Here is a 117,860-nt window from a genome sequence, read left to right as displayed (position 1 = left end):
GTTATGATTCATATCTGAACTGGTTTCAAAAAGGCAAAAGCAGAATTCACACTGATTTGCAGGTATGTAATTTGTTGTGAGTTTTGTGTTGTGTTGGTTTTGTTCTTTGAACAAGGTGATGTTCATGCATGGCTCATCTTGTAAATCAGTAAAAAACATCTATGTCTTGAATTTGAAGAAATATATATATTTTTTTCACTATAGAGGGGTTCGGTGAATGCCCATATGAAAGTAGCGGGCTTCGGTACCTCCAACTGTACTAACTGTACTAACAGAAAGGTTTTCCTGAACTTTGTTCTAGTATGTCAGGCAACTTGGTGTCAGTAAGCACTAACATCAATGTAATGTTTGGATCCGGAAAATACTTTACAGCCTGCCGCATAGCCACCGAATGGTTTAGGCAATGGACTTGAAATCCATTGGGGTCTCCCGACAGTGTTGAATCATAACAATGGGATAATATTTAGAGATTTGCTCTGTGACTAAATTGTATCTTGGTATCAGTGCAGGCCCTGACAGCAATACAAGCATTAAACCCTACATCTCATTTTGTTGTGGCCGAGTGGTTAAAAATGGTGTCTTTGGGTTGAAGACCTGTTTTTGCGCACCCCCTCCGTCCAACCTAAAATATCTTGTGTGTAGGTATTGAATGCCATTTGAGTTTTAAAAGCATATATAGAGATGACAATAGCTCATTTAAAATTGTTTATTACATTCATGTTTCAATTTTGTAGTTGAAACAATATTTGCCACTTCAGCAAAGAATAATGTAAAAGAATGACAATTGAAAATCCACAAAAACCTGTTCAAGATTGATTTGTTATAAAAGCACATTCACAATTCAGTGAGTTTGTGGAACAGAAAACACAATTAAACAGGCACTTTTAATGCAAATAGTAGATCATTGAAGTTTAAAACAACAAATTAAAAAAAAAAAATTACCGTATTTTCCGCACTATTAGGCGCACCTTAAAACTTACATTTTACTAGAAAACACAGTGCGCCTTATAATGCAGAGCGCCTTATATATGGATTAGAGATGCACCGATCCGATATCTGGATCGGATATCGGTCCCGATATCAACAAAATAGATGGATCGGGTATCGGAAAATACAGCCGATCTGTGAGCCGATACTTTCCTTAATCTATTGGGACGCGGGCTACGTCATACGCCAGCAGCACGTGTGCCGCATGCCACGAGAGTTTTCTAAACAAACGCAAACATGGAGCGAACGTTCGCTTCTCTTCCCCGGGTTGCTAAGCGGACGTCAAACCATGCGCGTTCGCTTCTCTTCGGGTTGCTAATGGGACGTCAAAGGCTGCGCGTTCGCTTCTCTCCCAAATGGGGGGGGGGGGGCTAATCGGATGTCAAACGCTGCGTGTTCGCTTCTCTTCCGAGGGGGGGTGTTAATGGGACCTCAAACGCTTTGTGTGGCGGGCTCCATCTAGTGTGGAAACTGAGAAGCTGAGCTCAAGCTTCTTGTGCGGGCCATATTCAATTATGTTTTCAGAATTTGCTGCGGGCCAATAAAAACTGGACCGTTAGTTTGGACACCCCTAATTTAGAGCAAAGAACTGTGTAGTCTGCCTGATGCCATTGCCTTTGGTCTTTTCTGTTCCACATGTAGAGTTATGTAGCTTGTTAAGTTTGAACTGGACTGCCCCTACACCTGTCTATGGACCCCGTGGAGGCTATTTTGTGTGTTTTGGGGTGTTCTCTTGTATTGAGGGGTGCTGGTTGGCCGCTGTTACTTTTTTTCCTTTGTCTTTTAGCTTTGTTTTGCTTTGATGGCTTTTATCTTGAGCACTTTCTGCCTTTCTTTGTGGCACCGTTGTGTGGCAGCCTTATGAGAGCCTATTGAGTTGCGCTCATGCCATCTGTGTGTCTTTTGTATACCCACTCTGTGGTATGAATACGGCTGGGGCCTGAATTTCCCAACCCCTGGGGATCAATAAATATACAATCAATCAATCAATCAAGTCAACCATAATATCGGATCGGTATCGGGTATCGACCGATACGCAAAGCCACGGCATCGGTATCGGTATCGGAACTGAAAAAGTCGGATCGGTGCATCTCTAATATGGATCAATTGATGAATTTGTTGATCCATACTGGTTGTACACAGTGCTCTGCCAAAATGTTTCAGTATGTTTTAGTACGACTAGTAAATTACAAGGTCGCATCGCTTCCCAACATTACGGCAACTGTAGTCAGGGGGCGTCACTGAATAGCTGTTGTACCCGCGAGGCTATTTCATTTCAAAATAGGCTGCTCCGTTAATGTTTCGAGTAAATTTACAGATTGATATAGAAGGGAAACATAGGTAAGCAGTACCAATGCGTTAGATCGAACTTTAGTCAGTTCCGATCATTTTATAGGAGATCGTTTGAGAAACGCGATTGTTTACACTTTGCTGAGGCTCATGGGAGATTGCGAGCTGAGGCTCATGGGAATTTGCGGATGGCTAATGCTATAACGATAGCTGCTATACGCACCAGGCTATTTCATGTCAAAATAGGCTGCTCTGTTAATGTTTCGAGTAAATCTACGGATCGATATGGAAGGGAAACATAGGTAAGTAGTACCAATGCGTTAGATCGAACTTTAGTTAGTTCCGACCATTTTATAGGAGATCGTTTGAGAAACGCAATTGTTTACACTTTGCTGAGGCTCATGGGAGATTCCGAACTGAGGCTCATGGGAATTTGCGGATGGCTAATGCTATAACGATAGCTGCTATACGCACCAGGCTATTTCATGTCAAAATAGGCTGCTCTGTTCATGTTTCGAGTAAATCTACGGATCGATATGGAAGGGAAACATAGGTACCGTTTTTTTCCGTGTATAGTGCGCAAAATTTTACTAATTTATTGTCCTAAAATCCGGGGTGCGCATTATACATGGGTACAAAAAAAAAAAAAAAAAAAAAAATTTTTTTTTTTTTAATTTTTTTTTTTTTTTTTTTTTTTAAGTCCCAATGATCGTCACACACGCAGGGAGGCAATGGGTCCCATTTTTATAGTCTTTGGTATGGTCTTAACTAGGCTGGATGTAATTTTTTTGTTGGCGTTGATTTCTCCGACTGCCCGTAAACGCACCACCGCGCTTCGTGCGCGCACGGGACAGCAAACGAGCAGGTGATCGAGCAAGCGTCTGATACGAGAGCATTGCGGTCGCATGGAGCGTGTTTGAAGTGAACAGCAGAGAGGAAAGGCAAAGTGTTGTGAAATAAAATGCACAGAACGGATGCGCAAGACACGTCAGCTATATAAAGAGCGAGAGATGTTTTCTTCCTATTAGTTTCAATTCACAGTTTAATTAGCAGTTTCAATCAGCAAATAACAAAATGCGTATTACAGGTAATATTTTATTTCACAACACTTTGCCTTGTTCCTTTGGTCTCTGCTGTTCATCCTAAAACACAAAGGCGCTCTTTAAGCAATGCGACAGTGAGCGCCCGGCGCGCTGCAGTTGCGCGACCGCACCAAATTAAGCTCCCTGCGCAGTGCGCACTGAGGTCCACTTAAATTTTAGAAAGTACATCAGGACTTTAAAAATATCTTCTAAATTTCAGCGACGGCTCTGTCACAATAATCGACCAGCCCGGTGCAGTTGGGCGGTCGGCGGCGCGCTACGGTTGAGCGTTCTCTCGCGCGCTCTCTCTCTCGCTCTCTCTCGCTCTCGCACACACGCAAACCGGATATCATACGGAGGCCGCCATTACAGATGCGCAGAACGGATGAGCAAGACACGTCAGCTATATAAAGAGCGAGAGTTCAGTTCTCTACCTAAATCCGTATTACAGGTAATATTTTATTTCACAACACTTTGCCTTGTTCCTTTCTTCTCTGCTGTTCACTTCAAACACGCTCCATGCGCACGGAGCGTGGTGGTGCGTTTACGGGCAGTCGGAGAAATCAACGCCAACAAAAAAAATTACATCCAGCCTAGTTAAGACTATACCAAAGACTATAAAAATGGGACCCATTGCCTCCCTGCGTGTGTGACGATCATTGGGACTTAAAAATAAAATAAAAAAATAAAAAATTAATTTTTTTTTTTTAAAAAAATCATAAAAATTGGGTGCGTATTATACATGGGTACAAGCTTTTTTCCAGCATTAGCATGCCATTTTTAGGGGTGCGTACTATACATGGGGGCGCACTATACACGGAAAAAAACGGTAAGTAGTACCAATGTGTTAGATCGAACTTTAGTCAGTTCCGATCATTTTATAGGAGATCGTTTGAGAAACGCGATTGTTTACAGAGTGCTCGTTGGTTATTGGCTAGTGGATGCATACCGCAACCCTAGTCAACCTCAGTTTGTTGCAGTATAGCTTCTATTTTATGGGCCTTATAATCCGGTGCGCCTTATATATGGACAAAGTTTTAAAATGGGCCGTTCATTGAAGGTGCGCCTTATAATCCGGTGCGCCTAATAGTGCGGAAAATACGGTACTTCAGTTAGATCAGTTTTGTCACTTTGAACAACTTCCTCGGGTCTATCAGATCACTTTTACAGTTCAAGCCTCCACATCTTTGTGCAGGAGCAAAAAGTTCATACATCTGGAAATGTAAACAAGAAAATGATTCAAAAACTGTTCTTACTTGCCAAGTAATGTTGCACAACTGCCAATTATATTTAGAAATTGACAAAATATGGTCAACGATGACAGGAGCCACAAGACTCAGGGTTAGATGGGAGGAAAAAAAAGGGCCGTCTCATATCAAAACACAAATGCAAGCACAAACAAACCAAATTAGTATAACATTCATGTGGACAGGATGATATCATGATTATTTTCAAAGCATCAATACTAACACAAACTTGAAATTTTGATTCGATTGCTCGCAAGTAAACCTCGTCAGATTTACTCCATATCTCCATTCATTTTCTGGGCTCATGAGTAAGGTGGAACCTTCTGCGACTGACTTTGGGAGAGAGGTGGGGTGAACCCTGGATTGGTTGCCTGTCAATTGCAGTATCTAAATAACCATTTTTAAAAAGTAATTATGAGTGTCTAATATTTAAAAAAGGCCTTCCTCACGCATAGCCAGCGATCACATTATTATACACTATTATACAAACATAGGAAGCAAGTAAAAACAAACAATGGTGATTGAAAGAACATTTAATAACTTCATATCCGATAGCTATTCAGACACCAACACTGCAGCAAGCATTCATTTAACTGACAAACTCCTTTTCAGTCAACACACTGAAACATCATTCATGAAGGTACAAGACATTAGTGAACTGGCTCCACATTAACTGCTTTGGGAGCTACTGTGTTTTTGAGCACACCAATAACTGCAGATGTATAGCATGTGTTTACATTTGAATACGTGTTCATATACAGTATCTCTTTGTAAAGATTATTAACGGTGCAGTCCAAATACAAAGTTTTCCATATAATCACCACAGAGACGAACAGGATTTCTTTCACTTCCATTATTTTATTCAACTGACAACTGAGTCTATATCGGCTGACTTTGAATGAGAGTTGGGCTCCAACTTCTTTAATTATTTGGGAGTTTTTGTTTTACTTTAAAATGGGAAAGAAAAATTACAAGAACTGTTTGTCAATGTCCATTTATGTACATACAGACTTTTAATGATGCCAATCAATCATTGAGTTCCTACTCCTTCATTGAGATTGATCATACTGAAACACTAAAATATTGTTGTAGTAGATGTAAAAGACATAAGATCCCTAGAAGTCCCAAATTACCTTAATGTATGTGTACATTTTGAATATACAATAACTTCAAGTGATAACAATAGTTGTTAGTACATATAGTTAGTTACTGTATTAGTAAAATGGTCATTGTACATAAATGGCAAAATATGCCAATAGGAACTGTCAAAATGAATTAATCTGTTGGAATTTAGCAATCCATCTGGATTACTATTGTTACTGAAATCAAGAATAAATAAAACTAAACACTCATTTTCTGACACACGCACTCAAACGCCCACACAAACTACACAACATTCATGACTAAAGTACTGCACTCAGAATTCATGGAATTCAAGTAAAATCCACAACCACAAAGTGATCACTGCAATCAAGTGTTGAAAATGATGACTGGTAACATAATACTACTCCTAAATGCAAATAAACTAAATTAATGCAGCTACATTGCAATTCTTTTGTGAGAGTGAGGGCAAAAATGAACAGCACATGTGTTGGTGTGATCTGTTTTGGTCTTCAATACATCAAAATTCATTGCATCCTATGGTAGAGAATTATGTACAGCACATCGGCTGGAGGAAACAAACAGTTGTTAATGTGAGCTGTAGTGAGTGAATCTTGGTCTGACTTTGCTGAATCTTAATAACGTTATGAGCTTCAATTATGCTACAAGAAGCAGGCCCAATGTCATTTCACTGTATTCATTTAATTAACTAGCTAATTTATATTTGTCAATTAAAAAACTACCAGTTATCGTATTTTCACGGCCATAAGGCGCACCTAAAAGTCTTACATTTTCTCCAAAATGGACGCCTTATGTTCCATCTTCCGCTCTAATAAAACACATGCAGTCCAACAATATCACTAAGACGGATGAGGTAACGCTTACTTTCGACATTCCGGTGAACCACACTGTCGAGAAGTCAGCTTTTACTGTAGCGCTAACTTGCCATGCTCATGGTCAGAAACTGACACCTTTTCAAGAGGAAGGCGCTGCCTAAAGAAAAGTTTCCACCTGGAGTCATCAATAAGGCAAATCAAAAGGGCTGGATGGACGGGGAGAAAATGAGATTGGCTAAGTGAGGTGTACGTAAAGAGACCGGATGTTTTTTTTCCACGCGTCACCATCCTTGTTGATCTGTGACTCCATGCGCGCCCGTCTCACAGCCGCTGTGAAAAACCAAGTTCAGCAAACGAACTTGGAGCTTGCTATCATTCCGCGAGGTTTGACGAAGGAACTCCAATCATTGGACATCGGTGTAATAAAGTCGTTCAAAGTTGCAGTTGAAGTTGCGAGCGTCATGGGAGCGATGGCTAACACAGCTTTACAAAAACTGTGAGGCAGCGTTGAGTGAGTTACATCACAATATGTGAATGAACCGTGGATGCTTGGGCGAACATGTCTCCTCGCACTGTTGTTCGGGCTTTCGCAAAATAATTCCTGAGGAGCCGCATGGCAACAAAACTGACTCTGAAAATGAGGAGAGAGAACCTGGCGTGTTTGGAGAACTTGCTGAGTTGTTCATTTTAGGCACAGAAGATGAGGACTTTGATGGATCAAAAAACATCGCTAAATACTTCAATGAAGTACAATCAAACTCAGCTGTTCATTTCAGACAGAGAAGATGAGGACTTTGACGGAATTGTGGATGAGGATTGATCAAAAAACATTGCTACGCTTTGTTCCTTCTGCCTTTTTAAAACAATGCGAATGCATGCTACCGTATGTTTTAAGCTAGCGTATGTTTTACCATGCCTGCCCCCAATAATACGGTGCACCGTATGTAGACGTTAAATACAGAAATAGCACCCGTAACTGAGACTGCGCCTTTTATAATGGTGCGCCCTATGGTCGCGAAAATACGGTACTGATTAAGTACTGGTCGACTCAACAAGTGGTAAATCATATTTGTGCTAATGTTTTTAAAACACTGTCTTTGATTGGAACACTATGAGAAATAGTGACAGTTACATTTCCAACTCTTATACTGTATCTTGCCAGATGACAACGAAACTCAACAGACCCTAAAGAAAAATGTCATTTAGAGGTAATGCAAAGGCCTGTTTTAAACCTAGAGCCCAGTGAGGTCTACAATGGCCTTGATGAAGATGGTGTCATCGCGAATATAAGTGTTTTTAGATTCCAGCTTGGAGAGCGGACAGAAGAGCGGGCAGCCACTGGCAATGTTCATATCACTCACAGGCCTCTGGAAGGATGAGGATGAGATGTCAGGCCGGAAAGCATCGATTATGTGCTCCCTGTTGTTCTGGTCGAGCAGCATTAGGGTGACCTGGGTACAGATGTGGCAATTTTGCTTAAGACAACGGTTCCAATATGCAAAAATCAGAGGCGCTATTAGACAGTGGTACCTTGTACAGCGGTACAGCAGGCGTGCTAGAGCCTATCCCAGCTGACTTCGGGAAGTAGGCGGAAGACACCCTGAACTAGTGGCCAGCCAATCGCAGGGCACACAGACAAACAATCATTCACACACACACTCAATTTGGCAGTTTTCAATTTGGAGTGGTCAATTGGCCTGTCTTGCATGTGGGAGGAAACTGGAGTACACAGAGGAAACCCACGGAAGCACGGAGAAAACATGCAACTTCCACAGAGGGAAACCGAGGCAGGAATCGAACCCATGCTGGCAGGCAAGTGTACCCTGAACACCATCTGTGACGTATACACTGTGTGCAGAATTATTAGGCAAGTGCGTATTTTGACTGAATGATAATTTTTATGCATATTTTCTAACTCCATCCTGTATAAGCTTGAATGCTCACTCAATACAAGCATAACATGTGATGTGTATTTGTGTTATAAAGGATGGTGAGGCCTCAGCAGATCAACACCCTATTTCATGGTGTGCTTAATTATGAGGCAGATTGTTATCCTCAGGCAAAATGGGGCAAAAAAAGAAAAAGAGATATAAGTGACTCTGAAAGGTAACAAATTGTAAACATTCTTTCAGAAGGGTACAGCACTCTTGAAATAGCTAAGGTTTAAGCAAAATTGTTTCCTCCCGCTTCCCTTTTCACCAAGTCATGTCAAACAAATGTGAAATGACTGTAATAAGCGCGTTGTGTATGTACTTGCCGAAATAAACAAATCAAATCAAAGATATTGGGGCGTGACCACAGAACCATAAACGTTTCATTGTAAATAGTCAACTATGTTGCAAGATACATGGTAAAGAAAAAAAAGACGCAAATTAACTGCCAAAGATTTGAGAAGACTCAAACATAAAGCTACCAGGAGCCCGTTCTCTCCCAGTGCTACCATATTCCGGAACTTAAATCTACCTGGAGTGCCCAAACATACCAGGTGTTTAGTGCTCAGAGACATGGCCAGGGTGCGAAAGGCTGACACCTGACCACAACCGAGCAAGATATACATGTTGAAACGTCAAAACTTGGTCAGGAAATATCAGGAGACTGATCTTTCACAGATCCGATGGACTGATGAGACGAGAGTGACTTTTGACGGGCCAGCTGGACCCATGGCTGGATCAGTAACGGCCACAGAGCTCCACTTCAAATAGGACGCCAGCCAGGTGGAGAATGGGTACTGGTATGGTATTATTAAAAATGAGCTGGACCTTTTTGAGTTCCATATAGACTTCAAATTAACTCTAAAATTAAAACAAAAATGTATTCAAATTAACCAACTTCCAGTTTTTAGAAGACACTTTCTTCAAGCAGTGGTATAGTAATAAGTGCATCTTTTAAGAAGACCATGACTTTTATGCAGGAAAATATTCCATTGCATGCATCAAAGTACTCCACTTGGTAGCTCGCCGGTAAAAGGCCTTAAAGAATAATGAGGTGGCCCCCCTTCTTCACCTGACCTTAATTCTATTGAGAACTTCCTAAAGGGAAGATTTACGCTGAAGGAAAACAGTATACCTCTGTGAACAATGTCTGGCAGGCTGTGGTTGTAGCTGCACAAAAAGTTATTGAACAACAGATCAAGAAGCTAGCTGACACACTCCATGGATGGAAGAAGGGTGGCTGTGTTGGTCACTGATTTTTTTTTTAAAATGTGTAAATTTTGAGTCATTTGTTATTTTTACTTTAACAAATGAAAATAAACAAGTGACAATGGAAAGGTTCCATGTTTACTTTAGTTACAAAGTAATTCTGCACACTAATTGTCGCCAAATAATTGTACACATAGAAACGTAACCAAGAAAGCCAGGATCTCACGTTTACTCTCTTAAATATTCAAGTTTAAGGTTGATTAACATTTTGATCGACCGAGAGCATTACAATCCTCAGTGTGTACATTCTAGATTTTCTTTTATAAATGAAACTACAAAATATAGACTGGTCATGACATTTAACTTTTTATCTTTTATGAGTCTTACCTTCTGATTAAAAGGCCACTTAAGGAGTGCGTCACTGTGTCCTCTCATCACCACAAAGAACAAAGATAAATGGGTCCCCCTTCCTGTCCCGTCACCATTTAGGTAGATACGCAAGCACATCTTGTAGCCATATTTACTTGTATAAAAGGCTGGAAAACATGACAATATGTTGTTACAAGAAAAACTCATCAGTGTCTTTATGACAAGAAAATGTTTTAATCATCAGATAATTATACCAGGAGAGAACATAGCAGGAGCTCGTCCAGCGATAGCGTCCTGTCTCTTCTTTGTAAAATCGCAGATCTTCCACACGAAGATCCCATCATATGTAGCTGCGGACATCTCCCTCATCTTCCCCTCCATCTCTACAATGGACAAGTCCCGCAGACTCACAGTTCTCTCCAGCTGACGAACCTTTACCACACATAAATAAGCTGTCATATATATATATATATATACACATATATATATACACATATATATATATATATATATATATATATATATATATATATATATATATATATATATATATATATATATATTCGTATATATGAAGTCATTGATTAATCAAAAACAAACAGTTTATCAAATTAATCATCTCGCATCTTTATAATTGCATAATCGTTTAGAGACATTTTTTAACAATATTGTCCAAATCTTTATTTCAGGCTCTCACAAGTCATAATTACTCTTGTCCTTCATGAAAGCAGACACATTTATCTTTTCGTGTTTAGTCAAAATAAGACATCTGCTTTTACTGTGGAAATGAACGACGTTAAATCGTTCTTGTGTGAGATTCTTTGTTGAGTTGTTTTTGATAGTCATAAATAACATACATTTACCGTAATTTTCGGACTATAAGTCGCACCGGAGTATAAGTCGCACCAGCCATAAAATGCCCAAAAAAGTGAAAAAAAACATATATATGTATATAAGTCGCTCCTGAGTATAAGTCGCCCCCCCACCCAAACTATGAAAAAAACCGCGACTTATAGTCCGAAAATTACGGTATTCATCTTCTGTCCCGCTTATCCGCATGAGGGTCGCGGATGTGCATTTCAGCAGTAAAATCAGCACAAAAATAATCAAACACTAATTGGGGAAAAAAATGAATGCACTTCAATGCACATGAAATTGTATCCGTTGCTGTGATTTGTTTTTATATTCCTTTTTATATCTTGTCTTTTGAAAAAAGCCACTAACGCTTTTCAAACACAATCCAGCAATGTGGGTTCCAGTAATGTGAATCCATCAAGTGTGTGGGTTTTCACACAGCGACATAACAACTTGCACAATAAGATAACAATACTTTATGTAGTGCTCTATAAAACATTTGTTGGTTAGTGGCAATTGTTTTGAACACAACGGGGCAAGTAAAGTGAGTGGGTGTGTAAACGTCCGACTGGGAGTTGCAGAATACCCTTAATTTAAAGAGGTGTGCTGTGCCTCTGTTATGGCCCTGAAATTACAGGTACCTCTGTAGGACAAAAACTGTTGAGTAGATATTGTCCGCTTTAACTTCATGTCATGCGTAAAGAAGAGCAACATGCAAAAAGGGAATTATGCCTGCTTTAACAAAGATTAATAATTACATTTACTAGACAATATCAATAGTTTATTTAACTAGTATAAAGACATTTCCAATGTTCCATTTGTCACCTTGTTGTTGAGAATCTCAATTTTGTCCTGGTCCAGTCTGTGTTGTCGATTGTAGGCTTCCATGGTGGTGCAGGAGCGTTCCATCTCTCGGTTGAGGACACAGACGATGTTCTCGAACGTATTGATTTTTAGCTCCAGCTCTTGGCAGCGTCGGCTCAATTCAACAACCTTGGTCTTTTCACCTTGGAGCTGCAGCTCCAGGGTGGCACCCACAGTGCTGGGTAGTGTGATGGAGGTGGAAGCCCCAGCCCCACCTCCACCAAGCTGGCTCATTTTGAGTTCTAAATCTCTCAGGGACTGGTGGAGCTCCTGTAGCTTGTGGCCAGCTACCTCCAGGCTCTGAGGCTGCAGGCTCTCCAGGCTCACTTTGATGCCCATGATGAAATGCAGAAGCAGGTTAAGGTGTTCGTACGAACATTGACGCTCATGTTCATGGATCTTCTCCTTCTCCACCTGCATATTAGAGAAGAGATTAGAATGTGTTTAGAACAAAACAGTTCTGTTAGAAAGCACCAGGGGTCACCAACTATTGTGCCACAAGCTATAGTGTATTTCTTGAGTACTGAATCATGCAAAGTTCCACCAATTTGACACACAATTCTGCCATAACCAAACTGCTTAAATTACCTTTACGTAATTACGTTCCTGTTGTTAATGTCATTCTTCTATGTAAACATACTGATTATGGTAAGAAAAGAAAAGAGGTACATATCAATATGCAACATTTGAATTTCAGAAATCATTTTCAAATGTTTACTTTTACAACATTCATAGGAAATCACAGTGTCCCATTCACTGGTGAACTCTTTTTAGAACTGACCCGCAGGTGAGCGCTCCCTACTGCCCGTGGGCACCATATTGGTAACCCTTAAAATACACAACCCCAGAAAATAATAATGTGATGATGATGTACAATATGTAAGCAGAACAACAACAACAACATTACAAGCACAGAGCAAATAAATAATTGAACTTTAAGCATAGAGTATACATGCACCATTAATGTTCAATTTATTACGAACATTGAACCACACAAAAAAGTAAAATGTAATTAAAAATTATATTTTAAACAATTTTAACTTTCCCCGATACAATGTCCCAGTGGGATTGTTTGATAATCGGGGATAGTCATAACTGGGTGCAGCTATCGGAGGGCCCACAGTTCAATCGTCCCAACAAGGTCAAGAAAATGGGAATTAACGGCAAATGTGCTCCTCAGACTCAAACTTCTCAAATTTGCTAAATCGGGGAGGAAAAGCAGCCCACAGGTCCACTGTACCACTAATGTGCGAACAACAGTCACTCATGTTACATGGTATGCAGCAGTCAATTGTCATGAAATGCCCCAAAATGCAAATTATTATGCAAGAAAAAAAGATTGCAAGATTTGTTTTTTTTAATTATGGGTTTCTACCACGAACAACTAAATAGTATACCGATTTTTTTGGCAGTGTCGACAATATTGTCATCTTTGGCATGCTGTGTCAACAATTGGTAAGGTGGTAAAATGATCGTTTCTCAATCACCTTGTATCTTGTACTTTGAAGTAGCATAACTCAGTAATTAAGTGTCACGGGTCTCAATGCTTCTACATGGTCAGTCTAGATCAGAGTAGTAGTGCAAACCGCTAAAAAAATGTTTTGAATTTTGACAGCAATCTGTAATGACTGTTGAATAATTCTTGGTTTCCCGTCATCATGAAAGTTCTGATACATTGGCAAGAAACTGTTGTTATGGTCTTATCGCGGGTGTGTTAATACGGCGAGATCAATAAGTTAAGTTGAATAACGAGCTAGTGTCACACACAGCAAATTATGATGAAAATGTCTACTTACAGACGTATCGCAGCCAACAACATGAAATCGGCATGGTGCTTTAAATTTACTGCAGAACTTAATATGGTCCACATACTGCAAAACAAAAAATTAAAGAAGCTAATGATCTACAGATTGCTTAGTCGAATTAGATCCCCAACTAAATGAGAGTAAATGAGAATTGTGAATTTAAAGAAAATCACTTAAAGACCATATTTGGGATACCTTTTCTCTGGGTATCTTTTTCTTTGCACAACCTTCACAGATCATTGGGTACTTCGGGCAAATTTCATCATGAGCCTAAAAAACAAATTACAAAGTAACAATTCAATCAGAATCCTAACATAGTATCCTAATTAAGAGTCCAACTATGATTTCATTAATTTTAATACAGATGGAAAGAAATACTCTGAAGATGTCAAAAACAAATTAGGGGTGCAACAGTACATTACAGTACGGTACCTACAATAGAGTCCGTGCCTTGGTTTCCGCACGCTTCTATTGAAATATCCCACTTTTTTAATTCTGGGATTGATTTAACAAATAAGGATTTTGACACTCAATTTTTACACAAAAGGAAAATTTGGTACCATAGTGATTACGTTTACATGCAGACAATAACCCAAATATTGGCAGGATTCAAGTTTTTAAAGTACATGTAAACACGCACAGAAACCCAAATATGTGCTTTATCGGGTTTTTAAAAATCAAAATAAGACCCCTGGGTTACCTCTCTTCTTACCCAAATATCTCGGCTTGTAACTGCGATCGGGTTACCTCCTAACCACGCTCGCTACTGCTCTATCCACAGGGAATCTTGGTCTTTGTAGTACAGGTACATTTGTATGTGCACCATCCTCGCCGTAGCAAGCCTAACTTGAACACAGATTTTTCAGCAGCGTTTTCACGTTACTTTCCGTCTCTAAGGCAAAAATGAAAGTGTGTACATTGCCAGTGGTACCTGTGTAAGTCCATACGTCGTACGCGCAATTCACACAAGCAGATGTAAACAATCATGGCGGAGCTCGGATAAGCGACAGAAAAACACTTTGTGAGTGTGTGGGTGGCGGGGGGAGACTGCTTTATTCCTGCGGTGAGTGACGTGACTATAATGTGTTTTGTTAACAGTAGAAATTAACACACTGAAATGACATTTATTTGCTTCATGACATCAATGTGTGCACTTGATAGACCAAAACCTAGTCGATTCAAAATGTATCACATAAGTACAAGTACGTATGTACACAAATTGCAAAAAAAAATAGTGTCTGATGATCAGCGATGGGGACTCGAGTTACTGTAACTTGGACTCGAGTCGACTCGAGTCGCTGTTTTGATGACTTGTGACTTGACTTGACAAAAATAAAAAAAAACTTGAGACTCGAAGTTAAAGACTCGGGACTTGACTTGTGACACGATGACTTGAATGACTTCAGTGTTATTTAGTTTATGTTTTCAGTTTGAATATAAAATTAATAACACATTTAAAAAAGTAATATCGATAACACGGTAGGAGCGCAGGCTGAGAATGGCGTTGTCATGATTGGATCGCTACCCTGTCCATCAATCAGTCGTGCCTTCTCTACCTACCTAACGTGTTTATTGGAGAATCACGCCCCTTTATATCAGACATGCACAAACATGTCAGCGGGAGCGGTAACTTCGGCTATCGTAATTACCTTTATGACGGCAAAAGACGGACAGCACAGTGCAAGATATGCAACAGAAACATTTCAGACAGCCAGACGACTTTGAGCTCTGGTGTCTCCAGATGTTACAGATGAAACATAAAATGTTTTTAATGCTCTTTAATGTGTTTCTTCTTTCATATTTATTTCAGATTATCTTTTCATATTTGCAACTCAAATGTGTCACACACTGTCGGCAGACGTTCATTTGTTTAGATTGAGCTGTCAGTCATTGTATGAGGTAATTTCTTTTTTGTTTGATTCCATGGTGTATTTTACTGAATATCAGTCATTACTGTGCAAATCCAAATTATTGTCATTTTTTTTAAACAGGTTATACACATTGGACAATGATGGTTACTTAAAGTTACTTATATCTTGTCTTTTCACGTTACTAAGATCAGATTCTGCGGGTAAAATTGCAATAATGTGACTTGACTTGGACTTGACTTGACCTATTTAAGGACTTGACTTGGACTTGACTTGACCTATTTAAGGACTTGACTTGACTTGCCCAAGAAAAAAATGACTTGGGACTTACTTGAGACTTGAAGGTTAAGACTTGAGACTTACTTGAGACTTGCACATGTGTGACTTGGTCCCATCTCTGCTAATGATCACATTAAACAAAATACAAGCAATGCTTTTTGTGAAACAACATAGAAACTGATCGAATCTAGAGTACACCGTGACAACATGCTATCAGCCATTTCTTTAAAGTGTGCAGTTACACTTTATACTTACAAGCAGTGCTTTTTGTGAAACAACATAGAAAGCGATTTAATGTAGATTACACCATGACAACAGGCTATCAGCCATTTCTTCAAAGTGTGCAGTTTGTTTGACACTATAACAGTCTTAACTTATCACTAGAATTTGCAATTTCTGTAGAAATTGCGTGTGAAGGCGAAGAGGTTGAATAAAAACTTAGGAAATGCTACAGAATGATGTTCAAAGTTGGAACGGGTTGAATCGGTCAGAAAACGTAAAAATTAGAAGGGAAAAAAGCAATTTTGTCAAATTTGGCGTAAATTTTAAAGTTTAAAATTTGGAATATTTGGTAAGTGGGAAGTTTTGGAATAGGTAGGCATAAGATGTACAGTTAAATTTTGAAACGGGTTGAATCGGTAAAAAAACAAAAAAAAAACGTAGAAATTAGAAGGAAAAAACATAATTTACTGGGAATGAAAAGTGATATTTTTGAATCGTGAGAAGTTTAGTAACCCATACTTTGGAATCCTAAAGTTGAAACCGGTTGAATCGGCCTTTGTTTTCACACAATTAGCATAAAAACACAGCGCCTCCTGCAGGTAGAGGGAAAAACTATAACCCTAACTAAAACACTCCCCATCTGAAATATGTCACCTCTAATTCTTTGACATGATGTCCTTGTTACCATTAAATAGACGTACAGGCTCTGTTATTGGTCTTAAAAGGTTTTTGCAAGCTCCTCCAGAAGTGATCTTGATTGCAACCTTTCTGACTCGTTCATCTTGACTAAGAAAAGTCTCAACCACAAGCCCCACGGGCCAATGGTTTCATTGGGCTTAATTGTTTTTAGCAGAACATGATCTCCCTTTTGTAGATTTAGAGCGTCGGATTGCCATTTCCTTCGTCCTTGTCGTGTTGGAGGATATTGTGTTCTCCAGTGATGCCCAAAATCATTTGAGAGATGTTGCACCTGCCTACCCTGATGTTCAAATAATTCATTCTTATCAAAGACGGAAGTTTACAGTTGCCGTTACTTCTGCCAGAAGAAAACTTTGAGAGTCAACAACATTAATGAATCTCATTGTTGTTGTCAGGGAACATGTCACACTTGATGTTTTGAGCTCTCGACGTGACTTACAATCTGCAGATTCCAAAATGAAGTTGTAAACTCTCCTTCCTCCAAACCAACTCAGGTTCTCAATTTATATGGAAAAAAAAGTTCCTTGTTATGCCGAACGTGTCAAATACTGATGATCTGGCAAGCGACCCGATGCTTTGATCGTCTAGGATAGCATAGGCTTTCAGTTTCTTCTCAGGAGAAGCTTTTGGATTCATGGGCACAAGACGGATTTACCCCTCGCTCACACCGGGCTCGGCATGGCTGCGGCGTGGTTTCTCTGCAACGCCGGCAGCGATTGACTGTGTTGCGTCTCCGGGAATTTCCGCCCACAAGACCATAAGATTACGGGGGAAGGAGGGGGGGCACGTTGAAGAGTTGAGCTCACGCGATAAAGAGAGTAAAATAGAGCTATTTGTAAACAATAGCCCTTCTTTTGCTCACAATGATATGCTTTTGGGACATTATTTCCGGGACTTTGGCTCTTCTACTATGGTTAAGCACGTTTTGTGCTTAAATAGTGTTTTTTTGGTCAGGTTTAATTTATTTGAACTCCTGTTTCGCCTTTCAAATACCCGATTCATGCCAAGCTATGTTGTTAGCGGAAATGGATCCTTCTGTGTGTCTGTCTGTCTGTTAATCAGCAACTCCCCGAAGATAGGCTCAAGCACGCCCGCGACCCCCGTGGGGACAAAGCAGTACAGAAAATGGATGGATGGATTTTTCAACATACTGGGTTAGTGGATGAGTTTACAGATAGGTTCAAAGCATTTTTGCTTTTGTTATTTTTGAGGATACACTTGCACATGTTGCCAGTCATCGTTGTACTTGTCAATTACCGTATTTTCTGCCCTATGAGGCGCACCTAAAAACCTAAATTTTTATCAAAAGTCGACAGTGCGCCTTATAGTCCGGTGCGCCTTATATATGGATCAAGTGATGAATTTGTTGATCCATACTGGTTGTACACAGTGCTCTGCCAAAACGTTTTAGTACGTTTTAGTACGACTAGTAAATTACAAGGTCGCATCGCTTCCCAACATTACGGTAACTGTAGTCAGGGGGCGTCACCGAATAGCTGTTGTACCCGCGAGGCTATTTCATTTCAAAATAGGCTGCTCCGTTAATGTTTCGAGTAAACCTACGGATCGATATGGAAGGGAAACATAGGTAAGTAGTACCAATGCGTTAGATCGAACTTTAGTAAGTTCTGATCATTTTATAGGAGATCGTTTGAGAAACGCGATTGTTTACACTTTGCTGAGGCTCATGGGAGATTGCGAGCTGAGGCTCATAGGAAATTGCGGATGGCTAATGCTATAACGATAGCTGCTATACGCGCGAGGCTATTTCATGTCAAAATAGGCTGCTCTGTTCATGTTTCGAGTAAATCTACGGATTGATATGGAAGGGAAACATAGGTAAGTAGTACCAATGCGTTAGATCGAACTTTAGTCAGTTCTGATCATTTTATAGGAGATTGTTTGAGAAACGCGATTGTTTACAGAGGGCTTGTTGGTTATTGGCTAGTGGGTGCATACCACAACCCTAGTCAACCTCAGTTTGTTGCAGTAAAGCTTCTATTTTATGCGCCTTATAGGCCGGTGCGCCTTATATATGGACAAAGTTTTAAAATGGGCCGTTCATTGAAGGTGCGCCTTATACCCCGGTGCGCCTAATAGGGTGCAAAATACGGTAAAATAGCTCCACATGCTTGAGGCACTGATGCTATATGACTGCAGTCAGCAAGTCGTCCGTGTTGATAAATGCCAAAACACCTAATTGCCAATTCAACAACAAAGAGGACACATGGACTAGTCAACTAGACAGTTAAAGTCTGGATAGAAACAGACAGATCTCACATTCACACAATTGCTGATGTGACTCATGTGAACCCACGCTGCTTTCATGAACGACTACATCCACAGAGACTGCTTCTAACAACTTAGTCTTAATATAGCATAACATTTCAAAACTACATCTCCAGAAAAACAAATCTACATCTCACCTTGATGTTCTTTAAAAGGAATGGTTCTTTACAGTATTTGCAGTTGAGTGTCCTCTCAGGACATTCTCGCTCATCATGACGTTCCTGTTCGTTGGCTCTCATCAACTCTTTGCAGGAAGGGCACAAGATGATAGCAAAGTCACAGTGGCCCTCATGGCAGGCCTGCAGGGAATCAGCATGAATACTTTAAAATCATTAAACAGGCAGAGGAGGATGCTTTATTCGAAAGTTTGGATGTAATAGAAGAGTAAGTAAACACCAGCAAACATCTTTTTTAAATATGTTTATATGTTTGCTTCAACAGCTTATCTTTGCTAATATTATTTTCTACATGTACTTATATGTCATCCATGCATTTTCTATACCAATTGTCTCATTGAAGTTGTGGGTTACTGCTTCATGCATATCATAGGAAAATTCAGGCTAGAGGCGGGGTAAACCCTGGACAAGACTTGATGGTTACTTGGATTTTTGAAAAACAATAATTGAGAGCCTTCCAATCAGTTGAGAATGCATCTTATGTTTCTAATTATCTTGTTGAGTCAGACAAAGGGCTTGTTTCTGTATTTTCCTCTTAGATTAGGCTCACCAACATTGTGCCCCATGGGCACCCGTAAGCCCCCAAGGAAAGACAGGAGTCGTTTGTGGGCCTGCTATAAATATAGTTTTCCAGTAATGAGAAATTGTGATTTTCTGAGACTGTTGTAGATATGGCGATTTGAAAATGTTGAAATATATGTATCAGTTTCCTCATTACTTTAGAAAATCATCAACATTATCAGTGCCTATATGTAAACAAATATCCTTAATTAGGAATTGTAACACATACAATTATTAAAAGTTATCTGAGCACATTTATTTCAGAAGTCTGTATGAAACTGATGGCCTTCTGCATTAATCATTCTTAACAAGTAGCTCGGTTTCAAAAAGGTTGGTGACCCGTGTTAGATTAGTGCAGTGATGATTATAAAATCCTTATACAGAAACATCATTGGCCCTAAATTGGTTCAAGTACTACTGGTCGGATCACTTACAGTTAACGTCCATTGGTGATAAATAATCTGCGGGTGTACAAGTTTGCCATGGCGTACCACAGGGATGCTCGGCCCATCATTGTTCATTCTTTACATTTGATTCCCTTACGAATTACGATTAGGAAGCACTCTTGACTTCCGCCGTTGTGCAGGCAACACCAAAATGGAACAAATGAAACCAGCCAGCATACCAAACTCCAGATGTGGCTCAAAGACATCAAGAACTGGATGACTGAAAATGTCTTATTAAATTCAAATAAAGATGAAATTATAATCTTTGCATCTGACCACCTCAGAGGCAGGGAGAGCAAGATAGAAAGGCTCTCAATGGTTTAAGATTTACACCAGCAGCACCACAAACAAATATTCACTGATCCCACTGAGGGGCAAACATTTGCAAGTGTTTGTGAACAACAAAAACGTGTGTTCAAGTCAGGATTCGGTCAAGGTCGCAAACATTTGCCCACAGTTTTAATGGATTTCGTTATCTCAAGGATGAGTATCAAAATTCTCTTTCAATAAAAACAGTACAGGCAAATGTTTGTGACCTTGATCAAACCCTGACGAGAAATCTTGATGTTCACAAATGTGGTGTATTTTTATTCTGGTATCATGCAATGTTTATCTCACTAGTAAGCCTAAGTGTGACCGGGTCATGTTCGGGTCAGGTTCTTGCAAATGTTTGCCTCTCAGTGGGACTACGAGCTTTACTGATGATGCAGGATGAGGAGCAATTGGGGGTTCTTCAGTACCTTCCTCTATGACAACCGCAATCCCCCGCCCACACTCCACTGACTTCACAAGCCTTCAAAAATTGGCTCTTGCTTTGTGTGTGCCACCCCAAAAATGTAAGTGACCCTATGTAAAATTTATGAAGGCACCCATTTTTAGTGAAGGAAGAATTGGGTTTTACATTTCTGTATTTACAGTATACCTCAAAATCTTTAATAGTCCCCGTCCATGTGCATCCTTCATTGGGGCAAACAGCTGCCAAGGCCTCAACTTCTCTCCGAGCTGCATTGTCTGGAAAAGCCTGGAGGGAACATTAGGGAATCCTGTCCATTAGCAGGCTGATGTGTGTTGTTGGCTACATTTTGAATGGTTGTGTTACTTTGATGACTTTCCTAAGGATCATAATAGTACATGAAAATGCATCTGCAAGGTGCAAAACATAAGCAGTAAGCAAGCAGTTTTTCTTGTTTGCTGTTTACAATCAATCAATTGTTGCTACATTTCATCATCTACGTCATGCTAGTTCCATATAATCAATAGACAAGTGAGAGTAAGAAATAAAGAAATTACTTACGCCTCCTTGTTTGAGAATCGAGGTGGGTTCCTCGAATAAGTCTTCTTTAAGGCAAGCATTGCATTTCTCAGGTCCAGAACTACACGACAACACATTATTATTCCACCAGTAAATATTTTGTGTTATTGATAAACCACCTTCAACGTGTCACACATTAATGATTGCTTGCATTTATTGTATTAGAATAAATATTTGTGTCCTCATAATAGAAGAAAACCTATCAACCTTGTCAATGGTAGTGAATAGCAATAAATGTACAGATTCTGTGCAGTGTTCCCTTGCTCTATTGTGGTTCACCTTTCGCAGTCCCACTGTTTCAATTATTTTTTGGGGGGTGTTAGTGTATCATGCATTTATTTTAATTTATTGTACAGCGTAGGAATGGTAAACGGCAAATGGAGTGCACTTATAAGGTGCTTTTATCTAAACTATGGTGTTCAAAGCACTTTTCAAAGTCTCACATTCACCCATTCTTACCCGCAATGTGTTCTGACACATCAAGTCCCCGTTTGGAGCACCGACATCGCGCACTGGCACCGTTTTTGGTGGGCTCTGAATAACTGAACGGCACTTTAAAACAAGTCGAGCCGTGTAAGCTAGATAGTTAACAGTTGCGTTCAGGGAGAGGGGAATGTTTAATCACCCCCCCCCCCCCCCCCCCGCAGTACAAAGAAGATAAAACATCGGCAAATAGCTGTTAGATATTTTGTCAAATTTTGTCTTAAAAAAACTTACCTTAACTGTAATCTGCATTCTTTAGTCAAAGACACAATCCTAGTTTTTTTAATGCGTGCGTTGTTTTATGTTATTGATCAGAGTGAAAGTAAGTTACCATGTTACCAGTTACCGCTGGCAGTGAATCATCTTCGCGACCTTAAAAGAGCGAAGAAGTCGAAGATGGCAACGAAGACAACGGGGGAAAAAGCAGCAAGATGAGCAGCTACCAAATTTTGTTTTTTTGCTAATATGCACCACAACATTCTAGTTAAGGAAAGCCATGTTGGGGTAAAATTAAAAAGTGGCCAGGGGGCAGAGCATGCTCCTCTTACAGCCTGCAGCTTGCAGTTAAATTGACGAGTATTTAGAAGGAAGGGCACCATTTGGGGATGGAAGGGGTCTCATAACCACATAATAGGAACATAACCCCACCCAAATAAATAAATAAAAACTTAAAATTAAAAAAGATATAATAAGGTCTACTTCTCTGATTTCCCTTATTGCAGTCACTTTTTGGAACGCAAGTCCTGCGATAATTAAGGGAACATGTACACAAGAATTTAACTCTGATTAATGTGTTACAGGAAATAGACAATTTATACTTAAAGTTAAAAGTCAAAGTCCCAATGATCATTGTCACATACACATCTGGGTGTGATGAAATTTGTCCTCTGCATTCAACCTATGCTCATGTGATTTTGATCCATCCCCTGGGGGAGAGGGGAGCAGTGAACAGCAGTGGTGCCGCGCTCAGGAATCATTTGGTGATCTAACACCCCGGCCGGGGTTTGAACCCACAACCTTCCAGTCTCAGGGCGGACACTCTACCACTAGGCTGGTTACAAGATTATCACCAATTATTAAAATGATTATATGGGGCACAAGAAGCGCGGAAATTAATTACGAGCTTCTTTGAAATTCACTATACGAATATACCTCAGACAATATCACTTGATCACTGTACTACAGGGGTCCCCAAACTTTTTCCTGTGAGGGCCACATAACCTTTCCCTTCTCTGATGGGGGGCCGGTGTCAGTTTGTAACAGAAAAAGTGTGACGATCGTAGGGGAGCTTAAAAAATTTCTTGTTTTCCAGAAAGCCACACATAACCAAATAACGGTTATTTAATAACCCTTTCCAGGTTCTTTACAGAGAAAAAGTCAGGAAACAAATAATAACACTATTAATGAAATAAATAATAACTAAATAACCCTCTCTGAGTTCTGAACAGAAAAAACAACTAAAAAAAATAACTAAATAACTATCTCTGGGTTCTTCATAGAAAAAAAACCATGGAACATTAACTTTCTGTTGTGCCATGCACAATCTTAACAGATAAAAGTTCAGCTCAGTTGTCAGAGCAGAACCTCTCTGACACATATGAGCAGTCTCTTAAAGTTCTTGTGTTCCTTCCTTATAATCCTTTTGTAGGTTCCAGTAGGCTTGTAGACACCGCTGTCTTTTTTGTTAAAGTTTGATAGTGCGTCATAGTCTGGAGTAAAACTTGTTGTGGCAATTCTTAGGCGAGATCCGAGGTGTTGGTCCGTTTACCTCGATCTGTGACGGGTAGATTTTGACGTTCATGTGGCTGAAACTGCATCTGAAAGCTCAGCGCGCGAATTACAAGAATGCTGTCGTCACAGCCCACGCTCTAAATTCGGGACTGATACAAATAGAGCGCGAGTGCGCCATGTCCGTACACGCACTTGTGAGTGTGCACCGAGCTTTCTGACACGGCTTCCGGTAGTAAATGCGCAGGCGAGCGCTTCCCCATCTACTGGGGAAACGCAGTCATTGCAGGCAAAATGACCAAAAAAAAAAAAAGTTTAATAATACAATTTGTTCAGGGTTGGCGGGCCGGATTAAACGGTCCCGTGGGCCGTATCCGGCCCGCGGGCCGTAGTTTGGTGACCCCTGCTGTACTACAAATGACCAATCATATTATATAAAATTTGTGACTGTTTCTAATTTGCCTTATTTAGCTTTTTTGTAACATGTTGCGAAATAGCTGCTGAATAACTTATTATTGTTTTTGTTTTTTTTTAACAATATGTCAATATTGTGGTTGACAACCCCCCCCCCCCCCCCCCCCTTAAGAAAACAAAAAATTGCTGTGCTACGGTATAGGTAACAATGCAAAATTATATACGAACTGTTTTTAATATTCATTCAATGATTGGAACACGTTTGAATGTTGGTCAGCTAGCTAATCGATGAGTATACAAATAAATAAATGATGTGCCGTAACACTTCAGGAATATTCAATTTAGCTGAGAGTGTTATCATAATAGAACGAGATACAAAATCATGGTCAACGTGAACATGAGAACGTTGGAAACACAAGCTATCCTCAGAGTCTTTTAATAAGGATAAAAGTTGTGATTAGAGCAATGTCCGTTGGCCGAATTCAGAGTATGTGTTTGTAATATGAATGTTACAATGACCTTGTATTTCGTTGCCTGTGACAATACACACGGGAGCATTAAATTGATGCTTTAAAAAGGCTCAGTAGCCAGTTGTAAATCAATGTACGACCGCTAGCCCGTCAGCCACCATGACACGATACCCACCTCACTATTTGGTTGAAACAGAACGAACAAAAGCGGTGTCCACATTGCGCCTGTAAGGGCCTTCGCAGGATTTTTAGGCAAGAATTACACAAATGTTTGTCCTCCAGGTTGTTGGCCAAAATTTTCTTTGGGAAGCCTGGTTTGTTTCCTTCCAGCGAAGATGGTGGAGACGGCTCTTGAGCAGCCATTATTCCCCTTGAGCAATATCGGGGTGCTCACTAACTGGGGTCTGTTCAAGAAAGCAAAGTAGGAAACACCTCTAAAAGTGTATTTAGCGATGTACGCCAATAAGCACCCATTAGACTACGGGCTAAAATAAATAGCTCCATTCGCAAAACACACAATGCACAATGTGCCTCTCGTAAAAAGGGAATCTTGATTTCACGTGTTTAAAAGAACCAACCGAGGATGCTATGCTCACTGGTGCAATCTTTCTCTGCCTCTAGGGGGAGCAAGTACAACAGGAGAGCATCAGGAAGATGACAGCATTTTTGGCCATCGCTCCAACTTAAATTTATGTATTCCCAAAATACATACCACGGGCGCTTCCGTTTTTTCCATTCGAAAAAAAAACATGTTTTTCACAGAATTCTAAATTTTCAACCAAAAACTCACCATTCATTCCCGATGGCACATTCAACATTTCAGATTTACATATTTCACATTTGAAATTCACAACATTCAGCTCATTCAATTCACCTTGAAAAAGATGAATTCAATTTGTTGCAACTTTAAGCTGTCCATCCTATGTCTACTGATTCCAAAAATTCCCACTTACCAAAAATGCAACCTTTTCTCTATTAAAATACCCACTGTAAATATTTACATTATTTCTCATTGTTCTTTTGTAATTGAAGTAAAACAAGTACTACTACTACTAGTAGTACTGCTACAAAACTAGTCAATTGTAATACACATATTTAAAATAAAAAGGTTTTATGCTGGAAATTTCAAATAATAGTCTTTACACTGGAAGCCTTTATTATTATTGTTAGTATTATTGTTATTATTATTATTATTAACATAAAACGTGCCTCTACCACGCTCGTTCGTATCCTGTTAAGCTTTATTGTGAAAGAGTAAAGGGAAGTCGAATGTATTGAGTCGCGCTTAGAATAGGCGATACTCGTATCCTTGCAAAGGAATGTAGCTGCAGTAATATTTCTTTTAGGGATGGAGCTCTGACTAAAAGAAGATGACGGAACTGCACTTTCTCTTCTTCGACAACTCCGTGAGTATTTTTTGTCCATTGCCACTCGGGAATCATCATCCAATGGAGCCACAAATGTACGTCCGCAGAGGGGAACGCTAAGCTAGTGCGGACTGTGTCGCTAACATTTGTTACTTAAAACGGAGACTAGGGATAACGTTACCTTTATCTAGAGGTAGGTTAAAATTGGTCGAGGTTTGAGTTACGCTCGATGTTGTCAGAATCTTCACGATCATCGCAGTTTCTAATCGTTATTGTCCTAAAATTCTAAATGTGCCCAAACGAGCTAACAGTCCGTAAAGCCAATGCTAGGTGGTTACGTTAAAATTGAGTTCTGCCGCGACCTGGAATTTTTAGTAATAAAGAAATAAATATAGTGGAGAACTGTGACATTCCTAATGCTCTCGGACCGCTTCTGAGTGCGTTTACATAATACACATGTACTTCTCGGATGATGTCATAGATAATGTCATGATGCACCACTGGAGCCTTGAAGTGCCACAAGAGTTTGTTTCCGTTCATGTCATCAAGGAGAGTCTCTATTTTTAAAAATATAAAATACAGCGTAGTATTGACATCATTTCATGCTGTAGTAATGCTGTGTCTTGTGTTCTAACCCATAAGTCTACTATTACTTGCATATTCTGTACCAGTGCTGTTTACTTTACACTGCACAAAAAAATGTCAACCGCATCTGGGTTTGGGGGATTCCGGTTTTTTCATGGGCACCTCAGTAGTTGGCGCTCAGGGTACAGACTTGCAAACCGCCAACAACCTGCCCAGATATCTACTTTTGCCCCATTAAACTTTAAATGATGGACTATGAACTTTAGATGCATGGTTTGGCTGGTTAGCACTTCTTGCTTTACAGTGCAGAGGTTGTAGGTTCAAATCTGGGATCTTGCCTACCTTTGTGGAATTTGCGTGTTCTTCCTGTTCCTCCGTGCATTTTTCCTGGGTGCCCTGATTTCCTCCCATATTCCATAAGGTATTACATATTAAATTTAAAAAATCCACACAGTTTAAAATGTAGTTCTGGGGATATTGACAGCATTTCATTTTTATCTGCCATTTATACACCCATCCATTCATTTTCTTTACCCCTAATCCTAAAGGTCAAAGCTAAAATGGTGCCTGACCCATCTGACCGTGCAAGAGGTGGGCAGACCCTGGACTGGTTGAAGTTCAATCGCAGGGTGCACATTGAAAAGTAGAATATACTTTTGCAGCTATATTTAGAGTCAATCAATTGTTTTTCTTTTTTTGGAATATGGGAGAAAGCTGCTTGGTGTTTAGACAGAAAGGTCCGCAGTTTATAAATATTACCTTGATTGATTGATTGATTGATTGATTGATTGATTGATTGATTGATTGATTGATTGATTGATTGATTTTCATTTGTACTGTATTATAAAAAGAATTACTAATGAAGGAAAATGCATTCCCCTGATGTTCTGTTTTTTTTTTTTCTTTCCTCCCCCACAGATGATGAACAGCATGATGACCTCTTCTATTTCCAACTGGCCGGAAAACACAACAGCTCAAATATAGTTCTTACCAGATCAGAGTGTTGACAATTAACTTTTGTACCTATTAAGACTCCCCATTGCAATTTTTATAGAGTTTGTTGCATGATCAATTTATTCCGAAAAACCCCACTTTCCACCTTTTTGATCATATCATAAGTTTCTGACAAATTGAAAAATGTTTTCGGCGTTGAAAAAGCTGGTGGGGTCTGAGCCGGGCCAGCTCAGGGACAAGAACATTCCTGCTGGCCTACAGTCCATGAACCAAAGTTTGCAAAGACGCTTCGCTAAAGGGGTCCAATATAATAGTAAGCTTTCAAACAAACATTTCATTTTTAAACAAACTCATATACACACAATCTTCTTTTATGTTACATACATAGCCTATTTCTCCGTGCAGTACAAACACACCGAAAGAAAGAGTGTAGAATTCAAAATAAGTCACGGGAACATTTTTTTTAGAGGTGTTGTGTAAATTTGCTTTTCAAATACTCAATTAGAATATAAGCAAATTGGCATTAATATTTAAACTCCTAATGTGTTTTTTTTTTCCCACTTCATTTTACTCAAGTGAAAATCGTCATCCGCGGCGATCGGAACACTGGAAAGAGTACTTTATGGTATCGACTGCAGGGCAAGAAGTTTGTGGAAGAGTACATCCCCACTCAGGAGATACAAGCCACGAGCATTCATTGGAACTACAAAAGTGGGTGGTTTTTAACATCTTTAAAAGTCTAGTCAATGGTCAGTGTGTCTGTGTTGTTTTTTAATGTATTGCTCATGTGAACACATTTACATGTACTGTTGCCTTTTTATTCATTCCAGTGGCTCCATATCAAGGTAAACTAGTTCGATTTAGTCCAAGTTTGGTAATTGTTCGTTGTTGGCTTTGCTGTACTAGCCCTTGCCCTTCTTGTAGTGTTCTAAATAATAGAGCAGTCACTGAATCTGTGTGAGCGTATCATCATAATCTCTGTGTTAAACTTCTTCAGCAAAACAACACTTAGATAATTAAACCTCCTCTCATGTTTCTCAGCTACTGATGATGTGGTCAAGGTCGAGGTGTGGGACGTGGTTGACAAAGGTAAGTGGTGGTGAAAATGTGTGTCATGGTGTATTGAGCTTTTTGCCAAGTCTGACCTCATCGCCACAGATCAAACTGCTGAATCTCATGACTCCATGCGTGGTTGTTGTTTTGTTTCCTGTCCTCACTCATTTCTTTTCTGAACCCCTCGCGCTCATCTCAGGCCAAAAATATCCTCTTCCTGAAGGTGTAGGTGAGCGCCACTCTAGTGTGTAGAATTTCAACACTGTTGTGTGCTGTTGGTATGCTACACCGTCCTCCATTGTTATCTGAGAATTGATATTCTCGTGTTTTGCAGTTTGGCTACACCTTAAAGTTTGGCTGTTTTCTTGCTGTGTTTACCATAGTAGCCCAGATCATCTACACACTAACCAAGCTTACTGATACTAGTGATATTGGGTTACTATACTTGAAGCATAGCGTTTTGAGATGCATTGGTACACTGCAGTTCTGTAAGAAAAGTATGTACTGCTCTGCTTGCTCCACCCACAAACTCACCGAAAGCGAGAAGAGAACCCTACATTTGATGTAATCCCTCTTATATCTTGATCTTTCAGGCAAAGGCAAAAAGCGTGGAGACAATTTGAAACTGGAGAATGAGCCACAAGAGGTAATATTAATCACATGACTGTCATGTGTTAAGAACAAATAGCTTACTCATTGGATGTGGGTCAGTGATGGGGGGGGGTGGTTCTGCTAGGCTGTTACCAAATCAAATTGATGTGGCAGTTCTTATGTATTATCAATACTTTTATGTGTTGCAGTCAGATGAAGTAGCCCTTGACGCGGAGTTTCTAGATGTGTACAAGAATTGCAATGGAGTCATCATGATGTTTGACATTACCAAGCAATGGTAAGAATCGTAAGAACTGTGTCCTCACTTGAGGGTATACTAAAAGTTGTTTTTGGGAGTAGACGTAAATGTCCGCAATATGTTTTCAGGACATTTAACTACATCTTAAGGGAACTTCCCAAAGTTCCTACTCATGTACCAGTTTGTGTGCTCGGAAACCACAGAGACATGGGTGAGCATCGGGTCATCCTCCCTGATGATATAAGAGAGCTAATTGCTGGACTAAACAGGTAAATATCATCTCCGACCAAATGCCGCATCTCCTTAACACAAGACAATCACCTCAAGCGAGAAAGGTCAATTGTAAGAGTCTTTAGAAACAACAAAATGCTCAACTAAACACACCTTCTCATTCAATGCGTTTTCATGTTTCATTAATGTATTTTCTGGACGATTTACATTGTAGATTCTCACAGAACATGTGTAGTTATGTACTTCACAACCAAAAAGATGAAATAACTCAAATCATGTTTTGTATCTTCGTTCCTTTAAAATAAACAGCCCCCCCCCCCCTTGCCCTGATTACTGCTTTGCATTCTCCCAAAATGCTTCAAGAGATATTTCTTATCATATTATGATGAAAGTTATATGTTTACGATGCCAATCGCCCACTAAAACCAATTCTAAAATTTGTGCATGAACTCAATTATTAAAACTACATTTGTATTAATAAAATATGTTTACTGTAGCTACTTAAAATTCGCATTTTCATGTAGTGCATTCACCATAAAAAAGTCCTCATTTACATTTAGCTTGATTCAGGGAGCAGCAAATGCTGCTTATTATGTCTGTGTAGATTCTCAATCTTTTATTTCTGTGACCATACTCACCAATACAGAAAGAAATAACTGCTTTATCTTGGCAATGGGCGGGATAGTCCATTGTTTTCGGAGAAATGCACTAATTTTCATTTCTTCATTTTCTGTCTTATTTCTTAACATTTTAATCACGTACTACATGGCCACCCCACCCTGGGTGCAAACCACATACTGTAAAAATTGCGGCACCTGATCATGTGTTGGCTTCCTCCCGTGTCGTCACTACTAGTGGCACTTGTCTTTGTCCTTGTTTGTCTGTAATTTATCCATTTTTACATTTGGCACCTGTTTCTTGTATTCTTGCACTCTTGTACGCTGCTGTGACAAGAAGATTTCCCCACTGTGGGATAAATAAAGTTCAATCAATCAATCAGTCAATAAAAATAAAGATGGAACCATTTCCTTGTACAATTAAGATGTATTTCAATTCAGCTATTGCGCAGCACATGCCACAAGACTTACTTAGCGAAGCGTCAAAAAAATTACAAGCATCATTGATCATGAAAATTGATTCGTTTGGCTTTTACGCTGAGAAAACACCTAATTTTTTTTCCATCGAAGAAAGACTTGCATTGACTTTGAAGGCGGAGTCGGAAAGCGCGGAATATTGTAACGCCAGAGTTGCATGCTCCCAGTGCTTCCTAGTCTTATAAATGTACATCACATGTAACTATAGTGTTTACATGAGTAGTACAGTAGATGAAGTCTAGTGTATTTCTGGCTTGTAAGATTTGTCTCCTTGCTGAGTTGGAGATCCCACATCAGGAGGTGGTTTGATTAAAGTTCTGATAGTGGTGCAAATTCACAACCTTTTGGTCGAACTTAACGCATCAGCAGTTGCAGCACAACATACGCAACACACTCCATGCTTGTCTTGATGGAAGCGGAACATTAGTCTTCTGTGTTACCGGAATTTTATTTCGTGTTGGTTTTGCTTTCCATTCAAACAAAGGGAAAGTACCAACAAATTGTTATTTTACCTTATATTAATTATTTTAGTGTTGAGGCCCACTTGACATCAGATCTGGCTGAACTACTACATGGTTGTTTTGAGAAGCTTTCGTGTCAATGGGTAATTCCAGTCATATTACGGTATTTTCCGCACTATTAGGCGCGCCGGATTATAAGGCGCACCTTCAATGAGCGGCCCATTTTAAAACTTTGTCCATATATAAGGCGCACCAGATTATAAGGCGCATAAAATAGAAGCTATACTGCAACAAACTGAGATTGACTAGGGTTGCGGTATGCATCCACTAGCCAGCGCTCTGCATTATAAGGCGCACTGTGTTTTTTTTAGTAAAATGTAAGTTTTTAGGTGCGCCTAATAGTGCGGAAAATACGCTAAGTTGAATTGCCTCCTAGTAGCAAAAAAACACACTTGGAATTCTATTAGAGTAACAGATTGATACTATTCTTAAATAATAAGTGTTTATGATTTACACAGTGATCAATTATTACACATTGCCAAATGAAGAACTCTAATATAATGAAAATTGTTGTCCATTTAAAAGTTTGAAAGCTCTAAATTCAACTTGAAAGCACTGTTTTATATAATATAATGAAATTAGTTGTCCATTTAAGAGTTTGAACGCTCTAAATATAACTTGAAAGCATTGTGTTTTCCAGACCAATGGGATCATCCTACATCCACTATGCTGAATCCTCGATGAAGAATGGCTTCGGCCTCAAATACTTGCACAGATTTTTTAACATCCCCTTCCTACAACTGCAGGTAATCTTTTTCCCTCACTTGCTATTATTAATATGAACGCTTAACGATTTTGTTGCAGATTCTAAACTTTGTGATTTTGTGTATGCAGAGAGAGACCCTTCTGAGGCAACTGGAGACCAACCAGTTGGACATGGATGCCACCCTAGAAGAGCTTTGTGTGCAGCAGGAGACAGAAGATCAAAATTATGAAATGTACAAGTGCTCTCCCTCCCTCTTCTTGTGTTATGAATTTGTTGATAACGTCATTGTTGTAATGTATTTCAATTTCTATAGCTTCCTGGAAAACTTAGAGTCTCGCAATAAGGCCTATGGCTCACCTGGTCCAGCCAATGGTCAGAGTCCGTCCTCAGGCTCCCAGTCCCCCATTGTTCCTCCGAGTGGGGCCTCCACGGGAAGCTCCAGCCCAAGCACACCTCAACCCCCAATCCCTTCCCAGCCACTCTCACAGTCGCCTTCTGTGACGGCTTCTTCGGTCCCAGCTCTCGCTGCAGCCGTTGGCAGAGCAGCCTCGCCTTCCGCTGAGTTAAAGACTTCAGCGCAATCACCAGAACACCTTCAGTCCTCCATTGCGCCAGTATCAGCCCCCCAGAAACGCAGCTTCATGTCTCGATGGTTTGGGTCATCATCGCCTGTCCCTGAAGCTTCTGTTAGTGCAGCAGGTACGACTCCTCTATACCTTAACCCTGAATTGGTTTCTTTTTTGCATTTTACATCGGTGCAGTGTTCAAAAGCTGTAGAATTACTTCACATAAAATTACTTGACATGGTAGAAGACTCACTCTTTGAAGGAACTCTTTATTCAGTCCTATTTAGTTTTAAATCCAAGATTAATAGACATTTCTTGAATGAAAAGCTTGGATAACATATATATGAACACTAGAAATATAATACTGAAACTGCCGCTTAGATGTCTCATTGGAGTATGTTGAAAATTAGAAAATGCTACTTTTTATGCTGTTTTTTTTTAATTGACCGATTTTGCATGCGTGCACATCGTGTATATATTCTTATTATGCAAAACGTTTTTTTCAACGTTAATGTGACCTATAACATCTACAACTCACTTGAAAATGAAAAGAAATCTTTCAGAGTGGAATTCAAAATATAAACTAAGTTGTTTTCAGAAGTGTGCACACCCCTTTTTTTTTATATATATATATATATAGTATAAGTGGGCATTGGGTTTTCTTCATAATTAAGCAATTGTGTTCAAGCCATGGCAAAAAAGACTCAGCACACACACACTTGCCACTATTTAAAATACACCAGATTGACCCTATACCAAGTTCAGATACTTTATTAGTTGCTAGTGTTGGAAAAGCATTTGGTAGGTTTCTCAATCTTGCCGTCCACCTCTTTGCAGCCTACCTAACCAATTATCTTTTTTATCAATTTTTGGAGGGATGTACTGTTCACGGTGATGACTATCTTCACTTTTTCCATGGCATAGTTAATGCCTTGAAAATTCATTTGTTTCATTCTCCCAATTTATACTTTTGAACAAAGAGATCGCTGTGAAAGCTTTCACATACAAAACGTTAATCAGAGCACTGTGGTCCGACTGCACATAACGTATTATTATAAAGAAAATTTGGTTGTTCATTTCCCTTTAAAATGGTGGTAGGTGTGTTCCGACGTGGTTATTTGTGAGCACAGCCACCTCCTCAGTTAAAAGGGTGTGCACCTAACCACATTGTCAGTTGTTAATATTTACTTCCCCAATCAAATGTGGTTTTTTTCCCAATTTGAGTTGTACAGGTTTGGTCATGTGTATGGTGGAAAAAGTTTTGTAAGTATTTATCATTGTGTAATTTGTTTTATATACAAAAAAACAACTGGCATTTGTAAAAGGGTGTGTGGGCTTTATGTATTAACTAAGTAGAGGGTAGTCACAAGTCCTAGCCGGAGCCTGAGAAATTCAAAGACTGCAAAATACTCATAGTACTTGCGGGTATTAAAATGTCTGTTTCATTGCCACGTTTAGTGTAGGAAGACTGCAACACAGTTGCACTGCAATTGAACACTAACATAATCAACAAGAAGAAAATATTGTAACTATTATCGTGATTACTAGTGAGATGCAATGTTTTCCTCAGAGGATGTACCTGCACCAGTGTGTCCTACGGTAGTACAAAGCGTGGATGACTTTGTGCCAGACGACAGACTGGACAAGAGTTTCCTCGAGGACAGTTTGCCCTCAAAGACAAAGGTGCCTCAGCCAGCTGCAGCAGTGGACAGTGACAGGTGGGCACTTACTTTAACTTTTGGGGGGAATATTACGGTAGTTGTGATGGAATGTTTGCGCAATGATTTATATCAATATCGCTTATTGTTGTTACTGTTTTCTTTTATTTCAATTATTTCTATATCTGAAAAAACAATCATTATTTCAAAAAATTGCAACATTGCATTTTTATTTGGCGGTGTCCTTCAGTACACCCCCACCATTTAGGGGTAGATGAGCTGTAACCTAACAACCTGCTTTTGTTTTGATTAATACTGCTTGAGGGTATTATAATTTTCTGTATAGATGCCTGAATAGGATGCAGATTGTTTAAAGAACTACACACACAACTACATTCAATTGAATAGACATACTAGACAATGTGTATTTGGTTTTTCATTATCTATCTTAGTGATTTTGAAGACAGAGGAAACCCCATGGTGTCTGGTTTCCAGGACGAGCTTGATCCAGATGACACGGAGCCCAGTCTTCCACAGCCTAAAACGCTGCCTCCCAACAAAGACATCATTCTGACCAGTGATGAGGATGACCAAACACTAATAGCCCCTTCTGGTAAAAACCACCATGACCTGGACAGTGAACCTGAACTAAAAACGTAAGTCTTGACACATCACCAAACATGTTGACTGGCCTAATGCATGGTATGACAAGTTATCTTACTTTTTGCCTATAACTACCGTATTTTCCGGACTATAAGTCGCTCCGGAGTACAAGGCGCAATATTGGGGGGACTTTATTTGACAAAATCCAACACCAAAAACAGACATGAATAGGCAACAACAGGCTAAACAATACAGTAGGCTAACGTTACATAAAGAAACGAGGAACTGAGAACGTAACTAACGGTTATTAAAATAACTATAACATAAATAACATGTCTATCAAACCATCCGTGTCACTCCAAATCATTAAATCCATCGAAATCTCTGTCCTCTGTCTAAACAACCCCGCTGCTGACTCCGGACTGCGGCGCTGATGTCGGGCTCATTGTCAGTTGCGGTTCCAGTAATTCCACAGGCCTATATAACTATATATAAGCTATATATCAAATCACTATAACATAAATAGCAGTTTTATCAAACCATCCGTGTCACTCCAAATCATTAAATCCATCGAAATCTTTGTCGTCCGTGTCACTTATAAACAACACAGCTGGTGACTTCGGAAGTACATGCAGCGCTGTGGTCAGACTCGTTGTCAGTGGTGGCTCCAATTATTTCACAGGCCTAGTGCGCCCTCATGCGGTTTAAAGTGAAAGTAACGTGTGAAATGATCAACTATAATATAGTAAGTAAGTAATGTGTTAATAGTCAAGTAATAATGTGTTAATAATTTCACGTATAAGTCGCTCCTGATTAAAGGTTGCACTCCCGGCCAAACTATGAAAAACAACGTGACTTATAGTCTGGAAAATACGGTATATTTGCCATAAATATAAGTGCACTCAGAGAGTGATGGGAGTCTTTTTGTATTTGGCAATGAAAAATTAATTCTACACACACGAGTTCAACGTAAAAAGGTATGAAGGTAAGGTATGTCACATTCAGTCAGAGCAGTGCTTCTCAAATAGTGGGGCGCGGTGCTATTCCTGGGGGGGCGCGTGTGACCCTGGGGAACAGGCTTTTTTTTGGCAGTACTAGAATAAAGTGTAATTGCGCGTTTACTACAGCAGGGGGCAGTGGCGCTCTCATTGTTACTTCTGTCACGTTTGCGACAGTGCAACATTTTACGACTTACAAGACAAGTTAGGATAGTCACGGTGGGGAGGGGGGGCGCGAATAGATTTCTTCTTGCTAGGGGTGGGCGTAACAGAAAATAATTGAGAAGCACTGAGTCAGAGGTTAATTATAAATGCTGCTTCTTTGGCTAACAGGTACAGTATATCCAAATCAAAAAACTTTTTCGGAAAGTACAAATCACATGATTTATACAAGTGCAGAGAAGCAAAGTGCAACATACGACTAATAAGAATTTTGCCCCAAGGCATTATTTCAAATGTTTGAGAAACCGGGTGGCACATGGGGGACTGGGCGAGCACGTCCGCCTCACAGTTGACAGGTAGCAGGTCCAATGTTTGAGAAACGGGGTGTCCTACCCAGTGCCTGCGTAGGTTTTCCCCGGTTACAATTCCTCCCACATCCTAAAACATGCATGGAAGGCCGATTGATCACTCCAAATTGCCCGTAGGTGTGAGTGCAAGTGCGGATGGTTGTTTGTCTCTGTGTGCTCTGCGATTGGCTGGCAATCAATTCAGGGTGTCCTCCACCCACTGCCTGCAGACTGCTGGGATAGGCTCCGACACACCTGTGACCCCCATGGGGACAAGCGGTACAAAAAATAGAAGGAAAGAAGATATAATGACATTATCAAGTATTGGTAAATCTCTCTCTTTCAGCTGCATCAGCAAACCAAAGGTGGCATCTAAGGCGTTAGAGCCCAGTGACCAATCTGCTGCTCCCATCTTCCTCACTTTAACTCCAACACAAGAACAGCCCACCCAGCAGCATGGAAAAAAGAAAGGAGTCTTACCCATTGCTGGTGACTCTGACACTGACCCTGAGGGCCCCGTGGCCCAACAGATGCTCTCTTTTGTTGTGGATGACCCTGACTTTGAGTCTGATGCATCAGACACACCAAAAATAGTAAAGGTAAAGTATAACAGACTTAGTTGTACTAAGTTCATTTTGTTTTTACTTGTTAATCACTTCACTGGTTCTTTTATCTCAAACAAAATATTTTAGGTTGCATTACCTGACATGTTTCGGCTTGTACTTCCGCCTTCTCACTCTGATGAAGGCGGAAGTACAAGCTGAAACATGTCAGGTAATGCAACCTAAAATATTTTGTTTGAGATATAACAGACTTACTAGTATATCATAGATTGTAAAAAAACGTGTCTACAAACACCCAATGTCTTCACAGAGCTTTTTGTTCATGAGTAGGACAAAATTATCCTTGAGTAGGACAAAATGCTAAAAAAATTATTTACAACTATGAATGTGCTGATGAATGGGGTAAAAAATATGAACCCAAGCTTCTGTAGTGAAGGATGGATATGTATGTCACATATTTACTTGACGTTCCCAATGAAATCATCTGTCGCCCATACCCATAGTCCTACTGTTGTGTCATCCTCAGACTACATTCCTTGCCAGGGATGATCTATCTGACCTTTCAGATGATGACGTCCAGTCAGCCAAGGTGCCAAAACCTGTGAACCCCACTGTGATCTCCTTTAAACAAAAGGATGTGACTGATCTTTTTGGTCTTGGCATCCAAGAAGAACCTTCAGCAACCAAAGAGAGCAGTGAGGAGCACGAAGGCAAGATCATGGAAATGTTCCTTTTTGTTGTTACCGCAACTCCCGCAGCCTCATTGTTTATGTATCAACAGACTGTTGGTTTGTTGTAGTCCATGACAAGGGGACATTTCTGTTAACAAATTAAGACTACTAGGATAGGCTCTAGCACACCCGTGCCCTTATGAGGATAAAGCCGTTCAGGTGATGGACGGCTGGATAGAAATTAAATGAACTGCAGTGTTCAGCTTTACAGCAAACATTTAACTGAAAGGGCAAGTCTAGAAAGTGGTATACATATTACGGATAAGCTGGTTCCAGGACCCTTCACAGCTTTTGCCAAGTGAAACACATAAAACGTGTATCTGTTGGTGTGAGACGATTATTTGTCAATGGATACTATCCTTGCACATCACGCAACTAATGTTATTATATTCTTTGTTTTCAGAGAAAGAAAGCAAAAACTCTTCCAAAGACAAGAAGAAAAAGAAGAAAAAAAGCAAAGAGGTAAAGTTTTGCACAATCACACAAAAGGTTGCTAGTGCTTTAGTTTGATTAAATGATTTGATAATCCTGCTCCATTTTCAGGAAGATGAAAAGAGTAAGAAGAAACATAAACATAAGAAAAAGGAAAAAGACGAAGCTGTTGATGACAAAGAGAAAAAGAAGAAGAAATCGAGGACCAAGAAAACAGAAATGGATGAGTTGGAAGACTTTCTAGGAGGCGGGTTGAGTTCCACCAAAAGAGAAGATGGAGATTATGAAGAACTTTAGAATATCCTCTTCTATTACTAAAATGAACTTCAGAATAACCGTGGCAAAGAGTGAGATCACTACCCGGTTGCCCGACTTGTATGTGCACAAAGTTGTATCCCAAGCCATACAAAATGCAATACATGAGGCTACCAACAACCACCAAGTAAAATCTCAGACACTCTGGATGTGACACTGTTTGTTCTACTGGTCTGATTGGGGTTTCCTTGACTGCATTTACGTGGTGTCTTTCATTCTATTCAACTAGAAACAACAAGGAGACTACAAAATGACCTTCGGTACAGCTGGGTTTTTTTTTCTTTCTTTAATGTGATTAAACATTTGTGACGATTTGATACTCCTCAAGAAATCCATCTCCGGTTAGTCTCGATAATTAGGACAACCAAGACCATTTTGTCTCAATCTTGGTGTGGTTGGGATAATGTTTGCCAGCATGCTCCAAGTATCAAATGCCTCCCCTTTTGTCTCTGTACTTGTGCTTTGACGTGTCACACCACATTTTTTTCTTTCCAAGTTTACAACTGTAAAGTTAACCCATGCAACAATCTTCTTCTTTCCACCATTGAGTAGCATTTTACAGACTACTAACATTGGAGTTTTTCTTCAGGTTTTTTTTTTTTTTTTACAGCAGCACCTTCCATGAAAGTTATTCCAGCTGGTCTTTGTCATGCCACTCTATGCATGGGAAGATGGAAATATATGTGCATTCTGCTAATTTTGATGGTTATATGTACATAACTGACCTAAAACAAATAACCTTAAAAAAAAAGATACAATCATCAGTCTGTTTTGTATCTCATAGAAACAGCCGTTTAGATTTCAAATGATCTCCAGGTCAAGAGTTTTATAGTAGCCTGAATCAAAGGTCAGACCAGCACATGTTTTATTTGTCACAACTTTAAGCATTAGCTTATGTCTTTCATCTAATTAATGATTTCCATGCATGAGTACATACACTCTTGTCTACAGAATTGTCTTATGTCGACACCATGGTGGACCAACCGATTTAGTTGCCCTAATTCTAAAATTGGCTTGTTGTGTGTGACTGTAGCAAAACTGCAGTTGCCTGATGTTTCTGTGATCTTTTGAAGCATCTTGCAGAAGAATCATCACTCGACTTAAAGCTTTTCTTGCAAGCATTGTACACATCTAAATTCTGTTTTCTTTTGATGCCTTATCAGAGGTTACAATGACTGGTGTGCCGCTATGAACCATTTTAAGTGTTCTTAAATTCATCTTAGATCTGCAATCAGATTTGCACATTTGCAGCTGAATTTCCATTTATAACGGTTTTAAGATTGCAGTGACCTATTTACTAGGCTTCGTCTTTTGGTTTGTGTCCTTTCGTGTTTATCTGTCTCTGCATGTTGCAACATTTCCATTTCTAATGATCTGATTACTTGTTATGGTCTTGTTTTGCTACAAGGTGACACGGTTGTGTTAGTATACATTTTGGTGAAAACTCCAAAACAAAGCAGCTTTTCATATCTCTGTTTACATTGCAATGTTTTTCTCCTGTTCAATTGTTTTATTTCCACTTGTTTTAAGGAATCAAGTGACTGTCATGCCTGTATGTTTCAGGGCAGATTGGCTGCTTCTGATAGAATTTTACTGTATCATCTTAAGACTGCGTGTCTAAAATACCTGTCTTTCAAAACAGTGGAGTACTAGAAAAATTCTTTGTTTCCACCTCCTCGCCCACACTCCAAGTTTACACTCTATTGGTTTATTAAGTGTGTTTAAAACTCCACAGCTGCAACAAAACAGCATTGGTTATGTTTTTTTCCTTCTCCGATTAATAGAGGATAAATGCAGAAAGCAGTTTCAAGGAAGCATGAAGCCTGTATGTACAGCAAGAAAATAACTTATTATGAAATTAATATATGACAAGTGTCACTGATTTTCCATCAAGTTGTTGTCGGCTGGAAAAATGCGAGATGATCTCATATAACGAGTAATATTTTGTAGAACTGACATGCACTTTGAAACTGTTTTTTCCCCCCCAAGTATGAGGTTTCTTCCAAATTTAAATAGTGTAATTTAGAAAAAAATAATCCCATAATTTTTTCCCTACTTCTTAATGACATGTTCCATCTTTACACTGTGTGAGTTTGACAGTGTTGTCCAATAAATGCAAACATATTTCTGAATATGCTGCTTTTTTTTATGTTTTGATGTGACTGGAAAAAAAAACTGGAAGTTGTGGGTAGTTACCAGGGAAAGACCAGTGTGCTATCCAAGCCTAAACTGGGTGCTTCTCTGCAATGCACTGACAAATAAAATGCTTTGGTTAGCATAACATGAAAAAATAAAACATCAGTATCAGCTATATCAGCTGACTTTGGGCAAGGGATAGTGAACTGGTCACTAACTCATGACTGGGACTAGGACACAACAGAGAAACAACCTAAAGTAATTGTTAAAGGAACAGTGCTAACGTTTAAGTTTAACAATTAAGTCTGGAAATTCTTTCTGCAGCCGGTATTTTTCAAATTCGACTCGATTGTACCCATGCTTTACATGGGCCCACAAGTACCCGTCTTCTTTTTATTTATTTATTTTAATCTCTTGCGTTTTCCCAATGCAGTATTCGGGAAAGGTCGGAAGTCGGATATATCCCACGCCGATTTGCCAGTTCCGGAGATGAATGTAATCAAAGATGCCTGATTCCGATAGATTGTTTGTTGTTCTTGTCAAATTCATTTTTGTCACGGCCCGCATTGTTCTCAATAGTTTCCGTCGGGGGGCCATTATGACTGTCAATGCATATATTATATACAATATAGGCTACACAACAAACTGATGAATAATGAGCTTTGAAATCAGACACTTGTTTAAAAAAAAAAAAAAAAAATCTAATATTTTAAAAAGATGATTGGTCATAAAAAAATGCTAGCAATATCTGTAGTTTTTAAAAGTGAAGACAATTTGCAATTTTAGTCAATGCACAATGTCTTCGCGGGCCATATACCGTTTTTTCCGTGTATAGTGCGCAAAATTTTACTAATTTATTGTCCTAAAATCTGGGGTGCGCATTATACATGGGTACAAAAAAAAAAAAAAAAAAAATTTTTTTTTTTAATTTTTTTTTTTTTTTTTTTTTAAGTCCCAATGATCGTCACACACGCAGGGAGGCAATGGGTCCCATTTTTATAGTCTTTGGTATGGTCTTAACTAGGCTGGATGTAATTTTTTTTGTTGGCGTTGATTTCTCCGACTGCCCGTAAACGCACCACCGCGCTTCGTGCGCGCACGGGACAGCAAACGAGCAGGTGATCGAGCAAGCGTCTGATACGAGAGCATTGCGGTCGCATGGAGCGTGTTTGAAGTGAACAGCAGAGAAGAAAGGCAAAGTGTTGTGAAATAAAATGCACAGAACGGATGCGCAAGACACGTCAGCTATATAAAGAGCGAGAGTTGTTTTCTTCCTATTAGTTTCAATTCACAGTTTAATTAGCAGTTTCAATCAGCAAATAACAAAATGCGTATTACAGGTAATATTTTATTTCACAACACTTTGCCTTGTTCCTTTGGTCTCTGCTGTTCATCCTAAAACACAAAGGCGCTCTTTAAGCAATGCGACAGTGAGCGCCCGGCGCGCTGCAGTTGCGCGACCGCACCAAATTAAGCTCCCTGCGCAGTGCGCACTGAGGTCCACTTAAATTTTAGAAAGTACATCAGGACTTTAAAAATATCTTCTAAATTTCAGCGACGGCTCTGTCACACTAATCGACCAGCCCGGTGCAGTTGGGCGGTCGGCGGCGCGCTACGGTTGAGCGTTCTCTCGCACGCTTTCTCTCTCGCTCTCTCTCGCTCTCGCACACACGCAAACCGGATATCATACGGAGGCCGCCATTACAGATGCGCAGAACGGATGAGCAAGACACGTCAGCTATATAAAGAGCGAGAGTTCAGTTCTCTACCTAAATCCGTATTACAGGTAATATTTTATTTCACAACACTTTGCCTTGTTCCTTTCTTCTCTGCTGTTCACTTCAAACACGCTCCATGCGCACGGAGCGCGGTGGTGCGTTTACGGGCAGTCGGAGAAATCAACGCCAACAAAAAAAATTACATCCAGCCTAGTTAAGACCATACCAAAGACTATAAAAATGGGACCCATTGCCTCCCTGCGTGTGTGACGATCATTGGGACTTAAAAAAAAAAAAAAAAATAATAATAATAATTTTTTTTTTTTTTAAAATTCATAAAAATTGGGTGCGTATTATACATGGGTACAAGCTTTTTTCCAGCATCAGCATGCCATTTTTAGGGGTGCGTACTATACATGGGGGCGCACTATACACGGAAAAAAACGGTAAAATGATGTAGCGGGCTGTCTTTGGACCCTGGGCCTTGAGTTTGACACCTACTAACCCTCAAGATTCTTGATCCTCACAATACATTTTGACCTCCAGCAAACCGCTTTCATAATTTATATGAATAAAGGAATATCGTATCTCCAAAGATTTCATTCATTTCAACGAATAACTTCATTCAGGTGGATAACGGTATAACTTCACGCAAGTCAGTACCAATCACAATGTGCTATGTGAAGTTATTTTGAATAAGTAAATTAATGTAATCATAAGTAATAAAGCTAAATATTATTAAATAATGTATTGGCTTGTATACATTAAATATTGCCAGTCCGGGCTGTCTTTGTCTTTGAGACGTCACTCCACGGTCACCGTTGTGGAGTGACGTCACATCATGTGCTAGTATCAAATGCTCCTATTGGCCCGAACTTTGGCCAATGAAGAGCAATCTTGTATGGGGGATCCTTTCCATGTGGGTACTGGTAAATTGCTACCTGCTAGCCAAAAGAAAAAAACATGGTAAGGTTTTTACAAGTCATTCATATTTGACAAACGAAATACAATGTACTGTTGAACAAGCACATGTTAACACTCGCTTAAGTAGAAAACGGTGTTGGTATGGGTTTGTGTTGTCTGGGAAAGTCTCAAACTGTACGATGCAACTAATGAATCAACAGCCATGAAGCAAAAAAATATTCTATGGCTGCTCGAAGGGAGCATCTAGTACAACGTTAATCTCGTACCAACTAAAAACTATTGGTTAGCGACTAACAAACCAAGATAGTTTTAATCTTTTAAATTTTATTTGAAAGCAAAAAAGGCAATGTTTTCTGCGCGTTCAACAAACAGATTGCAAGCAATGGCGATGAAAGATTTCCTCATGAGATGTATGTACATGTTTTTAATGATCATACTTTACATTAATGTGATGGCATTGTTATGTTATTTTGATAGCTTCGTCGAGAAGTCAGACTGAGGCGCGAGTACTTGTATAGGAAGGCACAAGAAGACAGGCTCCGAACAATCGAAGAGAAGAAACAGAAGCTGAAGGGTGCTCTCGATGGTACGGATGGCATGCTCTTCATATCACCGGAATAGTGTAATGTATGGCATTGACCTCACATTTTCCCCATTCCTTTTAGAAAACTGTCTGCTTCCAACTGAGGTACGCAAAGATGCATTGCAGCTCCAGAAACTTTTGGAATATGATGATGATGGCGCAGAGGGTTAGTGTTACGTTAGTTAGTACTACTCCTCAAATGCTTAAACAATATTTATCCCAGTTAAGTTATATTATGACTTTGCCTCCCTTACAGGTGTCAGCTCACATATGGATGATGAGTACAAATGGGCTGGAGTCGAAGATCCCAAAGTCATGGTCACCACTTCCAGAGACCCGAGTTCTCGACTCAAAATGTTTGCTAAGGTTTGGTCCAGTTGTTTCTGAGAGATTCCTAAACTACTTAATGCGTTAACATAAAGTGCCGTAGCAGGAACACTATAGTAGAATAGACAAGTTAATAATAACATGACAATTTCGGTGTACAGTAGCTAATGTATTAAATGCAAATTCAATGTATCTTATGTTGGCACGCATTACGTATGTACAATGAGTGTGTCTTAAAATCTGGTTCTTCAACAGTAGATACTGTTAAAAACAAAACAAATTTTCAGCAGCTGCAGATTTAAAAATATATTTGCTCAATACTATTACACATGTGTATTGTGCAGAAATGCACATATTTGTTCCTATTTGTTCGCTTGCTCTAGAGATGTCAAAATTACCTGATTAATCAATAGTAAATCAATTATCAAAATAATTGCCTATATTTTATCAATTGGATAATCGTTTAGGCATTTTTTAACATAATGTCCTAATCTTTTCATTTTAGGCTCTCAAAAGTAATAATTTGTCTGGTCCTTCATGAAAACAGGCCAATTTATCTTTTTGTTTAATACAAGTAACATTTGAAAACATGTGCTCTTACTTTGGAAAACAATGACCATCAATCCTACTGGTGCGATGTTTCTTAAGGGTTGTTTTCAAGTCAAGTTTATTTATATAGCCTTAAATCACAAGAGGTCTCAAAGGGCTTCACATATACAAAACAAATTGACAATTATTCTCAAAGCATCCCCTGATCTTAAGCTCCTTTGTTTGTTTGTTTGTTTGTTTGTTTGTTTGTTTGTTTGTTTGTTTGTTTTAATTACTAAATAATACCAAATAAACAAAACAGCTGCTTTTACTTTGGAAAAAAATGACCATCAAACCTACTGGTGTGATGTTTCTTAAGGGTTGTTTTTATTTACTAAATGATACCAAATAAACAAAGATACATGGTTAAGAAACAGTAATTGGAGGATTGTTTTTAATACACTTTAACGAGAATAAAATGTTATCTGATTAATTGATGGAATAATCGATAGGATAATTTATTCTACAAATAAACCATAGTGACAGCCCTACATTGCACCCAGACGTACTTCACAAAATGAAGATGTGCCACCTGTTTTTCAATAAACACGTACCTTCTGTTCTGGCACAGGAGGTAAAGTTGATGTTTCCTGGAGCTCAACGCATGAACAGGGGCAACCATGAGATTCCTACACTGGTGCGAGCCTGTAAAGCCAACAATGTCACTGACCTTGTCATGATTCACGAAACCAGAGGACAGCCAGGTTTGTTAATTCTTTAACGTTCAACAAAAGAGATGTTGTAAAAAAAATGTTTCAGAACTGGTTTCACAAAATCGATATTTCAAATACAAACTTTGAACTACAAGTTACCCATTTGAAATAATCCCTCTGGAGTCTAACCTACTGTTTTAGTCTTCTCTGCCATGCCCTTTTACATTCGTTGAAAGATCTTCTGGGATGCGTTGCAGCTCTGTCATCTAGGCCGTCTTGATATGGCTTCAAAATGGGTCCCTTTAAAACGCCACTTGAGCTTGGAAAGAATTTAAAAAAAAAACTCAATGCCACATCTGGTGACTGGGCGGTTGCTTTAGCACAAGTTTTTCTTGGCCATGGATTGTCAGATGGTCAATACATTAGCCGGTGTGTTGTCATGTTGAAGCACCAAGAAGTTGCTCTGCCAAAACTCTCGCCTCTTCCTGCAAACAAGCAGGCTATTGCTGTTTTTTGCTAGTTAATTGTGTAGCTCACATTGAAGGGGAAAATTCATAGTTTAGACATATGGATTTTGTGGCACTTGTCCTGCAGCTTTTCTGACACATCTCAAGATATCACGTTTGCTTTTTTTGGGTGGGGGGGAACTGAAAAAAAATGAATCGAGATTTGTACAATTTCTGAAGTATCCTGAAATGCCACAAGATGGCGACAACGCCCTGTTTGTTAGAACAGCAACTTTACTTTCACACCTTGTACAGTGTTCCACCAGCAGTGCTCAAAATCTCACATTTGCCATGATGGAATAAGGATGCAAATCATTCAATCACATCTGAATCCCAATGCATCTAATCAGAAATTTCCCCCACCTATAAAGGTGAGGGTGCCCTTTTGAAGAAACCTAATCTGGGCCTCAACATTTTAAAAAGTTAGCAACTTGTATCCAACCTACTGCTTTTAATAAAATCAAGAAAAACTGGTTTTCAGAGCAGGAGTGGCAAACCAATCGGTTGCAATTGACTGTGGCAGACTGTCCCCAAGTAGACTGTGGGACTTAGGAGGGGAACGGTATTTGTGTGTGTGTGTGTGCGTGCGTGTTACTATTATATATTTTGTTAGTATACAGTGCTACAGCTTGCTCGTGCTATCAGTCATGTCTAAAGGATGTCAAGGACCAACGTTGAATTTTGTTTCATTCACAAGAGTTTCATTTAGGGTCAACATTCCCTCCAATACAATGTTATGCACAACTAATAAAATCCTATTTTTAAAATAGGATTTAAATAAAACTTTGTCACTATAAACCTGGTTTGAATGAAAGTACTGGCCGTGATCGTTTGTTCATCCATATTTGCAGATGGCCTTGTGGTGTGCCATTTACCATTTGGACCCACAGCTTATTTCACACTTTATAATGTGGTAATGAGGCACGATGTCCCAGACATAGGCACCATGTCTGAGGCCTACCCCCATCTCATCTTTCACAACTTCACCTCACGGCTTGGCAAGCGGGTGAGTACTCAACCATGCTCTGCTCACATGCTGCTGATAGTGTCTTTCATCATTTGTCCGTGAGCTTACCTAATTAATCCTTCTCGCACAGGTATCCAATATCCTCAAGTATCTTTTTCCAGTGCCGAAAGAGGACAGTAGGCGTGTAATCACATTTGCCAACCAAGAGGACTTCATTTCTTATAGGTCAGTATAGAGGTGTCCTCTCTTTTAAAAGAACATGTTGCATTATGTGCTATAAGAAGACGGAGCAGTAAGCATGTGTTTGTGCTTTTTTTTGTGGTTTTCTTTTTAACAGACATCACACCTATAAGAAAACAGATCACAAGAACATAGAACTGACAGAAGTAGGGCCCAGGTTTGAAATGAAGTGTAAGTATAAATTGAGCCTGGTTAAGAACTCTGGTGCATATTTTAATCAATCCTGTGACCCTGTGAAAGTTCAACCTGCTTTGAACTTAAACCATCATTTTTTTATCTGGAAATGTATGGGATATTTACTGTATTCACCTAAGAAAAAAAGGCTCAGTTTCATTTATTTATTATAATAAAAATAATGAGAATGGGCCTGCTTTTGGGGTGGGATTATTTTTCCCGCACCATCCGTGGAGATTTTATCCTTATCAAGGAATGTAACAAATATTACATATCTGCCGGTTTAGCTGCCTAAATGTTAGTGTAAAATGTCTTATCTTGTGTTATGTAGTTTCTTATAAGTACCTTTTACCCCTTTTGTTCAAACCATTTATGTTGTAATGCACGATCTTTTTGACATTTCCATGTGGAAAATGTTCTCTGACTTTAAATCCCCCTTTCTCTTTCTAGTATACATGATCAAATTGGGCACACTGGAAAATGAGGACACAGCAGATGTTGAGTGGCGACACCATGCATATACGCACACGTCCAAGAAAAGAAGGTTTCTCAGTGTCCAATCAGTTTAAAAAGATTTACTATAATCGAACTTTTGGACAGTTTATCAAACTGAACGACTGGATTGTTTTTTTGTTTTTGTTTTTTTAATCAGATGTATCATTGTTGAGCTCCCATTAAAAACAAGACAATTTCAATATTTCCACTGTAGATGTCAGCATTTGTCAAGTGATGATATCATTTGGACACTTCTTGGTTGCATGTCCTGTACTTTTTTAAAATAAAATGTATTGCCTATTTGCACATTTCTTGACTCTTGAATAACAGCCATCATACATTAAATGAAAAGTGTAATCGCCACTGTTGATATTTTACGGCAGGAGCATCCCAATGGGATGTGGCAGATGCAAAACATGTATAATGTTAGACTTTAAACATCTTCTCTGGTATAGGTGCGTGTCGCTGTTTGCTTCGCTGTAGTTTTGAAAGCGATCAGATTGCAGCTCGACACTACTGTTGTAAACTTCATTTACATGACAGTGAGGTTAGTGAACGCCCATCTCTGCTATGTCCAACTGGCGGCGTCCAATGAAAGAAGGCAGATACAGGAAGTGGCCAATGAAAAAAGAGCATTTCCGAGGTTTTCCGCTTTCCCCGAAGTTCTTGACAGATTCGACTTGAGATTGAGAGAGTTCAAGATGGCTGCCACAGGTAAGAGTTTGAATTTGTATCTAGATTTAAATAATATATTTAGCGATGTTCGAATTATCTGATAGTTTTAGAAGTAAACGCAAAACCGCACAACTATGTCGTGTTACGTTTTAGATGGCGATGTATTGTAACGAGTCGCCGCTGACGAAGCTGAGAAAGGACCAGCAACAGCTCCGGAGCCGACGCAGTAGTTAAACCACTGAAGTTTGCCAACGTTTTCAACTGGGCTGGCGACGAATAGCTAAAAAGTACGCTAGCCACTTTGGAGCTACATAATCTCTTCCACAACGGGCACAGCTTAACCAGAGCACAATTGCTTGTTCAAGTTCGGTTAACACTTGGACATGCCAGAATGACATTGTCAGTACGCTGTAGTTGCCTTTACTTGCAAAACTATTTGGCAAGGCAGTTTTAAAGTCGCACAAGTGGCACAGTGCAGAGAGACAAGGCTTTCCACAACTCCAAATGTCACATACAGTAGACAAATCCCACGCTAAGCTAAGTGGCTAACGTTGCATAGCATTAGCATCACTCATCTGTGACTTTAGCAGCTTCGACTTTCCGCGATTAATGGCATGTATAACTCGTTTAAATTCATTCACGATTACTCAATTGAATGTTGCACGGTCTGTGATTTTAGTTATGAGCGTTCAAAGTATATATAATTGCTGTGGGGATCTTATGGCTTGCCAAGTTAATGTTAGACCAAGTAGCGCTTCATGCCATCTGTCAAAATACAGCACCATCATTTGTTTATTCAGCCAATAGTCATCCTCCTTGTGTCAAATGCATATGTACTGTTATTCCCACCATACAAAGTCCAGCCCATTGGAAAAGGCACTCAGTTGAAATGCCTGTGTTCAACAACAAGCTCGTCTTCTTTGCTCTGTTTAACATGCTCACAAATGAGGCGTGATAATTTTGTTGCAGGTTGCATGACTCTCATCTGAGGCTTTGGTGTCAACTGTCAAGAATAGCATCCCCCTCTAGCTACCATTCATCATGTCCTCCACCTCCTCCTACTCCTCTTCAGGAGAAACTAGTCCGGAGGATGTCCCCAGAGGTGGGGGTACCATCCGAGTCTTCCTCCCTAACAAGCAGAGGACTGTGGTGAGACAAGTGATTGGATGCTGCTCTTTATTTTTATACAGCTACTAAAACGCTGCAACTAGATTGATTGCTGTGTGTGGCTTCGTGAAAGTCCATAGCTGGTATTGCTGATTTTAAGTGTGATTACTCTCACAAACCTTCACATATTTCTCACTTGGTCAGTGAGTGTGAAACTAACCATTTGGTCTGGCAGATGGTGCTTTTCATAATCCTCCCGTTTTCTGATTTATAATTCAGATCAGATCTATCTCACTTTAATACATTTGTTAGTTTTGAAATATAATGCATATAAGCGCTCTATAAGCGGTGATATTGTCATTGCCTCATAGCTCAGAGGTATTGGGTTAAAATCTAGGAAAATGCCCTCTTGTGTGGATTTTTTCATGTTCTCCCCACACTTGAGTAAATTTTCTCCGGGTACTGTACTCTGGCTTTCTTTTCCTTCCACATTCCAGAAACATGCATGTTAGATTAATTGAACCCTACTCGTCATTAGTTGAGAATTTGAATGTGAATGGTAGTTTGTGTGTGTAATGGGGACATCAATTCATAAGTCATTTGAAAACACTTTCAATCAAAAGATGACTTTTATCACATAAAATATTACAATACTTGTTTTTAACATGGGGTTTGAATGTGACATTGACAATGTTGTTGAACAGCGGTCTCCTTTTTGCAGGTGAATGTTCGCCAAGGACAGACGGTGTATGAGAGTCTAGATAAAGCACTTAAAGTGAGAGGCTTAAGCCAAGACTGCTGTGCTGTATTCCGCCTTCTCGAAGGGTAAGCTTGCATTTTGTCCTGCTCTAGTTATCGTAACAAAAGCAAGATGGGTGGTCTGAAATACAGTTCTTTGTTAAAGTATCGGAATGGCAAGGTTTATTTTTCTTGTGTGCTGAAGAAATTTGGGTTTCAGATCAGAAGATTATTATTTTTTTAGACAAAAGTTCAGAAGCCAATTTTATTGGTACCAGGTTTTGATCCTAAAAAAAACAGCGTCATTCCAAAATACTTTTAGGTAGGTCTTAGCATAAGTCTCCCAATTTTCAAAGATTTTGGTAAAACATAGGCCTGGGAATGCGTTATTAAAAATGTATAGGGGGCGTTATACAGACTTTTTTTTTTTCCCTCAGAAAAAAGTTCATAAGTATTGATTCTTATGCCAGGCCTGATGTGTGTGTTTGTGCAAAGTTTGTCTCTCCCCCTAGGTTTGTACATTCAAAAGTGGCATAATATTTCTTTATAAACAGTGCATTGCCACAGCAACAGCATGCGACGAAATAAAAAGCTTTCAATAACTTCACATCTTAACCAGATCAACGACCCAGACTTTGAAGACTGTCCGATTAAAATCTCTGGGCGGAGTTCGCTGAAATATGATCTCTATAAAAGGCCAAAATTTAGCAAAATCCCAAAATGATGTAAAAATTGCCGTCTTTCTTTTAGGATTAGCATATGAATCAAATATATTTTTGTTGGTCAGTGTTCACCTTCCACCGATAATGCTTTGTTAAAAATCTGTAGGTGGTGCTGTAGAGAATTTTTTTGGGAAATAGCTCAATGACTTTATTATGCCAGATCCAATGTGTGAAGTCTCAGGTTTTTGCCCCTGTTTAGAACCTCAAAAGCAGCAGTTTTTCTTTGGATACACCGCATCACTACGACAGCAGGATGCAGGCAAATAAAAAGATTTCAATAACTTGTCTTCAGGTGAAACATACAAAGTTTGAAGACAAATTCTCTTGGAGGAGTTCATTACGATATGGCATGTCAGGGGTAGCAAACAAATTTTTTTTCACGAGGTGCATTGGAGTCATAGTTTCCCGCGGAGGGCCATTATAACTGTCAACCCAAATAAATATATGAGCACCTCATATATATATATATATATATATATATATATATATATATATATATATATATATATATATTAGAGATGCACCGATCCGATATCTGGATCGGATATCGGCCCCGATATCAACAAAATAGATGGATCGAGTATCGGAAAATGCAGCCGATCTGCGAGCCGATATTTTCCTTAATCTATTAGGACGTGGGCTACGTCATACGTCAGCAGCACGTGTGCCGCACGCCACGAGAGTTTTCTAAACAAACGCAAACATGGAGCGAACGTTCGCTTCTCTTCCCCGGGTTGCTAAGCGGACATCAAACCCTACGCGTTCGCTTCTCTTCGGGTTGCTAATGAGACGTCAAAGGCTGCGCGTTCGCTTCTCTCCCAAATGGGGGGGGGGGGGCTAATCGGATGTCAAACGCTGCGTGTTCGCTTCTCTTCCGGGGGGGTGTTAATGCAGTGCTTCTCAATTATTTTCTGTTACGCCCCCCCCTAGCAAGAAGAAAAGTATTCGCGCCCCCCCTTCCCCATCGTGACTATCCTAACTTGTCTTGTAAGTCGTAAAATGTTGCACTGTCTCAAACGTCACAGAAGTAACAATGAGAGCGCCACTGCCCCCTGCTGTGAAGATTCGCAATTACACTTTATTCTAGTACTGCCAAAAAAAAAGCCTGTTCCCCAGGGTCACACGCGCCCCCCCAGGAATAGCACCGCGCCCCCCAAGGCGCTTAGGATAGAGCCGAGGTTTCGGTCCGTTAACCTAGATCTGTGACGGGCTTTGTTGACGTTCATGTGGCTGAACGTCTTCTCACACACGTTGGTCGAGCCAAATTGTCCAATCTTTTTTAACATTCGGCACTCAGTGTCCACCTTTCTTTTCTTCGGGCCACTCATTTTAATGCAATGATTCGAGGGGAAGGTTTGTGGGTGGCATTAGCGCAGTGCTTCTCAAATAGTGGGGCGCGCCCCCACGCTTTGTGTGCCGGGCTCCATCTAGTGTGGAAACTGAGAAGCTGAGCTCAAGCTTCTTGTGCGGGCCATATTCAATTATGTTTTCAGAATTTGCTGCGGGCCAATAAAAACTGGACCGTTAGTTTGGACACCCCTAATTTAGAGCAAAGAACTGTGTAGTCTGCCTGATGCCATTGCCTTTGGTCTTTTCTGTTCCACATGTAGAGTTATGTAGCTTGTTAAGTCAACCATAATATCGGATCGGTATCGGGTATCGACCGATACGCAAAGTCACGGCATCGGTATCGGTATCGAAACTGAAAAAGTCGGATCGGTGCATCTCTAATATATATATATATATATGCAGTAAAAGCTACAAAACAAACTAACAAATAACTTGTTTTCAAATCAGACAAGTAAAAACTGGTCAAATATTTAAAACATTTTTTTTTATTAAAAGTGAAGACAATTTTCAATTCTAGTAATGACACGAATTTGATGCACAATTTGTCTTCGAGGGCCACATAAAATGATGTGGTGTGGCGGGCCGTATCTGGAGTTTGACACCTGTGCGATATGCCCTCTATGAAAGTAAATTAAAAATGGTGGACATCTTGTGAGGTTTAGCATATGGCTCCAAAAGACCTTTTTGTATGTAAGAAGGAATTATGAAACGCAAAGTTTGATGCCCCGCCCCATCGTATAGTATGTAGAAAATGTAAAATATTTTTCCCTTTTTTTTTTTGTTGAGATGGGACAACCCAAGTTTCAAGTCACTTGGGTTCACTATTTAGGAGAAGGGTGCAGATGTATGACTCCTGTAAATGTGTGAAGATGGCCTAAAATTGTACTTTGAAATACATACTATTCGTAACACACTTCCTGTACATGTTCATAATATCAAGAAACTTTATTTACAGGTTCAGTGGTCCAGATAAAAAAAGACAAGAGAAAAAATTAAATACTAAGGTATAAAAAAGAAAAAAGGCAATGACACTCAGAAGAGTCAAGTATACCAGTGCTTCCGAATCACTATATCATTATAAGCATCTTGGAGTTTTTACAGGCTTAATATGGTGTAATTTGATCACAGATGAGGCAGTATATTGTGGTGTGCAATGGCCTCTGAATAAAGTCACCTCCACTCCATCTGTCCATTCACCAAATTTGTGAAGCAAACTAGAATCTTATCTGCATTGAATTTCATGCCAATGAATACCATACTCGGAGCAGACATTAAGAAGCTGCTGGAGACCAGCACTGCAGGAACTGAAGACCAAAAATTCATTCACACTCCTCAAACATATGATTCATCAAAGTATTGCCAATCATACATACACCAGTATTACAGGTGTTCTGATAGAAAATTTATCAACATACAGATTAAAAATGAATGGAGAGCGGATTCCATCTTGTCATAATAATTATTCAAAATATATATATATTTTTTCTGTTGTCTTTTAATTTACTTTCCAGTCGTAAAAGGTTGACGGATTGGGAGACGGACATTACTCCTTTGGTTGGAGAAGAGCTATTAGTTGAGGTCCTGGATGATATTCCCTTGACCATGCACAACTTTGTGAGTAGTCGACAAGCCTGCTTTCTTTGCATATACTGTAAATTTACCATGATCTCCCCCCCAACCCCCCCACTTACATATTCCGTTGCTGCACGAATAATGACATTCTTATCTACACAGGTACGGAAAACCTTCTTCAAGCTGGCTTACTGTGATTTTTGCCACAAGTTTTTATTTAATGGCTTCAGGTGTCAGACATGTGGATACAAATTTCACCAGCACTGCAGTAGTAAGGTACCTACCGTTTGTGTGGACATGGACACAATAAGCAAACAGCGGTGAGTTGAATCACAGTTCAAAAAGCATTAAACGATTTCTACTATGATACTTTGGTTATTAGCAAAGTTTTGTTGCAGTCTGTGGGTGTGATGGCTCTTTCTGGGTAATTACATTTGAAATCAGAAATTTACATATACTACATAAAATCACCTACTCTCACATGAACTCAAAGGTCTATTAGCATTACTACATTTTTTGCTAAATGCCAGGTTAATGAGAGGATGTTTTAAAGATTTTCATCACTTTCTTCAGTCTTCAAGTTTACTTACAATAGTTTTTTTTTTAGTTTTTTTATTTAATACATAAGTAGGGAAGTGGGCAATGTTAGCCTCGGCGACTCGCAAGTATTTGCCCGCCCGCCGCAACGGCATCTTTTGGCGCAATGTGAATTTGCGCTTGGGTTTTCATCACTTGTAGACAAGTTATTTAGTTAGATAGATCTAGGGCCTACTCTGCAAAGGTTTTCGCCAGCATGGCGAAAGTTTGGGAGAAAAAAGACGAGGGAAATTGACGAGTCGAACGGGATCAAGAACTGCTTCAGATGGGCATGGCTAGAGAGCAGCGTCATCGTACTACTCGTAACATAGTCCGTAACTACATGCCTGACGGAACATATCCGTAAAGTAGATGTCCCGGGGAAGGTTTTGTGTATTCTCTGTCAAGATACGATCAGCTATGGAGGTCGCGGCGCTAGGAACATTAAAGAGAACATAGAAACAAAAAAACACAAAGGTACCCCCGGCCACTTTTCAGTGTTTTTTCACATTTGCCATTCTCATCCCTGTAAGAAATTTCATTTCTTAGCACAGTATTGAGATGAAAAGGCATTTAATGGATTAATTTGACATAGAAAGCAAAAACACGTGCGTTCAAAGTAGCTTGTTAGATGAGTCGCTCACACGTCACTGATGACAATTGGTATCGCTTCCGGATAAGTGTGACATTTTCCAAATGGAACTTCATAATGGGTCCTTATTTACAATTGGATGATCATATTGGCATATCACTAGCTGAGAAGCAACGCTGTTTTTAAAGCAATAAGTGACTAATTAAATATTTCTATGAAATAATCCACTTGAGCATATTGACATAGTTAAGTCTTAACATGTTAGAACACACCCTTGTTTAATGTTATTGTCTTTTTGTCTCATCCTTTTCTACTTGTCCTTGGACGGGTGTGATCCAAGTCCCTGCACGGATGAGTATCCTCAGATACTATTGCCAGAAAATTCCCCATCACAGAGTAATATAGCCTTAACACCGGAGCCTGCTGGGTAAGCTTGTTGACCAAACTAGTTCTAAATGTGTTTAAAAAAGGTTCACCTTAACAGATATAATGATGCACGGTTTGACTTTTTGCTTGCCCTTTCAGGCTGGACCTCTTGTCCCCAACATCAGCCTTTCACTTCCCCATCCCTAGTGGAGATGGCCAGTCTCTGCAAAGGCATCGTTCTACCTCGACACCCAATGTTCATATGGTCAGCACAGTGAGCCCTGCTGTTGCCAGCATTATAGAGGCAAGTGTCAGCTGCCCAATGTGCGATCTTCTTTTGTTCTGTAATTTTGAAATAATTCAGATGTAGTTTCTTGTCCAGGAATGGGCAATTTGTGGCCCACACCCCCACTTGGAGTTAATTTTTGAATATTATAAATGTGCTTTCTCTACCACTTTAGTCCTGAAATATAATAGTATTGTTCACCACTGCATGGCAACTATGGCCGGTGCGCTATTAAGACATTTATTTTCTTTATGTACTATCAGGATTATAATCCGCATGCTCTAGAGCAAAGCAAATGACCATAATTGTCCTACTTGTTTCGTCCCCACGTCCTGGTGTTGTTCCTCGGGTTTGCCGTCAGCCCTTCGTCAGCCAAATTTCATGAAAAAATGAGAACGAATAAATCTCGACGGTCATATCCCAGCAGGCTGTCCGTCTGTGTAAGGCAGGGGTGTCAAACTCATTTTTTTCACGGGCCGCATTGTAGTCATAGCTTCTTTCGGGAGGGCCATTATGACTGTCAACCCAAATAAATGTATGAGCACCTCATATTATATACAGAAAAAGCTACCAAACAAACTGACAAATAACTCGTTTTCAAATCAGAGGAGTACAAACTGGTCAAATATCTAAAAAAAACAGATAGTATTAAAAGTGAAGACAATTTGCAATTCTAGTAATGACACACAAATTTGATGCACAACTTATCTTCGCGGGCCACATTAAATGATGTGGCGGGCCATATATGGCCCCCGGGCCTTGAGTTTGACACCTGTGGTGTAAGGGGTTTAAAATAACATAGATTTAAGAAAAGAAAAATTCTAGCCGTTGAAGTGCTTCAAATCACAACTTTGTACTCTGCTCACCAATAGTTATAAAGGAAAAGGTAATATAGCCTATAAGAATTTGCCTTACCCATAATGTAGAACTGAAGATCTGCAAATGGTCTATTCTGAAGGACATTGTAAACTAAAGAACAAAGCAAAAATAATTTAAACTAACATGACTGCCTCAGTGCATTGTGACAAATGAATCGTAGTTTTGCCCTTTGGCGAAAAGTCATGTGTTACACGACAGTAAATATGATGACAATGAAAAAGCCTTCAAGAAAGGCTTCCTATTTGTAGTCTAAATCAGTGGTTTTCAAATGGGGTACGTCAAGCCTCTTTAGGGGGTACATGAGATTTCTAAATTTAGTTTATTTATGTTTGTTTTTAATAACACTTTTCAGTTTCTACATTTATTTAAAATAAAGTTAATGGTTTCTCTTTGAGAACACTGTACTATAATCCCAAAAGAGGACACTATGTCAACAATTATGTTTGTCTTTATTTGTAATTGTTAATTACTATTTCCCCCTTTTTTTTTAAGTTACTTTTTTACGCAATATTAATTACTATCTCCTCCTTTTTTTATATAGTTATGTCTTACCCAAATAGGTCTAGAGACACAAATACAGAGTTCCAATTTTAAATAAATCGCCTACTGATGGCACAGTACTCAAACAAAGGAAATGTTAGGGTATGCTTGACTGGAAAAAAAATATTTTATAGGTACGTAGTTGACAAAGGTTGAGAACAATTGGTCTTACTGTAAAATTTCATGCAATCCATTTAATGAACAGTTTTTTTTTCCCTTCAATCCTTTTAGGACGCAGTGAAATCTCACAACACAATAGGTATGCTTTCGTTTTTGTTTTTTTTATTAACAATTTTAGGTGTGGCTTTTTGGTTTATTCTGCATGTTTGTTTTGAAAAGTTAAAGGTCTGCCTTTTATATCTGCAGGTCCTGAGCCCTCACCAAAGCCATCCACTAGCCCGCCCTCTTTAGGTTCCCCAGGGAGAAGACCGCCCAAGTCACCTTCAGAGCACAAAGAACGAAAGCCCTCCTCCTCGGATGACAAAAAAAAAGTAGTATGTAATTTTTGCAGTACTCTTTGTCAGTGGATCTTTTCTGAGACACAAGTGGTAATTTACGAATTTATTTGGCAAATTGAATGTGTTTTAGCATCGAGGTGGCTACAGGGACTCAAGTTACTACTGGGAGGTCCACTCCCGGGAAGTCACTATCCAGAAGAGAATAGGAGCTGGCTCCTTTGGAACTGTATTTAAGGGAAAGTGGCATGGGGATGTTGCGATCAAGATCCTTAAAGTCACAGAGCCAACACCTGAACAGTTACAGGCTTTTAAAAATGAAATGCAGGTCTTACGGTAAGTTGTTTCACCTTCTTGAAAACCAGTGCGTGAGAAAATATTATAACACTTTAAGGACAATGATCCTTGATGTACGGAATTTAGGGATTTTATCATTTACGGTCCATAATGTCATCAAAAGGTTCAGAGAATCTGGAGAAATCACTGCATGTAAGCGGTAATGCTGGAAATGAATCTTTCAGGCGGCACTGCAATAAAGACCGCCATCATTGTGTAAAAGATAACCCAACATGGGCTCAGAAATACTTCAGAAAACCAATATTATTAAATACAGTTTGGCGCTACATCCATCAGTGCAACTTAAATCTCGATGCAAACCAGAAGTCATTTATCTGCATCACCCAGAAACACCCTTCTGGTTCACCCTTGTGCTTCTCCGGGCACAAACTCATCTAGGATCGACTGAGGCAAAGCGGAAAAGTGTACAGTGGTCTGACAAGGCCACATTTTAAAATGTTTTTGGAAATTGTAGACGTCTTGTCCTTTGGACCAAAGAGGAGCAGAACCATCCGGATAGTAGTAGTTCAAATGCCAACATGTGTGATGGTGTTGGGCTATGTCACTGCCAATAGCATGAGTGGCTTACACAATTATGAAGACACAATGGCTTGCTGAAAAGTACATGCGCATTTAGGAGAAACTAATGGTGCCATCCAAGCAATGTCTTTTTCAGGGGCGCTCCTGCTTATTTCACACCACATCCTGTGCATGTTACAACAGTGGGGCTTCATAGTAAAAGAGTGCAAGTACCAGACTGGCCTGCCTGCAGTTCAGACTTGTCCCCCATTGAAAATGCGTGGCGCATTATGATGCATAAAATGCGAATACCGAGACCCCGGAATGATGAACAGCTGAAGCTATACATCAAGTGAAAATGGGAATGAATTTCACCACCTTCATCAATTGTGTCCTCAGTTGTATTCAATGTTAAAAGAAAAAGGTGTCCCAGCTTTTTTGGAATGTCTTGCAGCCCTAAAATTCTGAGATAATCCTTATTTGCTCAATTAACAACAACCATGTGTATCAATTTGAACATTAAATAGCTTGTCTTTGTGGTATATTAAATACAGGTTAAACATGATTTTCAAATCATGGTTTTGTGTTTTTATATGTTGAACAACATCCCAACTTCATTGCAATTGGTTTGTAGAGCCAACCTTAAAAATAATGTTCGTACTCTGAGAAATTATGCAAATTACAAAGCGACAATCACAAAGTGACGAATGGGAGATTGCTTTTTTTATGTTAATATGATTTTCCATTTCTTCAGGAAAACCCGCCATGTCAACATTCTGTTATTCATGGGCTATATGACAAAGCCCAATTTTGCCATAATCACACAGTGGTGTGAAGGCAGCAGCCTGTACCGCCATCTGCATGTCTCTGAAACCAAATTTGACACGATGAGGCGGATTGACGTGGCCAGACAAACAGCACAGGGCATGGAGTAAGACCTTTCCACATTCAGTTGTACCAATACTGTTTGCTTGAAGATTTGACTGTTTTCTACACGTGACATGTGTGAAATGTACTACAATGTAGAGGGTGGTGCTTTTGTACGTATAAAAGTTGACCTCTGCAAATACTAAGGCTTTCTAATATTGCAGTTATGCAGCAAATTTCCACTTTTGTGATTGATATCTTATCCATGTAAAATTAATGATTTTATTTTTCCTTGTAGTTATCTTCATGCGAAGAACATTATTCATCGCGACCTGAAATCAAACAGTATCCTTTTCTTGCCCTGTAATAATTTTTACTCAAGCAAGAACCATACTGGTCATCTTCAATGTGATTCCAGTTGCCTGATGACAAGTGGCTATTGTCTTACTTTGAATTCCAAATGCTGACCGCAGTCCTACTTTGTCCATTTTGCATATTGTTATGAAAATCCCGATGTAAAAATTTGTTGTCCACTTAGTACAGAGAATGATTAATCAACATCATTGTAATTGTTTTCTAGAACCAACTTAAAAACCAATGTTGGTTGCACATTTTTAGTCACGTATTTCCTGAGATTGTTTTCCAGACATTTTCCTCCATGAGGGTTGGACTGTTAAGATTGGTGACTTTGGTCTTGCAACAGTGAAGTCACGGTGGACCGGCTCTCAACAAGTTGAACAGCCCAGTGGATCAATTCTTTGGATGGTAATTTTGTTATAAGGTCATTCCAGAAACACTTATGATGACAGAAATTATCTATGCACGGCATGACACTTTTGTTTCTGTTCCATGTGTTCCAAGGCCCCTGAGGTGATCCGCATGCAGGACAGCAACCCATATACATTCCAGTCTGATGTATATGGCTATGGAGTAGTACTGTTTGAGCTGATGTCAGGGACTCTACCATACTCCAATATCAACAACAGAGATCAGGTTAAATAATGCTTTATTTGAACCATTCAAAATCTTTTGAGCCAAAGTCTAATGAATGGTGGATTTGTTACATTTGCCGTAACAAATACCAAGGTAGCTTTATGAATATATCAATATAGTTATACACACAAGCACACACACATAGCACCTAAAAATATTTAAATACACTAACAACTGACGACATTCAGAAGCAAAGCAGAAAAAAAGTAGTTTACTTAAATGACAAAGAGTGTACATTGACAACATAGAAACACTAAGATTAAAACATTTAAAACACAACAAAGACTTCATTCTTGTTCATGATTCTCCATTCAGCACGTTAGAATTCCGGTAATGATGTAGCGATTCCTCCAACCCTCCTCTTCTTCCAGATAATCTTCATGGTGGGACGTGGTTACTTGTCCCCAGACCTCAGTAAGCTCTCCAGTACCTCACCCAAATCAATGAAAAGGCTTATCATTGACTGCCTGAAGTTCAAACGGGATGAGAGGCTCTTGTTTCCACAGGTAACAAGTCTGTGTTTTCCTCAACAAAATGTTTTCCTCTGAAGTAATAACGCTTCAACTGGCTGTAAAAATTGAAATGTAAATTTTGTTTTGTATTATATAAAAGTGTGTGGATTCTAAGTGTGTTCTTCTCTGCAATGTTAATGTTCAACACTGCAAGTATCTAGGAAGCAAAGAATTTTGAAAAAGATTCTCGTTTGATACGTGTTCATGATATGAATCATCTTAGTTTTGACATATTCTTGCCAAAATGATCAACTTATTTTTGTAATTGTTTTTAATGTCATTTTTATACATACATACATTTTATACATTATGAAGCTGATTTACATTTTCTTTTATTTTCTCTTATCAGATCTTGGTAGCCATCGAGCAGGTACAGGATCTGCTGCCAAAAATTGAGCGCAGTCGTTCTGAGCCCTCTCTCCATCGGGCCGTTCATGCTGAGGACCTGAACCCTCTTCTATTCCACACCACTAGGCTGATGCCACTCTAAGATTTCAACATCACTAGGCAGAAAGGTTGTTTCCCTTTCTAAAACCACAGCATTCCAGTGCCTCTGAGAGGCTTCAGCTGCTTTTGTTGCGGAACTTCATCACTAACTTTTTCAGAGCCTTGGAGCTCCAGCACTCAATAACACACTGCAGGAATAATCTTTAGGTGTTTTGTTCCAGTTTGAGTTCTTCTAATGACAAAGACCTGCTCCTTCAGAGGGCCATTCATTAGCTTTTTCCTCAACAGAATGTCAAGTTTGTTTTGCTGTAGATTATATTTCAAATGGGCATTCGATACTGTAACTTACTGGGGCTGGGGTGTCCATCGTTTCATGGCAAACAAACACTGCAGCATCGTCGTCGTCTCATACATGGCCCGATCTTGGAAGGATCACATTGAACATAACCAAGAATTCACAATCATATGACATCAAAATCAGTGATTCTATTGCCCTTTTAACAATCACGTAAAAATGTTTTTACGCTCTAGTAAATCTACAGTGGAGCACGAAAGTATTTAGTCTATCACAGACTGTGCACTTTAAATGATGAGAGAGTTCTGTAACAGTTACTATACTATAGGTACACTTAGACTATGAGACAGAATGTGGAAAAAAAAAAAATCCTGGAAATGACATTTTAAGATTTTGAAAGTATTCACATGTCAATTACGGTGATATTTTGGCTCATTCCTCCATGCCGGTCTATTTAGAGCAGTGATGTTTTGGGGCTGTCACTGAGAAACACAGGCTTTCAATTCCCTGTCCCCTTTGCAAAAAAAGAACCCCCAAGCACACGCCTGTGCTTTACAGTAGGTATGGTGTTCTTGGGATGCAACTCAGCATTCTTCTTCCTTTAAACACCATGAGCTGAGTGTGTGCCAAAAACTTCCGTTTTGCAAACTTCAGGTAGGCCTGGACATGAACTGGCTTAAAAAGGAAAACACGTCTGGCACTGCAGGATTTGATTCCCTGCCAGCCATCATGTTCATGTTGCTAGCCCTTGTTACTTCGATCCCAGCTCTCTGTAGGTCATTCCCCATTGTACTTCTGGGATTTTTGCTCCATGTTTTCATGATCATTTTGATTCCACGGAGATGTTATTTTGCATGGCGCTCCAAATCAGCACTTATGTGTCTGTTATCGACGAAATACTTTTTTCCCACAAGAATTTCTTTGAAATTCCTAAAAAGCAATTTCCAGGAACTTTCAGTTTCACAATCTGTCTGTCACAGTTCAAGTTTACCTATGATTCAAATTACATAATTCTCATCATTTTAAGTGGGAGGAATTGCACTCAGTGATTTCATACTTTTTGCCCCACTGTACATAACTGAGTTTCGTCCCTTACTTTGCCAAGAAATATTTACAGATTACATGCATTTTATTGTTGCCCCAGTGTACATAACTGAGTTTCTTCAATTACTTTGCAAAGAATTATTTACATAATTTTTCATGCAATTTATCAATTTACAACCCCAAACCAATATAAATGGACAGATGGAGAAGCCCTAAACAAGATGCCTTGAGCTATTGAATATGTGAGCGCTATGCAGACTTTTAAAAAGCCTTCACACAAACACTTTTTGATTAGCAGCCTGGAAAACAGTAGTGCAATGAATGTTGCTGAAGTTAAATCTTGTTAATGGTTATCAAGTAATCACTGCTGCTTAAGTTTAAACCGATTGTGTCAGTATACATTAATACGGTCATTGATAAATTATCCAAATAACTGTTACGAGTTGAGTACCTTTTCTCTTGAAACATGTCAAGAGCGTTTCTCCTTTTCAGCACAGCATCTGCCACTAGTGGACATAGAATGTTTTCATTTATTGCCACTTAAAGGGCTTCTTTAATAGCGTTTTCCATTCCATTTCCATTTAGTTGTCTTTTTTAAAACATGTCGTTTTTTGTTGATACTGATGACACTTCATTTGTGTCAATTTGGCGTAGTAACCAACATCTGGGGCCTATTTTGGCACACTGACAACTCTGCGCTAGGTGTAAAATTGGGTTTAACTTGATTTTCTTGCCAACACAAGTCTATTGTAGACTTGAAAAGTAGACTACATTATAGACCAGCTTAAAGGAGGTCTGTTTTGCAGCGCAGTTGATGTCATGCCATTTTAGTGTACAGTGCAGCCTCGGTTTTCGAACGTCCCGGTTCTCGAACAAATTGGTATTGGAACACAAAGTTTGAGATTTCTTTGCTTCGGATGCCGGACGAAATTCGGTTGTCGAACCTTGAGAGATAAGCCGAGAGGATCCGCATGCCAACTGACTCCATTCGTTATTACGTTGTTGTTACTCTGAGGATTGCATCAACTCTAATCATGCCTCCAAAGGAAGCAAGTGGGAGCAGTAAAGACATCCTAAAGCAATGCGACAGTGAGTGCCCTGCGCACTGCGGTTCTGCGATCGGACAAAATTAAGCTCCCTGCGCACTGATGTCCACTTAAATTTTGGACAGTACATCAAGACTCGTTCGGCGGTGCGCTGCAGTTGCGCGATCGGACAAAAATGCGCAAATGAAAAAATGCTTAAAAAGTTTAAAAGTTTTTCCATTATTTGTAATGGGAAAATATGATACGGAATTCGAACGATTCACTTCTCGAACAGCCCTCTGGAACGGATTGTGTTCGAAAACTGAGGCTCCACTGTATTTGATCATGGCACAGGCACACAATTTCGATGCTCCGCGGATGTGCATGATGAACGTGGTATTTCATTCAAAATATGAAACCAGGGTGGGACTATCTCCTATGAATTATTGTCAAAATTAATTAACTGAGCCATATATAGCCATTATCTTAAAAACTACATACCGAGCACCTCATCACTATTGCAAGGGTGTTAAAGGGTGGGGAGACTGGGCATCCAATATGGAGGGGAATGGAACGGCAATGGAAATATGTCGTTAGGCGATTTTAGATAATTTCAGTATACTTTGTGGTTTCGCTTTTACATAGCATGCTCTGGCATTGTCGTTTGGTATAGATTCAGTCCTCAACTTCTCTCGATGAGCCTCCCCACTTCCGACTTTATTTTGGATTCCGTTTTATGTTTGGTTTATTTTCCTGAGTGTGAGCATGGCAAACTCAAAAGTCTGACTTGTGTTGTGACATATACTATATACTGTACCAATGACATAGAGAGGTCATATCAGAAACTAACGCACAGGTATCAAGCTCAATTCTGTCGAGGACCATTATTGTAGTTATGGTTTCACCGCAGAGGGCCATTATGACTCTGAAACCATATATAAATGTATAATTGCCTCATCATATTACATATACTGTGTACAACATGGCCAATAACGAAAAAGCGTGATAAAAATATGCTTACAATTTCTCGGGTTTTATTTAAAGTGAAGACAATTCTCAACTTTGGTCGAAATTCTAACAAGAAACATGAAGTTAAATGCACATGACAGCCCCCAGGTTGAGGGTTTGACACCTATGAACTAAAGCATGGTGGACTGTAGTCAAGGAGCTTGCACTTTAGTTCCCCCCCCCCCCCTTTTTTTTTTTTTTTTTCTCTTGTGACAATATTTACAAACTGCCTCTTCTTGCAGGACAATGTGAAAATAGGATGAACAGAGCATTTTTTATGGTGATTGGTCTGTCAATGGCTCTAGGCTTGAATTCTATATTTTTATCGTTTCATAGCTTAAGACAATATAGATACCAATGCCTAATTGTTTTATAATGACATTGACCTATAAACTTTGTGAATTGGGTTTGGCATGTATGTAGAAACACTCAGCTTTGTCATATTGTAAGAGAGGTGTTTCTTTAAGCACAATGGGATTACCTTAGAGCAGACATTTGGAACTACAACATTGCAGTCAGGGGCTGGGTACCCTTTGTTCTTACTCGTTCCATGTATTCAGGGGCAGTCATGGTTGGGAAATGACATTTGATGTGGCTTAAGATGGGTATTTGTGAACCAGGATTTGGAGACACTTTTTATTTTATGCTGATGTGGTGTTGTGCTTGCAGCTTTTTAGGTGAAGTGAACACACGTAGGCTACATTGTTAGTACCCTTGCAGGAAAACAAAATTATTTCCAAGACCATACTAATGAAAAGAACACTGTACCTTTCATTAATTTCTTATAAAATCTACATGCACATGAAGCTATATGTGTGAGAGTTTATATATGTATGAATACATACAGACACACACACACACATACACGTACACACACACTACCGTTCAAAAGTTTGCACAAACAATATAATTGCACAAGGGTTTTGTAATCAGCTTTCAAACATAATGGCCCATTAGAACACTGGAGGGATGGTGCATTGTATTGTCGTTTATCACATTAACAATGTATAGAGTGTATTCCTGATTAGTTTAATGTTATCCTCATTGGAAAAATAGTGGTTTTATTTTAAAATTAAGGACATTTCTAAGTAATCCCAAACTTTTGAACTGCAGTGTAAGTATATATTTATATGTATGTATGTATATATATGTATATTTATATGTATGTATGTATGTGTATATATATGTATATTTATATGTATGTATATATGTATGTATATATGTATGTGTATATATATATATATATACACACATATATATATATATACACATATATATGTGTGTATATATATATATATGTATATATATATATATATATATATATATATATATATATATATATATATATATATATATATATATATATATATATATGTATATATATGTATATATATATATATGTAGGATTGTATATATACACACATATACATGTGTGTGTACACTTATGTATCTACGTATAGATGTGTTTGTGTGTGTGTATGTGTATATAACTCGAGTATACGTGCACTATACGTGTATATGTACATAAATTACTGTATATTGAATAGAACCTTGTTTTAAAAAAGAAAAAAAACTCTTTAACCCCACAAAGTAATGCTGGGTTTTCATTTAGGTTTATAATTGACAGTTGTGGGTCTTTGTTTCCTAAATGGAAGGGTACAAACAATTTAGCCAGTGTATACACGTGATGTTGATCAGTCTTTGCAACCTAAACAAACAGGAATGCTGCGATTGGTACTGGTTGCTTTTACTATTTAAAATCCGTCTCATTTGCTTGCAAATGTTTTGAGCACCAAGTAAACCTGACATTATCTGTGACTTAACACTTGATTATTTTAATGGCATCACTTTAAAATACTGTAATAATGTTTAGGTTGTCTTTCAGCAATGGCAAGATTGTAAATGGCTGCTTTCGAAAATGTCCACAATGCAAAATGAGAAATATCTTATAACTGTCTTTTTTGGTTTTCTATGAAATTGGACATTTCTATGAATCTTTTTTTAATTCAGTCTAGGACTATTTCAGGTCCATATTCAAAGAGGAAAACAATAGTGGAGGGGAAAACGAGGGTTGTATCCAAATAGATTTCATATTTGTAGGTTAATTGCAATACTTGTCTTCAGTTCCTTGGGTGCCAGGGAGGGGTGTTCAGTTTGCAATAAATGGTATTTTCTGCTGTGTACAGTTATGTTTTGTTTTCATTGTTTTTTAACTACAGAAATTTTACTTGTTTCTATCTTTGTGTGATGGTTTCAAAGAAAACAAAATTCTTTAACGTGTCTTAAATCTTAGTTGTTTTTTAGGGTTTATTCTTAAAATAAATAAACTTATCTGTGTTTCCTTTTATTCCTCTTTTTCTTTAGTTTGATTACATATTGCGATCTCGTTACAGGAGACCAATTTCAAGGCTCCATGGGCGAAACAGACTGGCCTTGCGATAAAGCTTGGGATGGGTCAAGTAGTGTGGAAGTTAAATTGTCCCAAAAACTGTCACAGCAGTCACTATGCAGATCGGAAACCTAGTTGGACATACTAAAACTATGTGAATGCAACAAATTCTGAGGGCAACACTGCTACAGACAGGCCTGGACAACCAATTGTGGCACAATGCAGACTTATTTGTTTGAAGGGAAAGGAGCTATGGAGTGCTGGAGATCCTGATGGGCTGATGTGACAGGGCGGCAGTGCCGTGACTGATTGCTTATTTCAAGAAAAACGTGGAAATGTGGCTGTCCTTAATATACGTAGTCTAAAGAAAAGATTCATTGTATTCCTGACTGATAGAAACAGCTTTCAGCGACAAATGCCAATCATTTTGGTTTGGAGACAAACTGAAGGTTTATTTCACGTACATACGTCAAAATATGAAATTGATTTAAACTGGGTACATTCCAAGCGACATGTGCTACAAGAAATTTAAAAAAGAATCTCATTAAAGAACAGTCTTGGTCAGCTGAGTAATTGTTATTTTAAAGGATACAACTAAACAACATTTGAGATGCTTAAAGGAGAACACTTTTAAAACTTGTAGCCCAGGCCAGACCTGCTGATGTGGCAGAAGAGTGTCATTGCAAAACACATCCCTAAGACCTGTCAACAAAAAAACAATAAAAAGTGTGATCATCCTTGCTGAAGATTTTAGTCATGCTTAAGCTATTGTTAGTCCAAAGGGGTTTAATATTTCTGCTGTTTTGTTTTCATGAAATGCTTCTCTTCCCTCAAATTTAAGGCAGTGGGCTTCTGTCACACAAACTTACTGTTCAGCTTGAACAAGCTGGATGGCACATTTTTAACATACAATTTCTACAAAATTCTCATAATAGGTACAGTATTGACCTTTCATGAATTCATTAATTGTCAAATGCTCTTAAACACGTATGGTACTGAATTAATAAATTTTCAAATAGTCTGAAACATGTACAGTACTGCATTTAGCCCCGTTTGAAGGAGTCCTGTGTTCTACTGAGGATCTTCTAATTGGAAATGAAAATGAAATGTCCAGTAAAATGATGTACATTGTACATGCGCATTGGATGGATGGATGGATGGATGGATGGATGGATGGATGGATGGATGGATGGATGGATGGATGGATATATATTGTGGTAGATACTATATAGATAATTTACCTCAATAATGCAGAGGACAATTACAGAAATCCCAGCGGTTAGAAAATTCTCTTCAAACCAGCTCCTCATCTTGTCCAAACAACCCTGAAAACCCAAAGCACACTATTTGAACTGAACTTGGAAGAAAAAGAGGAGTTTTATGCTGAACTCGTCAAATGGTAACTGTACCATTGGTCTGTACTGTCGGTCTTGTAAATCAGCGCAGTCTTGAAGGCAACAGGAATCAGGTACATTAACTCCCCAGTCTGACACGTTGTGCACCCCACAACAATCAAACTGGAACAAAATGTTCAACTGTGAATGAATCTGATTCAGTGGTTCTCAAACTTTGTATACCATTTACCATTCAAAAAAAAATAATACTTGGCTACCCAAGTACCAGCATAATCAATGGTAAAATAGAGCAGCGGGATACGCCTTAGTGTTCAATGAAAATACATTTTTTCTAAGATGTTTTTACTGTATATTGTAAGCCATTCTAATATTACATTTTAAACATGAAACACTGTTTAAACGTGATTTTATTAAAATACATAGAAGTTAATAATAAACACCTCAATAAAAGTTCAAACCAAATAGTTCTTGATGTTTAAATCCAAATATATTTGACTTGGAATATGAAATACAACTGAGCTAGTAAGTGATTCTACCACTAGAGGGAGCCTGTGTGGTATGCGTTCCACACGTAGTGTGATACAAGGTGTACCAGTGAAGTTCCAGCACTGGCGTCAGAAAAGATATTTCAAATTCCAAGTCACCCCGTGCAGTCTAATGCTGTTTTGCACCACATCTACAACCAGTACTAGAAGAAGAAAAGAATTACGGGATCTTCCGTAGCTCCATCACTATGGTCATCTTGATTGTTTACACATCTTCAAAAGGCATCTCTTAAATCATCCTTTTGAGATCAGGAAAGTGCAATAAAATCAAATGGAGCGAGGTCAGGTGTATAGGCAAGGTTACTCCAGCACAGCAATGTTCTTTTTGACAAGGAACTGTTGGATGCTCAGGGATGCGTCGTAAACCGACTAGTTGTCCTGCTGTAACTATTACTTGTTCTCACGTTCTAAATGAAACAAATGCCGTATGATTTGTTTGTTGACGTGCTGGTTAAGTGTCTAGCCCACACTGTGGGGAACAAAGTGGGGTCTTTTTGTTGTTTGTGTTTGAAATACTTTTTGTGGTACCAGTCTTGAAACTTTTCTAACACAGCTTTTACATTATTACTTGGTCTGATTTGTGTCTCACCATTTTTTGAACCAAATCCCATTCACTGTGGAACTTATCTGCATGACTTCCATTTGCTTCCTTCAATCCGTTGTTCAAATCACGCTCCACCCATTCGGAAATCTAATGTAGTGAAATGTAAATTATTGGCATCACACTTGATGGCACACAATAATGGAAGTTAGAATGTGTTCTGGGTGTGGTCTCACAGTTTGTTCGTAGAGGAGAAGCAAACACGCAGCAATCAGCTCCACTAGGAGCAGGAAGAAGAGCAACAAGAAGAACTGACAATAAAAACAGATGTGTTAATGTCACGTTTTCCACCGCATTCATCCGCGGCATATTTGAAAGGAAATATTTGCAAATTCTCATTTGGCCTTATCCAACATTTACATTTTAATTGTAAGATGTAAATATAGCACAAGGTAAAGTCAATGCTGAACAACAGAGAAACTACAGCAGCTGGTGCTCAAAATTTACCCACCTAAAAAAACATGCAGAAATTGCTCAATTTCAACCATTATCATTAGCAATTTTTTTGTTTGTCACTTAACTTTACGAAATTATTGGAGAACGTTTTGGTGGCACAAATGTTGAGCCAACAATAGCAACGCAATGCGGATAACTGATACATTTCCAAGCAACGCCCTTTAACCTCAAAATATCATATGACAACATGATGAGGAGTTTTTCCCCATTATATTAAAAAATATGAATATTTTTCTAAAAGTACAGTATATATGTGTGTGTGTGTGGTACCGTCAGTAGGAGGCAGCGGTTCTCCTTCAGAGCTCCCAGGAAGCCCAGGAAGGAAACACAGGCGATGATGATGCCACTGATCAGCAACATGTTGGCTATATTAAACTTGGCCAAGGAAGGTGTGAGTGCCGTCAGTTTGAAGTTCACCATCAAGAACACGCCGAAGCCCATCACTGCCACGCCTGACATCTGCCACAGCAGAACAATTACTTCAGTTGGGGGCTCATCGTCAATTACAAATGCTTTACAACCTTGTACTCACCTTGTACGCAAGCACATTCGCGCAAGACCGAAAGAAAAGAACAGCATGAAAATGAAGAATCGAAAAAGCTCGATTTTTTTCAACCGGGGCGCAGGGCGTCCTAACCGGGGCGCCGCCCCGGCTCGCCCCGGTTTGGCTACGCCTCTGTGCGTATTATACATGGGTACAGGCTTTTTTCCAGCATCAACATGCCATTTTTAAGGTGCGTATTATACATGGGGGCGCATTATACATGGAAAAAAACTGTATTTGTGGCACCATAACACAAGAACAATGAATAATTGAGACATACGTACAAAACAAAGAAAGTTGGCGACACACATGGTGTACTTTAAACACTTGAGGCATCTGTGGGTCATGGTCTGATGGCTCTGTTAAGACAGGTCACAAAATGATGAGAATAGCAATAGAAAAAGAGGGAACCTTTTTTATGTATTAGGAATAATGTTTGTCTGTGGTTATCTTCACAAATGAGCAGTCACACTTGAGGCGTTGTGGGTGGGTGGGGAGGGGTTGATTTAGTCTCATCTCATTTCCTGTCTTTTCTACCAAGTTTACAAAGAGAAACTGTCTTTCAAATGTAATCTGGACATTTAGTGTTTATTTTACTTGTTAGAAAAAACCCAAATATCACAACATTTAGGTCAAAAGCTATTTTAACTGACAAAATTAGAGCCACGCATGGAACAATAAATAAGGATAATGTTTTAAAAATACTCATACCTAATTATTAATACTTTAAAGAATAACTGTTTTGGATGCCGCTATTTCAGTATTATTTTAAAAGAACTCTGTTGACCGTCAATGCTGTACATTACAGGTTTTATTTCATCTTCAGAAGTATAAAGCTAGACAGAATAGATTATAACATACGGAATAATACGATAATTTTAAAATGTCATAGGACGAAGATGACTGTAGCGTAGTCTCTAAACTAAAAAAGTACAAAGACTCTTACCTTTTTAGAAAACAATCATGAATTACTTATTGATGTTTTCGAGAACTCTGCTGGTGCTTACACTTCCCCTTCTCTTCGTACTCAGGGCTGTGTTGTCCCTCATGGGGCTGACAACTCTGTCTTACTTCCTCTTTCTAAAGGTTGGATGGAAAATGTATGACTGAGAAACTTCAGCAGAAACTAAACCAAAATAACACGACATAATGGATTTATTTTTAAGTGGCAACAAGAATCCGTAAAGCCTGTTTCAGGCTCAATTTTCTATGTATGTATGTATGTATGTATGTATGTATGTATGTATGTATGTATGTATGTATGTATGTATGTATGTATGTATGTATGTATGTATGTATGTATGTATGTATGTATGTATGTATGTATGTATGTATGTATGTATGTGTGTATGTGTGTATGTGTGTATGTGTGTACGTGTGTGTGTGTGTGTGTGTGTGTGTGTGTGTGTGTGTGTGTGTGTGTGCGTGCGTGTGTGCGTGTGTGCGTGTGTGCGTGCGTGTGTGCGTGCGTGCGTGCGTGCGTGCGTGCGTGGGTGCGTGCGTGCGTGTGTGTGTGTGTGTGTGCGTGCGTGCGTGCGTGCGTGTGTATGTATGTATGTATGTATGATTGTGTGTGTGTGTATATGTGTGTGCGTATGCGTGTGTGTGTGTGTGTGTGTGTGTGTGTGTGTGTGTGTGTGTGTAAAAAAATATTTCTTTAGGCCTAACCACTTTAAAGCCTCAGATGTTGTTAGGCAACCACTGTGACGATCATTGGGATTTTAACTTTTTAACTTTAAGTTGTGGCCGCTAAGAATTGTCATCACTTTTTCCGTGACTGTTTTGAACAAACAACACATTTTGTCTCTTTGATAAAGTTCAAATTCATTAAGCAATGGCACTGCTATTAAGAAAAAGTACTGTATAACAATAGAAAGTTGTTTTGTTTGACACACAGTAAGAACGTGAATGCCAGTCTCTCATTATTTGCACAATGACATATAAGAGTGGAAGAGCTGAATCATAAGACACTGATGTGGTGAGGAACTGGAACAAAATGAAGTCATCTGTTCTCAAGCACACAGTAACTATTAACACTTAAAAGAATAACTGAAATGCTATACGGTGTGGAAGTGTTTAACCGCACGCAAGGTTCTGAGTTTGATTCTCAGCTATGGATTTGTGTTTTTAGCTTTTCCACATTCTGAAAACGTGCGTTTTGGGATGTAGCAACTTGAAATATGTCTAGTAAATGTATTAAATAAGTATTCTAACTTTAGATCAAGAACTATATACAAAGTGTTTATGCGCAAGGGCAAAATTACATGGGTGAAATCTTACTAAAATCTAGTAGTGACAAAATTGCATGTCAAGCATCAAGTACAGTAGCTACATTTCTCCAGAAGAGAATGACAGCTGTGTTTGTTGTAATATTGTACACTACTTCCATCTAGTGGATGAATATTTAATGCCGTGATTATTCTACTCAGCACCAATTTATATTACTGCTTGACTATGACCAGCCACATCTACTGATTTAAGTGATTTCTCTTTTTGGTTCAGCTTTTTTTTTTTTCATGACGCAACCATACAGAGTCCAAATTACTGACCTTTAACCTCACTTGTGAACAAGACCTCGAGTTATTTGAATTCTTCCAACAGGGATATGAATAAGCTCCTTCTTGACCTGGAGAGGACACTCCAGCCATTTCTGACCGAGGACCATGGTCTCAGATTCAGCTGCAAATTTCCATCCCAACGATTTCACACTTCCCTGTAAAGCGCTCCAGTGAGAGTTTAAGAAGAATGAAACCAGAAGCAGCGCATCATCTTCAAAAAGCAGAGATGCAATTTATTCATTTCCTTATAATGTTTGTTCTTTGTCACAGACATACAAGCACATTTTGAGTTTTTAGTTTTAATTGAAACATTAAGCTTTAATATCTATATTAAGAGTCACCATTCATTTCTACATATAACTCCATTTCAAATTTATTTGTTAATATTCAACATTTAAATTTAGTTATAATAGTTATACAGTGTGCCCTCGCTACTTTGCATTTCAGATCTTGCTGCGTCACTCTATAGCGGGTTTTTATTTGTGATTTATTTATTTATTTACGCACGCACACGCACACACAATCAGAAAGATGGCTAGATTTCAGGAGAAGTGCGTGACTTGTTTGCGAATGATTACAGAGAACCCTGGAATAGAGTGGAATGGAACGGAGTGGCAATTCTATTGACAATGTACTGTACATAAGAGGCAGTCGAACAAAATCCCGAACAATCTTTGAAATTCCCCCCGGACATATTGTGGGAGCTGAAAACATGTCCGTGAAAAGAGGACGTCTTGTCACCATTGGTCTGATCACAATCTCACCCGTTGTCGCCCTGTTTTTGCTCGCCTCTTTTTCTTCGACCTGTTTGCTCGCTGCCTGGCCTGACTCCCGCCTGTCCCCATTCACAGGTCTGTCTAGCGCAGGGGTGGGCAAACTTTTTGACTCGCGGGCCGAACTGGGTTCTAAATTTGGACCGGAGGGCCGAACCAGGAGCAGATGGACGTAGTGTTTGTGTGAAGTAATATAAGGGACCTGTAAAGGTCATTGCATAAAAGATTTTGGCCTTTAGTAGGTAGTAAAGCATGGATATTCCAAATACGTTTTTTGAAAACAAATGCATTTATTAACAGCATTAAAAAAATAATAATAATTCACTAAAAAACTGCTATCAGTGATTTTTTGCTAGTGCGTCATAGTCTGGAGTAAAATTTGTTGTGGCAATTCTTAGGAGAGATCTGAGGTGTTGGTCCGTTTACCTCGATCTGTGACGGGTTGATGTTGACGTTCATGTGGCTGAACGTCACGTCGCGTACATCGAGCCAAATTGGCCACTCTCTTTTAAACACTTGGCACTGTGTGCACCTTGCTTTTTTCCTTGGGCGACTCATTTTAATGGAAGGATTCCCGGGGAAGGTTTGTGGGTGGCTTTAGCGCAAAACTGCATCTGAAAGCTCAGCGCGCAAATTACAAGAATGCTTTCGTCACGGCCCACGCTCTAAATTTGGGACTGATACAAATAGAGCGCGAGTGCGCCATGTACACGTACACGCACTTGTGAGTGTGCACCGAGCTTTCTGACACGGCTTCCGGTAGTAAATGCGCAGGCGAGCGCTTCTCCATCTACTGGGGAAACGCAGTCATTACAGGCAAAAAAGTTTAATAATACAATTTGTTCAGGGTTGGCGGGCCGGATTAAACGGTCCCGTGGGCCGGATGTGGCCCGCGGGCCGTAGTTTGCCCACCCCTGGTCTAGCGTCTTCTACTCACCAGCTGCGGAGCTGCTCGCCAGTTGTGGGCAGTTGTCTGAGTGTAGTTGGTGTAAGGCCTTCTTGTTGGAACTCAAATCATTGTTCAAGCTGCAATTGTTAGGTCAGTCTTTTGCCTTGACAGCAAAGCAAGCTATTCTTGAAGGCGTAGTATGGCCATGGATAAAAAGCTACTCACGCACTTACCACCTACAACTCCGGCTTCTGAGTCGATGTCGTGATAATTAAATGCATTTTCCAGTCATCTGGGTCCCCTTGTTCTATCAGACATGGGCTCTATTATTATGGCTTTGTTACTTGTTTAAAAAGCCCATGAGAGTATAAATTGGCCATAACTCCATTTTGGTCATGCACACACACAAATCATGCGTCCATGGAGAGGACTTCTCAGGGCTGATGCAGTCATTTTCCAATGATAGCTGTGGGCAATTCCTGTGAGTAGCTAGGTCTATACAATTACTGGACACAGCATTTGGAGGCCTGGTCTGGTAATAGTAAAGGTTAAGTTTTGAGGTCATGTGATTCTCTACCTAGCTTTAAGAATCAAATATGGAGCTTTGACGAGTTTGGATGTGATGATCAGCGGATGCTTGTGAGCAACATTCAAAAATCAAAACTAAATAATCTATCCATTTTTGCCTTCTTGTTTTTATATTGTGTCGCGTACATGTATGTCTATCGTGTTATGTGTCTCGTCACCGTGGGATAGAGAATAACGTAATTTCGGTCTCTTTGTGTGTTGTGACATGTGGAGAGATTGACAATAAAGCTGACTTTGACTTTGACTTTGATTCAGACGAGCTTCAGATTCAGGCGGAGCACTACTAAAGGCCTAGGTGTGAAATTCACAGCCTGCCACTGCTGAATACACATTTTAGTCACCAGAGCCAATTGAATTGAGGGGCAGTAACATAGTTGAGCTCTGCAAGAGGATTGGCTATTAATGAGAATGAACACGTGGGGTGAAATTCGACACCACGATAGTCATTGATGATCAAGTTTAGGAACAAGGACAGATCCTTGAAGTTCTCCAAAAGGTCAGTGCTCCAATTTTTACAAATTGCTGCCTGTTGCTTAAGTAGCTCCACACCCAGTCCAGACCAACCCCTCTGATGTCATGATTTATTGTGTCAAATGCTTTCTTTAGATCTATGAAAATACCCATAACCTTTTTTTTTTTTGGTCATGTTCCTTATTGGATCCATTAGTGCCATTGATGTTGCTCTGTCCCCCTGGAATGCATATTGACTGTCAAGCTAAAAGCTTTTTTTTTTCTTTATTCAATAAAGTTGTCTAGTTTTTCTGTGAAACTTATTCAAGGATCTTGGAGAAGAGAGAGAGAGAGACCCGAGTAATGACAGACGGCTAAGAGAACTAATCAATAGTTCATTTAGAACAGTAAATACTTTGGAGCCTAAGACATAGTAGTAAGGGTGGTGAAACGTATTAAAATAACCACCAAAACCTTGTATTTTGAGCCAGCTCAGTGAGCTAGTGGTAGAGTGTCCGCCCTGAGACTGGAAGGTTGTGGGTTCAAACCCCGCCCGGGTCATACCAAAGACTATAAAAATGGGACCCATTGCCTCCCTGCTTGGCACTCAGCATTAAGGGTTGGAATTGGGGGGTTAGATCACCAACTGATTCCCGAGCGCGGCACCGCTGCTGCTCACTGCTCCCCTCTCCCCCAGGGGATGGATTAAAATCACATGGGGATGGGTTAAATGCAGAGGACAAATTTCACCACACGCAGATGTGTGTGTGACGATCATTGGGACTTTAACTTAACTTTTTAAATCAATGATATATACCAAATAATCTTTGAAAGCACACATTCAGTAATAATATTTGAATTGCATCGTTTTATAAAAAAAAATAAATGTGTCCGCAAATTAATATAAATAGTATTTGGCAAATACTAAATAATATTTGCCATTAATGGCTTTCAGTACAGCAAGAGGGGATTAGCCCTCTATGCCTAACCATTTTGGAATAATGTGATGCAGTACCGACCTTGACCAGAGGTAGCGCAACAGAGCGAAAGGTGCAAAAAATGTAGGTGCAGGAGAGAGAGAATGCTATTTGTGAATGCTACTTCAGTCAATCAGCAAGCAGTGTAAGCATCATATAAAGCAGCGTACCATATTGCTCAGTGCAGAAAAAAATACACCATTGCAGAAAAACTGATTCTACCTGCAGCCATGGAATGCTGCCTCATTTTGAGCACAAATTGTTTTCTTCATTTTTGTTTTGTAGGTTGAAATGTTTTATATATTGTGCTCCTGAGTTAATGTTGTTGATTACTTTGAATTTAATATTATTTATTGCTGTTATTTAATTTAATATTATGTATGTTTATTATTTTATTGTATTTATTTCAGCATAAAATGGCAGTTGGTCAAGAATGTTTACAGTTTTTGTAATTTATTTTTTAATTTCAGGCAAGGTGATGCACTTTGAATCTGTTCTGTTACAGACTAAAAAAACAATGTATTTATTGTAAGTTGATATTTCTTTTTATTTCTTTTTTTGTTTTCTTTAATGTTAATAACACGGGGGGGGGGCAAATGATTTCTTCTCCCTGGGGGGCATCACAGAAAATAATTGAGAAGCACTGATTTAGAGCACGACAAAGTGAGGACCGGCCAAATTGTCCTCACTTTGCTAAAATGTCCTTACACTGTTGGTCTATTTACTCACACACGCACGCGCACACGCACACGCGCACGTATAAAAACAAGTCATCTTCTACTTGGAGGAAGTCCACCTATTTGGGAGGCTTGCAACATAAAAGTGAGGTAACACTTTCCATTATTTATATTTAAGATTTAATTCTACCATTTATTTTTAATATTCAAACTCTCAAAAATTCACACCATTTTTCACATTAATTTTTTTGAAGTTTGTCTTATTTTCAGCATTTTCCATAAAGTACCCCTTAGTGTTGAGTGTGCAGACAGAGAAGGGAAGAAAGCTTCCTTGCACTAGGCGGACGGAGCTCACAGCAGAGCTTTATAGTGTCCACGAAGGCGAAAGAAAAAACAAAACATGAGTTAATCCTTTGATGGTGTCTGGAAAGAGGTCTTGCTAATTACACGAACATGATATTCTATTAGGTGATATGCTAATGTCACGACGGCTCGGTGACTTGGGCAGCATGAAAGCTTTTGGCTGACAAATTTCATCTTGTTCCAAATTATACAACCTACCGTAGGTGTGGCTCCTGGGGACACCTCCAAGACCGGTGCTGTCATTTCTCGATCAAATATGACTTCACTTTTATATGCTGTGCGGCCACTTTCCAGCCACCACAGGCACAGTGGGCTTTTATGTGTCTGTGCCCTAGTTCACGAAGGGGAGCCCTGGAACATTTTCTGTTTACACTTTTACTGTGATAACATTTTCCTCGCTGAATCACTGGCAATGCTATGTAGCAGTGCTACCTTTCCTCTGCCACTAACAGGGAACTCTTCTGTGTTAGTCAGCCATTCCGAAAGCTACCACACTAAAGTTCCTTTGAATTCCCAGTTTGTTTTTTCTAGGGAATGAAATATGCGAAGCACCATTTAAGAAACCTCATATTCACTGGAGGAAAAAGCTACATCAGTGTTGGTGGCTCCCTTTTTTTGTAGTATTGAGCTGGTTAAAAAGTTACATTACTAACAGACAACAGTTTGTCAAGATGGGTAATCATATAGCATCATTCCCAGACATTACCTGTGGAGTCCCACAGGGGTCAGTGTTGGGCCCCATATGATTTATTCTGTAAATAAATGATATTTGACATTAATAAATTATCATTGAATGTAGACAAAACCAAACTGATGGTATTCGGAAACCGTAAAATAGATACACAGGTTCAAGTAACAATAGATAATGTCAATATTGAACAAGTTTATGAGATCAAATTTGTAGGAGTAATATTAGACAATAAGTTCTGTTGGAAACCTCGTATAAGATACGTGAGAACCAAAGTAGCAAGGGGTATTGCAATACTGTGCAGTGCAAAACGTATTCTGGAGCAGAGAATGTTGTATACCCCGTATTGTTGTCTTGTTTTACCATATTTGACTTACTGCTTGGAGATATGGGGAAATGCATACATAAGCACTTCAAAATCATTAATTATACTACAGAAAAAAACTATGAGAATTGTTCACAAGGTTGGATTTCGAGATCATACAAATAATTTGTTTTTAAAATCAAAGGCTTTAAAGCTGATGGACTTATTCAAAGTTAGACTGGCACAGATAATGTATCGAACAAACAAAGACTCAAAAACTCCCAGGGAACATTAAAAAAAATATTTATTGAAAAAGATAAGGGATATAATTTGAGAGGAAAAGGTAACTTTGATAAGGAGTATGCTGGCACCAATCTCAGGAGCAGGTGCATATCATCCTATGGAGTACCTGTGTGGAATGGATTAGAAGCTAAAATGAAGGAAAGCAGAAATATAGTTCTATTTAAAAAAATGTATAAAGGAATGATATTTGCAAATTACCCAAAAGAAGAAGATGAAGGTGACTACTGTTAAACTTTTGGATTATAAGATGTTTTTGTTGTTTTTCTTTTGTTCTTTTGTAGTTTTAATGTTCTCACTCGGAACTAAGTGATGGATAGGGGTAGGGCATGATAAGCCTAGGCTTCTTCCTACTTTCCAACAGTGATATATATTGTTTTTTGTTGTTGTTGTTTGCTTTTTATTGTTTTTATTCTTTAAATCATGTTCGAAATAAATAAATTATTTATTCAGTCATTCAATCACGATTTCATTCGATCAAAGTTTTAGCCCAAATGCATCCAGTAAAGCTCCATTTAAACATAAACTCATAAAATAGCTAGCCCCCCCACTGTCTCTCAGTATCTGAAGCATTGTTTCCGAAAGGACAGAAGGTTACAGCTTGTTTTACTAACACTGGTGTCACTGGTGCTATTCTCCCTGCTGTCATTGCTCATACTAGATGCAGTGGAGGAATGTGCACGTCAGCCATGACTTCCCACTACCTCTGTTAGTTGGATCCCCAGCCAACTGTTACACCTGCTTCTTGCCCAAGCAGTAGGCCTCCTAGTCAGCTTTTTATTTACCTCAAAAGCTCATGCTACACAACGTGTGATGTAATTTGCTCATCTATCTATGAAATCAGTATGTGCGCAGAGAGAAAACAGAGCCCATTCAGGTTCCGATCGGGATGAGTGATGCCTGCAGCCTATTGGAGCTTTGTAAGGACACTCGTATGAGGAATTCGTCAGAGACGTGAATTGTGATGTCCTGATACTGGACTCACAGACGTGTCCAAGGGCACACACAAATCGCATTGTATATGCAACTTTGAAAAGTGTGCAGTTGTTGTGGACATAAAATGTAGGTTTGTGCGTTATAGCAATTAACTTCTGTAGCGAGAGCATGTAAGAGATGTATGTGTACTTGTTGACTAGGGACCTATAAAGGAGACAAACAGACTGGATTTGTAAACTGAATGCTGTGGTTTTTTTCCAGGGCAGAATAAACCCTGCACAGCTTGGGGACCCGGGAAGTCCACCCTGATCACTGGAGAAATAAAGAGATGTTATAATGTTATTAAAAATAAAACAAAGAGAATTCCAAAGCTAATGTTATTGACAAAGAAAAGAAAGATGTTACAATGGATGTGAACCAGGATATAGTTTACAGGTGATAGTATGAAAAGAAAAAAGAAAGGAGGAAGGGAAAAGAGTCCTTGTTACTTGAAGATTTACTGCGAGTTTATTGTGTTTATTGTTCATGTGCATTTACAAATAGAGTAAAACAAAACAAGTTCTTTTCCTGTTTTACTTTGAACTCAATATGAAAATGAGATGGACTTGCTTGGCCGAATGTGGCCTACTCTCAAAGCCACTATTACTATTAGCTTTGTTGTTTGCACAACACTCTAATGTCCATAGTGACTGGAATGCCACCAAGAAGAGTGCAGCCTGTTATAAAAGATGTTTTTTCCTTTGCTACTTCCTGATTTAAAAAGGATAGCGAGCTGACTGGCAGACTTGATTCTGGAAGGTACTTGTAGGCTATTTGGATCCTCACCAAAGTTTGTGGGATCTTCTCTGCCCCGATGTCAACCCACTGCAAAGTTGACTGTTATGAATGCCACACAACCTCTGACCTCCGTATGTTTTGAAAATGGTTTCTAGCGTGTGACTAGACAGAAGGCTACCAAATTGGCACCCCCGCCATCCCTCTCCTCATTTTGACTCCCCCACTCCTTCCACATGACGCAGCGTGGCCTGTACACACATCCTGCCTTTGTGGGCCAGGAATTTTAAGAATGTTGACTGTTGCCCTTCTCCCTTCTGTTGACCATCAAGGTGCTGCCCCCCCCTCGATCCAAACTTAGCACCCCAGTGGTTTCTCAACACAACTGTCAGGGTGTTTGTATGGATAAATTTGTGCACTGTGGTGTGTGTCCTCCCACAGCAACAAGGCCGCTTTGGACTGGAGTGACAGCACCTGCTCTTGGAAGTCAAGTGGTGTGTAGGGGCTCTAACTTAGAAGCCACAATTTCACTACCATCAAGGATTTACCAGTTGAGCTTCTTTTTATGCGCAAATATACATTTGGCATTTTTTCTTTGATGGTTAAAACCTCTGACCTTGTAGTGAGGCAATTTGGTCAACAGCTGCTTCCAACAGTTTAAGTCAACAGGTTTCAAAAGGACACTCTGAACCAATATCAAAGAACTGGTGACAGAAAAGAGAGACTGCAAAGCGATCTCATGTCACCCGTGTCTGGACCACATACACTCAGAAGCAGCACGCAGAGATAGATCTATCACTTCAGGTGATGAATTTCAAACACTTGCCCGATGGGTGACAAAGGAAACGCTGACTTTTTCCTGCCATTAGGGAGAACTGGAGATTAGGCCGGTATTCCCTGGAATGTGGCCCATTCGGAAAGAGGCTGGGGGAACACAGGATGTCCTGAGCTGGAGTCTCACAACACAGCGTCGTGTTGTTCGCAGGGACTTTCTCCATTTCAGAACATCGCCACTTTAAAGCAAAAAGTTCCTTTTCGGTGCTTCTATTATACCTGTTGCTTTTACGTCCTTCACGACTCAAGTAAAAAAGGTACCGTATTTTCCGGACTATAAGGCGCACCGGACTATAAGGCGCACCTTCAATGAATGGTCCATTTTAAAACTTTGTCCTTATATAAGGCGCACTGGACTATAAGGCGCACCCTTAATGCAACTTTTTTTATTTCAACTTCAGACGCATTAAGTTACTTTATAATCACAAAATAATGATCCGTAGTCTTTTTGATTCATGACTCATAGTCTTCAGCGGGCCACTTATGATTGATTTCATGACACAATGCTTCGGGCCAGTTTAAATTTAGGAATTTGGTCCATATATAAGGCGCACTGGACTATAAGGGGCACTGACGGCTTTTCAGAAAATTTTAGGTTTTTAGGTGCGCCTTATAGTCCGGAAAATACGGTATACTTAAATTAACAGACACATTTGACAGGGTGGAGTTAAATTGTTACATCTTGTGACAAGTATAAACTCATTTTCAAGATGGGGTGATTTGAACACATTTTCATTAGTCCCACCTTCTGCCTCTGTTGTGCTGATGATATTACAGAGGAGGTGGGGCCATGTGTGTCTATAAGTGCAGTCCCTGTTGGGGGAAACCTCTTCATGAGATATAGCTCGGCTGACAGTCACATAGCAGAGTTGACTGGTGTACATTTATTGCAAGGATCCGGTGGATTTCTTATTCCTGAGCTGACGAACAAGCCAACACTCCCTTTTGGACCCAGCTGGACACAAGGATGCTTTACCTTACTGTTAGTTTCCACCAGATCTTTTCCACCTTGTTTGTGGTCTGCAGCACTGTGGTGATGGTGAGTTGTTGCTCTGCACTCTCATCAGCAAGTATTCCTTCCCTATTTGCTGAATGTTTCTTTAAGTATTGAGAATTGTTGGCTACCTCTGACCCTGCTCCTTAGGCAGATGATGAATGCCCACCAGTGTGCTCCTGCGCTACCTCATCTCCGATGTGTCCGGCGGGTGTCAGTTGGGTGAGCGACCATTGTGGCTGCTGTAAAATATGTGCAAGGCAGTTCAATGAAGACTGCAGCGCTGTTCAGCCCTGCGATCATATCAAGGGGCTTCGCTGCTATCTCGGAGCTGGAGGAGAACCCGGGAGAGGACTTTGCCGAGGTGAGAGTGCTGATGAGATCTTATGATGTTTGTGATCAGGCAATTGTTATGTAATCTTATGCTGAAAGCAAATACAACTTCTAATGTGCAAACCTATGCAGATATTTAATATTTGGCATCAGAGTGAGTTTTTATTTGGCCTCAAATGCCTGGCGGCACCACTTTTCGTAGCATGGTGTTTTCTCTTTCTCCTCCCGAATTAAAAGTCTTGTCCTCATAGACTTGGTTTGTGTTTCTTGTGTGTGTGTTGCAAGCCGAGGCTCATGGTCTACCTTGCGAGTTCAACGGCCAGTTGTACCAGCACAGTGAGAACTTCCAGCCCAGCTGCCAGCATCAGTGCACCTGTATGAACGGAGTGGTGGGCTGCATACCCCTCTGTCCTCACAGAGTGCCCCTGCCCAACTTGCACTGCTCACGGCCCCGGTTGGCACGGCCAGAAAACAGCTGCTGCGAGGAGTGGTTTTGCGACGACGACAACCACATCAGAATGGAGCCAGAAGAAATGACACAAAGCCATCTGTCAGAGAGTCAGCCTCTTCCAAACCACATCAGTGCTTTGCTGCCACCCTACCCACAGCCTCGCAAGCCAGCTGCCACAAGTGGGACCGTGTTCAGAGGTAAATTTTACAAGTCATTTTGATGCCTTACCTGGTCGTAAATATGATCGACAGGAATTTTAGTTAAGAAAAGAACATATTCTGCCTAATAACAGTTCAACCAAATGTTATACATAATGGAAACAAGTATTGGAATCCACCTTGTTTCTTCTTTCAAAAGTGTCAAACACCATTCAGATGAACTAAGACAGAGGCTGTGAGCCAGCCTTTGGGCACACCATCATCTTATAGAGTGAACACTTTGCCCAGAATATATAGTGTATTTGCTCCGGTGTAGTGATGGGAACGTCACGTCTTTTGACTGTACCCAACCATTAGATCATTTAAATGAGTCCTTCAAACGATTTGTCAATGTTATGTCATTCAGTTCACAGTTCTAGCCTTTTACACGGGTACTCCAATTTTCTTCCCATACTTTAAAAACAAGTGTGATGGGTTTGTTGAAGATTCAGGATGGTCTTTAGTTAGGAATCTGAGTGTGGATGGTTGTTTGTCTATTTTTGCCCTGTGATTGGCTGGCGCCCCGTTTGGGATGTACCCAGCCCCTCGTCCAATGACAGCTGATAGGCACTAGCATGTCAGCAGCGCTTGTGAGGATAAGCGGTTCAGAGAATTGATGGATGGAGTTTACCAATTATTGAGAGCAAAGAAGTTAAAAAACCATCCATCCATAAATTTCTTTCCGGGGTTCATTCATTCATTGACTGAAATTTCCCGAGTTCTGCGGTTCCATTCTCAAATGGAATGGCTGAGGTCAACTATTTTAAGTTCAGCTGCGAAGAAGCAACCCATTTCACCTTTGTCTTGTGTTTTTACTTCCAGTCGGTTTAATGACCAGCTGACCTCTACAATGTATGCAAGCTCCAGTTATTAAGATGATCGAGAATTAATTCTAGTCTTTGTCCGTATCCCCTCACACAGAGATAACAGCATTACCAATGCCTGATTTGTTACCGGAATCCAGCTGTTTTCTCCAAACCACTGACTGGACAGAATGCTCCACCTCATGTGGGTTGGGAATATCAAGTCGAGTCACTAATAACAACCCAGATTGTCAACTGATCAGAGAAACCAGACTTTGCCAGATTCGACAATGCCACCTGGAGCTTCCTATGGCAACTAAGGTACGAACAGAAAAACTCAACTACGCTGAGTGATGACAATGATCCTCGTTGACATTTAAAATGATTTCATGGTGTGACTTTAAAAGCAGCAACTTTATGTTCTGTGTAGGGGACGAGGTGCCAAAGAACTGTTCGCCCGCTGGAGCCAGTTCAAATCACTTTTGCTGGATGCTCTACATCACAGCTCTACCGCCCACGCACCTGTGGATTTTGCTTAGATGGTCGCTGCTGCAGGCCCTCGGTCACCCGAACGGTACGGCTGCGCTTCCGTTGCCTGGACGGTGACAGCTTCTTCAGAAATATGATGTGGATCCAACGTTGCACCTGCAATAAAAGCTGTCACACACACAGCAGGCCCTCAAGCCCTTTGCTCAAGCTCCACAATGACATTCACATCTTCAGGCGCTGAGGCTGACTCATCGGCTCTGGCCTGGAAGACTTTGCACCGACCCCTTTTGCCTCTTTAACCCTACCATACCCTTGGCAATATACTCACTTGCACTTTAAGTTTCACAATGACAGTCAATTTGCACGGATTGCAGGAGATGTGTAAAACCACAAGAGCAGCTCACAGCAGAATGCACTCTGCAGCTCTGTTAGACTGTTGGAAGTAAGCTTGTACTGACATTTTATTGTATTATTTTATTTATTTGTATATTTTGTTCACTTTCTCAATATGACAGCTAGTCGTATAGAACATTTGAGGAGAGGACGATTTTGTCATGCAGCCTGTGTGCTGTATCATAATTCGGTCATTCAAAAGCATTATTTCTGACAAATGACTGTATCTAGACTTCACTCATACTGTATTTGTGGAGTGATATTTTTGGGGATCACCTCATTATTCGGGGTGTGATATTTTGTGTTCTTTGTGTGTTGAAACTGACCATAGCATACTTTATGTTTGAAAAATGTTGCATATTGCTGGCATCAGGCCGAAACCTCCCGTGTCACAGTTTGCTTAAACTCTCAGTTAGGCCACACGTGTGGGTGTTGTTTTTACAAATTATTGACACAGTGTTGAACGATGTAATGTTAATCAATGGTTGAACAAACATGACCTTTTGGGGGTCTCTTGAAAAGTTCTGCAGGTATAAGGATTCTGTCCGACACCAGCGTCATTTAAACACGCATTTTAGTTTTTGTCTGTCCACACATGTATAGCAAATAAAATGTCGTAAAAAGTCATGTGTAATTTATGACTAATGTGCTGGTGTAAAATAAGGATTTTAAAAAGTCAACTAGGGAAATATGTTGGGAAAACACAGATGCATAAATTAAAGGCCTGGCCACAGTCAAACAAGCCATTTCATAGAGAAGTTTATGAACAGAAAAAAAAGACGTTTTAATTAAGTTACAGAAAAAGTATATCATTAACAACATTATGATGATGATGAAGATGATGATGATTCCTTGAGACGTGATGCTATCTTGGCAAGGTGGACTGACTGGGTTTGGTGTGTGTGGTGGGTGCGTGGGGGGGGTTGATTTTAGCTCATTTCTGAGGTGGGGCAAACCTGAACAAACAGAGAGTTCATCATCTATCATCTCTCCTGCGCGCCATTTTGTATAAGGATGGACTTCTACCGCCAAAGAGTGACTTAGCGCACCTCACAGCAGGTGAAGAAATTTTATTGGACGCGGTGGATGGTGTCATCTCCAGACCAACAATCTTAATGGCTGTGATTTGCCAGATTAGCATCTGTGAGGGATGATAAACCTTGCTGAAAGTAAACCTCCTAATCAAACCTGAAACCGAGGCTTAGAGCGCTTGCCTCTGCTGCGTGGATTTACACGATTTGTCAGCCAACTCTTATGCTCAAACATAACGTAGGATCTCGAAATTCCTCACCTTCACATCCTTCTTCCTTCTCTAACAGAGGAACTTTTTGACCTGGTTACACACCCAGTCAAACCACTGATAAAAAACTTCACCTTCATAGTTATTTGTATCATTAAATGATGATAAAGTAAGCAAGTTAAACACACTTCAAGAATCCTCACAAATTAAGTGAACTACAGGATTTGTTAGGTCTCAATCATATGCTGAAGTCCATACAATGCCCCATCATCCCACTAGAAAGATAAACGGATACCAACAAAGTTCTATATTAGCATTTCTCCGTTCTAGAGAATGAATTATTTCATATGGTTTCTGGCCAATAGGGAGAACCCACAAAGCATACGGCATACCGTTTCACCATGGAGACAGACTGAGCATTTGCTTGCGTCACTGTCAGTTTGCATTTGCTTAATGACATTGCTTGTACACACAAACTATTTGTTTGGTGTAAATTCAAAGAAAAGGAAAGATCACTTCACCAGTATTTTTGTCCACAAAACTGGTGTCCTGTGGCAACGTTTCTCTGTTCAATTGTTTATAACCCTAACGTTCTAAAAACATTAGACTTTGGCAATCTAAAGGTTAGTCCGAACCAAACCCAAAACTAATGTGAGAGCATTCCATACTGGATATGCATCCCTGCGAAGCATAACAGTACCTAAACGTTGAGGGAATGAGGGGTTGCAAACTATTCAAATTATAAAATGTAACATATATATATGTGTGTGTGTGTATATATATCTACATATATATATATATATATATATATATATATATATCACATCTCGCCCATTTCCGCCTTGTTCCAGTAGCCCACTTTACATCTAGGCGTTCTGGTTCCCCAACGCCTGACGCAGACCTTGTTTGTCCGGGCGACGTCTGAGCCGGCATCTCATTTGATTCTTTATCTCTCATCATGTTTATGAGGTAGGCGATATCGTCAAGGGTCTTGCCCACAGACCCACACTGGATGATGGTATGGCTCCGCCCCGACCTGGTCTCGAACCCGGGTCCCGCTGGTTGATAGTCTGGCGACTAACAAGCCAATCAACAAGCCAACAAGCAAATGGCAACCTCGATGAAGCCACAAGGAGAGGAGCCACAGCCAAATACCTACAACGAGTAAGGCAAGTCCTCAGAAGTCAGCTAAATGGCAAGAACAAGATCCGGGCAATAAACAGCTACGCCCTGCCAGTCATCAGATACCCTGCAGGAATAATAAGATGGCCAAAGGAAGAGACTCAGACCACAGATGTCAAGACACGGAAGCTCCTAACCATGCACGGAGGGTTCCACCCTAAGTCCAGCACCCTGAGACTGTACACTAGCCGCAAAGAAGGAGGCCGAGGACTACTGAGTGTGAGAGCCACTGTTCGGGATGAAACAGCCAAGATCCATGAGTACATCAAGGAAAAGGCCCGAACGGATGTCGTGCTCAGTGAATGTCTCAGACAATGGCAAACAGAGGAGTGGCTAGAGACACCATCATGGGAGGACAAACCCCTACATGGGATGTACCATCGACAGATAAGTGAAGTGGCTGACATCAAGAAATCCTACCAATGGCTGGAAAAAGCTGGACTGAAGGACAGCACAGAGGCACTCATCATGGCTGCACAGGAACAGGCTCTGAACACCAGAGCAATAGAGGTCAAGATCTACCACACCAGACAAGACCCAAGGTGCAGGCTGTGCAAAGAGGCCCCTGAGACAGTCCAGCACATAACAGCAGGGTGTAAGATGCTAGCAGGGAAAGCATACATGGAACGTCATAACCAAGTGGCTGGCATAGTGTACAGGAACATCTGTGCAGAGTATGGACTGGAAGCCCCAAGTTCAAAGTGGGAAGCACCCCCTAAGGTGACAGAGAATGGGCGAGCCAAGATCCTGTGGGACTTCCAGATCCAGACTGACAAGAAGGTGATGGCGAACCAACCGGACATTGTGGTGGTGGATAAACAACAGAAGAAGGCCGTGGTAGTGGATGTAGCAATACCAAGCGATGGCAACATCAGGAAAAAAGAACTTGAGAAGCTAGAGAAATACCAGGGCCTCAAAGAAGAGCTTGAGAAGGCCTGGAAAGTGAAGGCCTCGGTGGTGCCCGTGGTCATTGGGGCACTTGGGGCAGTGACCCCCAAACTGGAGGAGTGGCTACAGCAGATTCCAGGAACAACATCAGACATCTCAGTCCAGAAGAGTGCAGTGCTAGGAACAGCCAAAATACTGCGCAGAACCCTCAAGCTCCCAGGCCTCTGGTAGAGGACCCGAGCTTGGAGTGGGAGACCACCCGCGGAGGGTGAGAGGGGAATTTTATTATATATATATATATATATATATATATATATATATATATATATATATATATATATATATATATAGTGAAAGACCTTTTCATATAGAGTGCTATTACTTGATGCCGTTGAAAATGTTTGTTTGGTATTTGAAATATGAGAGGAATGACAAAAAGGTTCAGAAAATGGGTGGATGGGTTATCCTAATGTTACATAAATAAATATTAATATGAAAGAAGAAAGAAAAAAAAAACCTTGGGATTGAACCTCTGTCTGAGAGTGCCCCAAGCAGTTGCTGATTAAGAAAACTACATTGTGCCAGACTTCATACAGACAATTAATGGAGTGACTATGTATATTGAAGATACATGCAACCAATTTTCATGAGTTGCATGACAAGTTTTTGTCAGTACAGAACATGCTGAACATATTTTTTGTTTCTTTGAAAGGTTTTTCCCAAAGCCCATGTTGTGATTAAAGGAATACTGATGTGCTTAGCAACAACAACCATCCTGGGTGCCCTACTACTGTATCAAAATCAATTTGTTGTACAGAATTTGTTTGGTTCGTTGTACTTGTTGTACTTTTAGCCTAGCATTGAATGAGTGGATTTTGGTGGGCGTGGGCAACGCTTGCCTGTTCCACTTTCTTTCTTCACCTGTTCCACATGTTTACAATAAGACTTTGACATTTGCACCTTAAATACCTAACCCGTACCCTCCTAACTGTGAGGCGGATATAGATGCGATTTCAAGGTAACCTATAAAATATTACATAGCTTAGCGCCTTCTTATCTCGTCGACCTAGTTCAGGGATGTCAAACTCATTTTTTTCGCGGGACGCATTGTAGTCATAGCTTCTTTCGGAGGGCCATTATGACTGTCAACCCAAATAAATGTATGAGCACCTCATATTATATACAGTAAAAGCTACAAAACAAACTGACAAATAACTCGTTTTCAAATCAAACTGGTCAAATTTGAGGCACAATTTGTCTTCGCGGGCCACATAAAATGATGTGGCGGGCCGTATCTGGCCCTCGGGCCTTGAGTTTGACACAAGGTCCTAGTTCCATCTCAAAACCTGTGTTCACAAAACGCTGGTTTTTAGTGGCCCCAAGACCCAAAACGTTGTTGTTAATTGTTGTTACAGTTGTTTTGCGATGAACTGAATTTTAGCACAAGATACAGCTCATGAAGATGCAGGGCTCAACTTGACTCAAATAACAACAAAGCATCACAGGAGTAGTCAGAACTGAGGAACAGACACGTCACAAGTCTGAGCATTAACCATTTCCACATCACAGTGTGGAAGATTCATAGATGTGATGGACTTGGCAGTCTGCTTTGCTGTGTGTGATGCTCTGCAGACAGTTTGTATTGGCTAGGTAAGCCAGACTGGAAGTGTCAGGTGTTGTCCAGATTCACAGTGAACTGTGACTTTGAGCATGGCCTTGATAGAGGAACAGGAAATACGTCAGAACTCAAGAAGTCTTGCTGCCACACCAGCTGCGATCAGAAACAAACAAACAAACAAACAAACAAACAAACAAACAAACAAACAAACAAACAGGTACATTTCTTTTCAGTATTCCTCAGCTCTGTTCTTTCTTTTCGCATATAATGAATAAAAATGTGGGTATGGAAGGTATGCAGCAAGGGAAGAAAGACTCCAAAAGCAAATATGATTAAGTGATACAGGAAAGAAATGTTCCACCAGTGTGGCATTTCTCTCTCGGGTACAGTACCGAAAACGGATGTGTACTGCTATCTAGCGGCTGTATTCGAAACTACACCTACAATCTGACGTGCAGAAAAGTAAAAGATACATAAAATAAGTGCACGTTTGAGGCGTCCTGCTAACATGGCTATTTAAATTCACCAGGTTATTTAAAATTCAAAGCACTTCCATTCATGGCTCATTGCATGCCTGCATCTGTGTGTGGTCTGCGTGCAATGTGTGACGAGCAACAAAAATTTAAAGTAGGGTGTCATTTAAAAATTTTCTTCTTGGATTAAGAATGCCGATGATTATAACGCATTTCAAACGGTTGAATGATGGGGACATCAAATGGAACCTCTTAAATATGCATCTATATGCTTTGAAATTACGACTGTATCATCAGTCTGCTTGACCCAAATTCCTTGGACCACAAATGAATTGAAACTTTTGTAAATGTATTCGTGAATGAAATGCAGTCATACAAGAAAATGTATAAGTTTAATGTTCCATTTAAAATTGAATTATTCTTTTATAAGTATGATCTGAATAAAATGCAGTTATACAAGAAAATGTAAAAGTTTAATGTTCCATTTAAAATTGAATTATCCTTTTATAAGTATTATTCTGCTGGCTTTTTCTCTACTTTGTATTTAAAACAGAAGTTTAATAGATAAGGTATATTTGTTGGAAATGGTCTCTATTCCATCGGAGCTGTGGTCATAAGGTGCCTGTCGTGGCGGCAAACCCAGAGCCCGCTGGTGGACACCGGCAGTAAGGGATGCCATTAAGCTGAAAGAAAAGGTCTTGTTGGGCCTTTTTGGCCCGTGGGACTCCAGAGGCAGCTGACAGGTATCAGATGGCAAAATGAAAGACAGGCTTCGCCGGTTGCTGAAACAAAAACCCAGGCATCGGAGGACTTCAGTGAGCCATGGATAGCAACTTCCGGAGAGCTTCTAAGAAATTCTGGTCCACCGTCCGACGTCTCAGGAGGGGCAAGCAGTGCATCTGTATAGTGGCGATAGGGTGCTTCTGACCACAAATTGGGACGTCGTGAGTCGGTGCTTTTTGCTGATGATGTGGTGCTGCTGGCTCCATCACAGCTTTATCATCGAGATCTCCAGCTATCACTGGAGTGGTTTGCAGAATGGTGAGTATGAAGCAGCTGGGATGACAATTAGCATCTCCAGTTCTGACATCATGGTCCTCAGTCGGAAAAAGGTGAAATGTCCTCTCCGCGTCGGGGATCCTGCCCCAAGTAGAGGAGTTCAAGTGTCTTGGGGTCTTATTCACGAGCGAGGGCAGAATGGAGCATGAGATCGGATCAGCGACTGCTGTAATGCGGACTCTGTGCACTTTTCTACCTTTGGTACTCAAAGCGCTTCACAATGCTTCGTCATTCACTAACGGTTGACAAGCTATCAGGATGAACTGGGGGCTTCAGTGTCTTGCTCAAGGCCACTTTGACATGGTTACAAGCACTGGGGATTGAATCCCCAACCTCTTGGTTAGGAGACAGAACACTCTACCACTGAGCTATGTCTTCCCCGTGGTGAGAAAAGAGCTGAGCCAAAACGCAAAGCTCTTTATTTTCTCGTCGATCTACGTTCCTACCCTCACCTATGCTCACCACCTATGGATGGTGACCGAAAGAACAAGATCTCGGATACAAGCGGACAAAATGAGTTATCTCTGCAGGGTGTCCAGGCTCTCCCTTAGAGATAGGGTGAGAAGCTCGGTCATCCAGGAGGGACTCCGAGTCGATCCGCTGCTCCTCTGTGTAGAGAGGGGCCAGATAAGGTGGCTCAGGCATCTGATCAGGATGCCTCCGGGACGTCTCCCTGGTGAAGTGTTTCGGGCATGTCCCTCCAGAAGGACGTCCTAGGATACGCTGGAGAGACTGTCTCCCGGCTGGCCTGATGGCCTAGGAACGCCTTGGGCTTCGTCGGGATGAGTTTAACAAATTGGCTGGGGAGAAGGAAGTCTGGGCTTCCCTGCTGCCCCCACGACCTGACTGGATAAGTGTTGGATGGATGGATGGATGGATGGATGGATGGATGGATGGATGGATGGATGGATGGATGGATGGATGGATGGATGGATGGATGGATGGATGGATGGATGGACAGAATAGTGAATGATGTAAAGTTGGGTCAAGCAGGGGAGATTCTAGGGATGATGAGCTCACAGCAAGGCATGATAAACTTAACTTCTTTATATTGAAAATGTATTTCTACGTTGATGTAAGAGAAGCATTAACTTTTTTCAGGAAAATTTGAATCCAGTCTGAGAAATGTTTTTTAAATTTTGAGCAACAGCAAAAGAGGAATGGATTGGAATCATAAAATAAACACAACGTAACCCTAATTTCAAAGGGAGGAAAACAAGAGCCGCATCCTTAGTATATTAACAGTATTTTTGGCTCATTGGCTGTCTCAACGCCCCCCCCCCCACACACACACACAAACTCTTGTACTGTTAATCCTAAAAGAATAGAATACAGCAGGTTAGGTTTAAAGACATACCTTTTTTGTTAATTAAAACATTTGAAAATACACCACAAAGTGTTCTCTTGAATCTGCTTATATTGTATGGCTTTATGCAAGTGGGAATAGAAAGATTCGGCAACGAGAAACCCATAAATCATTGTGACTTTGACCACGCCCACTGCTCAGCTATTGGTTGTTTCATGCTTTACGTCGCAACATTCGCTCTCAGTAATTTAAATAGCCCCTTGCGCAATTTGATGAATAGCGTCGCTGTCATAAGCGTCAGAAATAGTGGAAGGCGTGTAATCAGACGGACAGCTGGAAGAGCGAATGTGACGTAAAGAAGGAGCGGTTGGCATGTTACCTCCTCGCCGCGTATAGTGCTTTATTCGGGGATCCCCAAGTGAGAGACTTTCCTCAAAACTATTTGCAGTCCGCGCGCCATCCTGTTCTGGGATTTTATGCTTCTTTTGACACACTCTTCTACAAAGAGATGGGGCCGCAACATTGTTACGCCTAAATCAAGTTTTACAAACGTAAAGGCGACCATGTTTTTCTGAGAATTATTTTGCACAGCCTTTTGATTTCAACGCAGGAGGAAGACCTTTTGGCTCGACAAGGTAACGCGTCTGTTTCTCCGCTCCCTTTCTTTTTCATTTCCGTCAGCGCCAGTGAGGCTTTTATTGAACTTCTACGTTAACGTTGTTACAGTTTTGTTTGGTTAAAGTTCTATACGACATTGAGAACGGATTGAAAAAGAAACGCTTTGACATGAATACCTTCCGTCTGAAAGCTGGTAGGCGTGAAGAAGTTCCATTTTGCGACTTTCCTTGTTTCCCCCTTAAAAAAAAAAAAACAAAAAAAAAAACAACCATGACCTTGCACGAACAGATTCACCTCACTGTTTGTATCTTAATACAAGGTTTACTGAAGTTTCTGCCTTGCAAATACTCATTTATATGACGTTTCGGTACAGTATAGTCTTGGTAAAGTTACCCGTTTGTATCCTGCAGTTCATGTCAAGCTGCATTTCTCGTGAAAAGTAAGCACTGAACAATAACCTAATTGAATACTTGTATATATAAAAAAAAACACCCACAGCAATGGAATAGCACATCCTCATCAAAACTAACCATTTAACTAAAAACATGAAACATACTCTTAATCTGAACATACGGATCAGTAACACTGTCACTGTGTCATGCCTCCAATTTCCGTGCGTCCTGTGTCCAGGAGCCACCGAGGGCCCACGTCAGTATGGTGAACAACCAAGCGTCAGGCGTAGCGCCTGCCCCGAGGTCATGTGCAGGATGTGGGGGGAAGATCGCTGACCGTTTCCTGCTCTTCTCCATGGAGCGTTATTGGCACACTCGGTGCCTCAAGTGTTCCTGCTGCCAAGCCCAGCTGGGCGACATTGGCACCACTTGCTACAGCAAAGGAGGCATGATTCTGTGTCGCAGCGACTACATCAGGTGAGCTCTTATGTGGCGATGAGGTATCAAGAGGAAAAGAGAAGTGGGTAGTTTTCAGCCTATAGAGGTTGTATCAAATGAGCCTTTTTCCTTTTTTTTTTTTTTTAATTTGCAGGCTGTTTGGGCACAGCGGGGCGTGCAATGCCTGTGGCCAGTCGATCCCAGCCAATGAGATGGTGATGAGGGCACAGGGAAATGTTTACCACCTTAAGGTAAGTCCCCAGCTCCCACTTCAGCCTGCTTTGCGTCCTGCTGTGCGTTTGACAGAAACATCTGGGGTATTCCTCATCCCCCCCAACCCTCAAACATAGACTCAGACAGTTCATTAGGAACACCAGCACAATTTTCACACTACCAAATTGTATAAAAAATTCTGCCTTTTGCAAAGACAATTAAGGTTTTTTTTTTTTGCCACTGATACATTTTTCATTTCACAACAAACCAGATCATACAAAAATGTTTGTTGCTTAGTGCCCTTCAAGCTCACTTGTGTTTCTAACATTTTGCTTAACTTATGTAGTAACATGAAAGAAAAAATATAAAACAAAACGACAGCCTTAGTACAATGTAGTAGAATATTACATAATCGCACACTTCCATGACATTAGTGACCATATTTTCATAACTGTGAGGTAAAAGTGACTTTTAACCACTTGATGCAGTTCTTGAATCGAAAACAGCATTCATGCATTTTTATGTATTTCTTTTATGTCATGTTACTGATTCCTTCGTCACTTATTGTGTTCACCATTAAATCACACAATACCATCAAACATTGTCGTACGAAGTATATTATTAAACCGGATATGATGTTCCTGTGTTGATTTTATTTATGGTCCTAACGTTTAGTATTTCTCTGGCAGTGTTTTAGCTGTGCCACGTGCAGGAACAGACTGATGCCTGGAGATCGCTTCCATTACATCAATGGTACAATTTTCTGTGAGCACGACAGACCCGGTGCTGCCTTGCTCAGTAGCCACCTACCACAACTTCAAAGTAACTCTGTAATGACGGACCAGAAGGTAAATAAATATTTTCCTTACAAATCTCGCATGTTTAAATATCTGCATTGCGTTCTCTCTTTTAACACAGCTGCATATTTGATCAGTCAGATAAACTGAAAATGGGTCAAATATGATAACTCAGAAGTACAACATTGTTTATTCATCATTTAGTATTTTAAAAGTCAAAAACAAAAACAGATATCACTGTCCCTGCATGAACACAGAAAACTGTTGCACTGACACACAAATAACTGTGACAATGACAGGAGTAAAAAATAAATCATTAAAATTAGGCTTCTAAATTCCCTATTTGCATTACAGAGTATCGTCACAAACAATTCAGAGATCCAACTCTCCATTATTAATGAATGCAAACTCAAAAAAGTGGAAATATCTTTTTGAGGTGTTTTATTTTATACCTGTACAAACGTTCACATGCAAAGATAATAATCCTTGAACACAACTTTTTTCTGTCAAGAGGTGCTAATTACCCCACTGTGAATTCACAAAGAAATCTGTTATTAATTCTGCACATGGCTCATCTCTCCACTATCTATCTGTCACTACCACTATTGTGGTGGTAATTTAAAATTGTTTGGAATGTGGCGACACAAGTTTCCCGCCAGTCAACTTGACTACGCTTGCTATACTCTTGTGAACAGAATGTGTGATTTTGATTGCTTGACCTAAGATCCATGTTGATCAGGCAATTGTATTGTTTTTTTTTTTAATTCCCCTTCTGTACTTCCTTTTCCTTTACTGGTTTAACATAATTGAGATGTTTCCTGTTGTGTTGCCACAATACAAAAATGTTCACCTGAATAAAGTACCTCGATACCAGTACTGAAACGCTACCTCGACAAAACTAAAACTGACAAAAGAAGGAAATGCTTAATAGAAAATAGCATTTTAAACATAAACACGTGTTAACATTAGCGCACATAAATCTTGCTAATCAATATTGAAAATGTTTTTTTTTACAAGTTATGATAATTTTCATGGCTGGATATGCAGCTGTATAAACTCTATGCAATTTGGACACAGAATTAGCCCTTTTCATTTTAAGAATGGATTTTAATAGTGAGATAAATGCCTGCATTAGTGTTTAAATAAGCATACTGCATACATTTCAATGCATGTACTTGTATGCATTTACTGATAAGCTTTTTCGCTGTCACATTCTTGACCTAGTTGACTGAATTTAACGTCATCCATTGTTGGTATTGTACATTTCCACCGTTACTATCAAGTAAATATCTACATTTGATTGGTAATGAGCCAGTAACGTCGCTTTGAGTGTGTGCACGTGCATGTGGGGTCCGCTACATGTCCCAAGTAGTCGCCTGTCAATGACGTACTTGGCCAGATTGGAGATGTACCCGTCTTGAGCCACGGCAGTTTTAAAATAAGCTTTACTGACAAACTTTGTCATGTCGGTTGGTTTGCCATGGGAGTTGGCAATAAAATTCCCAAAAGTTCCGCATGACACTTTGCGCATCATTCTTTTCAACAAGAAGCGGAGATGCGAAAGCAAGCGGTTCTTTGCTTGAAACTATCTTCCTCTTACACTCATGCAGAAGAAGCCTTGTCAGGCACTTAAAGGCGTTTCACCCATTGCTAGACTGGCAGCTTTGCGTGTATGTATACTCGCCCTTAAGACGGACTTGGCGAGCCGGTCTTTTACTAATGTTTTTTTTTTTTTTTTTTTAATACAAGGTGCGAAAAATAAATGTTTCTGAAGTCGAAATATCAAGGCGCGGTACTCGTGCCGGTATCGAATGCAACACCAATGTGAGAACCTCTTTTATAACTACTGCATAAAGGAGTCAAGTATGATTAGACATACCCATGTCTTTGCTCGTTTGCTGTCTTCTTTGCAGGTGTGCTGAGTGGAGTGTGCGCTGAAGGTTTAATTCCTGTCTCCTACTATGTACAGTTGCCATTGCTGTGAGTTCTGTTGACCCCGACACCTCCCCTCCACTGAAGAAGCAGCTTCCTCCAAGTGAAATCCCATCTCGTCATCATATCAAAGAATCCCTGAACCTTCTCTCGGTCAATTTATGTAGTGTTGCCAGGGTGCGCGGGCCCCAGGGAAAAGGAAAAAATAGAAAAGCTGCAAATTGAAAATACTGTTTTCCATGGGATCGGTCAGTAATGGGCCCTTAGAATTGTCATCACTTCCCTTCTCCATATGGGATCCCTGGTGTTCCGTACAAAGGTGGCAGATGCTTACATTCTGTGTGGACTGCGCTAGCAGAGACTTTTCTGGACTCCGAGAAAGCTCGAAGACTATAACTGCCATCAATCAAAGGATGGAGCAAAAAATGTTTTAGAGTTTGATGGACTACTGTAACATGATTCTCAACGTCTTGTGCCAAGTGGCATTATTTTCCCTAATTGTCATTAGTGTTTCGAATCTCTCTCTGATCTGATCTTTTATATGTCTATCTGAGACCTTAGGTGTCAAATTATAAAATTAGATGGGTGTTGGGCACAAAATGTTTATCCCAATCATGAGAAATCCATTAATTACACAAAAATGATGTCTCAAACTTTTAAAGCACTATTGAGAATAGGATTTATTCCTTGTCGCCGTCTATAATTTCCATAATGAAATGGGTTACTTTTATCATTTTTCCTGGTCAATGTGTGCAAATGATGATTTTATTGAGAAAAAGCAAATTCAAAAGAATTTATCATATGAGCTGACATGAGTGTGAGGCCAGGAGTTGTCCTGTACTTCCTGGTAGCTAGCGTGGTGGCTGGAGCGGTCTGTCTCTCGCTCGCTCACTCTTGTTAGCCCTGTATGGTTAAAACATGGCTGATTACCCCGGGGAATGGAATTAGGGGGCTTGAGCTCTGACCATTTACAGAAGCAATTAAACATGAGCCCTGTATCTGTGCCGGTGGAACTCCTGGGAGGCTGAACTTGGGGCATATCCTGTGGCCGGCTGGCTCTCTGACTGCCTGCCTGCCTTTCTGCCTGCCTCCCTCTAATAAAGACTAATCTGAAAGCTCTCTAATTAAAGGGGAGTGGTCCCATCTCGATGGAGGAAATTTCAACCAATTGGACCTATTTATTATTTGTCGTGCTGCACCGTGCTATTTGTGCTGTGCTGTATATGTGTCTGGTTGAATAATCATTCTAAGCTATGTCCAATTAGACTTAGATCCGCAAAGCTTTTTAATGTAAAGTCAGAATCTTTAGGTTGCATCCCATCAAAAAGGTGTGGGTAATCTCAGCGTGAGAGCAGCATTGAGCCTGCAACGTGCAGTGAGCAAAAGATAGCATCTGTTCTACTTTTGCACCTTGCCTGGGAGCATGGCAGCCATCAAACTTGCACCTTAATGCGCTTAGCTTTTCTAAAATGTCCCACTTGTCATGGTAGGTGCTGATACTGCATCAATTATTTATTCCACGTCTGATCAAGGGGCGTCACTCAAATTCATTAACGTATGCAAATCATCACAATTACAATTATCTTTGTATCGTGACGGCGAGGAACTAAAACCTCGGCACATTCTCGACTCCCACCGCACCACAAGTTACACTTTGCATTCAAACTAATCAAGGCTCATCTGCCTCTTCCTAATTAGCCAGAACGTTTTCAGATGCCAATTAGCAGGTCTCAAGAAAAGGCTCTATGCCATGAGGCGTTGTCTTTTATCAGAGCTTCTGCAGGTGTGTGGCTCACCATGTAGCCTGTGTCATAGGAAAGTGTTTGTTCCTGCTAATTAATCATATTAACACATGGAGATGAGAGTAATTGCCTGAGCTCCACCGCCGCACACTGTGTGAAGACACAAGATGATGCCAGGATATTTTTACATGCCCGTTATGAAAAGTCTTCTTCTTAGCCAGATACTCTTGCGAGAGAGCCATATGCCATTTCAATGCCTTCATCTTGACGATGAGGCCTCTCTGGAAGCAAACGCATTAAGAATCAGTGATGTACTGCTTTTGGTAGATGCTGTCCATTGTTTGCTTGCAAACACGAATCTCGATATCATTACGTGTGAGCACACAGGAGAGACCTCACGTTAAGGGAATTATACAATATTCGGAAATAAACTTAAAAGAATAAAACGTCATTCTTTTGAAGCATACCGTTTTTTTCCGTGTATAGTGCGAAAATTTAACTAATTTATTGTCCTAAAATCTGGGGTGCGCATTATACATGGGTACAAAAACAATTTTAATTTTTTTTTTTTAATTTTTTTTTTTTAATTTTTTTTTTTTTTTTAAGTCCCAATGATCGTCACACACGCAGGGAGGCAATGGGACGATCATTGGGACTTAAAAAAAAAAATAATAATAATAATAATTTAAAAAAAAATTCATAAGAATTGGGTGCGTATTATACATGGGTACAGGCTTTTTTCCAGCATCAGCATGCCATTTTTAGGGTGCGTATTATACATGGGGGCGCACTATACACGGAAAAAAACTGTAAAATAAATTATATACAGCACCAGTCAAATGTTTACACAAGACTGATTTAATACACTTGAATAGTGTAGGAAAGTATGTAATGAAACCAAAACATTGAACAAATTGCTGCAATACACAGCCACATCCAGTTCTTCTAAGTGAAAAATATACAAACCTATTTTTGCAATAGGTTTGGGCAGATAGGTGAGCTGCTGTCAAAAAAAAAACATTTTAGTATATAAGTGTCTCCTTTATGTGTGTATTATGAAATTGGTCCAAGTTAGTTTGGTCTCTTCTTTTATTTTAATCATTGATACAACAACAACAACAAAATCAACATGGCTGGCTCCAACATTTTCAAAGTCAAAGTCAAAATCAGCTTTATTGTCAATCTCTTCACATGTCAAGACACACAAAGAAACCGAAATTACGTTTTCTCTATCCCACGGTGACGAGACATATTACACGATAGACATACAAGTAAACGACACAATATAAAAACAAGAAGGCACAAACAATAAATAATAAGAGTGATGAATAAATAATAAATAAACAGATTTTTTACGTGCACTCAGAAGTGAAGTTTATCCCTGATAGACAAGTCTCGTCCACTGCTGGGCAAGAGGCTCAAAAAATATGTTTGCTGTAAAACTGGCAACTGCCATCTGGTTCTCATGATTCTTTTTCTTTTTCTAAAGCATGAAAAGCACGGTCCTTGTGAAAGTTTCCTGGCTTGGCAAAGTTAGAGTATTTATGCAGCACCAAATAACTTCCGCTGCTCAGATGCCTCTTTACCACAATAATCAACATGCCTTCATTTCCCATATCTCTAACCCGGAGTGTTAACTGAGCAAACGTTTTGTGAACTGACTTTGAACTGGCCGCGGTCTCCTTCGCTGTGCCGCATTTGTATGTTAGTGAAACATGAGACATTCCTGGAACATGTAGGAAGAGATGCATGCTGGAGCCATAACTCACTTGCCTTCCGCATGGGAGTCGAGGAACATAATGACAAAGAGTGTACGGCTCCCAGCATCTTGCAGGAATGTCAGTAATGGGAGAGCGAGAGAAGTTCTCCTGGCCAATTGGAACGCTTTGAATAATTAAAGTGATCGGCTTAATTAGCTCAATTACGTTAATTTGACCACGGAACACGGCCATATGGTGAAAGGAAACAAAAGAGGGGGGAACTAATTAAAAGTAAAATAATGAGGATTTTAATTAACTGGCTCCCCAGACAGCGGAGCGCAGGGATCAGGAGCCTGCTACCATAATTAAAGTGCTGTAACGCTGGCAACATCTTCTCTCTTTCTTATATCTATGAGGGCTCTATCCATCTAATTAAATCTGTAAATAAATTAGCAACATTGAGGGTTCCTGCTTGACTTAACTGCCGAGAATCCACCCGCACCTTCCCAATAACACGCTCACCTCACTCTGTGCAGACAATGCAAGTCATACAGACAAGGGTTGAGCTAAGGTCACCAATTAACAGTTTTGGGGATGTGGGGAAATAGTTGTGTCAATTCCGCGCCGATCAAGACTGCCTGATTTTGCTTCCTCCTGCGACATTTTGAAAGAACACTGGCGCACATTTATCCAAAGAATGCCAAGCAGAGGTGACGTGGCGACAGCTTCATGGGTCACATCAGCGACGTGCTGTGAGGTTCAAGGCTGGTGGGACACTGACTTCATCTCAGTCAAATTTACAAACCTAATATAAACCAAAAGTATAGTTTTTTTGTCAACAATTTATCTGTGAACGGTATGACCACGTGACTGTCACATGTTTATACGGTTCACTATGTGAGCTGAGTTATCACTCCTTCTGTTGTTTTAAGATGATCTGTTCCCATGCAAAACCAACCTGCTAAACTTTATCTATCACCGTGTGAAAGTAGCTGCTATTTCTCAATAAAACTCTCTCAATGTTACAGGTGAGCACCTTGAATATTAATTTAATAAGCACTTATAAGTTCTGAATGAACTCTGGCACCTCCTAGTAAATACGGAGCAAGCAACCATCCAACAATAAAATAAAAACATTTTTTTTATTTTCTCAGTATGCTTCACGTCATTGTCCATCTACATTGTGAAGCACCAGCAAATGAGTTCTGAAGCTTTTGGCCTAATATGGCGGATAATGTTGCCTGGAATAATTTAATTGTTTTTTCCACGAGAGTCATGTCATCAATAAATGAAAGGGAACCAGTTTCATTGGCGTCCATTCATGGGCACACCCTGGCACTACCACCACCACGCTTCACTGAGGAGTAGACGCAACTGCCTTTGCAGACTTTAAAATGATGCATTTCAGCTTGAAGCAACGTTAGACTTAACTGCATGAGAAGTGTATGGGTTGGTTCAGCATTAAAGAAAATTTGTCGTTTCAAAGAACCCATTTGTTTGAGCAGCGTTCAAATGATTTTGAAGCTTCATTAAGTAAAATTATTATACACTGTCAAGAGGCCAGGCTACATCGGAACATTTAAAAGGTTGTATGCCCACGGGAAGTGTGCACTTGGGCATTAATTTGAATGTCAAATCTGGCAGTCTCGAAGAGCCTTGAGGGAATTCCTCTCATCACAAACTGTGTCTGTGTAACAACATCCCACTTTTAAATACAATGACGGAATAACTGTTTCTCAAGAATTTTCCACATGCAACGTTGAAGTAAAAAAACAACATGACTGAAAAAGACTCCAATGTGATGTGGTCCACAATGATATGTGGCTTCTTCATTTGTGTCCTCAGTGTGTGTACTCAGTGAAGCCCTGCAACATGTATGTATGTATGTATGTATGTATGTATGTATGTATGTATGTATGTATGTATGTATGTATGTATGTATGTATGTATGTATGTATGTATGTATGTATGTATGTATGTATGTATGTATGTATGTATGTACGTACATATGTATGTATACTAACTTGGTGGCCTCTAAACAGTCCAAAGAAGAGTTTCATAAATCAGACCTCAGCTCTGTGTGAAAGACTGCCAGCTTCTGTGAATTCCCCCAGAAATGTATGGTTGATTGATTGCTATCATTTTTCGGATTGTCACACTATTTGCTCTTTGTTTTATTGGATTATGATTTATATACTATTACTTTTATCATTGTGTTTATATCACTTTTTCATTTTGGCTTATTGTTTGCCTTGTATAGCATTTTAAGTCATTTGTCGCATGGGAAAACAAATGGAATAAGAGCATACCCCAACTTTACAACCATCAATGGTTTAGTGTTCTATTGTGTGTACGGTCTGGAACTGTTTGGATTATAACAGTGTTTATTATTTTTGCATTCATACACTACAACAAGAAACTCCAAAATTGCCCCCCTTCCTTTTTCTTGAATATTATTCATCTGAAGCCGGTAAATCAAATATCCTCAGGTCACTGAGCATCTGGGTTTAAGTTGACAAATGTGTTTTCAATTTTCTATGGCTTCTTTATGTTTTGGGTGAAAAATATCAGGGATGGAACCACGGAAATGTGATGATAACACACAGTTGATAGCACATGAGATTGTGTGGGAAACAGTCTCCGTCGATCCATCGACGGATCGGTCGACGGATCTGTCAACCGATCCGTCGACCGAGCCGTCAACTTATCCGTCCACTTATCCGTCCGTCCGTCCGTCCGTCCGTCCGTCCGTCCATCCATCCATCCATCCATCCATCCATCCATCCATCCATCCATCCATCCATCCATCCATCCATCCATCCATCCATCCATCCATCCATCCATCCCTTTAAAAAAACTGCTAGTTTCCATGCATACCTCACAGGCCGCATGGCCAAACCTGGAGCTTACTGATATTTGTGTCTTCCATCAGGGGATATTTTATGGAGTTGACTTTTTAATTGCTTGTTTCTGGAGTGCCTGCAGCTGAGTTACTCTTTTGTTAGCTGCCTATTTCTCGAAATGTGTCTGTGAAGCCTTTTTGTGTATTGCCAAATTTAAAGATCACAAAAATGTGCCCGCTGCGTGCAAACGTGTACGGATCTGCATAATAAATTTACAAGTGTAAGTAAGTGCTCCTTCCAACGTGAATACCACTGTGAATTTCCTCCTCAGGTACTGGGAAAAAGTCTTAAAATTGATTGATTGATTGATTGATTGATTGATTGATTGATTGATTGATTGATTGATTGATTGATTGATTGAACATTTCTTGATCCCCGGGGGTGGGGAAATTCAGGCCCCAGCAGTATCCATACCACAGCCTCAAAGCCAAAAGTTTAAAATCAATGACATTTCAATTCAGTTGGTATAATACAAAGTTTCCAATAAACATTTATGCATTATTTAAGAGCTAATAAAACCTTTTAACTTGTTTCTACCTTGCATGGGAGTATGAATATTGCTAAGGGGGGGCTGTTGGCAAGCATCACCTTTATCATTAGAGAAGCAATGAACAAACTGTTGTCAGATGACCGTCTTGGGATGGAGCTGCTTTGTTTGTCTTGGGACAGTTTTTGTGAAAGCTGGGAAAGCTGGCCAGACCCTCGTCAACCCCCCACTCCATCAAACCAGGTGGAACACACGTGCGTTCATTAGCGCCCTTTAATGAGGAGCAGATGCAACAATGCCACCTCTCACGCTACCCCCGCCTCCGTTTCTCTCGCACACACATGCGCACAAAAACTTTGGCAGATACACATGCTGTGAAAATACACCACTTAATCTGTGACGCTAAGAAGGCTCATGGTTGCAATTCTAACATGTATTTGAATTTATGAACATACAAAATTTGCACAGAACGTGGTACTGCCACATAAACAGACCCATATTTAAATTCTGGTCCATTCATTTTGCGCTATCAGGACAGGGTCTTTCTCAGCTAAGATGAGTGGGCCTCATTTGTCCAATTTAGATGAATGACTAGGCTAGCACGTCCGCCTCACAGTTAGGAGGGTTGCGGGTTCGATTTAACCTCCGGCCCTCCCTATTTGAAATTTGCACGTTCTCCCCGTGCCCGCGTGGGTTTTCTCTGGCCACTCCGGTTTCCAACCACATCATAAAAACATGCTTGATAGGCCGATTGAGCAGTCCAAATTGCCCCTAGGTGTGAGTGCGCGTGCGGATGGTTGTTCATCTCTGTGTGCCCTGCAATTGGCTGGCAACCGGTTCAGGGGGTCCCCTTCCTACTGCCTGATGACTGCTGGGATAGGTTCCAGCATGCTCGCAACCCCCGTGGGGACAAGCGTTATAGAAAATGGATGAATGGATGGGTTATTGACCAAACTGATATTGAACAAAATGTCATATCTCATCTTTTTATTTCACAGACAAGCTTTTGAATTATGGAAATCACGTATGTTTCACTCTGTGTTTTCAGACCACACCTCCCAAAGCACATCAGTTTCCTAAACCAGAAGGTTCACAAGGTGCACAATTGCAGACCAATCGTCTGCAATTGTGCTCCATGTGAGTTTTCCAACTGCTTTTGACCAGAAGGCTGGGCTTTAAAGTCACTATCCCCTAATTGGCCGTTAAAGCTAACTTGCAACATCCCAGCCTTGTTTTCTAATTGAAGCCTCTAAAATGAGAGAGCAGGAGGGGGCCGTCATTATGTTTGCACTCAGCGTGGGGCCACAATCCCCCCAAACTGTAAGCCTACATTATATGCATTTACTTCAACATGGGTTTGCATTTCAAATAAAAATACTGCATATAAAACAATTGTCATATTATTACTATTATTATTATTATTATTATTACTATTATCAATGGATACAAGGATCTGATTTCTGGCTTGTTACTAATTTGTCAGAGAAAACGTATCCCTCTCCATGTAAGGAAAACTACTCAAACATCTCTGACTTGGAAAGAGTCAAGTGCACAAGCAGGAAGAATGTGCTCATTGGTAGACATCAAGCTGAAATGCCAGATGGTTTGTGTGTGAGAGTGCATATGTGAGTGAGTGCGTGTGTTTGTGCGTGTGTGCGTGAGAGAGAGTGAAAGAGAACGAGCAAGAGAGGGAGAGAATGATTTGGCATTTCAGACAGAGATATCAGTGCAGAGGGTGAGAGGTGCACAGTGCACGTTTGCAAAGGGCGGGGGCCATCCAGCCTCTCTCAAACAGTGCCGCTTGTGGTTTTTCTGACTCAACCTGCGCCCTGCCATGAGACAATATTAGCCGAGATGATGGGGGGGTCGGGGGTCCCTGTGGTTCTGCCAGGTGTCTGGTCCTGGTTTCCTAGCTTGATAAGCAGGGCTGCTTCTGCCCTCCTCAGTAAAACTTACGCCTTTTGGAAATGCCAGTGCGGGGCTGAGGGCAGATGGCGCCCATTGCAGCCTCACCTCACTGAACCACGAGGGAACACATGCTTCTTATCAGCACCCATGCACCTGCACAGTCACACAATGGGAGACCAGTGATGTGTTTCCGAGGGTGGAGTTGAGTTGGTGGAAGACAAATACAATGGCAGGCAGGAACTAGTGTCCTGTTAACCACGTAGCAAAGTCGATTGTGCTTCAGTATGAAATAAGACTTTTTTTTTCCAACCTAAAAGTTTGAGTCTGCCTTTGACTATTGCTTTTGAACAGTTTTTTTTTCTTTTTTTTCCCTTTTTTTTCTTAGTGGAGGTTTGCAAAGGTACTGCTGGTTAAGAGATCATTCACGCAACTGCCACCTCTAATCTATGGCCCCATTTTTTGCACTGAAACAGAGCACCAGGTGTGTGCTGAGAGGTGAATGTCACGATTGATTTTTTTTTTAGTTTGCTGATAAAAAGCAAACAGTTGTTATTGTCTATTTGAGCGTTTAAAAAACCCGCTTAGGACAAACAACTGGCCAGCTTTCAGAGGTTAAGTTGATAGATGTCGAATTTTCAGAATGTGGGCAGCTAAATAATGCCCGATTGCTCGTCTGTGCGTGTGTGTGTGTGTGTGTGTGTGTGTGTGTGTGTGTGTGTGTGTGTGTGTGTGTGTGTGTGTGTGTGTGTGTGTGTGTGCGTGCGTGGGCGTACGAGCATGTATTTATGCACGTGTGTGTTTTCTGTAATTGCGTAAACCAATGAGGACTGATAAGCCGAGTGGAGCCAGACAGCAGACACTTAAAAGATGTCTGCATTGATAATAAAGGGAGAGTTTTGTATAACCAACCTCACTTACATACACACAATGAAACACTTACTGTATCAGGAGCCTGAGTATCTTGGGAGCTATGATTCTTCAAAAAAAAAAAAAAAAGAATAAGAAAGCCAGTACATAATTTGATCTTGTAGGTGCAGGGATGCCAGTAAAGCTCAAGTTGGATTCTGATCTCTGGGATCTTATCAGGACCCTGTTTATGAAGTACTGAAGCACATAGAGGCAGCATTCTCTCAAGCCACCACTCGTCATTAAGGTGAGTGTAATTCACTGTGCTAATATGGGAAATTCGAAAATGTGAATGTCTGCAGACTGTAGTGATATATACTACCATGGGACACACGGTTTTGAAGCAGGCAGTAGTTTGAAAGCGCTATGATCTCAATCACTTGACATCCCGCATGGCACTGTTGTGCATAAGCTTGGCCTTGAAACCCATCAGAAAGGAGGTTAAACGCTAATTGACTGCATGTTGTCATAGTGCATAAATTGTGAACTGAGTATCTGCACAAGGACATCATCAGTGTTTGCGAGTGTGTCGTGCCCCTCACCCCATCCCTCCCACCTGCGTTTTTGAACTTGCGGATGAAGCCATCTGTACTTCTCTCTGGAGAACCAGAGCTCCCTTTCCTCCCTGTCCTTCCCTCATTTTCTGCTACTGTTGAAATGCGAAAATTGTTTCTGCTCTAGTTGGGATCGGTGGTGTTGATAGACATTGTAGACACAATTATACGGAAGAGTTTCTTTGAGAGGCGATTCTGTCATTGGTGTTTGGCCTGCGGGACATGTCATTCTACCAAACTACCTTCCCTGGAACACCCCTCCTCAAGGGAAAAAAGTCCAAAACAACACTAGTGAAAAAGACATTGCGAGTGAAGATTCTCTGTGATTTCTGCTTTGTATCATGGTCATTGATACCCCATTACGAGTCCTTGTTTGTTTTATTGTCCCTTTCTGAATGACATCAAACCATATCTGAATCTTGAATTAACTTGAGTAACAACACATCACAATGATGATGACTCTTGTGTGTTGCAACAGAGCAAGCAATATGAGAAGACTTGTGATTCCTCCTGGATATGAGCTGCCCATAACTACTGACTCACGCTCCACCTATCAGGCAGAAGTTCCAAAGCTTTTTGAGATGATTAGATTTTTACAGTGGCTGTTTAATTTCAATTTCATTTTCTCTGTGAATCTTTTTTGCCGTCTGTGTTAAGACAACAAAAAAGTCATTTTATTCTCACCAATGACTAATGGTTCATTATGTATGATGAGCATTTCATTTTCTCTGCAGTGTTCAATCATCACTGTTTAACCTGAGATGAGCAAGGATGAGGGAAACATCGTGCTGTGCTGAAGCACCTCACCTAAGTACTGTTGAAAGGTCCAATATAACTTGCAGGTAGGCACACATTGAGCTTGTAAACAGACACAAATATGAAGGTGCGGAGGGAACTGAGAGAACTGTTTATCGGTTAAGTGAAGTGGACCATCACAGACGGAGTCATGCAAAGGCCAAGGAAGTGATGGAGGGAACGATTAGAGGAGAGCAAAAGCGGTATGGAGGAGGGGGAGGCAAAGGCAGCATTCCCGAGGAGGACTCTGTCCCACTTTTTGTAACCGGACACTCATGTTTCCCCAAGGAGATTGTCTTTTGAAGTTTTCTGTTCTTCTTAGAGGATATTATAGAGTAGTGTCATGTTTTTAGCCAAATGTGAGACCCTATGCAGCGCATCATAGGGAAAAAATGATCAGAGCTAATATTCTTTATCCCCTTGTCTTTCAATATAAAATATAGAAGATTTGGGGGTCAAACACAAATCTCCCCACGAATTGCCCCAACTTAGCAATCACTAGGTTTCTCTTGAGGTCTCATAAAAGCTGTAATAAGCCCAATGCCAGGTGAATCAGTAGCGCTCTGTTCCGAGCACAGTGCTAATAGGCTATAAATGAGCCCATGTGGTTCATTTGCTGTTCAGGGAGGTAGCGGCCTAGCAATTCTCAGCCAAAGACTTTGCAAAACACAGGGACCACCAAAGAGGAACGTGAAACCTAAACTACACTTCTCCTACACTTCCTTTAATGGGTGGCTCATTAAAAAATAAAAACTTGCCCCATTCTGACTTGGAAGCCTGAAGGAGTTGATGTGAGTGCAGTTATCCTTGAAAAATTTCACATGATTTTCAGTAGTTTTGCTGAAACAAGCTTTGCATTAGTAAAGGTATATCCAGAAATGTATGCACATTTTAACTTCAGCCATATTTGTGAGTGGAGCGAGTGATTGAGCAAAGCAAGCAGGTGGCACAATGGAAAGGCCAAGTTAAAAAGATGTCTTGCTTTAAACAAAAAAAGACAAAAAGGAGAATTCATGTTTAATTAGTATAGCTCGTATCTCTCACTGAGCTGCGAATTCTGCGGGTGAGAGAGAGAGAGCAAGAGAAAGAAAGAGGGAATTAGGAAGAGAGAGAAATAATGTCAAAAATGTCATATTTTATCAATTCTCAAAGAGTGAATTTTCTCAGGATAATAAATAATGATAAATGAAAATAGTTTCAATACTGAAAAGAGTATGATGATGTTTCAATTGATTATTATTGTTTTCCTATTTCTGTTTTTTCTTTAACCCAAACTTTGTCACAGGGTTACAGTTACACATTCCCAAAGTCACAAATGCTATTAACCTTTGCTTAGTTTAATTCTCAAATAGTAGTCAATTTGACTGGTTCCACTCTGTGGGCTCCAGACCTGTTGGCACGACATGCCCACCTTTAGCATCAGATCAATCCCAGCACATTCTGTTTGTGCAGCTTGCTTTCCAACCCTGATACAATACTTTATCATTGTGCAGAACAAACTATCAAAACCTATGTTCTGTGGAGGGGCAGCAGCGAGTTCATCAAAGTTGCTTCAGAACATTTCACTAACTTGGTTGAGACTTGTGGTCTACTGTAAAAGTATTTCTATCACATTTTGTGGGGGCGTCTATTTTGATCAAAATTTGTAGGTGCGTCTGTGAGTCCATTGTGAAGTAAAAATGTAGTGCTTCTTGATGGATCTCATTTAACTGATTACTTTGGTTCACAAAAATGAAAATGCACAGCAATGGAAACAATATTAACTAGAATCTTAAGAACACAATCAAAACAGCACATTTTAGAATTAGAAATGTGCAAAATGTGCAATGAGGACCAAGAAAGAAAAACAATTTCAATTTACGTACACAAACAATGTAAAAGTGATGCATATCTGTAGTAATTCTGTAATTCTGTTTACATTCACTGATCAAATGCATAAGTAACACCTCAAATATCAATACAAGCCAACGCCAAAACAGAATTGACCAATTATAAATTCATCACACAAATAACAAATGTTTCATATACAGGATTGTCTCAGAAAATTAGAATATTGTGATAAAGTTCTTCATTTTCTGTAATGCAATTAAAAAAACTAAATTGTCATTTATTCTGGATTCATTACAAATCAACTGAAATATTGCAAGCCTTTTATTATTTTAATATTGCTGATTATGGCATACAGCATAAGAAAACTCAAATATCCTATCTCAAAATATTAGAATAACATGAAAAAGAAAACTAGTAGGGTATTCAACTAATCACTTGAATGGTCTAATTAACTCGAAACCCTGCAAGGGTTTCCTGAGCCTTGAAAAACACACAGCTTGGGTCAGTAAACTAAATCACAAGAATGGGGAAGACTGCTGATCTGACACCCTCCATCAGGATGGTAAGACACAAAAAGAAATTTCTCAAAGAGCAAGCTGTTCACAGAGTGCAGTTTCAAAGCACATCCACAAAAAGTCTGTTGGAAGGGGGAAATGTGGCAGGAAACGCTGCACGACCATGAGAGATGACTGGAGCCTTAACAGCATTGTGAAGAAAAGTCGCTTCCAGAATTTGGGGGAGCTTCAAAAACAGTGGACTGAAGCTGGAGTCCAGGTATCAAAAGCCACTGTTCAAAGCAAAATCCAAGTTGCTTGAAATCCAGTGTGATGGTTTGGGGAGCCATGTCAGCTGCTGGTGTTGGTCCACTGTGTTTCATCAAGTCCAGAGTAAATGCAGATTTTAGAGCACTACATGCTTCCGTCTATGGAGATGATGATTTCATTTTCCAGCATGATCTGGCACCTGCCCACAGTGCCAAAACCACCAGTAAATGGTGTACTGACCATGGCATTACGGTCCTCGATTGGCCTGCCAATTCCCCTGACCTGAACCCCATAGAGAATTTGTGGGGTATTGTGAAGAAGAAGCTGAAAGACACCAGCTGATTGCCTCCATGCCAGTAATCCGTGTAAAAGGATTCCCAAACAAGTACTGAGTGCATAAATGGACATTTTCAAATTTTTGATTTTGTTTTGCTGTTATAAATCTTTTTTTTTTTTTACTTGGTCTGAGGAAATATTCTAATACTTTGAGATAGGATATTTGAGTTTTCTTAAGCTGTATGCCATAATCAGCAATATTAAAATAATAAAAGGCTTGCAATATTTCTGTTGATTTGTAATGAATCCAGAATGTATGACACTTTTGAATTAGCATCTTTCCGCTAAGCCGTTAGCCTGCCCAGTACTTCTTGTTAACATGTTACACGCACAGATGTATAATATTTATATTTCGAATATTTATCAAAAAAATTCAGTATGTTATTTACACTGTTAATGTATTATTTACGTTTGAAACAATTATTTAATGTTCTAAGAATAAAATATGCCCTTAAATTGTTTTATATACATTTATTGACACACAAAAAGATGTACAGATAAAAGAAAGAAAAAAAAATTACAGATGAGAGGGTGAGCATACTTCACGGATTTCACTTATCGAGGGTGGTTTTTGGAACCAATTATCTGCGATAAACGAGGGATTACTGTAATTCCTTACTCATTCAGTTTTGTAATTGACATAATGTTTTGGTAACACATCACTTGTTGGTAACTGCCAGATGAAAATACATTTTTAATCTCATTATCCCCAAACCAGTTATGCGTAAGAGAAAGAATAAGTGTGAGAAACCAAAAAGACCTTGTGTATGCAATGCATGTACTGCATGTGACTGTTCATTAATGAGTGGGAACTGGTGTGTACCTGTGTGTGTTGGTGGGGCCGGGGGGTATAAATTTGCATCCTTGCATTCTCCCTCTGCTAGGTGGGTTAGAGAGGCTGTTATATAAATGGTAAGGTATAACTCAAATAAGAAATGAGTTATTTAAAGAGCAGGGAGCATGCTTTTAAAAATATTATTATATATATGCAGTGGTGGAGGAAAGCTGCAGTCAGAGGGGTGTCCATGAAGAAGCAGTTATCGGCATTGAGAGCCTGCACCTTGCACTGGAGAGTCAATTCACACTTCGCCTCTCCTTCAAAACAACAGTCTCAAACTATTTCTGTATGTTGTTGAAGTTATTTACAAGCTCCATATTTTACTTCATTGTCACTTTGTTTGGTGCTAGGCACTCATTGCTAAAAGTATGCTCTACACATCCCAGAGATCAATCAGCCGTACTAATACCGTATTTTCCGCACTTTAAGGCGCACCGGATTATAAGGCGCACCTTCAATGGATGGCCCATTTTAAAACTTTGTCCATATATAAGGCGCACCGGATTATAAGGGGCGCCTTCATGAATGGCCCATTTTAAAACTTTGTCCATTTATAAGATATATACATTTGGCCCGCAGGCTGGACTGTGGACACGCCTGCTGTAGTGGCTCAATATTGGTCCATATATAAGGCACACCGGATTATAAGTCGCACTGTCGGCTTTTGAGAAAGTTGGAGGTTTCAAGGTGCGCCTTATAGTGTGGAAAATACGGTACCCAATTTTTTCAGTTGTGTGGCTATTGCTGCTCAAATTATTTTTTTCACACAAAATTCACCAAGCAAAATCAAAAAGTCCAGTGAAGAGATATTTTGTGACATAAAAGAAAATACTTCATCAAAAGTGCTGGCTTTAAAGGCCTGTAGGCCAAATGTGGTCTGCCATGTAATTTAATGTGTCAGGGGGAAGCTTAAAAGACTTCATTGCCTTAAAATAATTAAGTCACATGCATTGACCAAGAACTACTTTTCCCACAATGCATAAAATTACGGTAACCGCAAAGTGGCATCCTTCCATTTGTAGGCAGCAAAGAAGATTTTTCAACAGGAAGAATCGAGAAATGCAAATATGGAGCCGAGTTATTTCTTAAAAGCAGATCTGTAATCATGAATAATGAGGCCTAAAATGGTCCTGAACTGGATGATTTAATTCATTCGTTTGCTTGTTCATTTGTTCGCTTGTTCGTTTGTTCGTTGGTTTGTTTGTTTGTTCGTTCGTTCATTCATTTAGTTGCAGGGATGGCGGTTTATGCTCTTTACTCTAACATTCTGGCCCTTATTAGTGTGTTTGATGTGGTCATACTGCTTAAATATTAAGCCAATGACACCACAGTTTAACGTTGGTATTAATGGAACAAATAAAGTTCTAGTTAGCACACAGGCTTTCAATGGACATGTTTCGATTGAACAAACTTAATTTTCTTCCTTGTTGTCTTCTTGCTACATGATGCGTGAATTCATATGGAGTCATTTTAGAGAATTTTATGACGAAAAAAAATTGCGAGTGTGAAGCTGCACATTGAACATCATTATTTAATCACTCAGGTCCCTGTTTTTGTAGACAGCATGGTACATTTGACATAAACACTGTCACATCCTTATTTTCATTCTGGGGTGAAATCTCGTACGGCGTGTTTGGGAATTTGGTAGACTGCACTAAGGTACAAGGGTGCTCTGGTGGACCAAGGGCATTTTCTTTTACATGCTGCTGGCTCATCTGATATTTAGGTGACAGAAAGTAGACAGGATTTTTGATCAGGAAAATGTTGGTACAGATGCAATTTTGGCGGATTTGATCGAGCTGCAGGCCACCAGATTCTGACGTCAGCAAATGTTTGTGGTGGGTCATTGTATTTTATTTATAAATATGATAACAGGGTGCACTGAGCCCTCTAATTCATAAAATCTAATTCATTAAACGCATGATTAGTCTTTTTGCGTTGTTAAGTCCCCACTTCACAGTGGCATGTGCTAGTGTTGTCAAAAGAACCGATACTTTCTGCACCAATTCGGTAAAAACACGCTAAAAATACGTCGATACCTGCTTTTTTGTGGTACCGACTACCGAGTATTTAACTTTTCACTCGATTCTTGCCGGAACTGAAGGGGGCAGTATACGCATGCGAGCAGCAGGTAGTTTCTCAAACGTGAGACATGTTTGGCAAAAAGAAGACGTCTGGTCACCCTAAACCGGAGCAATAATAGATTCGAACAAGCCAACGTGCAAAAATTGCTTGAGGGGTTTGAGGCTTGAGAGGCTCCATGCCATTGCTGCTCTTTTTCAATGAATATAGTTGAATATTGTTATTTATTAACAGTCTTGCTAGTTTTCATAGCTGTACGACTTGAAGGCGCTATGTCAGTGCTGCTCTTTTTTAATGTATAAAGTTTACTACATGGTTTAAGCAGTTTTAAATAAATTTGTGATTTTAAAAGCGGATTCTGTTTTTTTGTTGTTTTTTACCATGGTACCGAATTAGTATCGAGAATTGTGGTAAATCACAGGTATTGGTACAGACTACAGAAATTCTGGTCTTGTGACATCACAATCATTCGCACAGTTAGACTGCTAGACGTGCTGAACATCAAAATAGGGCCCACAGTATTATGGTATGGCTTCTTCTGGAGTTGTCAGACATCAATCTCTTTATTTCCTTGGTGAATCATATTTAAAATATAACATATATATATTACATTTGACATGTAGAAATGCATTCACCAGACAAGTAGTAAGCAGTGACGGCTACAGCATTATCACACAATGAAACACAGATATTAAAAACCATATGTTTCTGGGGGACAAACCACATTGCTTTGATAACAGCATGTTTGAAAGATGGAAAGATTTCTTTCCCTTTGCCTAGCATATCAGCATATATTAATGACAAGTGCACTCAACACGAGTAGTATCTGGAGATATTGCGTCTATCTCAAAAGGTTGAAGCAGTGGCTAGATTAGAGTCTGGTGTGAATCGATAAACACTGTCAAACACCTCAGGGGGTCCCCCCAATTTTCCCACAAACCACTATAGCCCCCTAGGCAGAGAGAAACAATGGTGGGGCATCAATACCTACAATTGGGACAAGGTAGAACAGAAGAGACATCAACCAAAATCACACAAGTGGGTCAGCTTTCCTCTAGACAGTAAATGGGTGCGCAATTGTTTGCATCAATTGAAACCTGTGGGAGATGGAGGACACGATGGGGAAGGGGTGCCATTAGAAGTGCATTGGTATAGAAGGTGGGTGCTTGGGAGGTGAATGGGGAGTGGAGGTTTTTAAAGCAAGACGAGATGGGGGGTATAGGTGTTTTCAATTACCGACAAATTCAGAGCAATTTCCTCCTCTTTCTGCCCACACCGCCAACTGAGAGGCTGATGGGAGGCCTGAACAAAGAGGCATGGAGATCGCGATTGTCTGACTGTGGGTTGGTGGGGAGGAGCAGGAGGGGGTTGGTTTTTGTCCATCTGCCTTGCTCATCTTTTTTCTGTCACCTTGCTGCTAGGATTCCCCTTTTTTGTCACTGGCTGCAAACATGAACATGTCACATGTCTGCTCTCCAGTGCCTTGGACAGCGCCCCACTCTTGCTTACATTGTTCACAGCCACACCTACAAAGTAATCAGCGCTCATTGCCTGATGCCAACTCATCACTAGACCTGCTCCCGCCTCATTAACTCTCCTACTTAAACCCGACGTTCCCGTCACTCCTGGTCTGTTCGTCTGGCTTACTAACTGTCGGTTTGTTACCTGTTTCGGCGATCTGCCTGTTATACCTGTTCTGACTCCCATTGTCGACCTTGCTTACATGTTTGGCCAACCATTCCTGAACACTGCCCGCACAAACTTTCTGCCATGAACCGCCTTGATCGTACTGAGAGGAGGCGTCAGCCAGATTTCTGGATAACTCGGTTCATTAGTTCAGCTAGTGGAGCAACTCCAGAAGCGGCAACATGTCCCAGGAGCTGGCCCGACTTCTCCAGGCTTAAGTGTTTTAGCCACCCCTCTGCCTCCCCCTCACCTGAACAACTCCTGCCTGGACGTGACACGCTGCTTTTGATGGCTTCGTATGCAGTTACTGGACCTGTCTTCTTCACAGCTGCAGCCTCTGGGCCTCTCTCGCTGCCCCGCCAGCTGCAGTTCCCTGCCTTTTTGCCTCAACTGCAGCCTATGGTCTTGTTCACTCGATTGCTGCGGTCTCTGATCTCATCCTTTTGACAGCTGCAGTACCTTGTCTCGACATCTGCAGTTCCCTGTCTCGTTGCTTCAACAGCTGTAGCTCCCTGTCTTATCACTTGGACAGCTGCAAACACCTGTTTTGTCATTTCGGCAGCTTGAGCACCAAGTCCAGTCTCCACGACAGCTACAGTCCTGACTCCAGTCTCCTCAACAGCTGCAGATTCCTGTCTCGTCACTTTGACAGTTGCAGGTTTCTGGTTCGTTGCCTTGGCTGTTGCAGCCCCAAGTCCGGTCTCGTCGACAGCCAATGCAACCTGTGGTCCCGTCGCCTCAGCAACCGCTGCAACATGCGGTCCCGTCGCCTCAACAGCCGCTGCGACCTGCGGTTCCGTCGCCTCAACAGCCGCTGCCCTGCGGTCCCGTTGCCTCGACTGCTGTGGCCTCCTGGCCCTGCCCTTTGATAGCCGCCACCCAATCTTGGTCCAGCAGCACACGTCAGCTTGTGGGTGATTGACGGCTGTATCCAAAGTCCGGAACCAAACACATTTAAAAAAAAAATAATCAAAAATTATATTTCTTTGCAGTTATGTATCTAAACATCAGAAACCTCAACACGGACAATAGTCTCGTCCTCCCTGATCTTGCACAGTTTGCAACATGAACATATGAAAGGACTGAAAGAAACCTATATCAACCATGTTACTCCCCTTGCTCCCCAACCAAGGATATACATAAGAATATTTGGACACTTTATCAATTCAGAAACCAAAACTACAAATCTTTAACAATGGATTTGTGCCGTCTATTTAGTAGTATCGTAGCGTTCAGTCACAATTGCAAAACCTTCAAGTAAATACAATGTGTGTGGGAACCCAAATCCCTAAAAAAACATTTTATTTCCACTGCATCATACACACTCGGTTTGACAAAGCTCTACATAAAGCAAATGCTTTCCCACTGTCAAAACCAGGAACTATGAGGTGCCGTTCTTTCTATAATTTTTCCAATATGGAACTCCACTTTTTTGCTGCAGTATTGTTTTTCTTGGTTCCTTCATTCTTGTTTTGAACAGAATGTGTCTCTAACCATGCCAAACAGCAATTTTAAGCATGGTAATTTCTGAAATGTCTAAGTAAACATGTGCACTTGCATTTTTGTGCGGAAAAAGGGCAACTGTACATCATATGTGTGGATAATATTTTTGGGAGCTTGTTTTAGAAAGACAAAGCAGGTCTGTAAGCAAATAATTAGGGCAAAAAACTGAGTTGGAGACTCTGGCAAAACATGAAGCTCTAAAAATTGAAAGGGAGTCACATATGCGAGACGATGTCAGAACGTGTGTTGATGTGTGTGCATGTGTGTTTTTTGTGTGTGTACAAGCGCAGGGGGTGGGGATGGGATTCTTTCTGGATGGTTAGTCTTATCTTCATGCGCACTCACAATGTATGCTGCACCAGATGGTCACACAACACATAGTCACTAATGGCACCACTTGATCATGTCTGGCTTGTGCTATAAATCAGTATATTAACAATGAACACATGTCATACATACAGTTTGATTGATCCCCATGTGACACATAAAGCCATTTCATGAAAAGAGAGGAAACACTCAGAGGACCTTGTAGATT

The 117,860-nt window shown here is 40.1% G+C and overlaps 7 protein-coding genes and 1 long non-coding RNA gene across 16 annotated transcripts; 6 read left to right on the top strand and 2 right to left on the bottom strand.

Annotated features, from left to right (window-relative positions):
- Nucleotides 1–5,124: 5,124 nt before the first annotated feature.
- LOC133154109 (TNF receptor-associated factor 2-like) lies at nt 5,125–25,159 on the bottom strand. Of its 3 annotated transcripts, XM_061278549.1 has the most exons (10): nt 24,699–25,159; nt 21,411–21,489; nt 21,039–21,137; nt 19,071–19,232; nt 13,772–13,846; nt 13,568–13,642; nt 11,733–12,185; nt 10,307–10,484; nt 10,071–10,219; nt 5,125–7,994 (listed from the first exon to the last, which is right to left on the bottom strand). In XM_061278549.1, exons 1-10 carry the CDS (start codon nt 24,884–24,886, stop codon nt 7,776–7,778), a joined length of 1,677 nt encoding a protein of 558 aa, XP_061134533.1. In that variant the 5' UTR covers nt 24,887–25,159; the 3' UTR covers nt 5,125–7,775. The 3 variants fall into 3 exon arrangements, with proteins under 3 accessions (XP_061134533.1, XP_061134534.1, XP_061134536.1); XM_061278550.1 differs by lacking the exon at nt 13,568–13,642; XM_061278552.1 differs by lacking the exons at nt 13,568–13,642; nt 13,772–13,846 and having other exon boundaries at nt 24,699–25,158.
- A 617-nt stretch (nt 25,160–25,776) lies between these two features.
- On the top strand, nt 25,777–40,391 carry rabl6b (RAB, member RAS oncogene family-like 6b). Of its 3 annotated transcripts, none has more exons than XM_061278522.1 (17): nt 25,777–25,929; nt 27,394–27,742; nt 28,006–28,140; nt 28,471–28,518; nt 28,682–28,711; nt 29,076–29,128; nt 29,283–29,371; nt 29,461–29,601; nt 31,819–31,924; nt 32,013–32,116; nt 32,198–32,583; nt 34,021–34,168; nt 34,561–34,764; nt 36,565–36,817; nt 37,308–37,491; nt 37,916–37,974; nt 38,056–40,391. In XM_061278522.1, exons 2-17 carry the CDS (start codon nt 27,613–27,615, stop codon nt 38,239–38,241), a joined length of 2,256 nt encoding a protein of 751 aa, XP_061134506.1. In that variant the 5' UTR covers nt 25,777–25,929; nt 27,394–27,612; the 3' UTR covers nt 38,242–40,391. The 3 variants fall into 3 exon arrangements, with proteins under 3 accessions (XP_061134506.1, XP_061134509.1, XP_061134507.1); XM_061278523.1 differs by lacking the exon at nt 25,777–25,929 and adding an exon at nt 25,949–26,083; XM_061278525.1 differs by lacking the exon at nt 28,682–28,711.
- Nucleotides 40,392–42,940: 2,549 nt separating this feature from the next.
- imp4 (IMP U3 small nucleolar ribonucleoprotein 4) lies at nt 42,941–47,870 on the top strand. The gene is made up of 9 exons (XM_061279612.1): nt 42,941–43,079; nt 43,515–43,623; nt 43,703–43,786; nt 43,877–43,986; nt 45,107–45,239; nt 46,546–46,700; nt 46,792–46,886; nt 46,999–47,072; nt 47,526–47,870. The coding sequence occupies exons 1-9, from the start codon at nt 43,077–43,079 to the stop codon at nt 47,642–47,644; spliced, it is 882 nt and encodes a 293-aa protein (XP_061135596.1). The 5' UTR covers nt 42,941–43,076; the 3' UTR covers nt 47,645–47,870.
- A 275-nt stretch (nt 47,871–48,145) lies between these two features.
- Nucleotides 48,146–66,821, top strand: araf (A-Raf proto-oncogene, serine/threonine kinase). 2 transcript variants are annotated; one of them, XM_061277690.1, is made up of 17 exons: nt 48,178–48,284; nt 48,399–48,532; nt 49,215–49,394; nt 50,074–50,177; nt 53,674–53,776; nt 53,897–54,054; nt 55,243–55,329; nt 55,428–55,572; nt 57,205–57,232; nt 57,340–57,467; nt 57,562–57,764; nt 59,038–59,214; nt 59,449–59,495; nt 59,797–59,915; nt 60,012–60,143; nt 60,515–60,649; nt 61,005–66,821. In XM_061277690.1, exons 3-17 carry the CDS (start codon nt 49,287–49,289, stop codon nt 61,143–61,145), a joined length of 1,815 nt encoding a protein of 604 aa, XP_061133674.1. In that variant the 5' UTR covers nt 48,178–48,284; nt 48,399–48,532; nt 49,215–49,286; the 3' UTR covers nt 61,146–66,821. The 2 variants fall into 2 exon arrangements, with proteins under 2 accessions (XP_061133673.1, XP_061133674.1); XM_061277689.1 differs by lacking the exon at nt 48,399–48,532 and having other exon boundaries at nt 48,146–48,284.
- Nucleotides 66,822–67,288: 467 nt separating this feature from the next.
- LOC133153688 (leukocyte surface antigen CD53-like) lies at nt 67,289–71,470 on the bottom strand. The gene is made up of 8 exons (XM_061277691.1): nt 71,311–71,470; nt 70,649–70,723; nt 70,091–70,279; nt 69,541–69,615; nt 69,353–69,454; nt 68,273–68,380; nt 68,105–68,188; nt 67,289–67,565 (listed from the first exon to the last, which is right to left on the bottom strand). Exons 2-8 carry the CDS (start codon nt 70,709–70,711, stop codon nt 67,494–67,496), a joined length of 693 nt encoding a protein of 230 aa, XP_061133675.1. The 5' UTR covers nt 70,712–70,723; nt 71,311–71,470; the 3' UTR covers nt 67,289–67,493.
- Nucleotides 71,471–81,903: 10,433 nt separating this feature from the next.
- On the top strand, nt 81,904–85,762 carry LOC133154720 (CCN family member 1-like). Its single transcript, XM_061279638.1, has 5 exons — nt 81,904–82,514; nt 82,620–82,833; nt 83,088–83,450; nt 84,372–84,574; nt 84,684–85,762. The coding sequence occupies exons 1-5, from the start codon at nt 82,443–82,445 to the stop codon at nt 84,981–84,983; spliced, it is 1,152 nt and encodes a 383-aa protein (XP_061135622.1). The 5' UTR covers nt 81,904–82,442; the 3' UTR covers nt 84,984–85,762.
- A 7,396-nt stretch (nt 85,763–93,158) lies between these two features.
- Nucleotides 93,159–98,455, top strand: LOC133154290 (LIM domain transcription factor LMO4-B-like). Of its 3 annotated transcripts, none has more exons than XM_061278885.1 (5): nt 93,159–93,319; nt 94,150–94,388; nt 94,504–94,600; nt 95,252–95,410; nt 97,329–98,455. In XM_061278885.1, the coding sequence occupies exons 2-5, from the start codon at nt 94,174–94,176 to the stop codon at nt 97,341–97,343; spliced, it is 486 nt and encodes a 161-aa protein (XP_061134869.1). In that variant the 5' UTR covers nt 93,159–93,319; nt 94,150–94,173; the 3' UTR covers nt 97,344–98,455. The 3 variants fall into 3 exon arrangements, with proteins under 3 accessions (XP_061134869.1, XP_061134868.1, XP_061134870.1); XM_061278884.1 differs by having other exon boundaries at nt 93,159–93,536; XM_061278886.1 differs by having other exon boundaries at nt 93,160–93,536; nt 97,273–98,455.
- An 8,517-nt stretch (nt 98,456–106,972) lies between these two features.
- Nucleotides 106,973–117,408, top strand: LOC133154293 (uncharacterized). Of its 2 annotated transcripts, none has more exons than XR_009714454.1 (3): nt 106,973–107,184; nt 108,226–108,333; nt 112,209–117,408. It is a non-coding gene; the product is annotated as an uncharacterized LOC133154293 (long non-coding RNA). The 2 variants fall into 2 exon arrangements; XR_009714453.1 differs by having other exon boundaries at nt 107,970–108,333.
- Nucleotides 117,409–117,860: the final 452 nt, after the last annotated feature.

This window comes from Syngnathus typhle, linkage group LG5, assembly GCF_033458585.1.
Source record: "Syngnathus typhle isolate RoL2023-S1 ecotype Sweden linkage group LG5, RoL_Styp_1.0, whole genome shotgun sequence".
Lineage (NCBI taxonomy): Eukaryota > Metazoa > Chordata > Actinopteri > Syngnathiformes > Syngnathidae > Syngnathus > Syngnathus typhle.
This window is presented reverse-complemented; position numbering and strand designations above follow the sequence as displayed.

Bases quoted from the DNA above. Each gene is read 5' to 3' on its own strand.
- LOC133154109 (XM_061278549.1), bottom strand. From the start codon at position 24,886: ATGGCTGCTCAAGAGCCGTCTCCACCATCTTCGCTGGAAGGAAACAAA. The intron at 19,233-21,038 runs GTATACTGTAAA...GATTCCCTGCAG, and splicing joins GGACTATTAAAGATTTTGAG to GCCTGCCATGAGGGCCACTG. The intron at 7,995-10,070 runs GTAAGACTCATA...ATCTGTACCCAG, and splicing joins AGTGGCCTTTTAATCAGAAG to GTCACCCTAATGCTGCTCGA.
- rabl6b (XM_061278522.1), top strand. From the start codon at position 27,613: ATGTTTTCGGCGTTGAAAAAGCTGGTGGGGTCTGAGCCGGGCCAGCTC. The intron at 34,169-34,560 runs GTGGGCACTTAC...TATCTATCTTAG, and splicing joins GCAGCAGTGGACAGTGACAG to TGATTTTGAAGACAGAGGAA. The intron at 34,765-36,564 runs GTAAGTCTTGAC...TCTCTCTTTCAG, and splicing joins AGTGAACCTGAACTAAAAAC to CTGCATCAGCAAACCAAAGG.
- imp4 (XM_061279612.1), top strand. The intron at 45,240-46,545 runs GTTTGTTAATTC...CCATATTTGCAG, and splicing joins CGAAACCAGAGGACAGCCAG to ATGGCCTTGTGGTGTGCCAT. The intron at 47,073-47,525 runs GTAAGTATAAAT...TTCTCTTTCTAG, and splicing joins GCCCAGGTTTGAAATGAAGT to TATACATGATCAAATTGGGC.
- araf (XM_061277689.1), top strand. From the start codon at position 49,287: ATGTCCTCCACCTCCTCCTACTCCTCTTCAGGAGAAACTAGTCCGGAG. The intron at 59,496-59,796 runs GTATCCTTTTCT...ATTGTTTTCCAG, and splicing joins TCGCGACCTGAAATCAAACA to ACATTTTCCTCCATGAGGGT. The intron at 60,650-61,004 runs GTAACAAGTCTG...TTCTCTTATCAG, and splicing joins AGAGGCTCTTGTTTCCACAG to ATCTTGGTAGCCATCGAGCA.
- LOC133153688 (XM_061277691.1), bottom strand. From the start codon at position 70,711: ATGACCCACAGATGCCTCAAGTGTTTAAAGTACACCATGTGTGTCGCC. The intron at 68,189-68,272 runs GTACAGTTACCA...TTGGGTTTTCAG, and splicing joins ACCGACAGTACAGACCAATG to GGTTGTTTGGACAAGATGAG. The intron at 67,566-68,104 runs GTAAATTATCTA...TTTTGTTGACAG, and splicing joins TTGTCCTCTGCATTATTGAG to GTCTTAGGGATGTGTTTTGC.
- LOC133154720 (XM_061279638.1), top strand. From the start codon at position 82,443: ATGCTTTACCTTACTGTTAGTTTCCACCAGATCTTTTCCACCTTGTTT. The intron at 82,834-83,087 runs GTGAGAGTGCTG...GTGTGTTGCAAG, and splicing joins CGGGAGAGGACTTTGCCGAG to CCGAGGCTCATGGTCTACCT. The intron at 83,451-84,371 runs GTAAATTTTACA...CCCCTCACACAG, and splicing joins AAGTGGGACCGTGTTCAGAG to AGATAACAGCATTACCAATG.
- LOC133154290 (XM_061278885.1), top strand. From the start codon at position 94,174: ATGGTGAACAACCAAGCGTCAGGCGTAGCGCCTGCCCCGAGGTCATGT. The intron at 94,389-94,503 runs GTGAGCTCTTAT...TTTAATTTGCAG, and splicing joins TGTCGCAGCGACTACATCAG to GCTGTTTGGGCACAGCGGGG. The intron at 94,601-95,251 runs GTAAGTCCCCAG...TTTCTCTGGCAG, and splicing joins GAAATGTTTACCACCTTAAG to TGTTTTAGCTGTGCCACGTG.